At 40.7% G+C, this 144,179-nt stretch overlaps 2 protein-coding genes and 1 long non-coding RNA gene across 15 annotated transcripts; all 3 read right to left on the bottom strand.

The window, feature by feature from the left end:
• Positions 1–30,904: 30,904 nt before the first annotated feature.
• Positions 30,905–53,571, bottom strand: ZNF326 (zinc finger protein 326). 2 transcript variants are annotated; one of them, XM_021526453.4, is made up of 13 exons: positions 53,480–53,571; positions 52,904–52,978; positions 47,246–47,372; positions 44,799–45,204; positions 41,959–42,157; positions 40,195–40,229; positions 39,215–39,302; positions 36,832–36,946; positions 36,385–36,532; positions 35,958–36,057; positions 34,620–34,750; positions 33,647–33,742; positions 30,905–31,709 (listed from the first exon to the last, which is right to left on the bottom strand). In XM_021526453.4, exons 1-13 carry the CDS (start codon positions 53,493–53,495, stop codon positions 31,548–31,550), a joined length of 1,698 nt encoding a protein of 565 aa, XP_021382128.1. In that variant the 5' UTR covers positions 53,496–53,571; the 3' UTR covers positions 30,905–31,547. The 2 variants fall into 2 exon arrangements, with proteins under 2 accessions (XP_021382128.1, XP_021382136.1); XM_021526461.4 differs by lacking the exon at positions 52,904–52,978.
• An 18,261-nt stretch (positions 53,572–71,832) lies between these two features.
• Positions 71,833–123,619, bottom strand: LRRC8D (leucine rich repeat containing 8 VRAC subunit D). Of its 12 annotated transcripts, none has more exons than XM_085586408.1 (4): positions 123,332–123,619; positions 111,848–111,987; positions 108,112–108,221; positions 71,833–77,505 (listed from the first exon to the last, which is right to left on the bottom strand). In XM_085586408.1, exon 4 carries the CDS (start codon positions 77,501–77,503, stop codon positions 74,939–74,941), a length of 2,565 nt encoding a protein of 854 aa, XP_085442534.1. In that variant the 5' UTR covers positions 77,504–77,505; positions 108,112–108,221; positions 111,848–111,987; positions 123,332–123,619; the 3' UTR covers positions 71,833–74,938. The 12 variants fall into 12 exon arrangements, 10 of the variants coding, with proteins under 10 accessions (XP_085442534.1, XP_085442535.1, XP_085442536.1 ...); XM_085586409.1 differs by having other exon boundaries at positions 108,117–108,221; positions 123,332–123,540; XM_085586410.1 differs by lacking the exon at positions 108,112–108,221 and adding an exon at positions 113,835–114,049 and having other exon boundaries at positions 123,332–123,539.
• Positions 123,620–125,890: 2,271 nt separating this feature from the next.
• LOC116183882 (uncharacterized) lies at positions 125,891–137,382 on the bottom strand. Its single transcript, XR_014957071.1, has 3 exons — positions 137,117–137,382; positions 126,042–136,694; positions 125,891–125,940 (listed from the first exon to the last, which is right to left on the bottom strand). It is a non-coding gene; the product is annotated as an uncharacterized LOC116183882 (long non-coding RNA).
• Between the last annotated feature and the right edge of the window lie 6,797 nt (positions 137,383–144,179).

Here is a 144,179-nt window from a genome sequence, read left to right as displayed (position 1 = left end):
TACCATTTCCAAAGTTTGTCAGTAAAATCATCCAATATAGCTAATTATTCCATTAGCTAGTCAAAAAACTTCGTCATCCCTCCTAGTTTAAGGTAGATTTTCAGTAATGGCACAGGTAGTCAAGCACCTAATACAATTCATTGCTGACCCTATGCTTCCACATTGGCTCCTCTGCTGTCTGTTGCCTGCTGTTCACAGTGAAAATCCATGATCCACCTTACAACTGGCAGCATTCTGGCAGGCATCAGACACACTTGACATAGTTAGGAGCAGCATCCCTTCCATGAGTTAGGGTCATATGCTTTTCTTCCCCTTATTTTACACAGGTAGATGGTTTAACTCCATTTGGACTAGGCTTTAGGTTTCAAAGATGAAATGTACTTGTACATATGGATGCACATGTTTGTTTATAAAACACAGCTATTCAAGTAATGTAAAAAATCTGCATAAAGTCTTTTTCTCCTGCAAAACAATATTTAGGTAATATTCATGCAAATATCTATTTAGGTAAATCCTAAGATAGTAAAATCATCACTATCAAATAGGTATCAAATGGAGCACTGTATCCTACTTCCTCTTCAAAGAGTGACAAAAATCTCTTGATTGCAGTGGAAGAAACTCTGACATCTAAATAGCCACTGCCCGCCAAATATGTTGTCCTGTTAGCATTTTGCAATTAAAAAGAATTAAAACAATATAAAAAGAGCTATTAAATCTTATTATGGACTCCTTTTGGCTTTGCTTATGAGTTTCCATTGTTTTCTGAGACCTGTTATGAAAATTACATATATGTATGTTGACTGTTGTCTCATTTTTACCAAAGAAAAATACTGATTTGTTTGAAAATTTACTTAAGAAAATGCTCCCAGGTTAAGACCTTGTATGCCAAGTTTCAGCCCAGAGCGAATTTTTATGACCGAGTTATAAACCTTTGAAAATAAGAAAGTAATACTGCAAGGATTTAAAATAATAGAAAATGTTTCACATAATATAAATCTATAAGCAGAGCATTATATTTAAGTCTTAATATCTACATAGTTGGATTATCTTATATCTTGACAATCATACTAAGTAATCTTGCCTCCTTTCCCCTTCTTCTGATTCAGTGTTTCATTCTTATGCATTAACAATGCTCTGGGCCATAAAATACTGTATTAATATTAGTTTGTCACAGTAGACTAAATTTAGAACAACTCATTAATATGGGAGAGTAAAAGGCATTCTGCCAGGAGTGTGAGTGACTCTACAAGCTCTTAAGGCTATAAGTTATGCAGATATGCCACTTGAACTAGAGAGCTAGCAATTCCTTTTGTTATTAATAAGAGATTCTATTAGTTGAAGCCATTTCTATTTCTAATTAAGAAATGTGGAAAAAGGCAATTTTACCATTGGATGTCTCTCTGATGTGTAGCCAGAATAAGCCACACACCATCTTTCTCTGCTTTCTGGTCAGATAGGATTAGTGGCACATGCACAGAATGAATTTTTCCCCTGCAGTACACAGGAAAAAACAAATGTACTATAGTATTTTCTTTGGTACAATCATAATCTGTGCATTAGAAAGAAAGTCCAGCAACCAGAGCTGTTTCAAAAACAGATCTGATAATTTTTAAAACTGCCCCAGTGAAGAAAGTTTTCATTTTTCACAAATACAGTCTTTCATTCGTATAGTTTCATGCCAGTAATGTCTTCTCAAAGGTTGTCAAATATTAATTTTTTTAAATTTAGTCCCTTGCTAAGCTACAAATATTCATGTTTAACACCAAGTAGCAGTTCAGGGGCTGACAACAGTATGTACCTTTTGAATGATGCATAGAAAGCAGCAGTTAGCACAAAGACAAAGCCACCAGATTGGTCTCAGGGAAACCCAGTGTCTGAATTTTTCATGATTCCTCCAGCACTTAAAGAATAAGAAACTGGCTACTACTGTTGGGAGATCAGCGTTGTGAAGGTCAGAGCCCAAAAACATGCAAGTGAATCAGGTTTTGCCTGGGGAAAGTGAAAAGGGATTTAAGCTGCTTAAGAGAATTATAAAGAGTTTTTTAATGCACTTTGCAAACACTGTGGTAGCAAAACAATAGCTATAAAAATGAAGAGAACCATATCCACCTACCATTCATTGCTTGTAAGTCACAAAAGACAGAGCAAAGACCTTTTCTTTATGTCTGAAGGCTTAAAACTTCCGGAGATGATTCTTTTACTTATAGACTCCTATTACCTTTCTTTTGCCTTTTAAGAACTACAGCTACTTCAGACAAAAATTGATAAACAGGAACTGTAAAATAAATTCAGTAGTTTATCTATGCTTAAAAATGCAGTAAAGTGATGTCTTCATTACCCCACAGCCCAGTGTCTTGTGTATCTGTTTATTTTCCATAGCAGACAAACTTTACTTGATCTCATAATTATTTTTAGAAAGTATAAATTGATTCCAGGGGGAAGGAAAAAAAAACAGAAAAATAACAGAAACTGCTTAGAAAAATGTTACAGTATTTAAGCAACTGATGGCTTCACCTGTCATCATCTAGTTAAGCTCTTAATGAGTTATTTTCTATTCTTGGTCACATCTGATTTTTTTTTTTTAATACAAGTCCCTTTGAACAGCTGGGAGTTACAGCATCCTTTGATCACAGTATTCTGAATTTTCAGTCAAAATGAGGACATTTTTGTCCTTACTTGGGCTATTTTTACAAGTCTATTTCCTCAAGTATGTTTTTGGACATTACTTTTCAGGCACACAAGGAAGCAGAACAATTAATGTATACATTTTTACATAAATGTTTATAAATTTAGTAAAGGGAAAGAGCTTTGCCACAAGAAACCTCAGCTCTTTTGAAGGCAGTTTTCTAATGATGACCCTTGGCATGCTAGCCCACATGGGATTCCTCTGAGAGGAGTCTGATGAAAATTAGTCTATTCTCATTTCAAACAGAATTTTGCTGAAGTCCTGATCAGAGCATCAGCATGGAGTCCAGGGAGACAACACACGCTACTTGATTCACTCCGCAGCCTCCCTCTCCTGGTAATTGTTGCAGGAACACATAGTGACAAGACTATAGGATGTGAGGGGTCTGGATGTACTCAGGCTGTTACTCTCTGTTTAAAGATTTAAACCATCAGGGTATGATAAGGCTTTTTGATGTTCATTGAACATGGAGCTTGGGTACAGAAGAAGGGGAAAGGGCTTCACCGGAAGGCAATCATCTTTCAGAGCCACAGTAAGACTGAGAGAGGTGGGAAAATCTCAGTCTCAGCATAGACATGGAACAAAGGGAGATGAAAGGGCTAGGGTGAAGAAGGGGCCAGATCTGGCTGTGAGGCAGAACTTGCACTAAAAGATAGTTCGATGCCTTAAAAAGCAGAAAAAACATTTAGTGTTCTTGTTCCATTAACATACACTTTTGGCTAAAATTTAACTATTCTGCAAATTTTTTACAGTTTATGTTGACACTATGTTTAAACAATGCCTCTGGCTTATTTTGAAATTATTTAATGAATGTACTTTGTCAGATGAACATCATTTCCTAATTATACAGGAAAGTATTAAATGAAGAGCTATTTTAAAGCATGGATACGATCATTTCTTTCCTAAGGGACAAACCAAAACAGGCTGGTGCTGTACCTCACTGTATGCTGTGCATGACTGGGGAGGGGAGTGCAGACACAGAAATTTTCTTTCTATTGGCAAAGCAAGGCATCTTAAGACAAACGTGGAGAGGCATTACCATCACCAGGTAAGGCTGGTACAACACTGTTTCATCATCCAGAAGAGAATTACTATTTCTGAGGATAATTAAGGGCCTAATCCTGCACCATGAATGGTCATGAGCACTTTTGATTCTCATTAGCTTTAAAGGGAGATGAGAGGAATCAGTGGGTCACAGGATCAGGCTCTAAAATGAAAGAGAGATTTGAAGGAGTCATCTACACAATTTCATAGACTAGGAGGAAGAGAAAGGCAGTTTGATCTGAGCATCACTTGTATGCTCTGGGAATTTCACAGCACCTCTGCTGTACAGCTCAGTAATTTTGTAGGTCCAACAGGCATTTGCCAGCATTAGCTGCTCTGAAATAAGGGAGAAGGTAAAGGATTCACACAGAAAGCTGAGTGTTAAGCTGATCAAAGTTAGAAATACAGGGATTTATATGCACCTTTCTAGCTAAGAAACTCTACCTGGTTTTTTATACTAATCTCAGTGGGCCAAATTTATCCTGATGTAACTCAAAGAATATCAGAAGAATTACTGCAGAGATAAAGCAGACCCAGTCTCCCTGTGATGTTATTTATAATCTGTATGTTTTGCTCTATAAGAGCATACATACTTGGAGGGTTGCCTAACTGCAGTCACTTACAAGGGTGCAAGAGTCTATTGACTTCAGCAAAGCTAATTCTGAGTTTGATGAAGGAGATTCACATCAAAGTAGTAACATGGACTATTCCTAAAAATCATTCCTATATAGTCACTGATGTTCTTAACTTGGCATTAAGGGCTGCATTAATACTTACTTTAGGCTGTGCATTCCCCTTCAAATCTGACATCTGACATCCTTTCTCTAACAGCTAAATGCCTTATATGCATCTGTTGTGAAACTTGGTCCTGCAAAGTTGTACGTACTGTGACCAGTCTGCTTCTGTGAAAATGCTTAACACACATTTGGTTGGCATTTTCAGAAGCATTTAAGAGACTCAGGCATGTAAATCCTACTGAAAGTCAGTTGAGGTTTTCTGAACACTAGATCCTATTGCACTTCAGTGAGAGTTGGCTGCCTCCCAGCTAAGGCTTTGAAAAATCTAGCCAACAAAAAACACAGACAAAACCAACACAAACAATAGACAAAAGTTGTGTAAACTTTCCATGATCAGTCCACTTAGACTTAGTAAGATATCTCAAAAACAATTACCCTCTATCCAAGACCCTCTCTAGATTTCATGAGGAAAGGGATGCCCCAGTTCATCCACAGATGCTTCATGTGACTGTCCAGACAAGGCCCACTGTATTGACCTCCATGCTGGCCAGCTTCCACTGAAAGAAATGAGACATTATCTGTTGCCATTAACTAAAGGGGCCAAACTTGTCCAACCTCTCCTACGAGGACTTGATAGGAAAATTTTGGTTCATTCTGAAAAAGAAAGGATGTATGTTCACCTTCTGTCATTATTTTGAGCAGTGTTATATGAACAGCAAACCTGAAAACCTTGCAGGAAGCTACACATAAAACCAGAAGTTGCTGCTGAGCTATTCAAGTCTCTATAGGCATATTTGATGTGGTGTTTGCATAATAGCAGTTGCAGGAAAGAGAAGATGAAGAACAGTTTTTTGTTTTTTTTTTTTTTTTTAAAGGCAAATGTATTCCCTTGCTTTCATTTCCTTATTTGCTGCCATACAACATATTCATCTGCAGCCATCAAAGAAATTATGCACAGAGCAGTAGCTCACCCAACCCCCTGTGGCTTCAGCCGACACTTTAGAAGCTGAGATTGAAAATGCAGTCCTAGACCGTGGATATCCTAGTTCTGCCATATAGCACTCCTTCCTCAGACTAGTTAAAAATGCAGCTTTGTATGAATTGACAACCAACAACGCTGAAAAGGGCCAAAGTTTGCATGATTCATTGCAGTCGCCACAGGTACAAAATTTATAGAAAACAAAAAAAGCCACAGTGATTTTCACAACTTTGACCCAAGGCTGAAGGAAGACATTACTAACAGCACAAATTTAACCTGATTTTTTGTGACACAGTAAATTGTTAAATAAATTGTATAATAGACACCTACTGCAACAAGAACAAAAATTGCACCAGTTGCTTTATGTTATCATACTTCTGTGTGCTCTCACAAAAAGTTTCCCCAGAAAAATCAATAAAGCAGATTGTGCCCAGCAGTCCCCCATTACAGAATTAAATCCATATGCCAACAGAAAACAATGAAGAAAACAAAACTAACAAGGTATCCATTTGGCTTTGTTTGACTTTGCCAGCCAGAGAATAAAATGCAAGGCTGGGTGTAATTTAATGCAAACCTTGGCCTATCCTGGTCATGCATATGACTGACCCTCAGTGCAAGACCATCAATTTTCTATTAAAGATCAGAGAGTTGACATATCAAAGTCAACATCTAGCTGAATAACTGCAGTAACTTGATAATAATTCTTTTGTGGATTTCAGAGTGGCTTTTCGATAAAGTATCAGAAAGGTAGCAGTTTTCAATCCTGACCCAACAAGATCTGAATATGAAATAAAGGATTTGAGCTTGATCTCCCCATGATGTGAGGATGAATGTTCTGGTAAATGTTAACTTAGTGCTCTGAATAGCTCAGTAATAGATGGGTTTAGGCAGTAATAGGTTTAAAATGTCAACTTATTGAATAATAATTTCATGTTGTACAAATACTACGTGTAAGAAGGGATTTGTTTTGCAAATTTTGAAATAAATGAATGGATTTATGATGTCCTTCACTGTTCTGTTCAGAATGTTATACAAGAACAAAAATTAGTTTTGCTTCAATAATATCCCTCATTGTTTCCCTGCATTATTCTGAGTGTGTGTCATAACTCAACAGTTGTTTACTCCTCTTGTTTACCCTTAAGTAGCTTGATGTGTGTTTTGGTCCCCGACAACAAACACAATTACTTATTGTGAAAATAAATAATAAGAAAAAAATCCTTGACAAATTTTCCTTAAAATTCTGCTATCCAAACTAAGGACAGTGTTAAAAGATCTTTATATCACTTACATCCAAACAATTCCTACTGCCTCTTACTGAAGGAAGTTCTGAAGCAATGACAATCCAATGCTGTCTGGCTGCTAACACACGGATGAAAGCATTCAAGCTGCTCCCTTTTTCAGATCATGCTATTTCAGCCATTTCCTTCCATCCAGGCACTGATGTTCAGCAACCTGTAAAGCATTGCTAGCACATTTGGGAAGATGATGCCAAGCAATTGACCATATGGCATTTTGGAACAGAATAGCATTCTTGGGGCCTTTTTATTTTTTAATATGTTTTTCTTTACTTATTTCTCAGCTTGCTTCCATCTATGTACACTTTCACACTTACGTAAGTGATTCTCGTTTAGCTTACGTAAGTCTGAATCCACTATACTTGAATTGATCCCAAATTACCAGGGGTGGAGTCCTAGCAGTTGTATTTTTCTGACTGACCCTGCAACCCATTACTTGATGTTTAACTTGTTAATCAAGAACCAAAGCTACAAACTGTTCCAAAACTGCTCAGAAACTCACTCTTTATGAATCAAGAGGACGTGAGATAATGAAGAGGGTTAGCTAAGCTTAGTTATTCCTTCTACTTTCTCTTGATGAGTGCCAATAGAAAGAACCTGTGCAGCTCAAAGCCTGGTCTTCCAGACCTGCTGGAAGAATGGCAGTTGCACCTGCTGTACTCAATTATTCCATGGAATATTTTGCACAAATAGCTTCATGCATTCAAATTTATTTAAACCTCCCAAATATTTGCATCGCTGGGCAAATAATCCTGTTCCAGTTTCAGAGAACCAGACTTCAGACACTTAAGTGATCAGAGCAGCCCTCAGTTAAGCATGATGTTGTTCTTTGCTTCTTGATCCCCAATTGCTGAAGTGTATCCACAGGGATAAATATGTTTTATGTTTTAGCCCAGAATAAGCTGTAGTTTTGGGCAGCAATTCTATCTAAACTGTCCTAAGGAAAGGACCAACAACATAAATTTCCGAGAAGACATGTCCCAAACACTAATTTGTGAAAGTGGTAGCTTAAAAGGAAGACCCTGCTGGGAGACATAAAACTTGGGAGCATCCAGCAACTTCAATGGAACTGGCTGTGATACCATAAAACAAAAGGTGGCAATTCCTGTACAAGATCAGACAAAAAGAGAGGGGAGGCCAAACTGTGAAAAGCAATTCCTCATTCTCATACAAATATCTTGAAGAACAATATAGGGATTACAGGGAATCATAAGCCAAGTAAACTGCTTTTTGGATAAGTATTTTCCACTTACAAGGGTGCCCCAAGGCAAAAGTTGCTCTTTAAACAGAATTTGATTTTAAGGGCAAATTTACAATTATAATTAGCTGCAACAAGCAGCCAAACCCAGAGGGAGGGCTGTGTTCAGGTCCTAAGTACAGCTCCTCATGGTCTGGCAGCATGATCAAGAGCCCCTGCCTTGCTGCCTGCCCCAGGAGCGCCCTGCAGTCAGCTCGTGGGCTGCGCTGCCACAGGGCTCCTGCCCTCCCAGAAGGAAAAGAGGCTGCAGACAGAGATACTGCTTGGAAACAAGCACATCAATAAATTAAGCATTCCAAAGCTGATCACAGAGGGGACACAAGCTCTCAAGGAAACCAGCAGCACAGTTATTTGAAAAGTTCCCAGGCTGAACCCTCAACTCATGCTTCAGCTTTGTCTGAAGTCCCTTTAGGTCAGTGCATATGTACAGCACTGGGAAAAGGAGGCAGCAGGCAGTGGCACATAAACAAAAACCCGAACAACAAAATACAACAAAAGCCCTGAGAGACTCTCAAAGAGGGGTAAGTTCTGGGAATATAACACAATTTTAGTCAAAGGTATGACAAGGTATACCATCAATTATGATCTCATAAAGAACATCAAATGGGAGGCACGTGGCAAAATTCCACCTGGACAACATTATGCATCACACAAACAATATATTGTGTAGGTTAGGAGACATTATACATTAATCTAGTCACCATAACAGCACAAACTTCTAACAGTGAATGGCAAGCTGGAATGCTAGGGGTTCTGAGAACTGTGTTTATCCTTGGCTGTCCATTGACTTTACTAACTGCTGTGAGCACAAATGAGCTTACATTTCATCCAAAATGATTGCAATACACAGTAAAAGTTCAAAAGTAGACCATAAAAAAAAAAACAATCAGCTCTCTTGACAAATACAGGAGCAAAACGACTTCTTAAAATCTGTACCTCCCTAATTTAATCCAAAAACTGTGATGGTTACAACTTTCCTTGGAGTTTTTAGTTTTTCTATATTTCCCTGGAAATATAGAAGCATTAATAAAATCTCTCCTAATAGCACCACCCACAAAACCTTTTCTCCTGACTCCCTGCCTGCTGTAACAGAGCAGTTTGGCCAGGGAACAAAAACTGGCTTCCAAAAGCTGTCACCATCCTTCATGTAAAATCATAACTTGTAGGAGCACACAGCTTCCCTCAGGTCACTGGCTTGCAGGTACTGCAATTCCTGTCCACATATTCAGATGAACCCTTCTTTCCCCACTTCACAAAAAAAATCCCAAAGGTTCAGATTCAGCTAAAAAAGAGAGCTTAGCTGGTATTACTGGCAAAAGTAATAATAAAAATAAAGTACAAGTTTCTCCTTCTTTCCTTAAACATGTGAAAGTCAAGCTTCCAGACAGATAATATCACTGAATCAGGCCAGTGGAAGTGCTATGCCACAAGAAGCTAAAGAGCTGAACCTGGAGCAGCTGGTGGGTGAACCTTAGGGCAGGACGGGTAAACAAACATGACTGATACTATCTAGAGTGGTCACATTAACCTCTGAAAAAGCCCTAACAGCCTTTGAATTTGGAAAGAGCTCATGCTCTAGACAGGCTTTCTGAGATCCCAAGCAAAGGGCTTATAGTTAACTCAAGTACAAAGAGTAAATGACCTGAAGCTTTCTCTTCAGGATTAAAGGAAGGCATGAAGGAGGTAGCTGGGTGCTAACAGTACCTGAGTGCTTTACAGGAATATGCTCCCCGAGGTCAAAGACTGCTCTTGGAACTAACACTAAAGCTTGCACTATCTACAGAAACAATGATTTTAAGGCACGATGCAGTTTCAGTACCCAAAAATCAATACTGCTCAAATAATTTTCAGTCAAACTTAAGAAAATCTATCCCTTTACTCACAAAAACATCTGGATAGCAGGATCTGCTTGGAATAGCATCTTTCATATGGCAGTTCAGCTAGTGTACAAAAAAACAGACCCTAGAAGGAAGAAGAAAATCAAATTCACATCATCATGTTAGCTCCTCTATAGTTTTGTGTTTTCCCTAGGGTTCTGACTTTATTTTGTCATGTCAAAATGTGATTTTTTTCCTCTTAACAAACACTTAATTTCCAAAGACTAAAAAGAATACCCATTGTGTTAGAAAATATTCAAAACAAAGCCTCTTAAAAAAGCAGAGAAAAAGCTGTGTACATAAGACAGCAGCTCTGTGAGGCAGATAACATTTTTGGAGAATGCAGAATTTGGACCATGCAACCTTTCCTGGCCACGTGCTATAACCTGCACCAACAGGTCTGGCTTGTAACAGAGCAGCCTGCCACTTGAAGGTTAGTTAGTAGCCAGAGGCCTCCCTGTATTGCTCATATCACACATGCAAGTCCCATCCTTTGGCAGAATATAACCTTTATTTTTTTCCATTCTTGAAAATAAAGCTTATGTCAAGGGGTCAAGGCCAGAGTCATCTTCCTCCTCTCTGCTTACCATATGCAGAGCCTAGGGAAGCACTGGGGAGAGCCAAGGATTTGTCCTTACAATGGAAGCACCATAACAGCTCAAGGCTTGCCCCAAGGAAGTGCCTGTGTCATTACAAGTGTGAATTTGGGTACATCTGCCTCACCTCTAGCTCAGGGAATTACAAGGCTGGAGCATTTAGCCTGCTTCTTTAAACAATCCATAGATATTGAACAGCAGCTTTGATGGGGTACGAAAAGCAGGTACCAAGAAATGCAGAGTGTATAGAGGATGCCACACAGCTACCGAGAGAGCATTCAGGATACAGAGGAACATAAATTGCACAGCTGAAATCAAGCTGTATTTTTAGCTGCAAACTTGTTAAACCCACATTCATATGCCTCCACCAAAATATTTCATTCTCTTTGATTAACAAATCTTTCTTAAATGAGGTTCAGTCCTACACAAATGTAAAATGGATGTGTGTTTTTTAAAGCACTGAAACTGATTTGCATTTCAGCACATCGATGTATCTATAGAACAACTTTAATAAAAAGGCTCAGCTCTTTCAGATTATTTGGTCTATGTGTTTGTTTTTCTGGTGCATACACAATTATCTTTAAAAATGTAGGCAAACCAGGGATCCATAGGTAATCTAAGAAGCACAATATTCATGCTTGTTTATATCTGTATTTTCAGCTAGTACATATCCATGATTTATTTGCAAACAAATTAATTAATGTTTCAGCAGCTGTTTGCAGCCAGTCTGTGATCTAGTTTAAACAGAGATGACACTTTTTTTTATTCCACAGGGGCAATTTCGTAGATTATATTCTTACTATCAGTCCAAATGATAAAAGAGTAGTGAATCCTGAAACAGCATAGCTGACTTTATAAGATCACTGTGCTTCCACATACCCAGTTATTCCCTAATGCCATCTTTCCTGTGTTATCTTTTAATTAAGGCTGCATAATGCCAGTTTATAAACAAATCTCTAAGTAAGATCAAAAACTGACATATTTTAAATGTTTTTCATTCTCTAGTTTGTGGTCTCCTGGGGGTGTTATTCTAAAATGTACATCCCTGTATGAAATTACTTTTTTATCACATTGTGTATAATGAAATGTTTGAATATTGTTCTGTAACCTGACAATGAGCAAACAAATGAAAGAACAAGTGCTGGGTAGTGTAAAAGATAAGCACGGTCTACAGTAGGTAGATAACTGCAGAAAACATTACTGTGCTTTGTGATTTTATTTCTCTTGATAAAAAAAAAATACAAGACAAAATCCCCAAAGCCTCGCTAGGCTAAATTTCCTCTTTCTTCTTTGAACAGACTACACAGATTTTGTTGACTAATTGAGATCAATCCCAGTTGTAAATCGCCTTGCTATCCTACAGCTTTAATTAAGCTACCAAAGGGAGTTGTTTATCAATTAACACTTGTTACAAATTATTAGTAATTATATGGACTTTGCGTATATACATCAGCCAGTAAAGACTAAGCCATACTTCCCTGTGATATAAATTAAGTCAGATACAGTGTATAGTATTTTTCTTAAAAAAAAAAACAACTAATCAGCACAAAAACATATGGAAATCAGACTGGTGCAGGAAGACCTAAAGTAATCCACATATGAATCTTAACTAAGTGCAACAAATTTTAACATATCTTGTGCATAAATGTAGGCAATTACACTAAGTAAATTAAGTTAGTCAAACTTTTTAAACAATGGTAGTGTTCTTTAATGCATTGCATGCATTCCCATTTTGAGTAACAAACATCTTAAATAAGGAACATTAGGTAAAAGTTGATAATGTATTCAAACATTAAAGCTACCTATTGCTCTGTGCACTACATTCTGTGATAATTTTAATTGGCTTAATTGAGATGCACAAGTCTGATTAATGTTTAATTCCTTTATATTAAAAAAGAGGGAGTCAAGTAGTTAGACATTTCTTCAATTATGTTAGATCTTTCTTGACTTCAAAGGAATGTTACAGTAGACAGCCAGATACTGGATGAACTGATTAAAGAATAAAGACTGCTCATTATAATCTAAGAGTACAAAATTGGTTTGTGTAGCCTTTGAAAGTTGAAATTAAGAGCTGTTGAGTTAAAACTCAAGCTACAGTAATTAACCCAATTTAAAGCCATCTTCACTTACCTGGTTGACTAAGACTAGTCATTTGAAATGATCCAGTAGATTCACTGGTTCATTTATTATTCATTCTATGACCAATGAGATATAATTTCACCCTGATGAAACCTTCATTTATGAGACAAAGATTTAGTGCCTCTACTTAATTTGTTTTTAATTACTTAGGATAGAACCTTCCTCATTCACATTAATGAGTAACAACCTCTTCAAAACCTGCCAAGGAGATTTTGGTCAGGTCTTTTTTAATTTTCTGGCTATGTAAGAAATAAAAGATTACCAATTTTTTTAATAATACAAGTATTGCATTATAGAAGTAAGTACATTACAGTAAATGTTATATCAGAACCACAGCTGCACTTTGCTAATGCAGGATACTGATTAGGAGAAAGGGATAGTCTGTTCCTGCAGGAAGTGTGTGGGTAATACAAAACTACCAGGTATGAAAGGCGTAACTGAACTTCTACTGTAATATTAGAAAAGAGTATTAGAATTTCTCTAAAATTTCAATACAACAGCACCACACAACAGCACAGCACACTGCTTCAATCTTTACCTGCAAAGTCCCACAGCCACTCATTCAAGTTTCTGCTGCCTCTCACAGATACAATTCCACCATGCAATGCTAGTAGATATGATATTCACTTTCTCTGATATCAGAGAAAACCTGCTAATTTTCTCCATATTGAGAGGTTTTCTCACAAGTTAGGATAAGCTGAGATTTCCTGTCCTCTTCAGTACCACTGCTATTCATCCCCTCACCAGGGAGACTGTCCCCAAGCTCCCTGTATCAACTGATACTTTATAGATATGAAAGTAGTGGTCAGGTGGTAACCTGGAACCAAAAGACTTCCTTTAGACAGGTATCTTTTAATCCCATAGTGTAATTCTGCAAAGGGAAGCCAGGAAGACTCTGAAAACCTTTTTCCATCATGCTCTTCCTATATATGCAATAAAAACGTTCTTATATACATTTTAATGACATGTTCCTATGGCATTAATAGTATCTTATTAAATTACACAACAATGATGGGGTTTATATTTTTCCATAATACTCTTCTTTCTTTGGATGAAAGACCATCACTCATCCAAGTGGCAGCTACCTATTATTGAGGGGTAAACCCAAATACAGTAATTTTTTAAAGCAATGGGTATCCCTTAGAAATTAAGATACTATTTGATAAGTTCATCAGCATCTACTCTTGTTTTGTCACTACCTGATCTGCCAAATTACATGTTGCAAGAACAAAAGGAGCAAATTTATAGTACTTTCCCACCTATCCTCTATGTTCAGTGGATAATGGAAAACTCTACAGCCTTAGGAAAGCTCACCTGAATATATGGCAGAGGAAAAGCAGCCCAGGTTATGAGCTCTGCTCTCCTCCACCTGCAGCAGGGAGCTCTAACAGATTTCACATCTAATTGTGAAGTTTCTTGATCTTCTCAAAAATGTTCCTAAACTACAGAGTGCCTTTGAAATTTCATTGTTGGCTGAATATGACAAAACTCTTGGTATCATATCTTACTCTCACTCATCTTGAGCAGATCTTGTTAGTGCAGATTAGATCTTGTTAAAGATTAATTCTTAAAGCATCCTCAAGCTTTCTTTTCCAACAAAGGAAACATCAATTATAGGCTCACACATAAACTTTGCCCCTATCTTGAATACTTGCTGCCCTTTATAAATCTTAGATTTCTTCCCCTTGTGTGTGTTCAAAGGAGAGATTTTATTGCCTCCAGGGGTTGTTAAACTGATTGCAATACCACGTATTTAGAGCAGTTCAGTGGGAATTAAGCTGGTTCAATGCTGTCAGACCTAGAATATAGCTGTCAAATAGCATTACAAGTAAAACACCCTTGATAAGAAATAATGACCAAATGTCAATCTGTTTTTTACCAGCAGCACTACAGACGTAGCCTTGCCAATGAAAAATGCAATATTTTGCACATTATAGTAGCTGTGCTTTTGTGATGTTACATAGTAAAGGGTGTTTCAGTCTTTCAGTGTAGCTTATTTTTAGATGATAAGATTTGATCACAAAATGTGTGTCTTGGACCTACCTTGGATTCAAACTAGTAATGCCTTAAGTGTGCCTTTACCCTCCTTGCAATTTTCTGCTATAAAAAACCCACAAAACCAAACAACAACAAAACAATCACAAAACCAACCCATGCATTAAAAATTCATTAATCATACTTCCTAAATGTTAGCCATGCAGAAATTAAAACAGCCAATTTGCTTAGAGCTGCTTTATGCTCTTACAGCATAAAGGTTCACATAACTTCAGACTACAATGCAACACATTAGCTAATGTTATTTTTCTGATTTATGGATTGTTGTTTTTTAATAACTATATTGTGTACAAAATTACTACATTTCTTACCATTTCTTTTGCATATACAAGTATTTGTCACCTATATGAAGAATTAATATGCAATAAACATTTTAATACTTAAATACATATATTCCTAATCCAATGCTTAAATAGTTCTTACTTCAATACAGTGTTTACAAGTGTGTATTCATTTTTGATAATACATTTTTGATGTATAGCAAACTGTTACCATAAATAAATAACAAGACTTTAAAATAAAACCATTGCCAAGACACTACTTAAGACTCATTTATGCAGATGTGATGGGGTTCAAAGCAATATGCCTGAAAATTTGGTTTAGATAGAGCAGGAAGTATTTAAAAATATCTGCAATAATCTGGGGTCACAGTTTCAGCCACAATAGCCACTTCAAGAGTGACTTTTTGTCTGGGAGAGATTCAATTGTATACAAAGGAAGGGCAAGGAAAGTCTAATATGATGTTCTTCAAAAACATATTTTAAAACTAAGAACAGTACTAGTTCCCAGGAAATGAAGAATGAACAGAGAGGGAAAACCAAACATGATACAAACTCTCAAGCACAGTAAGGCTATGAATGTGAATGACAAATTGTGCTCTCCGTGGCATTCAAAGACAGCACCTGTTGACAACAACGAAAAGCCCCAGCACAAGATCAAATTAATGCAATATGTTTAAAACAATTACACTACTTGACAGAAACCTCCCAAAAATAATTTAAAATATTTGAGTGGCATTAACATTGTCTCATAATTCAAATCTGCAAAATACTTTCCACCTCTGAAATATGCAATTAAAGTACAAACAGCATCTTTGTGTTTACACTTTTCAAATTCATACTTAATTTTTCCATTTTGCAAACTTCTTCCCTACATCCATTAATCCACTATGCACAAAGAAGTCACATTAATTGCTAACTTGCACATGGCTGAAAGTATAGGTTTCAAGTATGAATACAGAGAGCAAAAAGGACAAGGAACTACCCCTAACCTGGCAGCTTCAGTCAGCCTGCACAAAATCTGAACACTTCGTACCTGGTGAGCCACTTGAAGTCCTTACACAGCTGTGCAAGTCCCTGTCTTCAGAGAATCTACATGACATGGAAGTTAACTCTGAAAATGAGCCACAACATTTGAAAAGAGGCTTGGGGTTTTGTTTAGGTTGTTTTTTTTTTTTTCCACATATGTATTTCAGACCATGAAGTCACAGTAAAGCATGATGCCAGCTTCTGACCCTGATCTTCCTTATCAATCCAGGACCTTGAGCTCAAACTCACTGCACACTCATAGTATGTAACAGGCAGTAACTTCTGCCAGGCAGCAGTACTAGATAAACAGTACAACATCATAACCACTCTAAAAGATAATATGTATGTTCCAATGCATTTAACAAGTAAATTCTACTTTCTCCATTAATAATCAGTATTCATTATTAATGGCTGAAATAATGCACGGGTGAATTTGGGTGAAGTCATGAGCATTCACTTCCACTTACACTTGTTTTTAATCCTTTTCCAGTTCCTCTTGTGAAATGTTTAGAGCTCACACACTGATGCTGGAGGAGTAACTGATTTCAAACTCAATACCATCGTTTCATAACTACACTTAAGGACTCACCAGGGAATTGAGTGTCACCATTGAGTAATATGAATAACTGCACATTATGAGATAAATGAGGCAAAAATGGGGCATTTATCCAAAAATCAATCTAGAGCTGCATGCAAGATTCCTTTTCATATTTTCTTTCTTAAGTGAAGTGGCAAATATCTATGGGTGATATCATTTGGCTTCCAGTTAAAAAATTCAGCTGTAGTCTGTAATTATATATTTTGGCACAAACCAGCACAAGTTTCTCACTATGACATCAAAAAGCCATCCCTTAATTGGTCTTGCAAATTATTTTTTTTCCTTTACTGTAGCTAGTTCACAACCAGTTAAGACATACTGCAGCAAGGCTCTTTTACATTTATTTGTACTTTAGCAAATATTTTCAATTGCAATTTTTGTACTTCTCAGAAGAGTACTAACCAATGCATCAAACTGATATAATTATAATTTACCCTGATAAAAAAAGATTTGAACTTTACTTAAAAAAATAGAACTTTACTGCCCTCTACCTGTCAATCCCCAGATTGTTTAAGACAGAAAAATCAAAAGTGGGTCCAAAATCCCAGACTACACAGAAGTCTAAAGAGACGTCAGAATTCAGCTGCATTTACACAGTCTGTCTTGACCAAGCAGAAAATCAAGGTCACAGTTATTGTCCCCATTGATTGAATTTAAATGAGGAAGTAGAACCATAGCATGTTTTGTGTTGGAAAGGACCTTGAAGATGACAGAATCACAATCACCAAGTAGGTAAGGTTGGCAGCAACAATGGCATCATCTGGTTTAACCTCCCTGCTCAAGCAGACTCTTCCAAGAGTACACTACACAGGATTGCATCCAGATGATTCTTTAGTTTTAATCTGAGGGAGACTAAGATCGTATCATTCCAACACCCCCTGCCATGGGCAGAGACACCTTCCAATAGAATAAGTTGCTCAAAGACCTACCCAGGCTTCCCTGGACAACCTGTTCCAGTGCCTCAACACCCACACAGTAAAGAATTTCTTTTTAATCCAATCTAAACCTACCCTTTTTCAGTTTAAACCTATTCCCCCTTGTTCTACCATTACTTGTCCTTGTGAAAAGTCCTTCTCCAGCTCTCTTGCAGACCCTTCGGGTACTGGCCTTTCCACAAGTTTTAGAAGGATCCTGCTGCATGATCCTGCCAGGCACTGAGATGAGACTGACTGACCTGTCATGCTATAAATTCTATATGAATTCTCTAAAACTATTTAGAAAATATGATAAAAAACAACCAATGAACCAGTTTGTGATTAAACATGAGAAGTGCCATTGGAGGAATGATCATTAAATGCTTTTAATTATATTCAGCTGTAAGACACAATCCCAAAATAACTCATTCAGTCATCCATTACCAAAGCTACCAGCATGGTTTCCCACAGGCCAAAGACACTCCATTTCAGTGCATGAAGGACATCAGCAATGTTTCTACCTCTGCTTTCTCTCACAGTCTTTTTCTTTTTACAAGCTATATCCCTCAAAACTTCTGAGTTTCCTTTGCTGTTATATAAGGCAAGACCTGGACAAGAAAAGCAGGAATCAGTCTGCTCTGATTTTCTTTCTGAACATCTGTAACTGAAATAACTGAAACAGAAGAAAACCTCTCTTCATTACTCTCCCTTTTCCATGAGAAATTTAAGTTTCATTTGTGCTAAATGCTTGTGATCACAGAATCAATACAATGATTACTACACTCAGTCACTGTTAATTTAGATGTCAACAGTTTTACCCCTCCTTTTTAAACCTGCAGTTTGTTCACTGCTTTCTCTTAATACTCCCTTAATTAAAACACCAAAAGAAAAAACCTCCTCTTTGAATGCCATTTTCTGTCCAGCCTCTTCTCTCACTGAAGAGTAAGAAGTGCTTCCAGCGAATATTTCCAGTGTCCCCAGTCGGTTCTATGAAATCAAGAGATTGAGACAATATCTTTACTATTATGATGGCTAAAACCAAATAGGAATAAACCAGCTACTGCTGATATGAAATTATGAGCTAAGGAGACACCTTCCACCCTGTCAGCTCACCTTTTGTTACTGAAGCCATCAGCCAAAAGTAGGCGTACATGGAATGTAATGAACATCCATTGTATTTTAATGAAGTCCTAAACAAAGACAGATGACTCATGCTACCTGTATTGCACACTACAGCACACTGGGTCAAACATCCAGAATAGTCATTAACCTTAAAATGTAACGAAGGATTTGCATCTACTGAGTATAAAAACACAGGCTACATTGTCTTTGTTAATTCTACTCTTTGAAATCCACTATGAAGCAAAACAAAGTGAGCACACCTTTTTTACTTGTGGTCCTGATTTGCTCCAGAGAAAAACCCTTCTTCACACAGTGCAAGACCCCACTAATGGTTGTTCCAACATGTTTTATTCCAGACATATAAGCAACCCTTCAGACCTGATTCTTACTAAAATCTAAAAATTGGGGTGGTGAGTAAAAGTTACTTTTTGTTAGGGTTAATGGCAAAACTTCTGAGACAGCTCCTGATTTGTAAAGCTTGTAAAGATGTAAGAAGAGAATACTCTATCCAGTGAGTGAGAAGGGGCAAAAAGGCCTTTTCTCAGTCATGGTCTAGGTTCCACTCCCTGACAAAGCTAACAAATCAACACTGATCATCTCAGGATTACACCAGGCTCTGCTGTCTACCACCGCAGAGGATAAAAAGCCTCCAAGTTCACTTGGGATCTCATTTTATTAACCACACTGCTGCACAGAAACTACACCAGTGGGCTCCATTATAAAGTCTAAAGACAGATAGCCAGACAGACTCAGCAATTCAGACTTTGTTGGGGTTTCTTTTAAATCCTGAGCTTGTTTTAAAGAACAACAACTCCTTTTTTTGTGAACTTCCCAGAAAAAAAAAAAAAAAAAAAAAAAAAAACAACCAAGTCTTTCAAGAGGACCTGAAAATCTGATGAGCTTCAAATGCAAGTAACAAGCTATTGAATGGAAACCATGGAGAGCCACTTTGGAAATTCAAGGACTGAAACAGTGAGCCAGCATATGAAAAAGGAATTAAATTTTGCTCATGAAAAAGGAATTAAATGAAAGCATCTTCTTCAAGAAAAGAACACAGAAGTCCTGGGGTTATTAAGTTCATGGTAGCAACAAAATTTGTGATTCTGTGGTAGACTCTCACTTGGCATCTCAAAATATTTTCAGCTGCTTTATTAACGTTTTTAATTTCCTTATCCAAATGAGAAGATTAGTCATTACCAAATAAATTTGCACAAAACATCAGAAGTCTTTGGAAGAGCTAAACAGCTAAACACAAGCATAGAATCCTTGCTTGACTCTTACTCAGTTACTTCTAAAGCAATGCTTCACTGTGATCCTACCACTCATTCAAGAACACTTTGGTGTTTTGTTTGGGATTGTTTTGTTTGGTCTTGTTTTTTTAACTACCAGCGCTCCCAAACAGCAGACAAACAAATAAGAAATTAGAAGGGCCACAACAAAACATCTTCAAAGCAATCCTTTCTCAACCCATAACAGCTCTTCAAATTGAGAGGTCAGTGTAAAGGACCTAACCTGCACAAGTTGAAGAATGTAGTTTACCTCCACTGACAGAACTGGAGCAACCTGAAGCCTGTTCTCCTGTGAAGGGTTATGTCCTTTGACCCACTCAGAGGAAAGGAACAAATACAAGAAGTTTTATGAGGACAGTTAAGGATTTTAAAGTAGTATAATCACAACTGTACTCCATCATGCAAGTGCAACAAAACTAGAAGTAGAAATGTACTATTGCTAGGGAATATCATTAGCAAAACAAACATTCTGCATTTGTATACTCTTACTGTAATGTTAAAAAAGGCTAATAAGCTTGAACTTATGACAGTCTGCCAAAAAATTCCAAAAGGATTTTAAAAAATAGGAACATTGATTTAAACTTATGAAAAATAAAAATAAAGCCCCTTATAATAGACAATTATTTTTTCTTAAGTTAGGAAAAAGAATTCCCCAGTAACTTGGGGGAGGGGGGAAATTATGGCCAAACTCCAAACAAACTCTTACAGGAAGAGAGTAGGTGTCTGAAACTAAATTCAAGGACTCATGAAACATTGAATTCTTGTTCTGCATTTTGTGTGTCTTATTCTAGTTACTTCAAATCTCTGGCACGTTAGTTTTGAAATACAAAGGTACACTGAAGTTAGATCTGAGCTTATATGTTCAGTGCTACAATTGCATGTGGATTTAAATATAATTTCTAATATAAATGTATAGTAAACAAAAATATTGGAATGTGAACAACTCCTTTATGTTCTTTCAAAGATTAATACTTACCTGTCTGTCCATACTCACACTTCCAGCAATATTTATCATTGAGTCAGGCTGGCAAAGATAAATAGAACAACTGTGGGATAAGGAAGAAGAAATCAGTCTGTATAAAATATCCTTACCACTTTGATGACAAATTAGAGACCATGAGTGGAAAAGGAAATGTGATACAGGAAGAAAGAATCAAGAGAGGCAGAAGAGAAAGTCAGTCAGTCTTGATTTACAACAATGACATCAACCTAAGAAATGAGATTTGACAAAGCTAATATATATAGAAAGAACAATTAGCACAACACAGTACCCAAGCACATTATGGCACCCTCCACAGGCTTAAGACATTAAAGATTCTGAATGAAGCAAAAGACTCTTAGAAGAGAGCAAAAAAGAGTAAATGTAGAGTATATCTTAACAAATATGTGAAATTTAGCTGCCTCTGATTTTGACATGTTCTCTCAGCTTACTTCCATGGAAATTAAGTAAGTATTTATGATATGGATGAAAATAAGTAAAGACTACAGCATCTAGAAAAATAGCAAGAAAAATTCACATTCTGAGACCCACAACTTCTGTAAGGCAGGAAGTTAGGGGCTTTTTGCTTGAAATAATGCCTTTTTGTAAGAATAAAACTTCCACTAAAAAGTCCTGCTGCATTTAAAATGTCCCACACTGCTAACTTTCATACCTTAAACATTCTGAAATACTTGTACTTTATCAAAAAACAATCATAATGAAAAATGTTTCAATCTCTGTTAAAGAAGTTTGATTAGGTCTGTGAGCATTTTTGGTAAGGAAAAAAATTATAATAGGATTGTTTGAAAACTCTGTGAAATGGAAGCAAGCTAATTCTCTTCAATGAAAGTCTTTCCTTACCTTTGCTATATTTAATGTCCAAAAAATCTTATTGTCATGAATCTCCAGATAAAACAAACCTCCTGAAAGCAGCAAAGATAAAACACGTGATATGATGTTGATATGATGTTCATTTTAGCTAACCAAGGCTATGTTATTTACATTATACATTACACAAATACTGTAACCAATAATGTCCATCTCCACAACAAGCACAGTGCTTAGCTCTTATGCAAAAGTAATTAGAAAACCACTTTGCTCTGGCATGGAACTCTGAGTACTCTGAACAGTGTTTTATGTAAATGTTCGTACATTCTCAAGGACTTTGTCCCAACTAAATTTTGCTGCAATTAACTACTAATTAAGACTAAAAAGACTTATTATTTTACATTTACTTTCAGAGCTTGAAATAGTCTTTGTTTAGATCATCTGAAAACAAACACCACCCTAATTCAAAAAGGCTACTGCAGATTAGTAATATTTAACTCAGTCCAAATCCAAGTTTATAAGGGATGAATTTATACGGTTTGATATTTAACTTGAGAAACTGAATCCTTTGTTTGAAATAACGCTTTAAATAGGATTTTTTTCCTCACCTTCCTGAATTCCCATCTGAGAAAAGACAGATTAAAGACCATAAATGCAGAGCTATCTTTACAAAGTGGACTGAAACACAAGTCAAATATGCCTTATATAGTTTATCCTCTGTAAGTAAATTATTCTTACATCTTCTAGCAGACCAGTGGTGCATTACCTTTCTGGAGGAATTCCAGAGAAGACTACCAGTTCTTAAAAATATGCACAAGAAACTAATGTGAAATCACAGATGAAAATAATAAAAGACTCCATCTTCTCCTTAGAGATTAGCTTACACAGAACATTTGGAATTATATACTTCTGCAGTTTTGCAAGAGTAGTGCTGAGGAGGCATCCAACACTCGACCTTACTAAAGCAGGCTGGGAGCTGCCCTGCCTGCACTGCTGCCATTGGCCTCCATGCAGGGTGGGGCTTGGCTCAGAGCACACTACTTCTATCAAAATGTGACTGCTTTGCATATGCTGAATACATTTTTCTGGTAAATAGGAAATCATTAAACTGAAGCAGTTTCATCTCCTTTAAAGCTGTTGCAGAAAATAAAATTAGTATGACAATTTTATTAGCATTAAAGATGCTTGGATAAACCAAGTGCAATCAAAGACTGATAGCATGTACATAATGCCTCACACCTAAAAATGGCCTTTTAAATTTCATTAACATCAATGTTTAAGCATGATGGAGGTTTAGGAGTAAACGAGTACTAGCTTTCAAGTAGATATGTTCTAAATAATTTATAGTTAAAATACATGTCAATGCTGCTACACAGACATGAAAGTTGCAAAAATCATGCAGCCGAGTTGAATATAGCTAGAGATTACAAGGAGATGGCAACAGCTATAGGGCAGGGATCATCTTCTGTCTGTACTCTGGAATGCCTGCCAGGCTTTTAGGTGGTGTGAAAACAGAGTATAAAGTAACATTTTCATGAGGCGTGTGTAGCATAAAGGTCAATCAATCACATTTTTCAAACTATGTCTCTTTGTTACAACATAAATGTTGCTATTCCACAAGAGTATTTAAAAACAGATGTTATTTTAAAAGGCCAGTGTTGTATTCTCATTAAATCAATAAAAAGGCAGGAAATCCCTGGAATTAGAAAACCTATACAGCTGTCCTCCTTACCTCTCATCCATGTGACATAGAAATGCAGATTGTGACTGCATTGTGCAGATCTTAGCAGTGAATGCAGATTTACAAGGTGCTTAGACTGAGTCTATTTCTTCTCACTTAAAGTTACATTATGCTAGACTTAAGGCATGCTTTATTTACATGCATTCAATCTCTAGTGGGAGTTTATATACTGTGCACTGGATAATTCTCTAAGTGAACAACAGTCCAGCATCAAGAAGAGCTTCATGCAGAATACAAATAGAAAGCATTAGACAACTACCTCCCAGGGACAGTGAGTTCCCTGGGCTTACGCTGGGGATGAGGATTGGTCGATCTGTTCACCCTCCGGGGCTGTCTGGAATTATAGATCAGGGACCTTATTGTCATACCCCAGCTGCTGCACAAAGCCACTAGAAGAAAGGAGATTTACGAGTATTTCAGCAGCACTGAACAAGGGATACAGCAGCTATACAACTGGGAGTACAGTGGCTCTAAATCTGTAGGCATTATGCAAAAAGAAAATGCAGAGTTCGGCATCAAGGGAGCTCTCCCAGAGCAATAGGACATCTTTGTAAATTCTCTAAAGAATAAATTTAACAGTTATTAAAGAACAACACCCTGTTATTGCAGTCACTGAACTTTACAACACAAGGAAAGATGCAAGGGATTTTCAGAAAGACATCTGTCATTTAACAGTGACAGTGACCTCAGCACAGACAAGGAATTCAAATCCCCAGTGATGGAAACAGATTAACCCCTTGGTACACAGTGGGTTGAAAACTCTAGCATTAGGACTGCTGTGCACTCTAACAGTAGTAACAGGCTGCACCAAGTTTTACCTTCAGCCAAGCAATACATGGAATGAGGGACATTCTTCAAATTATAATTGCTGTACGCAAAATGTTATGACATTATTTAATATATGCTACTGACAGTCATAGAACCATAAAATCATTTAGGCTGGAAAAAACCTTTCAGATCATTGCATTCAACCACTAGCCCAACACTGTCAAGTGCATCACCAAACTATGACCTTAAGTGACACATCTACATGTCTTTTAAATACCTCCTGGGATGGGTACTCAGACACCTCCCTGGGCAGCCTGTTCCAAACACTGCTAAACATTTCAGTGACAAAAATTTCCCTAATATCCAATCTAAACTTTCCTTGATGCAATTTGAGGCCGCTTCCTCTAATTTGTCCTACTGCTTGTGGCCTGGGAGAAGAGACCGACACCCCCCCCCCCACCCCTCCCCATTCAGGAAGCTGTTCATAGTGACATGGATCCCCCTCGAGCCCCCTTTACCCCAAACATCCCCAGCTCCCTGTGCAGCTCGTAGAACTTGTGCTCCAGACCCTTCACCAGCTCTGTTGCCCTTCTCTGGACATGCTGCAGCACCTTTTTGTAGTGAGAGGCCTAGAACTGGACACAGAATTCAAGGTGCAGCTTCACCAATGCTAAGTACAGGGAGGCAACAACTGCCCCAGCCCTGCTGGCCACATTGCTGATAGAGGCCGGGGCGCCATTGGCCTTCTTCCACCTGGGAACACACTGGCTCATGTTCAGCCACTGCCAACCAGCACCCTCAGCTCCTTTTCCTGTGGGCATCTTCCACCCACCTTCCCCAAACCTGATGTACAGCAGGAGGCCATGGTGACCCGAGGCCAGGATCTGGCACTTTGTGTTGTTGAACCTCATACTATTGGCCTCAGCACACCAGCCTGTCGAGATTCCTCTGTGGAGTCTTCCTACCCTCCATGAGAAGCACCCCTGCTAAATTTGGGCAGAAAGCCTGCAAAATGAGGGTATACTCAATCCCCTCATCCAGATCATTGATAATGATATTAAACAGTACTGGCCTCAATACGCCCTGGCCTCCAATACTGGGGAATGCCACTTGTGACCAGATACCAACTGGATTTAACTCCATTCACCAACACTTTCTGGGCCCAGCCATCCAGCCAGTTTTTAGCCAGCAAGGAGTAAACCTGTCCAAGTAATTAACAGCCAGTTTTTTCTCAAGGAAAATATTGTGAAGACAGTGCCACAGGCCTTACTGAAGTTTAGACAGGTAACATCCAGTCTTTCCCTCCTTCACTAAGCAGGTCACTGTGTTTTAACACACCAGGTTGGTCAAGCAGGACCTTTGCTTCCTAAACCCCTGCTGGCTGGTGCAGATGCCCTGGTTGTCCTGCATGTGCTGTGTGATTGCACTCAAGGTCTGCTCTGTAACATTCCCCAGCACTGAGGTCAGGCTGCCAGGCCTGTAGATCCTCAGATCCTCCTTTCACCTGTTCTTGTAGATGGCAAATGTGACACCTAACTTCCAACAATCTGGGCCTCCCTGTTAGCCAGGGCTGCTGGTCAGCAATGGAAAGTAGTGATAAGCACTTCTGCCACCTCCCTCTGTAGCCTTTGGCAGCTCTTGCTGATCCTTTACTCCCCATTTACCCTTGGATTATGGGGACTTCATCCTGCTGCCTGTCCCTGTCTTCCAGCTCAGGAGGCTGGCTAACCAGACAAGTGGTTTTTCTACTAGACTAAGGTGAAGAAGGCATAAAGTACCTCAGCCTTTTCCTCATCATTTGTCATTGTTTCCTCCTACATTCAGTAAAAGTCTCCTTATCCCTCCTTTTGTTGCTAATATATTGACAGAAGCATTTATATAGAAAATATAGAAATCTTTATACTTCAAAAGGTGCAAATTTCAATTGCAGAAATAAACCCTTCACTGAAAGATATTTATAATGTAGTGTTCAGGGACTGGACACAGAAGTAGGAGCACCATCCTTTGTATATACCCATTTTACACAGCACTTGTGTTTTACCAAGAGGTTGTTCAGTCAGATTCAGAACCGGGATACCCCAGAGATCCTCTGAAGTCTCCCTCAGGAAATGCTACAACACTGGCCTGCAACCTGGCTCGACTCCAAATGCAACAGAGTTTGTTAGAAAGTCAGAGAGAAATACAAAATCTGACCAGAAATACAAAATCCAGACACTCAGCAGATGTCTGCAGGGCAAGAGGGACAGGCCATAGACATTACTCCATCCCAATGACTCCAGTATCCCACGATGCAGATGGAGAGCAGGCCCAGGTAAGAAACTCTAAGGAGATGGACACTCAGCACTGCTTGACCCCAACTCTGATGGTAAAGCAACTGTTAATTATCTACTCCCACATGTGTAGTAGCTAATTAGCTTAGCTATGTTCTAAGACATTCAAACAGGCTCCAATGTGTTTCAGTGTGAAAACACGACGATTGATTTACAGGTACATTTGGAGGAACTTTAACAACTAATGGTTAATGATGCAGCAACCTTACTGATAACAAGAAAACAAAAGGACAACCATGTTATTAGCTGGTGATGAAGGACATCTACCTTATGAACTATCTGAAGTGAGAAGATTGAAAAGGACTATACAATAAACAAGATGTTTTTTCTTGTGGTGCTTCTCCTAAGTCCATACAGCTGTTCTGCTCTTCAGAATCTTTGACAAATATTCACTTATATACACAGTAGGTTGTACTTATTCCCATGCATTCCTCCTGCCATGTAACCCATCCTTAGCTTTTTTGATGACTCACAAAAACTCCCAACGTTGCTGACTTCCCTTCACAGCTTTGGGTACATAAAGAACTCAACCAACACAGCAACAGTTTGGAACACATGTTCTGAAGTCCACAAGGAAGATGTCCAGGGTAAACAGGAATGAAAATGGTTACTTTTCCTTGTTCTCCTGTAATACTTGGTAATCTTAAAGACACGAAGGAAAAAAAAAACACAAAAAAGGCACAACCACACTTCTGCATACAGAAAGGACATTCTCTTAAATCAAAATCAGAGGATAGTAAGGGATTGTGGGCTCTAAGAAGTCTTTTGTTTTTTTCTCAGCAGATTTTGATGCTCAAATTTACCCTCTGGGTATTTACACCTTTCCCTGTTGGCATCAGCTTTGAAGTACCAAAGAATGGGATGAGGAAAGCTTAGATTTGGAGAGTAAGATCAGAAGCTCTTTTGTATCAGATGTTGGACTTCAGTTTATACTCCTTTTTATTTATACAGAAAGGCTTATTATTCATCAGCTAACTGCACTCTAAACCAGACAAATCTGTTTGAATTGAGGTGCAGGACAACTTTAAAGAGAACTACACTACTGTAAGCCTAAAAATGTGACACAATTTTAGAAATTAAGAAATTAAGCAGATGGTATGTTACTCATTTTTACACCTAACTCAGAACAGACTTCACTGCTAACAAACACAATGTAACATTCTAATCCTCTCACATGATTTGAGGGACTTCACTGCAGGCTTTTGACTCAAGGATGTGGTATCTAGCAAGACTAGGAGAGATCCAACTCCCTGCTTGCTAGGGGCATTCCTTACAACAGTTTCTCCCTATAATCTTAAATCTGAGTGGGTGAGGACTTCAGTTAGTAGGACAACCAATTGAAGAAAATCTCTGGATCCTCTATTTTAGGGCTACTTAGAAAGAAGACATTCTAGAAGCTGAAAAAAACATTTAAATAAAAGCTTCATTTTTTTCGTAAAAGTCTGATAGACAACAGCAAGAAAATGTAAAGCTTCTATGCAGCAAACTGAAAACTGATTTCACTCTACAGACACAGCAACAGTTTGGAACATGAGTTCTAGAGTCCACCAGGAAGATGTCCAGGGTAAATAGGAATGAAGATGGTAAGTCTCCACATCTTTCACATTTGTAACTAAGAAAAACAGGAAAAGCCAAAGCAAGAGAATCAACAGGCTTATTTCAAGATTTCAATCCTTCACATGGCATGAAATCAAGCCAAGTATTACACAAGTATGGTACTAATCACCCTGCAGTTACACTGTGTACCAAAAAATAATTGTAGGTAAAAAAGCCTAGTGCATTTTGCCTGCAATACACATAAGAGCTTACATATATGGCAATTATTCCCTTTGCGTACATTGCAAGGATTAGTGCCCATATTTCTTACTACTCTACTGGCCACCTTGCAAGTTCAGCCCTAATCAAAATGAAAACACAAACAAAACTCTACATAGTATTTGTCAACATTTCTCAGAGCAAAAAGATTGGAGTTCTAGCTCCTGAGGTAGGTAGAATGTGAGATAAGTTGTATTTATGCTTCAGCACAAGTGTAAACCAAGAACACCATTCAGGCCCATGAAAGATTAAAAATGCATCAGGATGTTTCCAGCAGAAATAAAAATAGCATTAGTATCATTGTGCAAGTCAAAACCTTGCCACTCTTGTGTGATGTGAATCACCACCTGAAACATTCCATACCATTTTGACTACTCGGGTAAGAGGCAACAAACCTCTATTGATTCCACTCAAAACCCTAAAAAGTTATGCAGCTCATGCACTGAAAGAGGATTAGAGAGATCTTGACTATGATGTATGACAGCCTTTAGTCCCAAGGGATATTTTTAAACACCATGAAATACTTTTCACCTGATGTCACTTTACCATCTCCAAAGTTTTTTTGAACTTCTCAATATTAGTTTCAGAACAGACCCTATCTGCCTAAACTCCAACTGCTTTCCCTTAATCAACTGACTCTCCAAGAAACACCAGGAGTAACCAGTTATCATCTGTGTGATTGCAAAACATCAGCTACATTTCAAGTCCAGTCCTTCACTGATCTTTCATCTAAAATGGTTTTTTAGGGACAGAGGATACAAAAATGCTCCCAAATTTTTTGCATTTTTATAAATTGTATCAATCACAATAGTCAACATTTCAGGATTCTTAGAAATGGGGAAAGGCACACCCTACACAAATCAAATACTTCTGAACAGTATGATTGCTGGTGAATGTAAAGGAAATATAAAGGTCTCTGAGCAGAGCTGTGTAAATCAGGAGGCATTTCTCTCCACAACTGCCTAAAGCCATGGTCTTAATTTCTGAGATTCTGAAACAAACAAATGCAATTTCCACTCTGTTTAGATGAATCTCTGTGTGTGTGTGTCTTACCAATGGTGTCGCCTGGCATGGGCAGCCATCAGTCCCTCCGAAGTTATTTCTGTACTTCACTGACCTAGGAAAATTAATGTGATGAAACATTAGCTACAAAAGGAACATAAGGACTCCACCTGAAGTTCCTCCTAAGCCTAAGGAATAGAGTAATTTTGTCCATTACAATCAGCAGTTGTGCCCCCACTCCCTCAAATCTGTCTTCTAAGTTTAAGGTATCACTTAACACACTTTACAGTTGAGAACTGTTAGCATAAGTAGCAAATTATGTATTTTAGGTATCAGTCAAATCATGAAAGCTTTGAATTCAAAGATCCTGAACTCATCATGGATGAAATCAGTGCAGCAATGGAAATAAAGTATTGAGATCCTAAGTGGAAGGGCTTATCTTAGCTGAGTAGAAGCAACTTAATTTTCTTCAATAAAGGAGCCATAGACAAAAAGAAAAAAAACTCACCACCAGCCAAAATTTGGGCAGCATCTCAATTCTTTTAACTATTCAAATTCTCATGCTAAAACTCTCACTGACACACTTCCTGTTACATTGTCTGGGAAGAGATTATAAAATGCATCTTTCCCTTGTAAGGCAAAAAAAGTTCAAGTAGAACAGAAATAGCTGAATGACCAGCTTGTAAGGCAGAAGGGGAGATTACACCTTAAAAACAATGCAAATTTGAATCTTGAATCTAGCCTTAACATGGAGAACAGGAGTATTTAGAGACGTAGAACAGCTGCAAGCTTAACACATCTTCCAACCAACCCATGCTAACTTCTGGTTCCAAGCTGATACTTACAGGTACAACAATCTAGTTTACATCATGCTGATTTTTAAAATATAAAAATTGTAAAGCCATAAACAAGAGGTCAAGACACCAAACTCAGTTTCCTCTCTCTTTGTCAGATTTTTCACTCTTCAAGCTACACAAAAGCACTACACAGCGCTCTTCAAAGTTGACTGCTATTAGGATTTCAGATGGCCTAATATCTGAATCAAGTATTCCTCTGTAATACTTGCACACCTTCCCCAGTTCAAAAATATATCTCTGAAAAAGCATATTGGTTTGCAGGTAAGATTTTAAGTATTTTTATATATAAGTATTATAAATATTTACCACCTCTACACAGCAATGACTACTTGTTATCACAATGGCTCTCCAAAAGAAATGTACAACATCACATTATGAGATCTTGAAAAAAAAATCTCCGTTTCCACAGTGGTTACTGTGTCAAGTTACCTTATTTAGGGGAAAAAAGGTGCAAGTTACTTCACTGCACTTAGAACCAGTCAAATCAGACATTTTCAGTTCTTATTAGTCAAAAGCTACATCAGCAGGAACCACAGAAAAAACACAGGTGTACTTGTAATTCCCAAAAGTACACTTCCCCCAGGCACACTATGAGGGCCCAAGTACTTACCTGTCCCGGCAGGTGGAGTCTGAATACATAAAAACTCAGCAATAAATGAGTCACTTAAGATGCAACTATAAACTTCAATTATAGTATCAATCAAGATTTAATTTGAAACCAGTTTAGTAGTCAGCACAGGGAAATTTTTGAAATACTTAAACTACAGACATTTAAAACAGTAATATTTCTTACCTATTTTATTGCTACAAACTGGTACATCTTATCACAAAAAGCTACAAGGCATATTATAAACACATACTCTATTATACAGAGTGCAATGCAGTCCCCCAAATAGCCACACTCAACAGCACAATTTTTGTAGTTACTCATCTTGTACTATGAGGTAAACATTTGTAAGCTTACACCATAAAGCTTTTCAAATATTTACCCCACAGACATGCCTTCCTTTTCAACTGATTAGATCAGAAGTTATTATATCCAACTTTCAGTACACACACCAAAAAAATAGGATGCTTAAAAAAATATACAACACAATGTTTTGATCAGCTTTAACAGTCAGTTTTCTATAAAAAGCTCAACTAAAATAGTCTTAATTTCATTTTAAACAAAATCGGAAACACAGAGTATAAACAAGTTCTCCATGAAATGGAATGCATGCATACAGTGGGGAACCTTCAGATACATTTGAGACTATTAAAAAGTCTGAACCACTTGAAAGCAGAAATGAAAAGCTGGTTTGTCCCCACTAATTTATTTTCATTTCTTGCACTTAGTTATCTTCAGTGTGGTCTAAAGTGAAGTCAGTTTGTTCTTCAGTTTCTTCCTCCTCTTCTTCTTCCTCTTCCTCACCCTCAGCTGGCTCATCAGCTTTGTCTTCTTCCTCTGCTTGCTGCTCCTGAGCCTGATCATTAATTTCAAAAGGATTTTCACCCTGAAGTAGAAGATTGAAAACAAACACCTTGATATTTATTTCAAATATAAAGTTATACTCCTCATTTCAGTGAATGAAAGGGGCAGCCACTAAGAAATGCTACATTATTTTATACAGCTTTTTAGTTGTGGGTTTTTTTGCAAGAAAATCAAAATAGGTTGGATTTAATACTAGCATACCACATCTTTATGCACATGGGAAACTGATATCCCAATAAACTTGTTCAATGAAAGCAGAAATTGCACTGAGAAAAAGCCAAGTATGCTAAACACAGATTTCACTTCAACATTCAGAAATCAATATTACATGCTTAAGTTTCAACATGTTTTAATTAAGAACTAGAGCTGCTTCCCTTTTCTCCCCAATTAAAACCAAATTGGAACAGAAGAGTTTTGTTCTGCTTTTCCTTATTTACAGTCTTCATGCACTCTGAATATTCCTATGAAAAAGGGCATACTCCTCAAAAATGAAAATTAAATCCAGAATTTATTACACTGACTAGCCTGAAATTCATTCCATTGTCAAGCTAGAAAAATTATCAGTTTTCTCAGTACTTTAAACACATTGGCATTATGGTTTCATATTTTCTCCGTTTCATACAATTGTTCAGCATGACATACCTCAGCCTTCCCCTGTTCATATGCTTTTTAGATTTAACCCAAAGAAAGCAGAATTGAGACCATGTTATAACAAAGATTTCCCACTCTCCTGGAAGTCTGCAGGTCCTGAATGCATGAGTGCTCTGCTCCATCACATGCTGTGTAAGAAAACTGAACTACTTCAGTCTCAGTTAATTATACACTTGAATAAGGATGAAAGGAATTTGCATAACCAGGAGCCAGATACATCTTATTAAGCAGGTCCTGGTGAAAGTGTATTAAGTTCAGTCCACCACAAAAAACAGCAGTGCTAGTCATTGTGAAAACGTCAGTGGTCTCCTTATGAAGACAATCTTGCAAGTTTTTCTCTCCTCTGTTTTTGAACTGAAGAATGGCAAATTTCCATTCTCCCTTTTACCAGTCTCCCGCTAGGGGGCTGTATTGGACTACGCATACCAGGCATAAGGAACTGGGAAGAGGTGCCGGGAACACCAGCAGCTATTCCAGGCTCTGCTACCCGGCAATTTGTAACCCTTCCTTAACAGATACACAACAGTCTGAAACTGATTCCCATACCCATCCATACATAATTTTTCAGGACAAGCCTAAGTTGACATTTTAAATCACAATTAATTTGGCCACTGGCTTGCCATATTTCCAAAAGACAGTATTGTTTTGTCTGAAAGAGTCATATTTTTATGGTACAGGCAGAATCATGAATCAATTAAAGGTAATCCAGAAATAGCTAACAACAGTATTAGAGAGTCACTTAGCAAAGTAAGTGGCCCAGCAGCAAAGATTTTACACTTTGCTAAAATTAATTCACCTGTTTATCAGGCCATATATCTACAACACAGGCTTCCATGCCTTTTAAATGCTCTGATCCCATCAACTACTGTTGTAAGCTTTTGTATTTGTCATGAACCCTAAAAATTGTACAGAATAAAAAGTAGCTGAGTAGTGTGCACACTATACTTCAGTACAAACCCACACACTAGAGCTTTTGCTTCTAAATGTAAAGATGGGAGTAATTTGGTTTGTGCTCTGCAGTTAACATTACAAATTAAAGGCACTGCCGATGTATGCCTGAAGCTTTTTTTACTAGAGAATCCAACTTAAAATTGCCTAAATACAAGTTTTAAATTACAACCAAAAGCTGGTGAATCTGAAGGTGGTAATTTTTGCTGCAAAACAATTTATCTGAGAATGCTTTTTGAATGGCAAAATACATTAAAAGTATATTCAATCTGTGAGCTGTATAAAAGAGAGGACTGAGGTTAAACTCTATCAACACGGAGAAAAGGGCAAACAATTATTTTCTTTCCATTTGCATCTCACCTTCACATACAGCTCGTATCGTGCCTTGACTATAGGATTATTCAAGATGCTGGTGGCAGTAAGAACACTCTCCCTTTTTATTTGTTCTCTGTAGGCCTAGGAAACAAATTTGACAGTGAATAATTATAATGTTCCTATAATAACTGTCACATGAATTTGAATTCATGGTCAGTTTCTGTAAATAAAATAATGAATATACTACAGTATGAACTGCTTGTTCTCAGTACATAAGTCCAAACCACATAAACGTACCTAACCAATTATGTTTAGTAGTGTTTATAGCTCGTTGCTTTAGCTTGATCAAAAGATGTGTCTTGCTTACATAATGGACTACAACCAGTTATCTGTTCTCATCTACAGACAACATCCAGGCTTCTCCATCACAGTCTAACATATTGTTGAAGGCGATTCTGCTCATTTTCAGGGTCCCTTCAAACTCAAAACATTCTACAACATCCCACAATCACAGAAACTCATACTTAAAAAACCTGTAACTTTACCAATCTTGCTTATTATCATACTCATTACACTTTCAACCCTTCTACCAGTCCTAAAGTTTCTCCCTGTTATAATTTATAATGATAAATACAACATGATTTCTAATTCTAGACTGCTCTCAGCTGTCTTCAAATTAAAAAGATAATCACCAAAAAAAGATTTTTTGCTTTTCAATCTGAATAACAAAATGTTTCCAATACTTAAACTCTGTAAAGCATATCCTCATCAAATGGAGAAGTGATTTCTAGTAACTCTGTCATGATTTTCTACTGGCAGCTATTAAGTACACCAATATTTCATTAGCTGGGGTGCTTAAGTGCTGGCTACTTCCTGAGGTGTTAAACTTACGAAGTGCAATAAGGACATCACAGCTTCTTAGAGAACAAGTCATATCAACAAGAACTTAGAAATTACTTGCACCAAGGACTGTAACACTTTCCATCTACTTATTTTTTAATAGTATGTCATATCTTACTTGTTTTCCTTTTGTGTGATCAGGAGATTTTAAGTGTTGCTGAACAGAACTGTGCAATGCAGGAACATAGACACTGCAAGCACTGCAGTGAACAGTCTCAACTTTCATCATATGGTCATCAGCCGTAACCCCTGCCAGAGAAGACGTAATAAATCATTAACACAAAACACATTACTTTAGGCAACTGGAAAAGTAGCTTGTTTGTTTTTTTCCCAAAAATTAAGAGCTCTCAGTTGTTAACATGTTTAACCACTGAGGAATAGTCACCTAAATTCAGGCATCAAAATTAGGCTCTCTGAGGGCAATATTGGAAGAGGAAGTTTTTCACTTCAATACTCCCTTCTTCACAGACTACAAAAGACCCATGCAAAGTAGAAAAATGCATCTATTTTCAACCAACAAAAACCAATATCCTTAAAAATACACACTTTGATACAGCAAACAAAGCTTGACTGAAGTAATTGCACTTACTTTACATCTTATAAAACCTAATTTACTTCCTTGCCCTGCCTCACTATCAGGAAGAAGGACATGAATCCGATTCCTCTTGCAATTTTAAATATTAGCTTGGTAACGGAACATTCTCATCACAAAGGAAAATAGGCCCTCCAGTACTTAAGGAAAGTACAAAAGAATTTGTGGGATTGTTAAGATGTTGCCTATATCCATTTTTAAGTAGCTTTTAGTATTTAAGTTCAAATTAGGTAATACTGAAATAGTTATAGCCTAAAATAAAGATAGTCAAAGATGTCTCGTCTGGTTGTAGCCCATGTTCTGAAATCCTTCAAGCAAAGAAGGGGAGGATATGGCACAGCAAGGCAGGGACAAATGAATTGCTCCAGAAAACTGTCTGTAGGGCAGCCAAGGGGAAGAAAATTCCAGGCTGAGATGCCTCCTGGGTAAGCAAAAAAATGCTCCAACTCTTCCTTTTTACACTGTCGCTCCAAACCACAGCAACTCTCATATTTACACTTTTCCAAATCCTTGCCATTGTATTTGACCACTATCACCTTATTGCTTTATTACACTCTCTTTCAGTCTACTTGCATCCACCTCTTAGCACTCCTTATGCCTTATACTGAATGAGATTGTGGCAAAGCCTGCAGAATTGTTTGTCAGGCACCTTGCACAATGTTCTCACCTTCTGACAAGGCTACGTGGATACCTAACTAACAAGGTTTGGCATCTCCTGTTGTGCTTCCATTCCACACTATATCAGAAACGAAGCAAGGAATCTTAACCAGGTCCAGAAAAGATGTGAAAAGTAACTGGTTTTATGCATTTTATGAAGTTCAAAGAAGAACAAAAGGAGAAAAGACCAGGAGAGCTCCAAATTACCTTCCATTATATCTTTTTCAGCAGCTTGGGAATTCTCTGTTTGGTTACTTGTCTGCTGCTTACGCATTGCTGTCTTCTTGAATTTATTCACCATACACTCCTACAACGGGAAAAAAATTTGTAAATACCTATGATGTACAATTGTCTACATTCCAGTACTATCTCAGATTTTAACAATTCAATATAGTTTATAATAAACTGTAAATAATTGCTATTACTTCTTAAGGTACTACTTTCAACTGTAAAAGTAACAGTACTATACAGATTTTTAACTTGCTTAATTTGTTTTGACTTTTAGTAGTATGTGCTGCACCAAAAGTCATCTACAAAATGATTAATGGCAAATAAAGTACATTTTGGAAATAAATGGTAAATTGTAACTATTCTCATGTAAAAGTATTATACAGATCAAAACCAGCCGTCTTACATGAAGAAATTCCATCACTACTTTGTCAAATTTTGTTTGCTTCTGGATATGATCCAATGTCTCCTGGTGAGCTGCACTCTCCAGATGTGATTCAATTTCTTTTTCTTCAAACGTTCGAAACTTGCAAAATGAGCAAGTAAATGCCATTCTATCAAGAGAAATACATTAAATATTGCTATTAAAACTCCTCAAAATGATGACACTTGACAAACCCAATCATAAAGGGAACAGGAAAAGCATTCTTTGAAAAAGTCTAGCATTTACTTGAAGTGAAAAATAAATTTTTTAAAAAAACTAGACTTTTTATATTACAAAGGGTAAGTGCTAGATTAATCAAATATAATTTTATTTTCCTAAAATCAGTCCAAAGGAAAAAACCATGTGTTCTCAGAGAGGCATTAAGGGCAAGAAAAACACTGCATATAACACAGAATTTACAGCACAAACCTGTATCCATCACCATATTTTTCACTGTTTTTTTCTCTTCTACGCCTTTGCTTCTCTCTTCTTGCCTCAATTCGCCGCTTTTCTTCTTCCTCACTTTTAGCTTCTCCTTTGCCATCTTAACATATAATTGAAGGATTAAAAACCAAATTCAAAACAAACAATAGCAGAAGTACCTGTCTCCTCCACAAACACTTCAAAATGCAGAAAATTCCTGCAACACATGGTTCCAAGCTTTCTTAAATATTCTGCAAGTTTTGCTTTGTTTTCCCCCTCTAGAGACAACCAATTTAAACACTTGCTTTCAACTTTGCAGCTAAGGTTTTACACTCTAATTTACAATCATAAAAAAATTTGAGTTGAAGAAACTCCTTCCCTGTTGTGCTTAGCTATTAAAAAGGCCTCTTCAAGTAAGTGACCAGAAAAAGGTAACTGGAAATGCATAGAGAAAAGCACAATTTTAAAATTCTCCCATGGTTTTAGAACACCCCTACAAAAACGGGTCCCTTGCTACAGTCCCCTAAAATAAGGAAACCAACTAAAGGCTATCTCTTCTACTGAGATGGCAGGTCCCAAAAGTGAAAGCAAAGGTTCTCATAAATGAGACAAGAGTGTTGCTTCAAAGTATGGCACCCAAACTGAAATTCAACAACTTCATTATTTTTACCCACTAGATTTCACTTGGTTTCACATAAAAATATTCCAAAGATTTTCAGCCAAAGAAATAAACCAGTTAATGGGGGTGGGGGAGAAAGAGACAAGGACAGAGGACAGATTCACCACACAACAAAGTACCCAAGCAGACCTTCAGAGAAGATCTTGATTAAGTTACCACCTGGTATACAAGCAAAAGTGTCAATGAGTAAATGAATATAATTTGATTCTACAACATTTAAGACTTCCAAGGACATTAACTTTTTGCATAAGTACACTTATGTTTGTCTTTTCTATGTCTGCTTTAGAAGTCTATGGACAAAGGGAAACAATTAGAATATTATTCAGTGAGTAGTTTCACACCAGAAAAAAAGAGGATCACTTTGTTTTCTTTTACAGTTCAACCTTAGAAGAGAAGTCAGCCTCCAAGAAATCTACCTCCATCCAAACAGCAACAGAAAGGAACATAAAATAGCATCATGCACAAAGACCAAGACTGCAAAACACCCTGTGGATCGAGAACATCTTCGTGACTAGCAGCTCCTGATTATCCCACAGTTTATCATTTTGTAGCAAAGAATTTCAAAATTTACTGTGATCCAGAGAGGAGAAAAACCCCTGTCCATGAGACTATTTTTTTAAAAAATCAAATTGAAAACAAAAAACCACCTACTTGCCCACAGAGGCAATTCCCATACTGATCTCAGGATTTAAATTTCATTTAGTGCATTACCACTAACCCTGGAAATATCCAAAGGATCACTTGTATTATCGCTGTAAAAACTATCTGGTATGATATTCTGTGGCATGAAATGGCCTCTACTTTGACCCTCAAGCTCATAAATTGAAGTGCCTCTCCTGTGATAAGCTGGGGAATGGAGACCTGAATCTATATATAAAACTCCCTCTGTCCTTCAGTGTACTTATGCTAACTTTTAAAACAAAAAGAAACTCACACAATTTAAAAATAAACTCAAAATATTTACTATTGCTTGAAGAAAAGAAACACTCATTTGGCTGCAAATTTCCAGCCCATCCTGCCATAAAATGAGACTATGCCATATGAAAATAGGGCACCATACAAGGAAAAGGGACTAAAAGTAATTTCAGCTTTACCACTGGATTTCTTTTTCTATGTGTCTGGAATCACGACAGTTAATACACACTTGAACTGTTTTTATGAAAACTAAAAATAAACCTGTTTCATTAAGACTGTACATGAAATAGACCCTGCATTCCTGACAGTAGCTCTCCAAGGTAACTGAATCCATTTATTAAAAGTGAATCCACTTCACTCACCTAAGGCTTAAGAGTGAGGTTGATCAGCTAGTGGGATAAATAATAGGATATGGGTGAGGAACCAGTGGGATGAACAACATTCATGTAATGGAATGGTAGCAGGTATAGAAGACCACAATTTTTTTCCCCGTAAAAATTAAAAAAACAAACAAACAAAAAAACAAAACAAAAAAAAGCCCACAACAACATATTGGAATGATCAGAGAGCAGAGACACAGTAACCATGAAAAAAAAACAATCAAGTAATGGATGGATGTTACAAATAACTGTATCTCCACAGCCTAAAATTTTGGCCTCTTTAAACAAAAACCAGGCAGCCCTGCTACCAAATAACTACTAGAGTTCATAAATACAGGCTTACAAAATGTATTCTCTCAAAGTCTCACAAATAGAATACCTACAATACCTTACCTGACAAAGCAAACTGACTTACCTCCAAAAGTCTGATATCCAAGATCATAAGCATCTCTTGTAAAGTCTTCATATATAACAACTGCACCACTTGTATCAACTTCAATGTCCTAATAAAGTCAAATCAATAAATTAAAAAAGCCATTCTACATCCAGAAAGGGTTATTTACATTATTTCTAATGACCTGTTACTTGCTATTTTTTAAATATGACTATGAAAGTGAATTATCTTGTGGAACTCCATGTACAAACACTTCTAGCTCTGCATTTCTCCATAATGCCTTACTGAATTATTTTCATAATCAAAATTGTTTTATATATAAACATTTTGACTTCCAATCCAGACTTTTACTTAGCTGAGAAGGTGTTAATAACCCTCACTCAAAAAGAAGGGAAATGCCATTCCAGTCTTGCAACATTAAATCAGGATACATACATACATACATATATATATATACACACATACACATTTGCTTAGCTTACTAATAACGCTCTCACACTGTTGCAACTGATCTGTCTGAAGGGACTAACTTTCCCACCCTATCAGAGAACACCTTTTAACACTGACCCTTTTTTATTTACCCTCTCTCCTTGATGTGTATTATGTCTTAGCCATTTCTCCTCACTTCTGTTTAGTGATCTCCTTTGTACCCACCCAAGTAGGTCATAGCTGCATGAGCTCAAGCTGTCTACCTGTGGCAACAGGAGAAGTGTTCATATGAGAGTTCTCTTGTGCATTACATGAACAGGTAGGGTCTACAAATATGCCTTAAAATTCACTTTCCAGGCTATCTACACAAGCTACACCTTTCACTCAAAATCAACTGCCATCAAAATAAGATTGTTTTAGATAAAGTGAAAATAAAAATAAGATTGTGTTCAGAAAAACTTATCTAGTTTAATGTTTAATTTGGTAACTCTAGCTTAAGAATTATGTGTCTTCAGGTATACTATGTGAACTTCTCAAGAAACAAAACATTTTCCAGTTCTGGGAATCTTTACCTCTACAGTAGAATCCTGGTAAGATGTCTTCATGTCTATTAACATAAAATGAGAAACAATGTAAAAATGCTGTCACTGACAATTCATTTTAAGACAATAAGATATTTAGGAAAAAAATCAGCTTGTTATGCAGGGAAGATTGTCCACATTTACAATTTATCATAGTTTAGTAATACTGTTAAATGTAAAATCAGTTACCTTAGAAATACAAACTAAACACTTTCAGAAGCAATCACCTATATCTAAATCCAAAACAAGCATTTCAAGGTTGAAAGCACAATACAATTTTGAGATATTTTCATTCATACAATAGATACCAAATGCATCGAAGTTTCTCTTAGTTGTTACCCAATTTTTAGTTTTCAACTACATGGTACTGCTAAGGTCTTTCAGTTCAATTTTCAGAAACTGTGTTAAACTACTCAACATTTTCTTCCCCCTAATCTCAGAGCCACAGGACAGGTGCATTCTTGCAGGCACTATTTATTCCACTTCCTAAAGTAACACCAATATTACGTATCAGTCTTTGGATTCTGGAAATCAGTGAAGGGGATGCAATAATAAATTAGAAGCGTTCTGCCTGAACTTAGCTTAGAAAGGAGAATGTACAAGAGTACTGAAAGAACTGGGATGTGCATTTTAGAGACCCTTTTCATAACAATAAATCTGACAAGATCACCATTAAAGTTCCTTATACAAAAGGCACAGGAACATGTTCTATACAGCCCGTTCCTGGAATCTGTACAGTACTCTTGACATTACAGTTAAGGAAACAGTTATGTAATACATAATAACGTAACCAGAATAAAAAATCAAAACCAGAATTTATGCCTCAAAGTCTCTGCTGTGTCTGTGCATTTGTCTTGCCGGCTATGAGATACAGGAACTTTAAACTATTTTCACAGGTGATTTAAAACCAAACTACATAAAACACTGCAGATCAAAATTACTAGGAAATCACAAGCATAAAAATAAAATCTGATTTCTGTTCACAATACATAATACTCAAGTTTACATTCCTTCAAAGCAATTACTTAATTCAAACCTCACTAGTGACTTTTTTCTCCAACTTTGACTGCAATATAAAAATTTAATATTAGAGTTGTAGAATACCTTTATGGAAGTTAAAGAAACCAAGCATCACTAATACAAATTGCAGTTTGGATTTAGTTCAATCTATCTCATTTACAGTTCTTCTTGTCATTAGAGCATTTAATTTACAAGTGGGAGTAATTTCTTTCTGCCTCTCATAAATTATTATGTAACAGTTTTTGCCATTTTTGCAGTTTCCTTCCTTTTCCCTCTACTCTTCACCCACGCCTTATATCTTTATTTTAACTGCATCACAGTTGATGCATTACTTTTTATATCCAAGGAATTTGGACAGCAGGGCCCAGGCTCATGCAAGAGCACATTTTAGTATTTGTCAGGCATTGTCCCTTCAGACAACCTGAGCTCTGACATTATTTTTAGTGGCGTAAATTTGTCTCCAGGAACTATCATCATGAAGTCTCAAGGAGATATTTTTCAATAGCATATGTCTGAACACACCAAAATATTCAGTCTCATTTAGCAAATTATCTTTGCAGTAGAAAAGTTAGACATGCAAATTCCTAAAATCCACCGTGAATTTTTGAAAGGTAGAAAATACAGAATTACAAAACAGCATAGGCAGCCCTCTTTCTGAATAGTAAAACGAAGTAATTACTAATGAATAAAAAAATCAGTAATTTTAATTTAAAAGCTTAGACACTTGCTACTTACTAGGTGATTTTTTCTGGCTCAGCTTCAAAATAGGCTTTGTCATTTTGGGTTTCTTGATAAATGTCCCACCAGGTTTGTTATATGGCTGTGGTATCATTTTTCTTTTTATTCCTCTTGCAGCAACTGCTGCAGGACTGGGTTTGTTATGATAGTCAACGACAATTCCAGGTCTGTGCATTCCGCCAAAGTCTCCCATATGCTGAAAATCAGTGAAATCAAGAGGAAGGCATTAGTATATGAAAGCAATGTCAATAAAACAACTACTTGGTCCAGTATGACTGTGACCTTAACTAAAATCTGTGTTCTAGAGCAAAATCCAGGAGGAAACTTAAGCTCCTGGTCTGTTCATTAGTGCAATGTCTTTGTGTTTGTCCAGTAGAACTAATACTTATGCATAAACTGTGTTTCTGCTTATTCAGAACCATTGTCCAGGCAATGAACATATCTGTCATATCTCAGCCTAACATCTTGGCTCCTCTCTTCAGATTCTCTAGATAATTAATTCCATCTGCCTCTGGGAAAACAAAAAAGAGCTTAACAACTCAGTTTCCAACACTAAGGAAAAAAAAGTAGCTTTCAAAAAAAATTTCCTTACTTTGCATCTTACACAAAATTATATAATAGTGATCTGAAAACTGAGTAAAGAAGGTTGCCCAGTGTTTAACACTGATTGATTGAAGGAAGCCCAATAAAATCAGAATTTTTAAGTTGGGCCTGGAGAGTGATATAAAAACAATGCAGCAATAGGAATGAAAATTTCATTTAAAGACTAAACCTTTCCACTATTTCTAAAACTATGTAGTTATGTAAGTCATGTAGATCAAAATGTAAGTTATTTGGGGATACTTGTATATGAAAGTTATCTCTCTGAAGACTATAAACAAGTAATCTGAAGAGGGGAATTTAGGTAGCTGGAATATTTTCAGAAGTGCTAATATACTTCTTAATATTAACTCAATTGGTTGATTAATAAAGGGTAGAAGAGAGCCCACAGACTGGATGAGTGACTTGGATAAGCAGAAATATATCTCTTTCCATGAGAAGAGAATTAATATTACACTGTCAAAATATCATAAAAATAACTTCAAAACCCTTAAGAAAAGTATGACTTCTTAAAAGCAGATTTTAAATTACAGACAGAATGCACCAAAACAGGCACTTTCCAGAATCAGAAGTCCATGCACAAGATCTCCATGTTAATTTATTTAGCTGAGCTAGCAATAGACTACCTAGCACGTACATTTTTATCAGACAAATTTGACATGAAGTACGCACTTGATAATTTCAAATTCGGCTTTTTTTAAGTAGTCAATCTACCTATTAAAGGTGCAATGCATTTTACATATGGTAAGTAGTCTAGCCTTTACATTCTCCTTCATTACATGAAAGATTAAAAGGATAAATTCCAAAAGCAAATTAAAAAAAACTCAATTGTAACTCTGCACAAAGCTTTTCAGATCTAAATGAGTTCAGAACAGCATAAAGGCTTAAAAATGTAACATTTTCAGCTTCACAAGCAGAGAAATGAAGATTAGAATCTTTTTCTCATACCATGCTACATGCTAGCTAACAGCCATGTGCAAATCTGAGCTAAAAGTTGAATATGGCAACCACAATACTCAAGAATGCTGCGAAGTAGACTTTCTGGAACAAAACCACCACACATGTTAAGCATATAAAAGATCCATTTAAAAATAATTTGCCTCTACACTTCAAGCTGTATAGTTTAAGCTTAAAGAATCACTGCCCAAAGAAATACAGCACGCTCAGAAATTTTAAAAGAAAAGCTACACCTAGAGGTACAGGCAGAAAGGTGTTCACTGAGTATTTTGTGCTTAAAAAAAATAATCAAAATTGGGATTATAAAACCAAGACAAAGGGACACCATCAACCTAAAGTTAGTATTTCTGTCAGGTTTGGGGTTTTGTTATTTTTTCTCTTCTGCTGCGTTTCTTTTCCCCCTAGCTCATTTAACATCAAGCATTACTTCCTCAAACTGATCCACTATTTTGCATACAGTTAATAATGTTGTTTCTAGGACATAGACTTTTTACATCCCATACTGGAACGGAATCCACTGAGAGGCACTTAGAACTTAAGTCTTCAAAGCAAATGCAAGTGAGAGGACTAGGCACACTGTGTGGAAATTAATTTCAGTTCTGTGGAAGGACCCGATTTCAAGTTGATGATGCCCCTTTAACCATGCTTTAATTCTGAGAAAGAATCACTGTAGCTGCTAACCACTCACCTTTGCCATTTGCTCCCCATCACCCTTCTAGTAAACAAGTCAGAATAAGAATTTAAGTTTAAAAGAAGACTTGATGTTTGATAAAACATGTACTCAACATATTAAAGAACCAGCTCAACTTTTCCCTTCATGAACCAAAAACTGATCGAGCGTTCACAACCTGGGTTTTATTTTTTGCTTATACATTGCACCTTTAACCTACTCAAAACTTCAGAAGACTTTGAATTCAACTTTCATAATATTCAAAAATTTCCCCACCAGCAGCAGAGATGCTAGTGTTTACAAGGAAAAATGAAAGTCCTTTTAATCCCTTTTAGACCAAACCTACTACTTTTATCTTCACCTTTCAAACAAAAGGAGAGATTTAACAAACCTTATCAACTAGTCTATTACTCATTACTTTCAGCAGAAAGAGGGACTGGATTCTACTTGAAGACAGCTTCAAAGGGATAAACAATATTGCCAACCATGATTGTTTGCTTGGACAAAACCCCCACACTGTACTGAACAGTGCGCTCATTTTAAAGCAGTGGTCTTGAAAGGGTTTAAAAGAGTGTCTAGTGAAAAGAATCTGAAAAGATTCTGTACTTACTCCTCGGCCTCGGCCTCTGCCTGTTGATGGTCCTCCAAAAGCATCATAGTTTCTGCTTCCAAATCCACTTTCAGGATAAGCAGGCGTTCCTCTCCCCCGAGAGCCTACAGGTGCAGGCTTCATATGGGGTGAAGAAAAACTGCTGTAGGAAGAGTAACTCTCTCTTCCTCTGTCCTCCATAAACCCAGGCCTCAATTTTGAACGGGAGTAAGGTGCTTCCCAGCTAGACCCGCCCTGGTTTCTACCTCCGAAAGAGTCAAGGCTATTCCGGTAGGAGTTGTCAAATCGACCACCATAACTACCTCCGAAGCGGCTTTGTTCGGGTTCATTATAACCATAGCCAGATCTGTACAGATCTCGCCCACCCAGAGAAGACCCGGAGTCGTAAGACTCATAAGGTCCAAACCTGGAAAAGTTGCACAGTGAGGAGAAAAAAAAGTAAGCTTACTAATGTTATACATTTCAAAAGACAAGTTATCAGTTGACATTTATCAACTAAAATCAATTTAATACTATACTGATCTGTACATTTGTGTTATTGTTTAATCTTGATTAGGGCTGGGCAATTCACACTATGACCAGACAGAAAGCTATCTGAGCCATTTTTGTTACAAACAATTCTAAAGTTCAGTATACCTGAACTTTGTTTACTTAAATTTTCAGCAACATTTATTTACTAAAACATTATTGGAGCCCAGCCCTAGTCTCACAAAAATAATCACCTGCAGACATTCAAAACCTAGTCAAACTCCCCTTTCTTCAAAATCATACCCTCACAGTCTAACAGTTAAACAGCAGTTAAAAGGCAGCTTAGTTCTGAACTGAGAAAAAAAAAAAAATTTGGCTTTTTTAGTGGTACAGTTGTGAGTTCCAAGTACCCTACAGTTCTCATTTTAAAGGAAAAATACATATGCTCTTCTGCTCACACTTGTTCTTTCTGAAATTTTTTTTCCTTGTAAAATTCAGTCTCACAATCAAAAAAGTTCATAGTCTTTAGTGTATCCAGCTTTCACTTGCAGACCATTAGGTCTAGCAACTCAAGATTCTGCAAGTCTCCCCAACGCATGCACAATGGACAAAAAAAAGAGTCCTTGGAATTTCAGAGTAAAGCAACAAGAGCTACAATCTTCAGCTATTTATCAAGACTTTGCTTTGCCTAGGACATGGGCAGTGTCAGGCTAGAAATCAGTATCTGTAACTGCCTGGAAGGGAAACACATTAGTGTCCCTGCAGGGTTATAACAGGGTGATTAAGCAGCTGGGAAAGATAATCCCTTAACTGATACAATACAACCTACAAGAGACTCAACTTACTAACTGCACTACAGTAAACTGAATGCCTTCATTTTAAAATCTGTTCATGTCAGAAGACTCAAAGATACACAGAAAATGACACTAGAAAAAGTCCATGCATAACATTAGGTTACACAGCAAGTGACATTTTGGTGTTCAGTCAACCTCCATCATATGCAGATTACTATATGGTAGGTACGGCTCATTCCTGAATCTCTGCTCAGACTTGTAAATCAATATTAACGTTCATTATTAAACAAGTTATACTTAACTAAAATGCTTAATAGAACCGAGCAGCAAGACACAACACTTCTCCAGCCTCCCTCTTTAGTATTGTCCTTCCCCAGTGGCACCACAGTGACTACAGACAGGAACCACACGGTAATATGGCAACAGCCAGACAAAATTCAAGGATGCACACAAGAAAACCATCAGATTATCTAAGTTTTCTTCACATTTTATCTCCTCCAAGATAGAATCACTACTCTGAAATGTATGCTTCTTTGAATGCAATTTTAAGACCTAAATCAAATCAGCTGCTCCCTATTGTTTTCATCTGAAAGAGCAAATAGTACCCTAGCATTAAATACACAACTTTCAGACCACTGCATCAGAATTTTTAGTTTTAGACTATTCCAACTTACAAAGCAGCCCAGAACATGCACACAGTTTCAAGTGTAAACAGTACCTTCCAATGAAATAATCTGGACATGACTTTCAGATTCAATACCAATATCACTTGACCACTGCACATTTAAACCAAAGAACACATACCCTAAATGTTCCTTGAAAACGGAATGTTGATAGATTCAGTCTAAGACACTAAACCAATTAGGTCTAGTCTGCTATGTCAGAAATGGTGTGTCAAGCCAATCAACTAGAAATTACTGGACAATACTGAAAAAACAAAACTTTTGCTATTTTCATTCAGACGCACTGTTCCGCTGTCAAACTTTTCCACAAAAATGCTGATTATTACAAGAATCTAGCACTTACAGTTTAGTATTTGCCAGTATTTATCAAACATGGAGACTCAGAATAAAAGTGCTCATACAAAATCATAACAACATGCCTCAGGAACACTTAAGTTAGAAGAATGATTTAAACTTAAATTGGATTTGATAGATTCTTGGGACAACTGAAGGATTATTTTACCTGTTACCACCACCACCACCTCCTCCGCCTCCACCTCCATGACTCTCCATCCCATAGGATTGGTTAAGGTAAGAGTCCATGGATCGTGGGCCACCATAGCCTCCATGCCCATAATCCCGGTCCATGTCTAAAAAAAGAGCAGAAAAACGTTTATAAAGAAAGCAAGTGAGATTTCCCATTAAGTAATCTAGTTTAAATTCTTAACTTCCATCAGCTGGAATCATCATAAATTAAGAAAATTAAATGAAGATACCTGATGTAGAATATGTCTGAAGTTGTAGAGAATTAATACCACTTCCAACCCTTTAAGAATACAAAGAGCTCTCTCTATCCAATGCCCCAAGAAACCTTCACTCACATTGAGAGACCCTAGGTCAAAGGGTTACAAGCTATCATGCTGCAGTGCAGGCTCTGTATATAGGCTACAGTCAAACAAAAGAATTTTCTGCCCTCCAGCACAAACAAAAATCCATCCAAATCAGCACTGAGCTGCAGCTCACTAACTGCTCTAAGGTGCCGGTATTTCATGGTCGAACTGATGTCACTTAATAACATCTCAGCATCCTGTAATGAATTCTGGCAAAAGAACCGACTTCCTCCTCAGCACCGGAAGGTCTACGTAAAAATTCTGGGCAAAATCACTCAAGTTCAAAGCTCTAAAACAAAGATGGAGATCTGCATAAAGAGTATGATCCACTGTCTTCCTGCAATGTACACAATCTGCACTTCACTGGCATTCTGGAGACCAAAACTGCTTCCCAGTACCAACCAACAACAAGGTTTGGGTAATACCAAGAAAACCTGGCAAGTCAAGATTCACAGAAAAAGTAACACAGAGAAGGAATACACAATGAACACAGGAAGGATAAAAATAAAACCAAGTAGCTGTTTACTCTGACAAGAGAGAGTATTTTATACATTTCAGTATCTCCACATGTAAACCACTGACTTTTCCAGGACAATTAGCTCTCTTGAAGTCATAACAAGTTGTCCTATTTAAAGAAATACAGTAACTCTCTGTGCTTATCATTTAATGAAAATAACTGTAGTGCTGAAAATACATATATAAATTATATCCCATTTGTACCTAGTTCTTGTCAGCACCAAGTCATTGTAATTTACTTCTATCTGTCAACAATGAGAATTCTGCAAATGATATCAATTATATGACTGTAACACTTTTACATAGATATTCCTAGCATGCCTGAACAGAGACTCCAACATATAAAGACCTACTGCTGATTTTTTATTCTAATGCTCATAGGTACTTTACAAAAAATCAGAGGTCATACTTCTGAGAAAAGAAAAAAACTTCTAACATAGAAGTCACCTTTTCCTATTCTGAACATACAATAAAGATTCAAAAACCATAGCACAAAAATATTTTCAAAATACTGATTATGTAGTACCACCCATCACCAACTTAAATTACTAAGAGTTACTGCAAAAAGAAATGGATGAGGTTTCTAATAAAAACATCTAATGTTTCTCTCTGGTGTTTCTGAATGATCTGCCACTTAATCCAGCATAAGACTGTATACATAAAGAGGCAGACCAGCAAAGAGAAGACAAGTCAAGAAAATAACCTCAGTTTCACAGAAATTAAGACTGACCATAGGATCATTAACCTCAGATCCACATTGTTAAGTTTTTTTAATACAGGACAACTAATCAAAAGACACTAACATTCTGAAAACTGACATACCTGACCTGAAAGCAACTAATAATTCACCTTAATTTCAACTGTTCCCTATTCTCTACAGGCTCTAAGATGTCACAGAATCAGTGAGGTTAAGAATTGAGAACTGAATCAACCATCCAACAAGGCAGAACACAACATACTGTCAAGATCCCTGCCACTGCAATGCAATTCTACTACAGCACATGAACTAAGGACCAGTGTTATGCATATGCGAGCAGTTCAGCATTGGAAAAACACAAAAACATGCATGTGCAAAGAACTCATTTTGAAAAACATTTTTAGTCTATAATTTTTAGCATGAAAGCAAACACTAAAATACGATTTAGAATCACAGGGTAACTCTTGACATCCATACTTGCTCAACACTCCTTAGTTCATGTTACATAACATCAGCAGTCTTGCTATAGAGCTATGCCAGTCCCTGAAATCCTCAAACCCCTGCCTTCAGGACATCACCACCATCTCCTCCCTAACACTGAACAATTTATTCATCCCTTTCCAGACTCACTGCCCTGCATTTACCTACATTATAATATACTCACATTTGAAAACAGTTAACACAGCATACAAAAAGTACAAAGACATGAAGAGGGATGATGACTTGAATGATTTACTGCAAGAAACTGGAGGGAGCAAATGAGATTTACAAGTAACAAGCTAAAGAAGAATCCAAGTCACTTCTCACAGAACAGACATACAAGTCCCAGAACTGAGTTACAAGTAGTAAGTTACTAATGATTAACAACAATTTAAGACAGAAACTGGATAAATTAAATGACAAGAAATGCAAGACATGTGTAACAGACTATGACTGAGAAAGTCCTCAAGCTGCAAACCAGTGAAGGCATATAAATACACCAAAAGAGTACTTGTACATCTTGTTCCATGTCTCCAAACACAGAGTAACATGCAGGATATTGGTGAGGTAGGATAGACACTTTTGTCTCATCTACTGAAGGTGATCTTATAAACTCCTTCCAACTATTTCATTAACTGTTCCACACTGCTGATCAGTTAATCTATCATTCCAACCACTGCCCTCCTGGTTCAACCATCAGCTGCAAACTTTACCAAACATTCCTACATTTTATACTTTATGCATGACCAGAGCATGACCAAAAAACTGCATTCAACTTAACAAGTATAGTATTTCTTCAGGTATTAAACTTTATTCTGAAAGCATGTTCTTCAGACAAGCTTTATCCTAAAAAGGGGGAAACATACAAGACAGCAGTAAATATTCATTTAGATACATGAAAATAGAAAGGACTTTAGTGTAGTAAATGATTAATAATCATTGTCACCACCAGTAGAGATATAGAGAAATTCCCTGTCTGTGCAGACTAAATTTGAAATTGTTTCACATGCTGAGAGAACATGTATTTAAGCACTACAAAAAAACCAGCAGGAATTGTATTCCAGTGTCTCAAACCAAAAATTCAAAATAGTAGTTCATTTAAGTTTGAATAGTAACTGCTTATCAAAGAAACATTGTATCTGTGTATCTATGAAAATCACAGAACTAAAAAGAAATTTAAAACAGTGGTCCATATTTGCTCTGAAAGTTTAAAAAGGAAGAGAGTGATCCTCTGAGATGAAGGCACTATCAAAGCATCTGAAACAAAGATTTTATAAACAGAATAAATCAGGTTTTGGCATATGCAGCTTTTTGCATAAATACCCTGTGGATGAATGAGCCATTGAACTTAAGTATGGAAATACAAGAACTTGCAAAGAGCTGTCCGGTTTTTAATTTCTAGATTGTATTGAACTTGTATTGAAAAGAGGGAAGAAGAGCTACTTAAAAGGTGAAATTAATATATTGCCTCTAAAATAAAAATAATGGGATACTAAAACATAAGTTTAATTTAAAAATTAAAATGTTAATGTATATGTATTTCTTCAGATTAATTAAAAATAAAAAAAAAGTCATATTTGGTAGAGAGATTGTTTAAAATAGCTGCAAAATAAATCTTAATAGCCAGTAAAGAAAAATCAAATTTTCCAAAGGAAAAGAACAAAGCAAACAAACAGTACGTAAGAATATCAGAATCTCTTGGTACAAAGAACTCCATTTAAAAGAAAAAGCATTAGAGCAGAGAACATTGAAATCATATTCACAGCATAAAGACAAGAAATTATTTTAAACAGTGTGCTTGATGTGAAGCAGATGAAAAGGCTTCAGAAAATGGGAAATGAGAAAGATCTTGCAAAATAAATTATAAATTAAAAAAGCTAAATTTTGATTACCAGAAGCTTAAGGGTCCATTATGCAATAGGAAGCACTATTTTTTCCAGGCACATTATATTTTTATAAAACCATGCCTAGGTTGTTCAGATCACAACCTTGTCATTAGGCCACTTCCCCTTCCAGATTAAAAGGACATTAGCTGCAGTAAGTAAAATATTAACATTAATATTTTTGCTAACCATACTAACAATTTATTCCAAAGAGCATATCAACTCTAGGCTCAAACTGAGCCATCAGGAAGGGACAATGGTGCAATCACAGGAGTCAGACATACAACTGAAAGTGCCTCCCACTGGCTGAAAGTCTCCAACAGGAAGAACCTTGCCAAGAGCTCAAATGAAAACTAGGCAAAGATGAGAATTCCCAGCATCCACCCTCTGTTGCCTGTCTTCTGAACCTACCAAAACAGCCTTCAGTCTCCTGTTCAGAATCTGGGTAAAACAATTTTTATGCATGCCTTGCTCATGTACATACAATGTATAAACAGTCACGGTAAAAGTTTCAAGCTGTATACATCGTAATTAAAATTTTGTAATAATTATAAATAACAGTTCAATTAACACTATGAAAACTATTATTACAGAAACAAATGAAAGGAACACTCTAATTGTACAATACACATTTGATTAGTTACTTCCCCTACAATGAGCCTGGATTCAGTTTAATATTTGTGTCATCAGATCTCAGAAAAGCAAATTCTGGTTAACAGTTATAGTGAATATTCCAATAAGATACTTAGACTGGCAGTTAAAAAAAAAACTCTCATTCTAAAAATCAAGTGGACATTTAATTAGGACTCAGTACAGAAGATGAAAACACAAGGCAATATATTTATTTATTTACTATTTATTAATTTTACTATGCAGAAAGATAAACACAAAACAATGTAACTGGGGGGAGGAAAAAACTAAGACTCAAGAAATGTGTCACAAAATTATATTGCAATCAAAGATGCATCTGTAATACAACGTGCTATTTCCATATAACAGCCAGCAAGAGTGCCAAGACACCCAACAGCAAGCAGTTATTTGACAGGATCTGTAAACACAGCTTGGATACAGTATCAGTAAAGCTTTTATATTAAGATCGTTTTAACACTTGCTTGCATGCTGGCAACAGATGTCAAAACATTTCTGGAGTCTTTTCTAAACTCATAACCTTGATCATGCTACCAAAGTATGTGCATTCCTTTTTGTTTTATCCACACAGTACTTTTGACAGTGCAAAAAAAAAAAAAGGTAGCTTTTGGACTTGGCTTTATATTTTTTCCTATACTCCTTTCCAAACTGTTAAAGTAAACTTCAGAGGGCAAAAAGTAAGTAAAACCCAAGCAGTTACAGGTTCTGTTTTTTATAAAAAATGAAAATATCCTTTCTTTTTAACAGAAATAGTACTCTGTAAGAATATACTGGTTTATGTAAAAAAAAGCATCATCTTAAGAAAAGTCTGTATTTCTACCCCATCCCCCCATCCCCACTCTTTTTCCTCACAGTTTTTCATTTGGAAAAACTGTGCAGGTCACGTTGACATGCCCAAGATGAAAATCAAGTCTCACTCCCAGACAGTTACCACTCCTCCAGAAAACAACATGAGCACTCAAACCATGTTACGCACTTTTAAAAACCCGTTTCCTTTTTCGTTTTTGTTAACACTGACTGTTCAGCCCCAACTCTTTTTACAGGTTAGACGTATTTATAGCTCATACCTGAGACTGACCCACTGGGCATGTTCACACCACAATGCATGGGGGTATCTGGGAATCTCCAATCTCTGTCTTCAGCTGGAGAGGATGGGTCAGTGAGAATGACTTAGTGCTTAGCAAGAGCTGGAGGGGAGAGACAGGGAGCCGCAACAAGAGGCGGCTCTCTCTCCTGTCGGATCTCCAGGCTCCTGACACGACCCCCTCAAAGAGCTCGCCCCGAGCTCCCCCCGGCTCTGCCCGCGCCCCCCGCCCGCCGCCGCCCCCCCCTCGCCCCCCGCTCCCCCGCGCCCCAGGGCGCCTCGCCCCGCGGAGCGCCGCCCCCGCCCGCGCTCCCGCCCGCCCGCCCGCGCCAGCCCCGGGGAGGGCCCTCCTCCCGCGCAGCCCTCCCGCCGCCGGCCGCCGCCGCAGCTCCCCCGGCCCGGCAGTGGCGGCAGGCTTGGAGGACGAGGACGTGGGTGAGGGGGGCTCCGTCCTGCGCGTAACAAAGCGGCCGCTGCCATTCTGAGTCACAGCCGGGCCCCACGGCGGCAGCGGTGGCGGCGGCCGGGCCCTGCCCTTGCAGCGGGGGAGCGCCCTCACCTTCCCCGTAGTCCATGGCGGCGGCGGCGGGCGCTGCTGGCGGGAAGGCGGCGGCGGCCCCGGCGGCTCCCAATGGCGCCCTCCACCACAACGAGGCGAGGCGGGACCCGCGCGCTGCACGCACGGCCACGGCGCGCGGCGATTGGCTCGGCCGCCGCGTCACGTGACTGTGTCGGCCTGCGGGGAGCGCGAGCCCGGGCCCGCCGCGCACAGCGCCGCGCGCGGGGCTCGGACCCGGCTGGGTCACGAGGGAGGCTGCGCGGCGGCCATTTTGGGCCCTGGCAGCCGCCATTTTGTGTTCTGGCGTCGGGCCCTGCCAGCTAGAAGTCGCTGCAGGACGAGGAGTGGCGAGACGTCCAGGCCATCACTCTCCCACACGCGCCCAGCGGGCCCGCTGGAGTGGCTCGGAATGCGCTCCGCTGAAGTCAGGCACTGAAGTCAGCGCCTGGCGGGACTGAGCCTTCAGTGGCATCCCTGCAACTGCACAGCCCTGGGCATGAGGTGCCCTGTCCATGGACCCTGCCAGTTCCCAGTGTGAGCTGCTGCTGCGTCACACAAACCAAGCGGCTTTGCGAAATAAACCATTTGTTTAAGAAATGCCCTCTGTGCTGCCTTCCTTTGAGGAGCCTAACACCACCAGTTCACCCATGGAAGAAATTCTTTACTGCATACGTTATGATACACTGTCTAGTGGGAGGTGTTCCTGCCCTTGGCCAGGAGTGGGAGGGGGTTAGGGTTGGGACTAGATGATCTTTAAGATTCTTTCCAACCCCTTAACATACTATGATTTAGTGATTCTGTGATGCATCAGTCCCCAGGCAAAGTATTTTGTGTCTGTAACAGGCAGCACTGAAACACTCAAAATGGCTGAAGTTAAACACAGACTTCATTTGACGTTGGCTGTAAGGTAACACTGTGCTCATGTATGCAGCCAAAAGATTTGAAGAAACAGGCCTCACCCAGACACATGATCATGTAAAAAATCCTCAACGGACCTGTGTGAAGTTCACATGAGGAGTATGCCACTCCTTAGAGTTTCTTAATGTTTTATACAACCCTGAAAGAAACAAAAAGGGGAAAAAACAGAAAATAAGAAGAAAAAACATATGAGATGGTAACGAGCAGATCTGGTACAGAAAACCTGGGAAAATGTCTCTGAGGACAGGCTGTGGGTGAACTTCCAGGCTGTATAAGCAAGCAAAGCCACTCTCTCATGGGTTTTGATTTTGCCGGGGAATCAGGGTGGCTTCAGCCTGGGATGGCCGTAACAGTCTCTGCCATCCGCAAAGTAATGAAAGCTCCACCGCAGGCACGCAGGGTTTGAGTCAGTGCGGGGAAGCGCGGAGATGGGTCGGGCTAGGGCGGCCGGCGGGCGCAGTGCCGCGCGGCGGCGCTGGGGGGCGGCAGAGCCGAGCGCAAGCGCCCGCGCCGGAGCGCGCCGCGCTCAGCGCCGCCGGGGCGGCCCGGCTGTACCGCCGGCCTCTGCCCCGGACACACCGAGCGCTTGGCCACAGCGATGGCTCCAGGGTGCAAATACCCCCCACACTCTGTACCCCTTTCCTGAATGTCCGGGGCTGCACATCTCGTGTTTGCAACACAGCAGCCTCTTTTCTGCAGCCTTTTGTGATGGTCCAGCCTGATCCTTAAGACTCGTGTTTGTGAACAGACAAATGAACCAGCATCCCGCTGCCCTAAGGCTCTGAAGGGAAGAAATCAGACAGAATAGATAGATTTGTGATCAGTGCAAATAATAGTTATTCAAAATAAACACAAAAATTCATGAAACCTGATTTATCTGAATCAATTGCCCATAAGTTTGTCAAAGGTTAATGTTTTAGCTGTTTTTCCCTGGCACAAAACCTTTTGAGAGACTCAACAACTGACAGTCTTCTGGTTGGTTATGCAACTGTATGGTAAATCACCCTGTGAAAACCCAGTGTCCGTAAAGGAGACAGAGGAGTCCTGCTTTATTTCAATAAAGGGAGAGAGTCCACTGGAGCACATGCCCACAAGTTTTCCCTCTTGAGATTTCAGAGGGGGCAGCCTCCTTTTATCCTCAAGTCCGGCCTGCATGTTACCCTCTTCCTTTCCCCATTGCTAAGGTACGAGGAAGGTACAGCCTTCCCAAATCACCTTCCACATATGCCCCCTTGATTGAACCTGTCATTTTACACCAAACTTCAGCAAGTCAAGCTTGTGCAGACCCACTTGTCTGTTTCAGAAGCCAAGCCCTCTGGGCTCTGTAGCAAACCTGCTGCTTGAAGTTAATAGAGACATTAAGACCTGTTTCAAAGATGAAAACACCCATACCTTCACCCATCAAATTACTTGTAAAGACATTAGCACACATCTTCCCTATCACAACCTAAGGGGATTACTGTTTAAAGAAGAAGGGAATTTATACTGAAATGTCTGAGAGGGAAACTCAGAACAGGAGACTGTTAAAATGATAAACATTATGAGATGTTTAGGCAAAAGGCCATAGACAAAGAAGGGACAACCAACGGTGCGCCAGGGAAAACAAAAAATAATTAGATGCATTGGAAAAGGGAAATAAAAAGGACTATTTGCAGGGTAGCAGGCTGCTGGTCTGTGTGTTTGTGTGACTGAGCCCCATGACTAATTGCCACTGTCTGTCTGATCTTTTCAAATTCTCTTTTTATCTATTTTTTTATGTGATTGATTGTGTCCTCTGTTCTGAATCCATGCATATGAGCTGATAATGAACGCCCAGCCAGTCGACTTGGTGAGTCACATGAGCAGTCTGGGAGAGAAGTGCTGGGAGATCCTTGAAGGATTTTTCCCAATGCACACATTCTTAGAAGCAGGATCAGGCTATGCATGCTGCCTGCCTACATGTTGGGAGTCTCTAAAGACCAAGACTGAGAATGGGCAGAAGTAGGTCCACGCCACCTAACACTCCTCATTCATAGGAAATTATGCCAAAATACATATTTTTGTTAATTTCTCCACTATTTTCCTAAAGCACATCTATTCTGTGACTAATCATCAGCAAATTAACTCATTAGAGTACACTAGCCTACCAAGAATCATGGAGTTAAGCCTCTATAGTTTGTTATGTTAAAAATCTGAATTCAAAAGGTCAGAAGCAGCCCCTGAAGACATGAGTGATCGTTGAAATCAGCAGTTTCATACGGACTTCAGGAGGCTCTGAATTGGGCCCATGAACATCATGTCAAAATTACTTAAAATTTCCATGCAATTCCCCAGTGTTCCTGTGAAAATTACTGCTGTCCTGTGTGTCCTTTCATGGTCTGAAGAAGTTATTGACAACAGAGATGGTTGTTATGGGGACAGGCACCAGTCAAAGAAATGAGGCATGTGCCAAAGAGAACACCTGATGATGAAAAATTTGGTTTCATACAGAAGAGGAAGTATAGCCCTGAAAACACAGAGGTTTATTTGGGCTTACTGTCCCACAACCAGAAGCTCAAGAAGAAGAAACTGGATCTAGGGGCAGATCAAGACTAAAGCAGGTATAACATACAATTTTTTGGATTCAATACAAACAGGTCAGCAAAAGCGTATTATTTTAGACTTAATTATGATCAATGGGCTACTGTTGGTTTCAGACTTTTTAAAACAAAGACTCCTTCTTTCCTCCCTGCAGGCCTCCAAAAAGGGAAAAAATCTAAGCTAAGCAAAGTAAAACAAAATGGAGACATGAGAAGAGAAGGGGAACAGACCAGCATTGTACTTCATTTGTTCTCAATGATCAAAACATGAATGTTTCAGTTCAGTGTAAAATCTCCCTGTGCAATCACATTCTGCTCTCGTATTCATGTTCTACTGCTTCCTTGGGTTTGTTTTCTCAGGTTTTTTTGGCTTTTTTTTTTTTTTTTTTTTTTTTTGTACATTCTTTAGAGCAGTACAGGGATAAGAGAACAATGAGTGATTTTTTCAAGAGCAAACAGCAGCATGGTTACTGTGAAATACAGTTCTTCTGCAGTTCAGTACCGTGCCTACCCACACCCTCTCCTCCTCTTCCCAAGTGCTGTATTTTCCTCTGCCCTTCCTTTTAAAGCATTGTCTAAAAACTGAAGAAATTCTGTCAAATAACCATCAATTGCTGCTAACAGTGGTTAGCAACCAGGTACCAACAATTGTGGAGACCTAACACTAACACAGTTTAATTGTAGTGGAGTTGATTTACATCTCACTAAAAATAAGAGAGAGCCTTATTCTGACAGTTTAATTGCAGTGGAGTTGATTTATGTCTCACTGAAAATAAGAGAGAGGGTTCTTCTGGCCTTTGATGGAATCTGTCTATTAACCCTGTTCAGAGTAAGTGTGATTGACATAATATTTAAATCTACAGGAGTACATCTCTCCAACAGCACCCCTCTCCAGTACCATTAAAGCAGTGTTAATAGCAGGGCTATATATGTGTATGTGTGTGTGTGTGTGTGTGCATATATTTAACATGGATGTCCACTGACACTTGACATTTTCAGGAAGTAGTCTTCTTTGCATTTTAGGATGATGTGGAGTAGGGCAGAGATATGAAAATTACACTGATTCTTTCTACAACATGAAATATAATCCCCTTTGTTTCTTTTTAGATAATAATATAGAAACAGATCCTTCCATACCAGTTTCACAGAAGAACCATGGTAACCATCCAGAGTCACACTGATTTCAGGGCTTTTATGTCTGTCATCACAGCATAAATCAGAGCCATAATATGGATTTCCAAAGCTCAAATATGCTCTCTGAATGCATATATTGAGAACACAAGCATAAAAGATGCCCTAAAATTCAACAGGAGGGAGTAGAAATATCCTAATGCAGAAATTAATCATGTTCTCCTTTCCTCCATGGAAAAAAAACCACTTAGAATATAGATTAAAAATCAACCAAACTTAACAAACTTCTTTATGTAGCTCCTTAGAGGAAAGACTAGAAGCCTTCAAATGTGCTGGACACAGACCTGCTGGAGCTTGCATGCTGGGTGGCCCTGCTGGAGCCTCATCAGCATCCTACCAGCAGCAGTGGGTATTTGCCAGAGACAGCCACTGCTGTAACTCTTACACAGTAGAACATTTAAGTTAGGGTAACAAAACCCATCTCAGGTTTTGGGTTGGTTTTTAGCATGCTTGCCAACAGCTGGTTAGTTGGGAATAGAGACAGGCCATCAGCTTCATTATGACACAGCCCTAGAGGAGAAAGGATCTTCCAAAACAACTTTCCAGTAATTGTCAAATTATTAGTGAAGTGCTTTACTTTTCTTGAATGCAAATACATAAAGAATTAGCAATTATGCTTATTGCTTTTTATATTTAAAACTTGCTTTTATTTTGCACTCCTTGATGTCCAGCTCTAGTTATTATCTAAACATGCAGAAAAGTGCTGCAAGAGGTGTGTGGGACTCTGGTCAGGCTCTTTGCTCTATAGCAGAGCTGCATAGCTGCCCTGAGTAGGGACAGAACTGGAGTTGCCATCGTTCTTTCTCTCTCAGCCCACTTATGCCCTGCAGCATTTCTTTCAGTTGCTTATTACGTGCCCATTTGCTCCCATGTTAGAGATGCCTGTGCCATACCCCTTCCTAACTTTCTCTTTCCTTAAAAAGAAAAAAAGCCAAACTAACACAAACACACATATTCGTTGCCAGGATTTTTCAAACCTTCTGTATAGGTAATTCTGTATCATAAAGAGCACATACCCAGTTCCTTTTCTTTCCTGCTGCAGTAGGCTTGGATGTGGCTTCCTACAGGAACTGTTCACAGAGGTACAAGACTGCCCATGCGCCTGTGCTTCCTTCCTGAAAACTGCCATGAAGTCACAGAGACTTTAAAAATACATTAAAAAAGAGTGGGAGTGGGAACAAAAAAAGGTTTAATGTATATATATATTTACACTTGCAGGCCAATTCTGAGCCTTTGCTCTTGAGTTTTATTCTTGGACCTTTCAGTGTGACTGAGCAGTCACATTTTTACTCATTTTTAATTTATAGTTTTTATTGTTACTTAAAGCTCAAGTTTTCATGCTCTCTTGAGTCAGACTGCAGAGGTGTACAGCAAACACTGTTACAAGACTTGTGATAGAATCACCAGAATGTCAGCATATGATTTGACATAACATTTCACATATTTTTTTTCTGTGTTTCCAAAGTAGTTCATGCCAGGAACAATTTCCACATGGCCCAATCCATCCTGCTATGAGAGTGCTCAGCATTTTTTCCCTTAAATTGTGTTATGTTGGTGAGTATTACTGAAGGACTAGAAGGATTTTTCCTATAGTGCAGGAAGGGAAAATTTCCCTGTGTTTTTCCTGGGTCTATGATATTGTGTGAACATCATGGAACACAGTCAAACTTTCATATAACAGTTTATTTCCAGGTTACTGACACTTTATAGGGAACTGCTGCATAGTTTTATGAAAACAAGGTACATATGCAAAACCCTTTAAAAACTGTAAGAGAGGAAAAGAGCTACAGCTTCTTTCTCACACTGCATTCATGCTTACTTCCCATGCACTTCAAGGATGACAGAAGTTTCAGTATACCCTTTACTGTTCAAGGCTCATAAAACTTACATATGCTGCACATGTTTCTGAATCAGATTTTTGTATGTAGTGCAACATGAAAATTTAATGCTGAAAATAATGATTCTCTTGCTTCCCATTTGTTTTGCTTTGAATTAATCTACAGTGTGGAGCCTCACATACAAATATTGCTGTTTCTGTGAAATGTCTGATGATTATACACTCTGTTAACTCAATAACTGTGCTGGTAAACTCACTTTGAAGTCTTGGTCTGGAGACAGGATAGGTTTATTCACTGCAAAAGGTGGCTGCTGTGCCACCCTCCATGTGTCAGCAGCCAGGGCAGCAGCTCTCAGGGCGTCATGGGTATTAATGCCTTGGCACCGATGGAGGTTTCACATCCCCCCAGCTCTTCCCCGGGAAAGAAATTTCTCTTTATGGTCTGAAAATGACTTGTGCCCTGGTAACTCTGCCTGCTTTGCTCTGCAGTGCAGCTCTGCCTGCCAGGAGACAGACAGCTGCTTCTGCTGAGGCCAAAGCAGCTCATCCAGAAAATGATGGAAAGCATCTGCTCATTAGCAGCTTTTCCTTCCTCCTTCTCTTGCACTGCACTTGCTACTCTGTGTCTCAAGTCCTGGCATGAATGCAGAGATACTCTACAGAGCCTGAGCATATTCATCAGTATGAGTATTGCAGTATCTGTCAACATTTCCTCCACAATATTTGAGAGCACTTTGAAAACAGTGCTGGCTGTCTCTCAAAAATCCTTGTGAAACATGGATTTCACTCAGCTCTGTGCTCTAGGGTCATATATTTGTTGGACACATGGTTCTAGCAAGATCCATCATCTGTGGTCCCAATCCAGAAAGACTTTAAGAGCAGATAAACACAACTAGATCTTAATGTGGGTGCACAGCATGGCTTTTCTGCACAGGTGTACAACTTCCCCCTTTTTGAGGGCTTTTGAAAATCTCATTCTTTCATCCAGTTTATGCACAGTCATGCAAATAGCTGAATCAGCACGCCTGAAGGGAATTTCTGAGAGAGGCAGGAGTGAGTATTGTGGTGATGGGGGATTAAAAGGCAATTTTTCTCATCTAATTTTGCTACCAAGGGACATGTAGTGCTAGGTTAAAGGATTCACCCCCTTCTCTGCTGAGATTCCCCTGCACAAATCCCAGAAGTATTTTAGGTACCTCTCGAGGGAACTGTGAAGATTTGTATTTTAACCTTCTGAGTGGTGTACATTAAGTATTCTGTGACAGAAAGGTCAAATCAGGATTAAAAAAAAAAAAAATACATACACTGCCCCCACCTGTCCACAATTCTTACCCAGCTCAGTTGTCCCCAGACAGGGGCACTAGTTAACTGGTTTTGTTATGGGCTCTGAACCAGATCTAACCTGTGGCTGAGATACACCTCTCTTCCTTTTTCTTTCTCCCTTCACAATAATGACTCCAGCAACTACAGGCAAACTAACAGAGAGCTACAGTGTGAAGGATATCTGTTTATGTATTTTTCTATGACAGGTAATAATCAAATGCAAACATATACATCTAACATAAAGTTAGGCCCAGAGACCCAGAACACCAGGGTTAGTGCTCCACAAAGCAATGGGCTTGCCTTGCCTCCTGCAGCATCCCCGCACACAAAATACCAGGTTTTGGAAATGTATATACCATGGGCAAAGCCTCACACTGGCCCAAGCACTCTGGTTGCTCAGACACACCCACAAGCAAAGGCCAGTCCAGGCTCCATGTGGATCAGAGTCCATGTGGGAGTTGGCTGCCCGAGGAACTGATGCAGGCTAGACGGGCTGTAGCTTTATCCTTGTCTTACATTCAAGGACTTTTTCCTGCATTGTTCAGTGGAATTTGTATGCAGAGCCAAAGATTGCTCCACAACCACCTCAGAAAGGTGTGATTCATCAGATGGCATTTGAAAAGGACCATCCCAGTTTCTGTCCCCTGGAAAACCCCTGGATGTACCAGCAGAATTTTCTGGTGGCAGCACTTCTGGAGGTGGAATCCTGTTCCGGCGGGCATTCCTAACAGACACCCATACACTTATATTGTCTTTCCAGTGTATTACTAACAAACACTTTTAATTTATTCAGCTAGAACAGGCTTTCATTATTACAGAAAAAAAGAAAAAAAAGAAAAAGAGGTTTCTGTGTTATTTTTGGAAGCTTATATAATTTTTCCCACTTTCTCCTTTCCTCTGCCACCACCTCCCTTTGCATAATTTCATTAAGATGTATAAACTCTCCAAGATATATACCAGGCGAAGAAAAGAAAAATCAGCAATAACAGAAAAAACACTGAAATATCACTTTCCATCCAAGTTACACAAAAAAATTCCTTGGCACCAGAAGCATGGGAAATCAGAGCCACCTACTAGCCAGTGAAGGTGGAGTTCCTGTGTGCACAGTCAGGGCTCTGCCAGCAACAGTAGGAGAGGTATTTTTACAGACATTTGAAGTAGAAAGTCTCTAGACCCTTTGCTGACATCCATGCCACTGCTGGTCAAGCCAGTAAAAGGCAGCAGCACTGGAATGGTGCAGTGATTATACCCTGCCTTATCATGTAAGTTCAGCTCAAGCAAAAAGGTCAGAGATCACTATGTATATTTTAAAACACAGAAGCCAAACCAACCTGTTGTTAAATGTGGGACACCTAGGAAATCAACTGCAGGATTTTGAATTAAAACTTCATGTCTTCTTTGCCTGAGGATCTAAGTAAGAATAGGGAAAAAGAAAATTAAAGTTGGTGAAGTCCTATAGCCCTGTCAGGTATGATTCCTTTAGCAAATTAAAGAAATTTGTAAGCTGACCAAAACCGAGGTAGTTCCCAATCTGCTCAGGATTCCTCCAGCCTAATGAGGGCTCTGCCAGACCAACTGTCTCTACATGAATTTTCACCAGTTCCCTCCTGAAAGAAGACATACAATCTATTCATTTAAAGCTACTTTCCAGATGCTCTAAATCACAAGAAAAGCAAAGCTGTATATCAGCAACCATGGATATGGCATTGTCAATTCCAGCTCTTGGATTAAATCGATATGCTCACCATTCATGGGAAATGAATTGATGGGCTTGGATCTTTTCCCAGCAGGCCAGTGTCCGCTGCTCCATGCCCCAGAATGAAAACACCATCTGGCTCTCCTCTTCAGCTAAACACACAGAGCAGAGCAAAGCACTGACCTCTCTTCTCAGCTCCCTGTGAAGTTCTGGGTCTGCGTGCCAGGGTAGGGCTGACCAGCCAGTGCTCACTGCTATTTCCCTGGCTGAGCCAGATCAGCAAAGCAGGGGGACAACATAAAGATTGGAATTTCTTTTCAGCCACAAGCATGTTTCTTTACCTGTAATTCATCTCTTTGTAAATATTTATCCCCAAATGGCATCTTAAGATCCACATTGTATATGGTATTTGTATTTTGTCTCGGTACGCCTGGAACAGTGAAAATCAATAAAACAAAGTTTCACTTGCAGGAGTTTGAAGCCATGGTGTTTCCCCAGTAAACACCCCATACACAGTGCTTTACTACTTAACAGAACTGCACCAAAGCAAAAACATTGCAAGTACGAATCCTGATCCTAGAGCTAGTAAAAAGATACTTACAGAAGCTAAAGGACTGAGTTGTACAACCCTTGCAGCACTGAGCACTTACCTGAGCACAACCAGCCCATTGAGAAGGCCTGGCACAGAAATGCTCCCCACAATTCTGTGGCTTCAGTAAAACAGCAAATTAGTTAATGAAGGATAGGAGTATCTCCAGAATGGCCCTGAATTTTAGAGAGTGGATTTTTATCTGATAAAGTTAGCATAAATGTACAGTAACATCCTTTCAGGAAGAACATGTTCCTCACATACTAACAGGATGATACAGTAGAATGGTTCTTTCAGATGAGAAGTTTTGCACTAGATTTTATTAGGGAGGAAGAATTAAGCCAGAATTTTTCCTGTTCCAAATCAACAGCAAAAAAGAAGAAACCAAAACAAAACTCACAGGGAAGAGAAAATAAAAACTGCAGATATTGTTGTCAAACTTTTAGCAGGTCAAAATCAGAGCTACCATGCACAATGGCTCAAGTCTGCAGTTTTCAAAAGTGGCATCTGGAAAAAAACAAGTTTCAATTAATTTTAAATGTGAAGCCAAAGGAATTCAGAACAAACATTTTGGTAAAAGAAAAAAATCCTTTAAGAGGGGTTAGAGCAGGAACAGTTCACCTCTACCCCAGTTAGCAATGAAGCTCTGAGAAGCAACCTGTTTTTTTAGAGGATTGTTTCACTGGAGCTCATTCAACCATATGCTTTGTATGACAGAGCTTCAGGAGGTGAGCAGTGAAGAGGCAGACCAGCCCTGGGAACAGTCAGCACATTGAACTGCAGGACTTCTTTGCTTTCTGTGATGTGTTAGGACCAGTTCCAAACTCCTCATAATCATTGCATTAATCTCACAAGCTGTGCCTCACTTCAACCCTGCAACATTAGAAACAGGAAATTTCCATCCCCCTGGCCTTTGACAGCCACTTTGCCACTGCCTTTGTGCAAAAGCTCATAGAAGGAAACAAGTGCTGCATCTCCAAATGTCGTGCCTGCTCTAGGAGACAGTAAGAGTCTCTGTCTGCTTAGTCTGAAAAAACCTTTGCATTTTTAAGCCAGCTTGAAAGAGCTCTGAAACGGTTGGTTCATTCTGCCCCAAAATCAGCACCTCCCCTCAGCACTCCCCAGCATGCAGGTGAGGAGGAGGAGCCCCATCTGGGCCCTTTTGTGACAAGGCTCTGGAGAGACAAAATCAGCAAAAGCCAGGCACTAGCCATCCATCCCTTCCTCTCCATGTGTCAGACCAGAAGGACATGCCTGTCTTCAGTACAAATCAGGGAGGATGGGGGTATCTGGCAGTCCCTTCTCCCCCTCTGTGAGCAGGAGTAGAACTCAAATATCCTCTGGCAGCAGTGACTGAAGTCCCATCCTTGTCTCCTGCACAGGAGTCCATGCTGGAGCCAGTCCTGAAAGGCCATGCAAGCTCAGAACACTCAGGAGCCAGCAAATGATGGAGCATCCTGCAAGGAACACGGAGGAGAGGGGTCCTGCCAGGGAGAAGCCCCCAGACAGGGAGCACATTTGGGTCTGTTTGTGTGACAAAATTGAAGAGGTATGTATCAAAGACTGTGGTTTACACCAAGGGGTAAAGCTTCTCCCCTCTGAGCAGATGGTGCCTGTGTACCCAGATGACACTGCTGGCTGGTCTGGAAAAAGCAAAATATGTATGTGCTCTGAAGGATGGACAAAACTGAGAAGGACAGAGAATTTAGCTTTCCTGTCACAGAAAATTATCCCAAGCAGCCTGTAATAAAGGTGTCATGATGGAGGAATTGAAGCCATGCCTGAGACTGGTGGCCATCCTGTGCGCTCTGCAGCATGAGCACGTTGTACTTGTGGTGCCTCCTGATGGGAAGATGCTTTCCACCAGGGTATTTTGTGGAAGAACCTCCCTTCCTGACAAGAGGTGCTGCAGATCATAGAGAAATCAGAGCAAAAGCCAGGGCCATGCCACAGCAGAGGTACTTCCCATGTATTTGTTAATCTTCCCTGGAGTTCTCTCCCATTAATTTCTTTTGCATCCTCTTTAAACTAAGAAAACTCGTATCATCCTAAATATCCTGTAGCAAGGCATTTCACATTAAACCTCCTAAACAGCACCACAGCAAAATACTTTTGTACTAGAATTAGTGTTTAGAGTTGTTTTTCTTCCCTAAAATGTATCTTTCACAGCTGCTGACAGGAAGAGACACCCCTGCAGGCAATGGGGCTGATGAGGGCCAAGGATCTTGGGGCTCAGGGCATTTTTAACCTAGGTCCTTGTAAATGGCCCAGCCTCACTATACATCATAGCATGAGAAATCCATCCCAGGCACCCCACCTGTTCAACTCTCATACAATGAGGAGCAGCAGCTCACACTAAGGCCCATTTGCTGTTAAGCACTGGAAATGCTGTGGCCAGCAGGGTAACAAGTGGAGAACCAGCATCTACACACTTTTTTCCACATCACACAGGACTGACATAGTTTTATAATATCCAGTGCCTAGTCCAGTTTGCATCTGTCCATCCTTTAAGCTTCTTTGAACTCAAGTCTTGCAAAGAGCTAATCACACCACCACCACCATTTGGTTAATAATAGCAGCAGCCCTTCAGGCTGTCAGGAGCAGTGAATGCTGCCTAACAAAACCACAGTGATGCTACACCTCTGAGGTCTCCTCCATTACCAGCCCCTTCTCACTGGTGAGGAGAGAGCAGCAGAATGTAAAGCTAAAATCCTCATTTTTGGACCCTCAGAGCCCCAACAAGGCTGTTCAATGTTTCACAACCCATGCTGACTGCTGCTAGCTCCTTTGGGGCACTCAGCAGTCAGAAGCCCTGTTAAAAAAATGCTAAAAGCATTTAATTAAACAAATCTATTCAGAGTTAAAGATGTTGCTAAGAATGATCAATGTAAGAAGAAACAAAAACAAATCTCCACAGGCACAAGGATGTGTACATAGGGCAACAACCCTTCCTGCCTTCCTCAGAAATTATCTTTCACAGTGTGTGTAATTTTTCTGTGGGGCAACTCCTTCAGAAACACCCTGGCTGGGAGCACACCTGCTGTTCCGGGATAGATGTGGCCAAGATTCACTTGACTTCCTGGCAGGAAGGAGAAAGGCAGGTTTCAAACTATGCTGTCTACATGGTTATTTTACAGTATTTAATTACTTCAGAAAAATGTTTTAATTAAAACCTCTTCTGCAGAGTTCTAGTTCAAAACTGCAGCCTGTCAGCTTTATTGGTCCTAAACTGAAAGAGAAGGAGGTCCCTGAGAGAGGACACACTAAAGCTCCTTTGTGCAATGCCCGTGTGGACTCCCGGAGCTGACCTCTGTCTTGCAGACATGGCACTGAATCACTGGGGTTTCAGATCAGCAGCATCTGGGGAAAACACCCCTGCTGCGGGTGAATGCTGAAATCTGTGGTGAGAAGAACATGCACTCAGCCAGCCACAGAGAGCTCTGAAGGTTTGAGGAACATTCCCAAGTACTACTATTCATCCACACGAATGCTGACTCGCAGGGACAGCGCCACCGCACACACACTCAATTTTAAAGCCAATTTACTTAACAAGATTTTAGTACAAAGACAGCTAGAAACCTATCTCATTCTCCTGGGTCAGATCATGCTGGCATTTTCTTAGGTCTCAAATACACAAACTGATACTGACAGTGAGCAATTTACAACCCAGCTGGCCTTTGCTTTTTGTTAAAAGCATTTCACAATAGCTTAAAAGCTGAGGTCCAGAAAGGCACCTGGTTTCCAGCTCTGCTGTGCATTACAGCCCTACAGACCTGGGTACATACTCAAGAGCCTCCACTTGCCAGCATTTTACATCCACAGGATATTCTTGTAGCTACAGCATGGGAAGAACTCCACAATAAAGCTGTCATTATAGGTAATAGCCTGGAGAGCTTGGAGACCAACCACTGCCTTCAGATGTATCCCCTGGACCTCAGAAAAGCCAAACAGCAAACGAGGGCAGCAGACCCTGTGCAACGTTCTGACCCTGCCCAGCCACCAGACCAAAGATACCTTGCAAAATGACCTCCGAATTCCCTTTCTGTGGGGGGCACCAGGAGGTCGTGGCCAGGTGCAGTGCTGGGCAAACCAGGCACTGGGTGACAGTCGCTCCTGGGGAGTCTCCTGGCTGTGTGTCCATCCTCAGGGTCAGGGCTGCACACTGGGAGGCCTCAGCCCACGTCCCACATCCCATTACAGACAACCCTGCTTTTATCCATCTTGGTAAACTGAGAGGATTGAGAGGAGAGAAACAGGACTTACAAGCTACTGAAGGAACAGGTTTAACCCAGGACAAGGGAAAATAAGAAGGGTGGAGGAGAAGCACTCACTGCAGCACAGGCTGCGACAACCATCAGATGTTGTCTGCATCCTCCCTGAACAGGGTTAGAAACACACAACCCAATTTCCAACAAAAATACGGGAGGCTCTTGAGACACAAAACTACAGGAGCCATAGGGATCCTATGGAAATGGCAATTTAAGGATGTTCTGGCGACTCTTTCCTGCAGGAGGGCTGCGGGAGCAGCGTGCTCCCCAGCCGTGTGAGCACTCGCGGGCAGCAGCCCTGGAGCGGGAGCCCGGCCCGGCCCGGCCGGTATCGCAGGGACAGCCCCTGGGGGGAAGCTGCCGCTCCCAGATTAGGCTCTGGCCCTCATCGTGCCGGGGCTCCCCCAGCAGCAGGCAGGGCCGGGCTCCAGGCGGGTTTATCACGGACATTGCAGGGCGGCAGGAGGGCGAGGACAGCGTGTGGGAGCTGCACGGGCACCCTGAGGCCTGCTCCGAGAGGCAGAGGGGACACATATCAAGAAACAAAATAGAAAAAAAAAAAGGCAAAGTCATCCACTGCTCTGAGAATCTGAACTTGGCTCAAGGCAGGAGCACTTGCAACATGCATTCCAGATTTTACACTATCTTTCTAAAACTTCTGGAATTTCAAGCCAGAGGTGGGGGCTCTACCTCCTCTCAGGAGCATTTAGTCCTACTCATTCTGCATTTCCTCCTATTATCACAACCCCCATTTTTCAGAAACATTGTGTGTTTCATTCACCAGTATTCCCTTTGTTGTGTAGTTAAGGGCACACTCTTTCTTGTGTGGCATCTCCCATAGATGCCTCAGGAGGAGTGAAGTAAATCTGGCTTCCCAAGAGTGGCAACAGCCACAACACCCAGACCTTCTCCCACCTCAGCTCTGCCACAGCACCTCCAGCAACACCCTCAGGAGTAAGCCTGCCTTCCCCAGGCCAGCAACATCCACTCCAGAGTTGCTGCAGCATGGTGTTAGGGAAAATGGTTTTAAAATCCATTTTTACAAACCACACGAAGCAGCAAAAATACCCAGAACTGTTTAGCAGAACAGCAACATGTCCATGCATTTATTCCTAATAGTCTACACAACCCAGTCCTAACTTGAAATTTTATTGTTTGTGGGCACAGCATGTTCATTTCATGGGAACAGACCTGCTCTGTGCTGGAAGACTTCCTGCAAGCAACTGTGGTGTTAATTTAGAAGATGGCTTTCTTCCCAAACAGTCATCATTAAACCAATAACCCCGTGTTACCTCCAGCATCAAGGGGCTATGTGCTGTTGGAGGCAAGACAGAACAAAGGTCCCAGTGATAGTAATTGTAAAAGTGCTTAGGGGCTGTTCTCTTCAGGGAAGGGAGAGAGATGCAGCCTGGCCAAACTCCAGGGTGTGTGGTATTAAAGATCCTCACTCGAGTTGTATTGTGTTGATGTGCAGCATTAGAGCTGCCACTTCTGCACCCATGCCTGGCTGACTTAAAGGAACTATTTTCAGCATCTCAGCCAGAAATGACATCTCTCATGACTTTTATCATGAAATGAGTATGTGTTTGTAATCAGCTTGTTAAATCTGTTTCTGAGCTTAATTCTAAAGCCTCATCTTTGCTACAGAAACAACTGTACTCAGTGACACAGTGTACCCTCCCTTGAGCAGCATGGGGAATGATTTGCTGTCCTGGGAAATTGGTAACAGCATAAACCCACAGGGTTTTGCAACCTCAATGTTTGATGCCTTTGGTTTAAGTGCTGAACATGCAGTATAAGCACAAGCAGACAGCCTGAACTGGGAACTCTTCTGTAGTGCTGAAATGCCAACCGTTTGGGTAACACTGTAAGCTAATCATTAGTTTGTGCAGTAATTTCATCAATTCACAGAGGGAGGCACAGGGACAAAATCACTACAGAATTAGTCTCAAATCTTTCAAATTTGTTAATCTTAAGGATCAACTTGCATGTTCCTACAGCAAACTTGCTCAAGAAACTTTATTTAAATGCCATTCCGAAGAAACAAAGCACCCAGGCTTTGCAAGGGCAAGGATATCAATCTAGCCTAAGACAAGGCAGTCCAGTCATGGATGCACCACACCGTGGTCTGCCCTGCTGTCACTGGAGAACACAACTGTTTGCACTGTATCTGTAGCTGAACTGATGCAAGCTGTCCCTCAGGGCTTTTTTCAAAGGAATCCTAAACTTCAGTCTGCCCAAACTGCTTGGGATGCAACATATCCACATAGCCTGTTTGTCTGTACTTCTGCAAGTTAATAGGTCAATATATTTCTAACCATTTGGTTTGGCTTAACAGAGCATTAGCAGTTCTCTTGCTGTGCTTCAACACAGAGATGATTAAGTAAACAGCTTGCCTAGAGAGGGTGGAATTTCCATTGCTGTCTAACCCATTCTAATATTGACAAACATCTGGCAGTAATGAGTTAGGGAACCTTATTTCTGCATGAGGCAGGGTGGCAAGCTTAAAGATGTCTTGAGGTATCTTCTAGTCCTGCCCAGACCGATGATGATTTGCCATCTACATCAAATTGTGCTGGGATCACACATTAGAAACATACTGGCTCTGCCATGCAGCTAATGATGAGACTGCCTCTGCCTCTTGAATCCTTCTACATGACATAATTTCTGCATGATTTGTGTTTTTCACAATCATTCAGGCATTTTATCTCCCTTAACTAATCCACATCTAATAGACAGTAAATGTTAAGTGTTTTCAATATCTTTTACCCCAGGTGAGGAGAAGGTTGCACCAAACTGTAAAGTAGATGTCAAGTCACAGGCTTAGCCTCCCTCCTTGCTTTGGACTGAAAAGCAGTGCCATGGTCCATCGTGGTTTGAGGCCAGCTGATGCATAGAAAACAATCCCATCACACTGGTGACAGCTGCCCAGATGAGCTCTCCTCAGCCCAGTGCCACTGTGCCCCACGGCTCTGCTCCCCTCAGCCCAGTGCCACTGTGCCCCACGGCTCTGCTATCAATACCAAGATCCCTCAGCAAATCTGAGACTACGGTTTAGCAACCGTACAGGGTCACAACCCAAAGACTCAACATAAACCCCATTTTCATGTTCACAACAAGCTGCAGAAGCTACAAGTGGGATTGTCAGGTTTCCTCTCAACTCCCTGTCTTGAGAACTGAGAAGTCTGAAAGCCAGATCCTGTAAGAAAGGAGAATGACAGTCAACACCATAGCTATAGAAGCACCTGCTTTGTTTAACTTGACTTTAAGTAAAGGAATCACACTGTAACCCACTGCCTTCATATAACCATACACCAATTTCTCTGCACATTCATGGAAACACAATATACAACTATTTCTGGAAGATTTTTATTAAAAATGCAGCCCACAAAGCAGAACCCCCCATAGTCAGACATGATGTACAGTGCCCAGGCATCCTGCTTTGCTACCAGAGAGGGCGGCTCAGGACTGCAAAGCCATTAATGTAGCAGCAAAGAGCCTTTCACGAGTGTCAGCATCTTCCCTTACACCAAGAGGCTTGATGCCGGCCCAGAAATGCCATCATTCAGTTTGCATCATTGGAAGCAGTTTCGAAAAGGTCAATTTATTGGAAAACTAAAGGATCTTCACCAAAACAAGCTACAGTGACAGAAGCAAACAGAATGGGCAATTTCTTACTTCCTCTCATTTGAACAAACACAGGTTTTTTTCTCCAGGGCCATACATGTGTTCTGCAGAATTTGATTATCCAAATAAAAACAGTGGTAGGTCATACAGATTGTGCACATGAAAAAAAAAATCTGAAGTACTGTTTTCTAGATAGAAAGATACCTACAGGATTTACTGGGAGCAGCAACTCATACCTCTTCATACTTCTTAGAGTACAGGCACCACAGAACAAGTTCAGCATGAGGTACTTGAAATCAGAGCTTTTACTACGCAAACACATTTTTCACCCATTAAAAAAGATAGATTAGAGGAAGATATAAACATCTTATTTATTAAATCAAATAGAAATGCAAAATATATTTCACATGCCTTACATGGAAAAGAGATGAACTTCCAAGACTTTAAAGCAAAACTGTGTCAGTTGACACGCAGGAAACAGGAACATTATAAACAGTCACAAAGAGGAGGAAGGACTGGGGGGAGGTGACATGGGGGTGCTCGGAAGTTCCTCCCCACTCTGAGAAAGATTTCCTAAAAACAAGAATGGAGTTTATGCTAAGCAAGCATTAGAAGTATGATAATTTTAACATACACTTATTTTGGAGGGAATTGTTTAAAGACGTACAGTTGGCTACTAACTAGTCAAAACAGTTATGTATACCATACTCATTAAGTGGACATGGGTTTAATTTCTGAGTATACCATAGTCATATGAATTAGACATAGGTTTATTTTTTGAACATCAGGAGGGCCAGCAGGAGAATCAGAAACACCAAAAACACCTTTTAAAAACTAGATCAATACACAGCCACATTCTGTGCAACTCTGCTATTAAAAAAGGGGAAAAATATTAAAAATATAACTATTTTTCTAAACATTTTAATCATTTTGTCATCCTCCAACTCTTCCTCCCTCCTACATACAATTTCTTGGAAACTGAAATGACACTCAACAGCAAATACAAAGCATACACCAATAGTATAGTCCACAGTTTTTCTAAAGAGTCAATAGTCCAGCAGTTTTAAAGTGATCTATGTGCAAAAAATAAACAAATGAAGGAGTTTCTTGAAAAAAAAAAAGTCCGCTGCAGCCTTAACTTCTACTTTAAAAAAGAATCTGAGGATTTACACTAAGTTTCCCAGTGGAGAACAGATCAGTAACTCCAAGTACTCTGCCTAACCTGTGACTTGGTGTTGCAAAACTGTCAACATCCCAAATTTACTATCTGCTGCAACTGGAAAACAGACTGTATCCCCATGAGAAATAGGAAAACCACTGTCCATAAACTGGTCTTCTGAGATACATAAACATTTGGTGCAGCTATGTATTCAGAGACTGCTACCTACAGTAGCTGGGAGAACAGTCCTCCCAGCATGACTAACAGTAAATTATTAACAATAAAATATGCAAGACTTCTAAGAGCAGTATTTGAAATGTTTCTGCCTGCTCAATGCCTCTAGGCCTAAACTATCCGCTCGTTAATAGTGGTGTAAGTCAGGGCAGCTCTGGTGAAGTTACAGTAGAAATCACTGTGCATGAGGATTTCTGTGTGAGAAGAACAGTTCCTTGAACTACAGACTAGTTCAGTCCTGACCACACTACAATAGGGAATTGTGTTTAAGCCATGAGTAATCATGCAATCATCTCCCAGCATAGTACTTCTTTTCTGCACACATGGAATGTAAACGACTGAGAATTACAACTGATGATTTTGCAGATTTAATGGATTATATCTGTCTAATGGTTCTGGCAATGCAAACTCAGTTAAAAAAACACCACCAAAAAGGCCAAAAAAAACCCCCAGAACAAAAAACAACACAAACCAAACCCAAGCTCACTGCTGTCTGCTTTTCTCTTTATTGGATGACTTATCTGGCACACAGTTAGGATTTCTAACAGTGAGTAAGTCTTCAAAGACATTAGATTAGTTGGGCTGGGGTATGGTAAAGTCCAGGTGTGGAAGACACCACAACAGATGATAAAACTTAATCATGGTTGAGTGAAAAAGCAGATCTTATGTCTGTTATTAGTCTAGTAAATAGAGATGACACCCCACATCCTAAGCAAGGGTTGTGAAACAGAACAATCACCAACTCATAAAACGCCTTGAGTTTTCCAGATAAAAACTCAGAAGAGCAAAACATGAACAGTAAAGTCACTTGGTGTTTAATGGCTTTCAAAGTCACCTTCCAAAAGAGTTCAAACATCAAAACTATCTCCAACTCGAAAGCCACATGGAAATATTTTCCCTTTTGCCTCCCACTGATGCATGGGACAGAGAAGCATTATGGAGGCTGGGGGGGAGACCAGCTGCAGGAAGGTGACCGGCCTTTGCCAGGGTGAAGGACTAGCCCACCAGACCACAGAAGGAATGTCACCCAAAAACATAAGGCCTTGAGGAGAAGAATGAAGGCAAACACACTTGGCCTGATGCAAAACACTGAAGTACTGCAATGTCCAGAGAAGGGCAGTGGAGCTGGTGAAGGGTCTGGAACACAAGTCCTGTTAGGACTGGCTGAGGATGCTGGGGATGTTGAGCCTGGAGAAAATGAGACTCAGGAGGGACCCTTACCACTCCCTGCAACTACCTGAAAAGATGGTGTAGTGAGGCGGGAGTCAGTCTTTTCTCCCAGTTAACAAGCAATAGCACAAAAAGACACAAGCTGTGCTAGGATAAGCCATTAGGAAATTTTTTTTCCACTGAAAGAGTGGTCAAACATTGGAATAGACTACCCAGGGAAGTGGTGGAATCACCATCCCCAGAGGCATTCAACAAAAGCACAGACATGGGATTAGGGACATGGAGGACCTGGCAGTGTTAGGCTAATGGTTGGACTTGATGATCTTACAAGTTTTTGCCAACCTAAATGATTCTATGAAACCTCATACCTTAATGCAGGAAAATGGTGGTTCTGGTGCAGTTCAAAACACAGCCAAACTGGTTTTATTTGCCGAGGACAGCTAAATACCAACAACACAATTCAACCTGTGTTTCCAGTGCTGTTAGGCCCATACCACATACAACATTTAGCCTTGGTTTGTCTCCCCATAATGCACTAAAGTAAAACCAGACCTTAAGGAATAACTTGCATAGTAAGAAAAGGTCATCAATTTAATCATTTACTTTAAGCAGGCAAGCAAATTTGTAAACATTCAAAAGCGGCAGCATCCAAGTTACAAACAATTTAAGGAAAAAAGAATTGAGATTATTAAGGTTCTTTATCCTCTCAAAAATTTTGGAAATGAACTTTTAAAACACTGCAAACATTGAACACTCAGTTGCACTTCTAATCCTGCTAGCAATTCTGCCTTCCAAGGAATTCTGCTTCCTAAAACACATGATCTCACAGTTGCCATACTTTTTATCATGTGCCACTTGGAAGTCAGCTACCAGAACATTTTGCCTCAGTCTAAATACCATTAGCAAAGGGAATGCCTGTGTCTTGATTTAACATCTCTTTAACTTCTGAGGGTAAAGTGTCAAAGAGGTGATCTTCCACTACAAGCCCGCTTTTCCTGAGAAGCTGACACTGCCCCAGCGTAGCTGGCAGACGGTCCAAGCAGTTTCCCTTCAGTTCCAGGTAAGTCAGCTGCAACAGCTGACTTACTTTATCTGGGATTGAGGTAATACAGTTTTGTCCCAGACTCAAAGTCCTCAATTTAACACATTTAAACAACTGTTTTGGCAAAACGTCGACTTTGTTTCCTGTGATGTGAAAATGCTGAAGATTCTGAAGCAAACCTATTTCCACTGGAATCACCGCAATTGAGTTGTAGCTTACATCCAAACACCGAAGTTTCTGTAAACTGAACACTGCGGCAGGTAAGGTTTCAAGTTTGTTATTGGAGAGATAAAGAGACTCCAAATTCTTTATGTGAGTAATGGATGAAGGAATGCTGACTATTTTATTGTGCCACAGCTTTAAACAAGTCAATCTTTTTAAATGCTGGAAACTGATAATTTCTTCAATTGTGCGTATGCTATTTGACTTTAAATCCAGTTCCTGTAAGTTAGAGAGACTGAAGATAGCATGGGGAATTCTCTCCAGTTCACAGTTCTGCAGTTCCAACTCTGCAACATTTGTCATTTTCTTAAGGCTATTGAGTACCACAAGCTTAGTGCCATCATTATGAATGACTAGTTTTGTCAGATGTGGTGCTACATCTGTAATATTGGGGGGAATTTTGGTCAAATTGCTCTTCACATGGAGAATTTTAAGGTGTCTCAACTCTCTGAGAGATTCAAGCCCTATCATTTTATTATTTTCAGAGTTCAAGTTGCCTATCAAATACAATTCACGGAGGGTTTTGAGCAAATACACCCACGCAGGAATTTCTGCAACATCTGTGAATTTCACATGAAGGCATCTCAAGTGGTCCCGGAGGAAGCTGAAGGCAGTCTGCTCGACCTTTGCAGGGCAGTGGTACAGATGAAGCTCCTGAAGATTTGTCATCTGGGAAATTTTGGCTGTTATTTTCGCTTCAGGAATCAGCTCCAGTTTCAACACATCCAGATCCGTCAGATCAAACACTGCATCGGGGACTCCCGACAGCATGAAGAGATGCAGCTCTTGCTTGTCCTGGGCATTGCGGGAGACGTGCTGCCGAAGCTTTTCATAAGTCCATTCGTGGTTTAAACTAATCCCGCGCAGTTTGTTCTCGCTTACCTCTGACAAAAAGACACCAAATCGCTTCGAATACAGCTGGTCATACTGATCTACCATGTGCAAGAGAAACGCAAAATCATTTTTGACATCTGGGATATCGCTGAAGCTACTCTCTTCTCTGACCTTTTCAAAAGAGTATTCTTTTAAAGGTATCCGGAACAGCCAGAAGAGCGTGTAGAGGCAGATAAAACCATAGACACAGATGAGGGAAATATAGCTGATAAGCAGCTTCTTCAACATATAAGCCATATTGTGTGTACATTCAAACTGTGTGTAGCCAATCAGGTGTTCCACTTTCGGGTTGCAGATGTGCTCAAAACTGATGGTGTTGACAAAGTTTGCAGTATAGCAAAGAATAAATATGAACTTGACAGTCTTGATGACAGTCTGGCCAACATAGAGCTTGTAAATCAGATCGCTGTCTTCCACGTGAGCCCGGAACTTACGGACTTTCTCAAACAGCGCCTTGGCTTGTTCTCCATCTTTCTTATCTAAAATTGTGACACTGGGAATCTCAATCATCGGCTTGTCGGCTGAAAACTTGAAGCCAGATTTGGTTATCATGGGAGTGCTAGCACTTGGGCTTCCTTCATCACTGCTAGTGGAAACATACTTGGGCAGGGACTGGGCACCAGTTAACCTCTGTTTGTTCTCCTCAGAGTCCTCACATGCCGTTTCAGACAACGCTTTTGTAGTCCAAGGAGATTCAAAGCACTTCCCCAGTATAGACACAAAATGCTCAATTTTTGAGCAAGTCTTGGGATACTTGAACCAAAAATTACTACTGACTATTAAAATGATAGTATGGATGAGAACAAGATAGGGAAAATACTTTGAGTACCAAGGAAGAGCCAAATGATAGCACATCTGGTTAATAAATACGTACTGTTGAAAATCCAAATTTGTTTTACGGCCTGAGGAATCTTTCTGCTCCTTCTTCAGCTCCTGGTCTGATTCAGTGGGTTGATACTGAGAAGAGGTAGCTCTGCTCTGAAGAATGTCAGGTGTTACAGTTACAGGGGCAAAGGAAACAGTTCTCACTGACGCTTCTTCTTGACCAGTGGTTGTTTCAACAGTGGTGAAGTCAGCCTTCCCTGCTGTATCAGGCTGAGCTTTTGAATTTACAGTAGACTGCAAAACTGGCAAGCAGACCACTTGGTCTTTTGTCAGCTGCATAGTTCCAGCAAAAATGGCAACCATTAACATAACAACAGCGAGATAATCCATAAATACATCCCACCATGGTTTCAAGATACGGTAAGTTGGCTGGATGTCACTGAGCGATGCAACTTCTGCAAGGGTAAACATTCCTACAAGAGAACAAAGACAAAATCACTGTTGTTGACTGGGGACATTAATTTTAAAAACATCCCAGCATGATGTACACAACCTCAGAAGGTCTCGCTTTTTCTTATGTTTTGTTGCCTGTCACATATTGTCCATCATGCCACTTAACAGTTCTTCCAAAGGACATGACTAAAACAATGAAGTATTTTAGCAAAACAGAAGGCTTTGCACTTCAGACCACATCATGTTTACATATCTTTGCCACTTCACAGCACTGAAGCCTGCTCTCTGCAAATGAAATATCTGAAAGGTATAATACTGTAGCTAATATGTATTAATAAAAGGAAAGAGCAACAATAGACTACAGAGCACAAAATCCAATTCTGTAAAAATGACTGCTTGAGTCTGAGCACAAAAAATTCACTACTAACAGTATTTCATATTACCTTGCATTTAAACAAAATAGCATTTTTCTAAATACTTTATGCTCTGCTCATGACTTGGACAGCACATTTTAGGTCTTGTTACATCATCAGCAAGGTCTCTCATTTCTTTTCATCTAGCACAACACAGTATCTTCCACTCCTTCCTACTGAGCGTCCATATATCTTATTAGATTGATTGGCTCCTTTCCCTTTTAAGTATCACTGCAGCACAAGTGTAAGCCTTGCAGCCACTATGTGAACATTTGGCACAATCCTTTTTAATATACTTGGATGTTTTAAAGTAAAAAACAGCTGGATGGGGACTTGAGCAACCTGATCTAGTGAGTGGCATCCCTGCCACGGCTGGAACTAGACGCTATTTTTAGGAACCTTCCAAATCAAGCCATTTCCATTTCCCAAACCATTGGATCAACTATTGGTACATTTTTCTCCCCAACTGATTTAACCCAGCTAACCAAGAACAAACCCCACAAATCTTTCTTAATGTAATAGGGAAAACATTTTTTCAGATGATCCTCACATCCTAATGATCACAGGAAGCCAGTTAGTACAGGTAGGACAGGACCTTACTGCAAGGCTTTCACTTTGTCTTAATCTTATGCATGTGACACAAAGCAGCAAACTGACCACGGGAGAATCCAAACCTCTCTGCAGCTTTAAATAACTTGCTTTGCTTTTTGTTTTGACAAAATATGGAGGAATCAACTTATCAGCTTTAAAAAAAATAAGCTTTCTGCACAAGCAGGATGTGGTAAAATCATCATTTTGACTGCTGAACGTGTGACCCAAAGTTGCCATTTCTAAAGAAAAATATCTAGCTTGTGTGCACACATGCAGCTGGGAAGGAGATAGTATGCACACTATCCAACAGAGTCTGTCTCCCTTTGCTGGGGACAAGAACAGCTTAGCAGAGCCCAAGGAGATCAAAGCAGGCAGTAACAAAATGCACTAGATTTATTATTTTTAACTTGCAGCATAACAGTTCATACAGACCTGCACCTTACACATTGTAAAGACAGTGTCAGAGGCAACATATCTATAGCGTGATAATTTAATTATTTCTGGATAACCGACTCTTCTACACACAGAATTAAAATACCAGCAATTGCCTATATAGTAAAAGTCATGCACTAGCACCCCTTCTTCCCCACACCAGTACAAGCAGCTGCCACATCTCAGTCAGTGGGAAAGGCTAGCACTTGTCTTTACTACCACGGAGCTCATGATCAAAGTGTCTCCTCCAACACAGGGAGATATCCAGCCCCTGCCCTCCCACACGCTTTACCAGTCCTGCATACCAACCCTGCGATCTGGTGGAGGCAGCCAGAGAGGAAAGGACTTTATCTCACAGCAGCACTCATCTTGGTGCTCTTGGCACAGCTGCCAGAACTTAAAAGTTAGGGCTGAGTTTCTCAGGGAACCAGCAGAAGGAGCTTCCAGTTCTCACTTTATTTTCCAGTGGGCAAATGAATGTCAAATACTCCTCCCTCATTATAAGTTTCTGAGGTCTTACAGTCCCTCCCAGCTCCACAAGGACCTCCTTCCTGAGAGGTTTCTGAGCCTGCCCCCACACACCTCCCAGGGCTGCAGCTGCTGTACAGAGTGCTGAAGGACACCGACCAGTAACACACCCCAGATATCAAAGCCCTGCAGTGCCTCACTTGGAAGTGAGCTACAAATTCCCATCTTTAATGGCTCCCAGTGCTTTACCTACACCAAGTCACAGCATGACTGCTTGCCCTGGAATTGCTACCTTTGACATTTAAACAGGAACAGTGTGCACATGAACAGCATTAGCCATTTGTGCTAATGTGAAGAGATTGATAAAAAAGGATCCTGCTAACTCCTAGGGCCCAACTGCCCGTCACCTGCCCAGAACAGGAGAATCACAAAGCAGCAGCAGAGGTGATTTTTTTCCACTGAATGGATTTCTTTTCTTTCTAGGAAGCTCTATGGAAGGCATACTCTCGATCTCCACGCTGTTTTCACAGTGGTCTCGCCTACCTTGGCTGCCACAAGACCTTCTCGCCCAGGAGGCGAGTTCAGCAGGAGAGCACAAAGGCAAAGGCAGGGCAAGGAGAGTCCCCGGCACAGGCCAGCTACTGCTCCTTCCTCCGGGGCTCGCCCTTCTCTCAACTCTGCACTAGCTAATTACGTGGGAAATTACTTCACTGCGGTTTGGGGCACGGCCTCCAGAATTCCTTTCATAAAAAGGTGATTTTTTTTTTTTTTTTTTTTTTGCTTCTGCCATGAGAACATGTGGATAAAGCTTGGAAACACTGCAGACATGACTGCTCTAAACAACTGAAATAATGGAAAAAAAGTGACAGAGCACAAAGTGGTTCCAGCTGAAGACTTAGAAAGAACAGCAATAAAAGCAAAAGTTAAAAATCACCTCTACCAGACCTCTGCCTTGAATACACAAAATCATTGCCAAAAAGGTTAGGAGATACAACAGAGCCTGAGTAATCCTCTTTGTGAGGCTGTAGGCAGCATGGTGTAACAGGAGCTTTACACCAAGAAGTACCACATTCAGTGTTCTGAACTCATCTTTTCTTTCAAGTTACTGATACTCGGAGAAGAGCTCCTGTTTTGGAAGAGATTAGCAGTAATAAAACAAAAAACTCCTCTGTGGCATTACTAACACTGTCTCATAAAAGACAGACCTTGTTCTAGCTAGCAAAAATCAGTTCCAAGAACTGAAAACAGATTTGTCTCCTTATATATCAAAACTGTTTAATGTTCTGAGTCTTAAGAACCAAAGTGAAAAACTATAAACCTAGACACAGTATAAGACACATTCTGACAGGCTGCAAATAAATTTGATATTTTCTCTCTTAAATCCACTATAGTATATATTGGTGTTTGATTTTATTAAACTAACAACCATAGAAGTTAACTTTTATTATATTTCTGCACACACTTAGAAATCAAACAATTAAAAGACACTCGGAACCACAAGTCTGTACAGCATGTAATGGGTTTGGATTTTCTTTATTCCATTTGAATTTAAACTATTCAAAGCTTTTGAAACCTACTGTCTGGAATATTCCTTAGAGTAGGTGGAGAGTATTTTCACTGCTAATTTTCAAGTCCTTTTAAGAGTGACAAACTGGGCTTTGAGTTTCATTCTAAGTGATAACACTGTAAGGAAGTAAGGAAAAAAGAAAGATACAAATGCCAGTCTGTGGCTGGCAGGCAGAGCATGCAACACCCTGCCATAGGTGGTCTTCCCTCAAAACCAGTCGTCGCATGTTCTATTTACAACCCCAGTGCAGAAAACATCTGCAAGCAGGTGGGTCAAACTGAAGAACAAAGTCCTGTGCAGCTGAAATGTTAAAATACTTGATTTCTCATGGTGAAAACATGCACTTCTTTCAGCCCTTTTCAGGGCTTACAAGGCACCAAATGGACCTGAAGGGTCAGCAGAACATGGGGCTTTGACATACCCAAGATCCAAAGAGAGCCACACTAGAAAACTGAGGTTCTTGAAGAGAAATTTTCTCATTCTCAATATGGAATGTCAGGACAGACTCCTTTTTTTAAAAATAGCACATTTTTGTTTCATTTTAATAAGCATAGATTTTAATTCAAAGATATTGCAGTATGATCCTTAGGGCTGCACAGCTACATAAGGGCTTTTATTTTAACAAATAACCTTTTTTCCTCCCAAACTCTGTCTCCAGTTCTGTAACAGGGATGGCATTCTATCTGTAATTGGTACTATTTCTTTCAGCTCCATCTATCACTTCTAGCTATCTACTGGGTGTATTCTTTCTCCTAAAACAAACAAAAATTTTTTAGCCTAAATACATGCCTAACTGCTCTAAGCACAGCTGTTTCTTGCTACCTTCTAAGATTTTCGGTGTAAAAACTTGAAGTTCTGAAAGTAGTGCAGTAGTGTGATTTGGAGCTCTAGAATTAAACCTACTTAGTTTATTTTGCAGTTATACAAGTTACAGCGAAAGAAAAAAATTAACAATGACAACTGAATTGTCATAGGTCCACATTAAATCAGCAGGGGTAGCAACTAATTTAATAAATCATTCTTCTTAACAATTATAATAATTTAATTAGTCTTAAACAAAAGCTCTAATAGAAAGAGGTCAGAATGAGATTAGCCTGGTGAATTTCTGACACGTTTCAGACTATAAATGCTGAAATACAAAATGCACATATTTGGGATATTTCCTAAGAAACTGTTCTAGCTTAAATAGAAGTTAGCAGAAAAGGAAGCAGCAGATTGGTATGTCACTAATGTTTATTTACATCCTACTTCTTCCTGTACTTACAGATAAAAACTGTCTGTCTTGTAACTAACTGGCCCTCCTGTCTTAAAAGCATATTTAAAGTTAAAGCAAATTCAAAGTCAGAACAAACAAATAAAAGGAGAATTGTAGCACATGATACACTCATTTACTCTCAGGTTCCCAAGACTCCAAACAAGTCCACTTTGTTTCAGGAAACAAAAAGATTCTTGAATCCGCCTTGTTACTGCATCTGGTAAAGAATTTCCTAGAAAAACCTCAACATTTCTAGCTAAAAAGTGCTACCATGAACAAAATTGTTTTCTCCCTTCCCACAGGAAATTAAGGAGAAGAAAAGTTTTCCCATAACTAAAAGGCTTTGCTAGCTTGTTTTTAATCAAGTGACCGTAAGTTTAAATTTAATTTCCACTGTATATTTTGTTGTCTCTTTCCACCAACCATTTCTACTTCTTCAATATCCTATAGAAGCAGACTATCAGACATTAATGTGATAAGAATGGATTATGAGATTCCTGTTAGCCAGGACCCTGCCATGATCAATTGTTCCACGGACAATCTGCAAAGGTCAAAAAGATGGCACTATCCTTTTTTTTTTCCCCTCCCTCCTTTTCTTCTCCACCAAACCAAGTACAAGGAGTCCCAGGACCCTTGTGAAATAATGCACAAAGACATACAGGAAAGTCTACAAATCAGGTTAGGCATTCTGAGCATACAGACACAGCCATACCCGCATTGGTTACTCAGTTTCTGAGACGAGAAGCCTAAAACAAACTGAAGGTTTAACCACCAGTAGGCTTTGTGATCAAGAAATAAAGTGCCCTGCTATATCCCTAGCCTGGTTTACAGCTCCTAATATGTTGGCTACGAGGACTTAGCTCTCTGCTGCTTTATTTCACAAGGGATTATTGTGCTTTACTCTACCTGAGCTGACTCAAGCTACAAAACCAGCTGAAGGTACAACTGCTACTTACAGGTCCTCCTCTCAACCATCCTGCAAACAAACCCCAAAATTCAGCTAAGCATGGATTTGTGCACCAAGTGTCTCTATGGCCTGAAAAGTTCAGGAAACATTTCACAGGAAAACACAACATGGGTGTTTTTATAGTATTTCTCTACTATAGGAAATGCTTTGGTGCTACTTCAGTGATGGAAGGCATTGCAGAACATTAACACCAGGATGGGGCTTCCTGATCAGTGCTTTTATCTCTGGAAAATCAAAACCAGATTTAATATAAAAAACTGCATAGAAAAAGATTTCCATTATTTCTTTCCCCCCAATCAGAATGACAAGAATTCCCACTTGCTGTTTCTCCCCTAAACACCTGACAGCAACCAAATCTACCAATTTGAAATTAATCTGCAAGATCTAGTTTGTTTTATTTTTGTACTGCTACCCTGTAATGGATGATGACTGGATAAAGAAAAACAATGAACACAAAGCTAAAAGGATATTTCCTATAGAGAAAAAACATTTCAACTAAGGAACAAGAGTTCTACAATAACTTTTAATTAAACAATAACTCATACAGTGATTGTTTGAGAAACAAAAGCAACCAAACAAAATCCCCCACATCTAACCCATCTCCCTAGTTCCCCCATCCCACTGCCCAAACTGCACAGCTCTAATTTTGGACTTTCCTTTAAGGCATATATCTCATGCCTCTCTCTATATATATGTCTATATATTTATATACATAATATATATAATCTCTGGTATAGTCTGCAAATACATTCTCCACTTAAGGAAGCATCACCTTTATGAACAAAATGAACCTCACTGACAGTAACTTGCAAAACAAAAAATCTTATTTCTCTTGGACTGCATAAAGAAATATTGGACATCAGTAAGCTGGAGACAAAAATAAGATTATTTACATAATCAATGTCAAATTAATATCATTTACAAAAATGAAATCCATAAAAAACCATTTTTTTCTTTTTTTAAAGTCTTCAAAAATGCTATCCTTCAAAGCTGGGCTTTTCAGGTTGTGTAACACTCTAGCCTACTTTTAGATACTGCTATTTAAGTGTTTACACTGAATCTTCCTTGTTTACCAGTTCTTTGAAGGTCTAGTGCCATATACCACTCCTACACAAATGGTTTTGTAATCAATGTGATATTTAAAAAGCAGTATTAGCAGCCATTATTTCCCTCACAACAAACTGTCAAATCTTACCTCATTCTTGCCTTGCTGTAAATGAATGGAAAGGTCTGTTTAAAGATGACTTTCAAAATAGGAGCCCATTTTTACATTTCTGAGTAGTTCCCCAAAGCACCCAAAGATTATTAACACAATTAAAACTCCCTAAAAAACCCAAAATTATTAACACAATTAGCTCTGTATTTGTTGCATGCAAATTCTGTGTCTACAGAGCACAGAAAATGAGGAATTTCTCACTTTGCCTAGTGCAGTACTCCTGAGCATGCTCTTATGAAAGAGCTGCTTTGACAAAAAGTGCTTGCTTCAGGTTGTATTGACATTTATCCCCACGCTGCAGAGTGCAGAGCTGGTGCCCAGAGTACCTCAGAAAGCTCAGGCAGACCCAGAGCTGGATGTTCAGCAACACTGCTCCATCCTTACTTCTCACAAGCTGGCAAGGTCAGAGACCATGAAGGGCAGCAGAGAAGAGATGGGAGAAGCAAACAAGACTGGAGAGAGTGGTCCTCTCTGGTAAAGAGGTCAGGATTAGATGTGTTCCAGTTGCAGACAGTTAACCACATGTGAATTTACAGTTACAAAACAAACCACCTAGCAAGGCAACATGCAAGAAACCAAATGAGGTGGCTAATGACACACCAGCAGGGTGAATACTCAATTTAAGATGCTCTTCATACCTGTAAGCAACAGTCCATAAACGCACAGGCATTTCAGGGGCACAGCTACCAGAACTGAAATTCTACAGCAGACTGGCAAGCACCTGGCACAGAAAGGCAGAGACTATGCCCTGGATGTACCCTAGCACATGCAATCCCACCATTACACTGCTGCTACAGCCCCTCTTATTTATGCAATGCCAATTCATCCTTTTAGCTGAGGCAGCACATTCCCAGTGATCAAAGTCGCACTGCCACGGCTGAATAACCAAATCTCCCGACAGCATTTTCTGTTTCACCTAGACAGAGTGAAAAGAAGTGAGCAGACACTTTGTATCTCATTTCACCGAATTCCCAAAACAGCCAGACCAGTAATCTTGAAAAGACAGCCCAACTGGAGTCTGCAGGACTCCCAGCTTAATACCAAGCACTTTTACTCAAGTGCAGACACAACTGAAAGCTACTGAAGTGCATTTAACCTGCACTGGCATGGATGTACAATGCAATTAGGAATTACACCATACAATAAACTAACAGCTGCTTGCACTCAAGTATAAATATTTAATCCTTTTGCCATTTCTAATCTGCCGTTTCCCTATCTTTTAGGTCATGAGGTTTCTGCAGTGTTTTCATGATCACTATCAAAAGTAGAGGAACACACAGTAAACATCTGGCACTTCTACTAACCAGAGCACTTTGGGAATTTATCAAGTTGCAAAAGCAAGCTGCGCCAAAATAAAAGCACATCTGGTTACTCTTGTCCCTAGAGGCTGCTTTTTATCATTAAAAACAACCCAGAAATACAATTAAAAACAAATTTAAAGGATTGGAAGAGAAGTAAAAAAACCCACCAAAATTTTATTTCCTTTTTAGTTTAGAAATCTGAAAAATAGAACAGTTTAAAACTGTTTACATCCAAGTTATTCCAATTTCCTTTTACATAAATAAGTCCACATGGCTACAAAGTTTGTTACATGAAATTGCTTTCTCTCAGATAGAGACAGCACCCAGAAACTCATGCAATTCCTCTGAAAAATACTCTGATGCACAGCCACGCACACTGCCAGTCTGTCTGTCTCCTTCTGAATTCACTTGGAACTAGGGCAACTTTAAACTGGTAACAAATTGAACCTGGCATAGACAGAGCTGATAGTTTGGTGATTTTAAGCCACAGAATGTAAAGATACAAATCTTATTACAAAATATATTAGTAGCTCTAATTACACACTCTAAATGTACCTAAAAAATAAGGAGGAATGCCTACCAAAGAGAAAGAAATGTGTTGCTAAAGTTCACTTTACTGCAGATTTTAATAGCTCCTCTTCAGGGCAAAATGAACTCTCCTTAGTACTTTAGCTCACAGTACTAAACTCTGACTTTACTTAATTTCTAAACTGCATTCCCATCCATATGGAAGCAGGTTTACTGAGTAACTAAAGTAAATTATTTTCAATGAATACTTTCTCCTTCCTTTTATTTTAATGGACATGTCAGCAACCTTGAACTGGAACATTTACAGCATCCTCATGGAGATCTAGAGACAAGAACAGGCTCCATTGTTCCCTATCTTAGCTGGTTCATCTCTTCAGCCAGCAAACACAGTGACTCTCACTGGGTTACATATGGAACAGAAGTTTCATAAAGATTTGCACATATACAAACTACTGTATTTTCAAATATCTGCAGTGGCACTTTCATTATACCCATTAGCTAAAAGCAAACTAGGAAAGGTCACACTTAAATAAAAAACTTCAAATAACAAAAGCAAATGACACATGCATACACACAAAAAAGTGCCCAGTCACACAAGAAGCTACATGTAAATACAAGCCTCCTACTCATACATCAGAGTTCCTCTGTTTCTGCCAAGACCTTTTCTGTGGCAAGAGCAGTAGGAAGGTGCATGAAATGCAGCTGAGAATCAGGATATGAAAAAACACACTCAAAGTCCACCTTTTCTTTTACCCACTCTGCTGCTTTGATGAAAAGATTAAAATGCTAGTTTACAGCTCAGTAAATAGGCTGCACCATCAATTTTCAAATACACAGTCTCTCCACTCTTTATGGGACAACAGTCTAACTTTGTTCTTACTTAAATGTCACACAGCTTCTTTTATCCCCAGGGAGAAGGGGATACTTCCTCGCTCAAGCCAAGGTCCAGATGTAAAGCCATGACACAGAAACTAGTCGAGGTAGCAGCCAAGCAGCCCCTGACACCCCCAGCATGTTGTCTCCCCCGACCCAGGCAGTCACACACAACTGACAGCCAACCCTACCTGCTCTTTATCAAGCACAGAGATCTCCTACACCTCAGACATCCTGCCAGATGGGTATCAACGATGACTTCTCACATAAAACTCTTGATCAGTAGATGAAGAGTGAGTTATTGATGTTACCACATTCTTGCCAAGCTTCCAATAGCTGAACATCCAGTGATTTCATGCCAGGAAAAATGCCTGCAGCTGAAGCATTTATCCTCAAAGGGATTTATTCAAGTTTACTATAATTCTTTTTCCTCTTCTAAACTTAAGCTGCTTTCTGTAAGAGATAAGCTATTTGCTTAGTCCATCTAGTCCCATAATTGTTTGGTTCAGGGTGTGTACTTCAGTACTTAGACATAAAAAGAAACTGTGCTGCAACACATCTTTGGAAGCTCTTTTGAAAATTTGCTGATGAGTTCAGATCACCTCCTTCCTTTTTATGCTTTATTTTCTCAAAACCCCATTCAAAACATTGCCTTAAGAACAGAAAGAATGTTCCAAGACTTGCTGTCCAACCAGTGATTGCAGCATTCCTGCTCTAATAAGCAGGCTTTCAGCTCTGCAAAAAAGTTCAGTGAGGTTCCATTGTATCGCTTGATGCCATTCACCAGCACTAACAGATCCACACAACTTCCAATTTAAATATTCACTATTGCTAAATTTATATTATGATTTGACTCAAATGCTCCAGCTGGAATTGTAACCTCTGAACTGAGGGCCCTCCAGCAGGGAGTGGGCAGACAACCCTTGTCCCTGCAGGTTCACAATCTAAAAGTGATTATTTGTTAGGCAATGATAAGCATGTTTGTGGCTCTAACATTCAAAGCAAAAAACCAAACTCCCTCAGGCTTCCAGAGAAAGATAAATAAAAAAGTGGGATAACAGCCTGATTAAAGTATAATCAAATTTAACGTTTTAATGCACTGCAATCTTTGAGAAGGCTTAACATTATGTCCAGATAAATCCCTTCACAATTATAGCATTCCTATACACTTAGCCATACTCCTTCCCACTGGTTTGAGGATGATGCTATCTCAAAAATAAGGCACTAAATGTAATAGTTCTTGAATCCTACCTTTCCAGTGAAATGGACAGTGAAGCTTTCCTTTCCAGTCAAATTTGTTTTAAAATAGATAATGAAGCTGAGTATACTTCACTTCAGGTAAAATAAAACACAGACACTTTATTCAATCCCATTTACAGACAGATACCACTACTGTTCCATCCCTTATGACTTTTTCATGATTTCTCCAGGCTTCTACACACACTTGCAATAAAGGTTTTGGCAGCCACCTTCACACGCATGCACCCATGTAACATGTCACTATCTGACTTTTACAGTCAACATCTGCTTGGATGGCTACATCAGAAAATTAGTGCAGAGGCAGCTGTTTTATTCTGTAGGCAGCTTCCCCTTATCCCAGGTGCTCTCCATTTGAACTCATTTTAGCAAGTTTCACATCACTTAAGGGTAGCACAATAGCTGCTCCCTAGCCTGCTACAGAAATAAAAACAGAGTGCCTTCTAACTGGAGGAAAACAAAACAATCAGGTTTTGTTGTTGCTGCTGTAAGCAATTTTCACATCCTTCAGCAGGCCCCAGTCGGGTCCCCAGGAGATTCTGTGCAAGAATGACTAAGCAGCAAGGAAAGTTCAGGACACAGTACTACATCATACTGACCTGTCCTTGCCTTCTAAATCACCTTCCATCAACATGCCAAGATTTCAAAAAAAAGTGGAAACAGAAAGTCTGAAGTTCTGCGAGTACATCAGTGATTTCAGCATCCTGGCTCTCATTGTGGCTTCCATCAAGCATAATGCAAGGCTTTCAGAAAGAGGTGCAATCCAGCCCCCTGACTGCCCTGGTGTCCTGAGCAGAACAAGAACTAAGGCAAACTCTTAACATCACATGCAGCAGTATTTCTACAGGCATGTGTGATGGACCAGGCATCCATCAAAGCAGAACCAGTGGAGCAAATGAGGTTCTTGTAGGAACATCAGAAAACACCAGTTTGGTGCAGCAGTGGTGGTGAGAGAGTGAACAGGGTTCTCCTCCCAGGCATGCAGAGATCTCCAGGCACTCACAGTGATGAGGGGGCAGGGGCCTGCAAACACCCCTCTCAGATCAGGGTAGCCTGGAGACACCCTGCAACTAACAGGGACAGCAGGGATTATCTGAGCTCTTGGTTTGCATTTCAGGCTGTTGACTCAACACAAAATAAAACGCAAAATGGCCACAATTTCCCACACAGTGACCTGTATCACGTCATAGCTGAACACAAATCATCTTCCATACAGACCTATTTGTAAGTCTGACTGGCGTTATTTTCACAAGGATCTACTCAAGAACATTAGGACAACTAGCCAACCACGTTATTTACATTTTCCTGTTATCTCATCACCCACTTGGACAACTGCCTGTGCATGTGGGTGTACAGCAGCAATATACATACGACCACATACATACCCATGAGCCATCAGTCAAGAGTTTAGGATTTGTCAAGGCCAGACTGTAACCATCCATTTAAGATAAAGCTTTCTAACAGCCTTTGACCAAGAGTTCTGCTTGCCAAAACATGCCTGAAGTACATTTTTTTTAACAACAAAAATTTTATCAAGGCCCAGAACTCTGTTATAGTTTTTGTTCCCTCTTAGACTAAACAGCAATTCTAATCTCAGTTTCAAGTTCCTCAAAGGCTAAAAGAAAAACCCTTTCTCTTAGATATAAAACCACCAAGCAACTTTGGATTAATGAAAATCTAAGTAAATTATTTCTTTAAGCCTGCACTGGTTTCAATTTCCCAAGAATAGACTTACTTTAGGAAGCCAGATGAAGTACTGTTCTCTCATCACAGTGCCTGGGACAACATCCGCACACAAAACCAACTGACCTAGCAGGTAAGATCCAAAATAGTGACCCTAAAGAGGCAGGTGATGTGCTGCTGCTATGAGCTCTAAATTCCTGCATATGGACATAGCCATGTCCACATTCACTGTGACACATTCTGGATCACAATACCAAAGTTGGATCCTGGCTCATCACACATCAGCAGGCACTGTTGTTACAGCCTAGTCTTGAAATGTGGCTAAGAGCTTATTGTGCTGCTTGCTCTGCTGTGAGTGACAGAGCTCCTGTTGGGTTAAAGCATTCTGTATGAGACAGAGCACTATGACAATCCTGCTCCTGACTCAGTAGGGACACTCTGTCTCATTGTGCCAAGCCTCAGATGCCACTCACTACCTTTCACAACACTTGAATTGTATGTTCCATGTGCCTTGCATCTCCACCTCCTGCATCTTTGTCAGTTTCTTCAAATTGACGCAAACAAAAAAAAAGTGATTTGTTTGGACTTAAGACTCGGCTAGGACCGGATATTTATAGTGCATAAAAGGTTTGACTCCCTAGTCTATATCAAAGCCTTACTGCATTATACAGTGCATCATCTTGTTTCAAAAGGATTATGACCCAAAAATTCAGTTGAATTGCATCAGATTTCATACTGTATAACACAGCAGAGTGTTTGAGGAAGGCAGAGTTTCAGGACTGACCAGTTTTGAAAAGGAAGAACCTTTAAGTTTCTGCCATGAGTTAGAAATTGGAATAAATCTTTTATTCTCTACATTAGCAACACGTTGACCTCGGGAGTAATCACAAAGTAAAGTCATCCTAAAAAAGTTTTCAAGTATTGGCAGTGTGTTGGAATTATTCCTTACCAAGCAACTCTACTATGAAAAGTGATTGAACAAATGTTATCACTGAAAGATACAAAGTAGCAGGAAATTTTGGTATGTCTACGTAGGTGTACAATTCACAAATAAAACCATTTCTCTCCAGTTACTGAAACTCTTCCTTTGGGAGTGTAGCCAAGTTTTCTGCACAGTTGGTCTGAGTATAGTGCTTCTTAGTGCTCTGCAAAGACTTATTTGCCGAAGCTGGCCATATTCACTGATCCTCACTTTGTCAAATTACGAGAAGCAAGTTGTAAATAAAGTTTTAGTTCCACCCCTAAAGTGGGGAGAAAACAACTGACTGTAGGAATTGACTAATCATGAAGTGGTTTAAAACAGAAACAAAATCCCTTTCAAAAATTAAAACAGTCATGGAGGTAAAGGCCAACAGGATTAGACTACAAGATTTCAAGTTATTTATATAAGAGCAATAAAGCTATTATGAATCATTTATTAGAGAATCTTTATTGCCTTCAGCTAACAAAAAAAAATAATGTGCCAATGGCACCACTTAAAATTAAATTACATAAAATTATTTCTTCCCTCTGAGTTATTGTTTGTGAATAGTTGCAATTTGAACAGAGATCTCAATATATCCTCACTATAACACAGACTCAAAATTTCAACATTTTAGCAATGTGCAAAAGCATAATCATATTAACATAAGATATTCCACTTTTCCCAATGAGACTTGCACTTGAGCTTTTTAATTACAAGGCCTACACCTCTATCATCCAAGGCAAGGATCAGCAAGGAACCATCAACCACATCACAACACCACAGCCAGCTACTATAATTTTCTTTAGTCCTCTTCTGTCACATCTGTCACTGTCAAAGCCACAACACACTCAGGGTCTGATCCTCCAACTCCTAGAGAAGGTCTCCCTGCCAACTGTAAAACCATCTCACCAACCACTTCAGGGCAAGCTTCTTAGTAATTTTAAGTCACTGAAAACCCACAGGAGATAGAATTATAAATTACCATAACTGTGCCAAAACCCAACATGGCCAAAACACAGCAGCAAAGTGTAGCTATTTCTCTGTAGATGAAAGCCAAGGGATTTCTAGTGTTTTATTTCCTCTAATGCACAAAACCTAAATGCCAGCAGCATGCTCCTTGGTAGAAGCCCAAAGACCACTTAAAAGTCTCCCTTTTCAAGATGTCTTAGACTACATAACATATTTCATTACCTTCCCCCCCTTAAAGTACAAAAGCAGCTTCAGTTTCCTCTGTGATCCCCTCTGACTCTTGGAACTCCTGTGGGTAGACAAGAACAGCGAGAGTTATGAATACAGCTCGTATTTGGCTTTAACTGAACATCTTTAATTTATGATTACATTACAAAATGCACATATACACAAATGTGTCTTACAGATCAAGCCATCTTTCCACAGTCAGCAAATGATGCAATTTATTCAGTCATCACAGTCCAGATCAGACCAGTGACACTGTAAGACATCACACAAACAATACAATAGCATGCACTGAAGAACTACTGAAAACTCATTTAACAAATAAAAGCCATCTCATAAAAACATCCCATGAGAGTCTTTTGCTGCAGTATATCATCTGTGTTTCAGACTCAGCATTCAAAAATATTTAGCTTTTCTACAACAAAGAATTTAACTTGTGTTGGAATGATTGCATGCAGGGAAAAATATGGCAGTCACACAAAAGCCACAAAATATCACAATTCACTGTGTTTCTTGATGCAGCTCTTAAGAGCCAATTCGTAGCATCCGACTTCAACATCGTGTTCTCCTCTGTTCAGAGTCCAGTTATGCTTACTTGATTCTTTGCCAGATTAGTGCTACATTAAGCTAGAAAGGCAGCCTGTAGAGGTAGGACTGATGTGTTCCTTTTATCCTTGCAAAGAACTTCGAAGAAAATCTATTCACTGGTCCCCATCTTTGAGTCACAAATGGCATGACAACAAAATAACATTCCCATCTACAAAGACAGCAATGCTAAAATGCTTCATCTTTTGAACCTGCTCAAGTTTTAAAACTTTAACCACATCATTTTTCTCATGTTCTATAATACTGCAGATTACTTTCCACCAAGTGGTGAACAGACATGGGTTACAGGATCCATGCAGAGCTGACCTGTTTGCTTTGATCACATACATGTGTTACTGTGTGGACACAGTGACAAACACAGAGGAGCTCTCTGCACACTGAGGCATACACTGCTAACAGTGCTGAGCAGCTATCCCAGGGCTTGGAAACCATGAAAGGGGAGCAACAGTGAAACAACCCTCACAGTCATCATGCCTGTACCTGGCACCTTCCCGATATCAATCCTTCCCAAAAATCAATACTTTCTGTCTACTTGTATTTACCAGATGCAACTGTCACACACCAAGTAAAGTTGTGGATGTGCCTGTCTCACCTACATGTAACGCAGAGAAGCAAAAAAGGGAAAAGAAAAAAGTAATGATAATTACAGCATTTGTAACTCTTCATTTAAGAACAGAGAGCAGTTTTCTCCAAAACAAGTATCAAAAGGTAATTACAAAGGAAATGGAAGACTTTTGCCTGACAAAAACACAGCTAAACCATCTTCTTTCCATAACTTAAGTCTCCTTGCTCTATTTCTCTCTCCACTTCTGATGGTATCACTCCTCAAAGATGCTTAATTTTCCCTGCAGATCAATTACTTTAGTACAACAGAGATATACTGTACAAGTATCATCACTGAAAAGCTGAGTGTTCAAAAAGCAGTTTGCTACTCTGATCCATGCATATTCTGTTTGTATATCAGCATGTATGCCCTGCAATCAGAGGCACAATGACACATTTTAGCACACAGGGTGCGTTCTCCCTTTATCACCACCTCTCCTTCATACACACACCCTCAGTGTTCCTTCAGCCTGAATTACTCTCCTTCTCATATTAAATTTAGAAACAGAACTCTGAATCACCAGTTCCTGTTGTGAAAGTAGCTAGAAACAGATACAGCAAAAGAAGTTTCCTAGTAAACAGCTATGCAATAATCAGTCCACCACATTAGACCCCACTGTTACCAACTATTTTCTAAGTGCAGAAGAGAATCATATAAATTTATGTGAAACTAAATAAATAATTTCCTGGGTGCCTAATCCTTCCTAGAATCCTATCAATTCTTACCCATACTGATATCGTGTAGCAGTGAGTTTCATAAATTAACTGTCCACTTTGAAAAAGAAATAAAAAGCTACACCAAACACCCCCCCCCCCAAATATTTATTGCTTGTGAGCCTTCTGCCACACTTAATCCATTCCGTTCTACTTTTCCTCAACACTCCTTTAGATGCACCTTCAAGAAGAGGAACAGAAACATCTAAGCTTCTGCTTTGCAAGAGAAGAGCAGCACGAAGATTCCAAAACTGGTTATATACAAGAAAGGTCAGTTCCAGAGAGAAGAGTTCAGACAGCATTACACACAAGTTAGTCTGCCCTGCAGACAGCAATTATTTCCTAGCATAAGCAGAGTGGAAATGCACTCATGTTTCCCAGTTTAAGTCCATAAAGAACCATATGCATGGTTAGGAAACTCTTGGTCACCACTTCTGGATTCCAGTTTCTTCAGTTGCTCTTGAAATATTTAACAAAGGAGCTACGTATCTCACACGAAGAGGCACCACCCATCTATATGCCTCTCCTGAAGTATACACACACACATATGCTATATATAAATATATATATATATTTATATATATACACACACTTTCTAGCAGAGAGGCCAGCTGATGCTCAACTATGCAGCACATATGAAGAACATTTTGGTTTGCAGGTTTGTATAGTCCCATCTATGATTTACTAAAGTCATTTTGACATCACATACCACTATTCTCAACAATTCCTGTATTTAGCACAGAGGACACTTCCAGAGAATCTTTCAGCTCTGGGAACATTTTGGGTGGAGTCCACCACTTTCCTCTGTTATTTATTTGTTCTAGCACTTATGCTCTCTCACCATTACAAATGCACTTATTTCCAATTGCCTGATTGCAGCTTCCAGCCATGAGTTGTGCGTCAGGCCTGTTTCTGTTTGCATTTTAGCCTCCAGTGCACTCTCCCTCAGAAGGTGTTTCCCACCAATTATCAAGTTCCTCCACTTATCTATCAGGAAACAACAAACCCAGCAACAGAATGAGCCTTTCAGGCTCACCTTGTGGAACACCAGCCAGCCTTCAAATATCTCCTCTGACTTACATGAACTCCCACTTTCAATAGGCTCCTCTGGATCTCAGAATTGTAGACAATCCACCTTCCTTCACCCACTGCCCCTCCTACACCCAAAGTTATCCCCTTTGCTGCCCTGCAACATGGCAGTCACGTCCAGTTGTCGATTCACAGTACCCCCAAGTAGTCTTCTCCCCGAGATCCTATTCTGTCATTACCCTGAAGTCTAACACCTGCAGGCCCCATGATATTACAGATTACATCAAATTGCACCTTTGATTGTTACAGTTCACCAGGCTGTGTGAATTTCGGTGTCCAAGCTGCTTTGCCCTTGTTTACCACACTGCCTAGTGTGATATGGCCTGCCAATTCTCTCAGTACAGATCCTGCCTTTGTCTCCAGCTACTTGATGAAAAAGTTCAATGGAATACGCCCTCACTCCAATCCTTCAAACGAGATTTCTAGAAGCATTCCTGCTTGACAATGATTCACCACAAGTGACTAACTTTCAAACATCAGTTATTCAGTTCTTAATCCATTTACTTTTGCAATATCACAGAGCAGTAACGTGTCAGGACAGGAGGCCCCAGGGGGCACAGCAGCCCTCGCTGACTACCTCTGCTGCTGCTGCTGTGAGAGGGAAGGAGAGACAGGACTTGGAAGGAGCGAGGGAGTAGCAGAGTACCATAACAGGTTGAATTGTCTACAGCCCCTTGCATTAGATGTCTTTGAAGACATAGCTTTACTACATCTCAAGAGTCCTGGTTGCTTTAATTTTGTTCAGTGTTTTGGTGATTATTAATGTCAAACTACCTGGATTATGATTAAGTCAGTCTCCCACTTTTTCCCTATCTATTCTGGCACAGTTGGTTTTAAGACCACCAATACTGACAGTTATTAAAAACTGCCTGCATGCCTACGGACTTTTCACCAAGGTCTTTAGAACAATCAAGTCACAGCACTGCTGATTTGCATATGGGTAACCCTAGAAGAGATCTTAATTTATTAAATCAGATTTAATTCTCTGTTGGAATTGCACTGATGGTACCACATTCTACACTATCCCAAATATGGAAGAGTATTAATTTGAATATTTCCTAACATAGTTGAACTGTAGGAAATATTCAGTTAATTCTTTAACTTACTTCCTTAACTTCTAACTTGCATTCCCGTATATCCACTTTCCCCTTAATTACTGGCTTTTCTTTTAAATTTCTAAACGTGTCCTGAAACCAGAGGGCTGTTAACGTAGATGTCTTTCTTTAAACCAGAATTTCACCTTTTGGACCATTTAGTATCTTATTACAAGGATCTGTTTTCTGTTCACTTTTTTTTTTCCCAACAATGACACTGAGTTCTCTGTGATCACAAATATGCTGTTTTGAAGCATTAAGTGTAATTTCTTTGGGGCTGTTTGCTGTTTGCCTATCCTTTACATAAATGGGTCACACTCAATGGTCCCATGGCAACCCACCAACTTCTAGCCGTGTGATAACAAAGTCCACAGTAGCTTTGCCAGCTGAAGATGTCAAACAAGAATTGACCTGCAATGGGCTAAATTTTCATGGCACTGAACATCTTTTCATTATGCCAATGGGATCATGGAAATCACTCCGGAGGCAACCAAAACAAAACTAAACAGGGTGTACAAAGGGAAACCAACCTAACGCTTCCTGATCAGCCATTTCAGACATTTATATAAAGCACCTCAAAATCTAGTCCTTGACTGTTAAGATGAGGTATTTACCAAGTAACCAATCTGGTAAGTCAACCAGACTGGGCAATGTACAAATTCAGACTCCTGCCATCAGCCTGACCCTCACTCAGGTTAACAGCTTCTGCACAGCCCAGCCATCTGCTGCTTGTTTGATGAACAAGGCAAAATGAACTGACCTCAGCCTGATCCCAGTGGGACACTGCCACAGAAACTTCACTGCTCCTCAGCCAAGAGAGGCAGTGCAAAGCACGTGCACTCAGAGCGTAGATACAACATCCTACATCTGCCCAAGGTGAAGACATCTCTGCTCTACCTGGATTTGCCCATCCTGTCAATCAAACCTTCATTTAATGAATTAATTAAATTTAACTAATCCTGTCTATTTAATCTTCGCAGAATCAGTCCTTATTCTCTAGAACCAAGTCTTTCACAGGACAATAAAAGTACTCAGCAAGAAAATGACAATATTTGACTTTATAATCGCCTCAACAGTAAGAAAAACATTCAGAACCTCCTATTTTCACAACCTTATTTAAATAATATGCTAACTATCCGCACAGAGTGATCTGTTATGTGTTCTAGAAGCATGGCAGTAGCAGTCTACAGATGGAATTCTGCAGTTCAACATACATGATGGACCTTTCCACTTAATCTCACATGGCTGCTGAAACACATACTTAAATGAATTTAGTTAAATTAGAAATTCCTTCCTATGTTTCACAAGTCTAAATTCAGTAACTGAAAAGGCAATAATGTGTGTTCTTTCTTGCTGTACATCAGCCACTGCAATTTATTTTGCACAACTGAAAATGATTAAGGAAAAATACCTACAGTAATTCAGACATTCCTCTTCTTATTAAAAAGGAAGGGAAGTAAAGAAGGAAAAAGATTGTAGCAATACATTAAAATGCAAAATGGAGAGCTCTGTCTGTAACTTCAAAAAATTCCTCCTGAATTAGGCAGCAAATATTCAGAACTGCCAGTCTGCACAGACAGTTCAGTCCAAAGTGCACAATCCTTGTGCCAGATTCCTCTGTCTCTTCCTCTCAGGCTTGAGGTAAACCTAACTATGCAGGTTGCCAAAAGCCTCAGGTAACATTCAGCCTTTCTACTACCCAGATTTTGCTAAAGGTCCCTATTTCATACACACATCTGAAAAAAAACTTTGTATGGGATGGGAAGAATTTCAGTTTGGGGTGGAAGTCCAAGATTTGCTCAGAGGACTTGTACTCCTCTAATTTCCTTCACCCTCCTCCCATCAGCTTAGAAAATCTCAGAAGAAATCAGCCCCTTTATCCACTAAAGTGCATTCCATTCACTATAAAAGATTAAATATGTGAACTAGAAGTTTCTACTGAAATTTTCAGTCATTATATGACTAGTGATAGCTTTAAGGATGCCATCCAGCAGCATTTTAAAGATCTATTGCAGAGACTAAAGTCAGTTCACATCTTCTTGTAATTTCTGCTTAAGGTTAGCAGTCAGAAGGTTAAAACATGAATTAGGATGAAAGTGCAAGGTGACTTTAAAATACAAGTGCTATTCCTGACTAGTAATACATCTACATCCACATAAACTCTCAAAATCCTTAAGAGGAATCATTCCTATATAATATAATCCACTTTGAGGCTTTGCCTGCGTAAGGCACTTTGGATTAATTCTTAAGACAAAAACCATGCAAATTAAACTGATTTGATTAAACCTTCTTCAGATGCACTTCTTCAGAATCAGAGTGACTTTCAGTTATTCTGCCTCAAAGATGTAGAACAGTTGAAACAATTCACTTTAAATTCACATCTTCAGCTGACTTGAATGATTTCCTAATGGCATGTGAAGACAAGCCCTTAACTCCAGAATGACACACAATTTATTTGGGAGTAACTGTCCAAAATATCTCCCCTGGGAGACAAGCCCAGACAACACAACATATCAGGACACTGGTTCAACACCAAACTATTCTAAGAAGAATTCAAGAAGCCACACAATCAGAAAAGCTTTATTTCTGGTAAATGGAATTCCTGACTGTGTATTTGCCAGTTTTAGAGAAGCATTTCTAGCAGGCACCTAGCCGTGGCTTGAAAAGCCTTTTATTCTGACATAATTATTCATAATTCCTCTCCAGCCCTTCCCTCCCTATCCCTACCCCTTCTCCCCAAGCTGCATGCCCCAGCTGCTCTTCCAAACCCCAGCCTGTTGCCCTAACAGGCTGACACATGGGGCATAATCTGAGACAAAATGTGACAGTCCCTTCTTGACAAATTTTAAGTATCACCTGCCTACTGTGCAAAGCAGCTTGGAACAGAACCTGCAGGTGCAGAACCAGCAGAGAAGTGCTTTGACTTCGGATGCTCCCTCCCCCACAGCTAAGCTCATTGTTTTTTCCTGGGGATGCATCTTCGGATCAGAGCCACAGCCTGCTGCAGATATAGATCAGCTTTGCTCATCCCACCGTTCTCTGTCACTGGCAAAAAATAGCTCTGGAGGGAGAGGAGGAGGTTTTCAGCTGTTTTCTTCTCCACTTCTCTCTCTCCTCCCTTGCAATGAGGGAGAAGCCATTTTCTCATGTTCATGGCTTGATGTCAGAGTAACTGTTTTCTTACTCTATAGAGCAGAAAATCCCCAGATGTGCCTGTAAAAGAAATTTAATAGTAGCCACAATTTTCCAGCAGCGTCCTCAGCAACACAATCACCAGGCTTTTCATGCAAGAGCTGAAAGAAGCTGGCTGGCATTATTACTTGTTTCCTTACCAAAAGCAGCCCAAAGGAGTGGCTGGAGCCAAAAGGAGAGGTCTGCGCAGATGCTTCTCCTAAGCATCACTGATACTCTTACAGGGTTCAAGAGAACCACAGGAGAGGGACATTTTCCTAGACAGGGTCAAAAATAGATGGGAGGAAAAGCATGTAATATACTATTCTTTAATTTTCTCATAAACAGTAACTTTACTCTTCTCGAAACACTGATTTGACATTTGATCCTGTTGTGAACAATTCTGAGACCTCCCCCACAGAGCATCTAAGCTGCATCACATTAAAGCTGTTCCTTTCTCCTTGCCTCTAGCATATTCCTAACATGTAAACAACTCTGCTGTGCACACAAGCAAAGGCACAGCTAGCTAGTGAAAGCTGCAGCACTAAGGGCACCACAGGAACCCATCCAACCCTAATAACCCATTAATTTCACAGGGCACTGTATTTGTTAACTAGAAGCCAACTGCTATTAATGCAAATGTACATGTGAAAAATTATCCCAGTGGAAAAGCTGAAGGAACATTACAGAGTTATTTTTCACAGACTGTCTTGTTTCACAAGCTTTGTTACCCCCGTAACTCAAACATACAAGAAATGTCAATCTGAATGGTGGAAGAATTGTGACAGACTAGGAGAAAGGCAAGTGTCGGGAAATCCAGCAGCCTTACTGTCTGAGGATTTCAGCTGATGTGACACCACATGATAAATAATGTTCTTGTCCAAGCCTCAAAACCCATAGGGACTATTTCTAGTTCAGCTTAATAGAAAAAAAACCCCAATCTTACTTTTCACATATTCAACAGCAAGGTAATTAACAGGAGATACCTTATAAAAGTTACCAAAGTTAATGCACAATGATTGCCCAGCCACATACTTTGTGTATGTTAACTCCCACTCCATAGGCTCTGGACCAAGACACTCAAGCAAGCTGCCCTGGTGAGTCTGGCTCCTTAGGGCAAGTTCCAGTAGCCAGATTCACCCGCTCTGCCTTGGAATCCTCTTACAGCACCATTGCTCAACTCTCTCCACAGGCAAATCTGATAAGGCCTGGAGGAAACATGGATCCATCTCTCATCCATCCAGGGGTCCCACAGTGATCCCAGAGAAAAAGCTAATGTAACTGCAACTACTTCTCTTCACGGACTTCTCTGTCTTAGGATGTTCCCAATGGCAGTAATCCAGAGCAAAGTGGCTCTCAAGTTGTGAACTGAAAACAGCTGCACTGCCAGGCTCCAAAATCAGGACTAGAGCAGGCCAGGGTGCCTTGGCTGACCATTCCATTGGCAGTTTTTTGCCTCTTCAGTTTAAACAAAACCTGGTGATTTCTTGCTGTCCTTCTGATTTCTGCCGTCCACACCTACTTTGTAAACTGGAGCAAATCAGTCATGTCCCAACACCCGCTAGCTTCCTTTGGCTTCTTTCCCACATCCAAAAATGTCAAACTATGAATTCCAGACCCTGCTTCTTCCTTCCAGAATGCAAAGTACCACACTAGTCACACACACTTCTCCCCTCCCACTTCTTGTCAAATTCCACTGCCCATACTGACACCGGAGCAAATTTTGCACACTTCAAGCTGTGAAATCATCCACTTCTTCCCAACACCCCTCAAGAGCAAACTGCTTTCCTGTCCTCCTCTCTCGACAAACCAGCAGGTGAACACCCACTCAATCCTGCACATGACGTTTACCAAAGGAGGTTTTGCTGGAGTAAAACAAGCATTCAAGAAGACCTAGTTTTATAAATCAGATTACATATTCTTTCGTGCAACTAACATCTCATCTCCACATTTCCTATTTTCAGTGCTTTTAACACAAATTAAAGAGGTAGTGGGAGGGAGAGTTTTCCACTTCCATATTCTGTGCACAAGCAAATGGTGGTTTTATCACAAAGGTCAAGAAACAACCTATTTCTACAAAACTTCCTGAAGTCTAACTCCAATGCTATCCTTGCAAAGGCCAAAATCTCTACTTATAATAATTCTGCAGTATACAATAACTATTAAACAGCATTTATAAAACAGTGCAACTAAATATTAACTTTTGACTATAGTAAAATAATGTTCACAGTCAAAGGAGGCCAAAGTATTTCATTACCTGCAAGCTGGAAAATTTAGACAAATCTGCAGACTGAGGCTTTTCAAAGTGCAAGGTGTCAGCTGCTGTACCTTATGCATCTGACAACACACAATGTCACAAACACCAATGCCAGAAGGTTGTAGCTACATCTTGGTACCAAATATCTGGCAGCCTTTTACTTTTTACAGAAGCCTGATCAGAAGACTACAGCCAAGCCAGAGCTCAGAATTTAATGATTAGTGGGATCATTACATTGAAAATGTGAAGCATTTCAGGTTTAAATTATGAATGATAGCAACAGCTCAAGGTAAGATTAGTACGCATTTTCATTCACCTTTCACTCTTATAAATATGTAAAAATGAAATTTTGGACAGTGGACTTTTGTACACTGTCAGCAAACAGATGTCTTGATGTACATCTTTGACCTACTGCCACTGAACCCCCCTCAAACACACATTATTATTAACTGAATTCAAAAGGCCCATTTTGAGTCATCCTTTCAGGGTTACACTGCAGTCAGCAGCCTTCTCCACTTGTACCATTATCCCATCTGCCCATTATAAGGGCAGAAAGCACCCTGGACCCAGGGTTTCCCATTAGACACCCAGCTCAAATGCAAACCTGTAGAACTAGAAATCCTTGACTGACAAATGTCGACTGAAGAAAAGCAAAGAATCTGCATGCAAGAATTCCTGAAAATCAGGAATACCATTATCCATTAAGCACCTGGAATACCAGTGACTCAAAAAGGTCATGAAGCAAGTATAACCCTAGCACACCAAATGGGAACATTTGGCTCCTTCTAAGTGCAGTAACCTCATCAGAACACTTGAGTCAAATTTGACATTTATATCTCTATAAATAATGTGTGAGCAAAAGCAAAGACAAAGCAACATTTGCAGTTCAGGGAAAGACATCAAAGTAAACACATCCTTAGTACTCAAATGTTAAACTACATGTGGGAATCTGATGATCTTTTGAATGGCTGAAAGCTAGGACACAGAGGAAAGGGCATCTTGTTTTTAAATTAATTATTAATCAATCTTTTCAGCCATCAAATCCCTGCAATGACTCATCCACTTGCTTTACCAAAGTCTAAACTGTTATGGGGAGACTGCAATTCCACTGGAACATTACCCTCCTGAATGTGATACTTAACCCTGCACATATGAGAAACGATTTTAGCAGATTCATTCCTCTCCCACAAGATCATCAAGCCCTCATTATACCTGGAAAAAAACTACCAAAAAAAGAAAAAAAAATAATAAAGAAAAAAAGAAAAAAAAAGCTGCAAAGAAAAAAAAGAGAAAAGGGGAAACAGTACTTAGAATTTTACACTGAAGAGAAACAAGAGAAGATAAGGTCCACCTCAGTTATTCATTGCAAAGCCAGTATTCTTCCAGCAATGGTATATGCTGTAAATAATAAGAAGATTCACATAATCAGAAATCCTCAATTATCATGTCATTGAACTATACAATTCTTCTACACTCATTCAGACAATTTATACTGTCTCTAAAGGAATTTATAGAACTGTGGATTGATAGAAGCTACTTTTTAAGTTTACAAAATTACAAACTTGATCTTATACCCCATATCCATGCAAATCTCTTTTCAAAGTTTGACAGCTCTACTAAACAGACTGAGCTGCAAGACTGCAGCTCGGTTAGTGATACCTATGCACAGAGCTTGCTCTTTTCCTGTGCTAAAATTATATCAGAACACTACAATACATTTGCATATCTCCCACACATGTAACTTTTTGCCAGCAGTAACAAGACGACATCAAGGCTTAGAAAACGTACCAAAGAGACAGAAGGAGAGGGTGGAGTTTCCTGCAGGAACACCCAGGCTGAAGTCCAGCAGCTCCCAGGGAAGGTGCTGCTGTTCCCCAATGTCTTCAGATCAGGCTCCCCCACTTACCAGTGCCAAATGTAAAACTCCACCCAGGAAACAAAAAGCTTCCTATTGTTTCTCTCCTCTCTGCAGCCTCCTGGCTACTACCAAGAAAACCAGTATCACGTCAACCTTTTTCCCTAAGAATGATTTACATCTTTCACTTCTACTATGCTCAGCCTTGGAGCTACCACAAAATACGAGGAACAGGAAAAAAAAGTCTCTGCTGGGCTATCTCCCCTAGTGTCTCCTGTATGGTTTTTCTGGAAATATTTCTAGTAGTAGCCCAGAGTACTTCTGTTGATTTTAATCATGCAGAAGTAATACGAAATTCACATGACTACTGTCAGTTTTCCAGCCACACAAGTTTTGCAAAAACATCAATTAAAACAATCTGATCTTCCAACTTTTACCTAGAAAAGCTATAAAAAAATTACAAAGGTAGCAGTACTTTGGGAAAAGTTTGATTTACACATTGGTATCCAGTTATTTTCAGAAAAGCTATTCATTAAAAAATAAAAATAATGACAGCACTGAAGATTTCTGGCACTTTACTTCCTCTGAATATGCCAGCATGGAAAAAAAAATCATCTAACTGAGCCAAGTAAAAGCAAGTAGTAAAAAGTCACAAGAAAATATCTGACTTGCCATGAATAAAGTGTTACTAAGGTGTGAGAGTGAGTTTAAGTGATTTTGGAAGTCAATAATGGAATCCACTGTTACTCAAGGTATGCTACACACTAGAAATTCTAACTTGAATGTTCAAGTTATAGAGGGCCATTGCCTTCCTTCTGCATCTTTCCAGTGGCCCATTTTTACCACTCCCACCCTACCATGACATCCCAATAGCAAAGCTCAGTTACGACACAAGTAGAAAAAGACAATCTAACACTCAAGGAAGTCAAATATTGTGCAGGAATATTTGAAAACAAGCCCCTACAAGTTTGACAGTGTAACAATAACTAACAGACCAAATACCATTCCCTCCAAACCATTAATACTTGTTTGTTAATGACCATGTATGTTAGCTGCAGGGGAAGTGCCTTTGTAACACAACATGATTAGGACCCAACTAGAAAAAAGTGAAATAATCAAAAGCTACTTTTATTAGTATCAAATTAGGCCAAGTACACGCCACATACATGGAGATAAGATCTACTCGGAAGCAGGCTTTTTAACACCAGCACACTTAAGATCTAAATTACCATAGACTGTGGAATGGAAAAATGCAGAACTGCATAAAAGGAAGGCAAACCCTGCTTACAAAATAGCAGTGAGTCAGCTCCTGACACTGGTCTGTGACTGCTATGAAAGCAAGATACACATTCTTTATGCACACGCTGATGGCACAGAAGGAAAACAAGCCCATCCCCTACAGATGCTGTTAATAGGGTAGATAATGTTGCAGAAAAGGCGTCAAGAAACATCAGTAAGGCTGTTTACCTACACAAAAGTCAGAAAACATTTTCAGCCAGTGCTGACCCACAGAGCCTTTTAATTATACACACATCTACTCACATTTGGGGCATTTAATAAGCAAGAAACACTCGTATCCGTCGCCTCAGATCAGTAACAACTTATCTTGGGGACACCTCTAACTCTAAAAGGTCCTATCCTAATTTAGAGGATATCTTTCTAAAATCCCATGACCCTTTAGCCTGTCTAGTTCTATCATCTGTTATCAGACTATCTAGAAAACCAAGAATAAACACCAAGGCCTTTTGTGACAAGCTGTGAAACTATTAATATTAACAAGTCATTTAATACTGCAAGGAACAATACATAACTACTCCACTCTTTTATTTAGAGAACACAATTACATTTTCCTTCATTCAAAAATCCAAGATAAATGGTGGGCTTTCATAATTTGTCCCCCTCTTAGCAAGTGCCTTTGGCAACAAGCAGCTCTCCCCCTGACCACATTATAGCTCATTTTGTTGTTGCTATTTAGGGATATCTGGGGGCTTTCTGGTCTTCTGCTCTTTTTACTGTTTTCAGACATTATTGGTGAACAGGGCTTTTCCTGGTATTTTGATTAATTATGAGAAAAAAAATACATTCAAGAATTAATGCAACACACATGCAGGGAAAAAGTCCAGTAAGTCAGCTCTATCAATATTACTTGGCTGACAACTATTAAAACAAGGTGCTGAGCACTGAATATCATGCCAGCACACACTGACTGGAAGCACCCTGTCCAACCTCTCTGAAAAAAACAGAAACCTGGAAACCAGCTCATTTCAGGGAAAGGATTAAAGGTTGTTTTTTCAGGTGTCCTTGCACACCAAATCCCTCTGCCAGACATTGCAGTTTATCATTGCTAAATACTTACACTGCAAAAGTACCTAGAGACCTCAAGTAGGTCAAGACCTCAGCATGCAAAGTACAAAATTGATGCATAATACTTGACAGCCCTTGCCTCATCATATTTTTCAATTTTAAGTGTTTGTCTTCCCAGTAGCACAGCTATTTGAACAGCCCACACAAGGAAAAAAACCTCAATGGTACTGCAAAAAACCCATCCAAGTTCCACAATCAGTGTAGGAAAGTGCTATCCGACATACAAGAAAAACAGAAGCAGTTCTGTGCCTCGTTAGGATATGACACATAAAGACCTAGGTGAAAGTTAAATTCAAGCAGGTTTAGGGCTTTTTAGGTTGGCATACCTTCAACTATTCTAACAAAGACAGAAGAGGCTGTTGAAATAAGCTTTATTTAATGTTTATGGATGAGAGCTCCAATTCTCATTTTCCTATCTCCTACAACCTAGACATACCCTTTCAGTGAAAGAATAGTTTCTCAGTTGCTGCCTTCAGATTGAACCCTGATTGAAAAAGAGCAGGGGTGCAAAAGCAAATTAAAAGAAAATTTAAATTAACTGCAGGGAGTGGAACTAGTGTGCTAAACCTCACGTTTGCATCCCCTGAATTAGTTGTGTTAAAGGTGAAAAAATATACAATAAATCTGAAATGAAGCTTAACGAAATGATAGAGTTCTTGGCAACCTGATTATTTTAACAAGTTGACAGCCAGTAATTTCAGATTGTCTTTGTTTAAATACACATACCAGGACAGCACAATCCAGAGGAGTCGGCCAATACACTCCTGGCAAGATTGGCTGTGCTTTATGTTCCATGTTCTCTGTTATGATACCTCCCAGCTCCACCACCACCCACATCTGCCTTCATAAATTCTCACCAAGATCCTGCAGAGGCTACCTGCAGCTTCCCCATCCTGTTCCCTGAGCTGAAAAGGAAAAACTGGTATTGCTGTGAACTTGACTGCAAGTTACCACTAATCAGTGATTGCCCAAGGACTAGAGACCACAGAGACTGAGGAAAAACCAGCCATCAGTCATCAGCCAAAAGGTGGTGACTTGAGAGGTGATTGTCTGGTTCTATCACAGCTCACTGCTTCTTGCATCTAAAGAAAAACCCAGGCAGCATCCCTATTTCCAGTCCTTCCAACCTCACCCACGGCACATGTACGCTGCTCCCAGCCTTCAGCAGCACTACCACCAGCATCTCAGCCTGCTGTCATGGGAGGCAGCAAGTCACCAAAACACACCACCTGCCAAAATGGCAAAGCATGAGGGACTGCCAGATCCAGCTGCAAACCGGACAGCTGGACACCAGAGTGCAGCTCTGGTACAAGCAACAATCTTTTCCCCCAATGTTTCAAATACCAGTAATGTTAACAATCATTTTGTTCCTTAAATAATGACTTGAACTGCCCATGAAAATTGTTTGCAGTCTGCCTGGAAAAATATCTTACCTCAAAAAGTAGTAGATCCAACTTATGAGCAGAAAAAAAAAAAAAAAATCACTTTTTTTGCCCAGCTCCTGCAGAATGTAAGAGTTAATGGAATGGAAAATAGACTGATGGTTTATTGATCAAAACAATTCTAATTCTGCATAGAAAACTTTTCCATGTTTCCAGTAAAACACTGGGCAAAACCTACTTCATGAAATGCAGTCAGTTAAGCAGAAAGTTTGGGAGCTCATTGCTCAGCAACGAAGACCAGATTTTATATATCCAATCACCAAAGGAAGTGGAATGCTATAATTGCAAGCATATTCTAGCACTTTAAATAATAAACAGAACTAGAGAAACGAATTATGTAAATTTAAAATTTTTCTAAAAGAGGTCCATAAAAAACTGTGGACAGAGTAACACAATATAACAGCTAAACCACAGAAGCACTAAAATAATTGAGCAACAAAGAGCTGTTTGTTCATTTTTTCCCTCGCAAATCTCTCTCTCTTCCCCAATCTTTACTATATGAGGTGCAAGGCAGTAATGTCACCAACATCTTACAGTATCTCCTTTTTACCATCATGTGCAAATACAGCACTACAAGTCATGTTGTGCCCATCCAGACAAGGATAACCTAGTGTTCAAAAGGTCAACTTTTCCCCAGTCCAATCTCTCCTGTGGTTTCTCCACTGCTGGAAGGGTTTTGTCTCTCCTGAAAGCAAACTGGGTATGGACAAGGACAGGCAGACCTTACTCTTTGATGCTGCACCTCGCTACACCGATTCAGTGCTCCAGTGTTCACCCAGCCTCCGAGAGAACAAGAACTGCGACGGTGCTGCCTTCTTCAAAACAGCATCACCTACCAAAGATAACAGATGAAGCCTGAGGGAGCAATATATTGAGAATCACTTCCCATCTATCCAAAAGGCACCTCCTGAGATTCCAGTCGAGAACTGAAAGCAGGTAAGTATTTCGAAACAACATCATAATATGTCAAAACACATAGACAGCTAAAAATACTGCAGCCCACTGAATTTGATATGCATCCATGTCTGTGAACACAAAACCATGCAACAAGCCATTACTCCAGGGAATGTTGAAAGAGAGCAGTGCTGCATTTTGACCCTGCTCAGATTTTTCTCTACTATAGCAAGCTGGTGACAAGCCCTGCCAGGGCCATCCCCTTCCTCCCCTGTGCTGTGTCAGTGCCACTGCCAGCAGCCAGGCTGGGTTCAGGCTCCAGAAAGACAAGCTGGAAGCAGCTCAGCTCACTGACCCGTCGCTGCGAGGACTGGCTTCTGCTATCAGTAATGGACAAGTCTCCTGTCTAGGCAAAGAAATAGGAGACAAAAACTGTGAAAAAAACACCAAAGTGGGGCTGTTTTGCAGCTATTTTCCAGTTTCTGTCTCTAACAATAGCATTGAAAATTCTGCTGGAAGGACAGGAAGAAAGAAAAGATAAACCAACATGAAAATTGTAACATTGGAGCAAGATACACAGAAGTTCTTTTTATTGCAAAGAATTACTCAAAATGACATCTATATCTGCACTAAGGAAAACATTGCTTCTGCCTTGAGGTAGCCTTGGCAATAACACAAATGCAAGCAAAAACCAGTTTATCATTTTGGAGGGAATTTCAATCTATTTAATTTATCTGTCGGTTAATAAGCTTCTAATTACTGCTTCTGATATTGAAACACACACAAGGGAAACAGCCCTTGCTCTCCAACCACCTCACCATACCTGCTCCTGCCAGTGGGGCAGCAGGACCAGCAGTCATTCCGGTTTCCAGTCAAAGGTCAGCACTGCTGCTTATTACGTGCATATAGTAAACAAATAGCTCATACAGACAAGTTGTTCTTAAAACAACTCAAAAGCACATCAAGTGAAATGTGATCTAAAATAAGCCAGCAATGTTTCAGAATATCACTATTTCCCCTGGCACTTCAGGATGCTGCAGTTGCAGAAATTCCTCTAAAACAAATCAAGACTTAAAGCTTATGCTGCCACAAAAAAGAGGTTTCCAGACAGAAATGTTTTATAAATACATACACACACACTCCATCACAGTAACCAGACCAGCACACTTGCACAGCAAAACCCCTAGCCACACTTTAACATTTTGTTCATTGAACTGCATCAGCCAATACTTTTTTTTTTTTTTGCTTCCCAACTATGCCAGCAAAAAATTTACCACAAAAGCCCTTCTAGTGATTGCAAAATTTTTCTGCCTGCATAAACTGTTCCTTTCACAGGACATGGTATAAGCAGTACTAGCAAAAAAAATCCTCTCATACCAGTAGAGGAACCTGAGAAGGAAGCAGTGAGACCAGGTAACAAAAGTGTGCAAGCACGAAGGGTGAAAGCAAAGGAGAGCATTGCATCAGTCTAGCTTATGTGTACAGAAAAAGGCAGGAAGCAGTAACTGCCCTCACACCACAACTGTGCCAGCAGAAACTGAACTGCAAAGTCACAACACTACTACAAGAAGTAACAGCATGAAAACACTGCACGCAGGTCAGACTGACCAACTTGACTGTGATAGATCAGGAATTTGTTTTCTATTTGGATTTTTGTGTCATGTTTTGTGTAATGTATAATCTTGGAAACAAACATCACCTAGAAACTCAAGCATAAGCCATTCCATTTATGTCAAGGGGATACTAATCCTATTTTCCTGAAGAGTTCAAGTGTCAGTTGTGTTAACTGTTTCACTACTGGTAAGATACTTAGCACAATTTCTTTGCTAAAACCTATCTCAGAAGTCCAAGCTTCTTATGAGCAAAACCATCCACATATTCCCCATCCAAGAGTAAACAACATCTCCACTTTTCCTAATGAGTATCCTTGTAATACAGACCCATCCTGGCTACATGGAAATTACTCAATACTAAGAATAGTGTGGGTTAGAAAACAACAAAAAAAAATTAAGACAGATTCAGTACACTTTTAAAGACCTGCCTGTCTGTGTTCCCACTCAAACACAAATCCTTCTCTGTACTCCCTCTGCATTTTTTTTTAATCCTCAGATCTGCTGCAGGTTATCCAGCCTGCCACATCACATCAGCACAGAAACCAGTAAGGCCTGGCTGCAGAATTTAGGTCAGCTTGTCTGTGGAGTACATAAGGTCTTCCACACAGCCATGAATTTCCTAGTAATGCTTCAATAATCCCTCCTCATCCTGCTACACAGCTATTTCACTAGGAACTGCTAGCTTTCCCCTAACTCCCCAACAAAGACTCCACAGGAGGGATGTTTGCAAGCAAAAAAGCCACTATCTCTTCCTTGGGAAGCAGGAAGCTGGTTGTTGAATCAAATAAATGCTGATCCTTATTTCCCAAGACAAAAAAAAAAAAATGAAGTATTCACAATGGATGCTAGAAAAAGAGTCTCTTTTAACCTCACTAGGAAAGATATAATCAGAGCTGGAAATTACCTCTAGAACATTAGGAATAATTTTCTTAACAGATTTTAAACAAACACTCACTGCTTCCACCTGGTCAATAAATAATAAATAATAAAATAACAAAAATGTGACTAATAAATTCAGACAGTCTAAGCTACAGAGGCTGGTGTTTCTGGAGAGAAAGCATCACTTGAAGTGCAAATACACTGTGCCTCTTCATAGAATGCTCCCTCTAAAAGTGAATTGCATGCCACTGCCACTCCAAGCATTGTACAAGCCAACATAAGTACTAGCCCTGTTCTTAAAAGATCTCTAATGGCATGTAAAAATATGCAAAGTCTTTTCAAAAGATGGTCCTCAGAGCAGGAGTTCCACATAAACTGGAAGGTACAGTTACATAAGACAAAAAGCCCAAATCAATTACAATAAATTAAAATCCTGTACTTGTCTTCATACAAGCTGAACCTAGCTAAATCTTCTCAAGTATGACAATCTGAAAGATGTGAATGCAAGAATAAATATTAGTTTCCAGGAATGGTTACAGATATCTCAGCAAATGAAAATATAACAAGGAAACTGACAGTTGGTTTTGTCTTAAAACCCATCAGTCTGCTACCTCTCTGTGCTTTACAGTTCCCACATAACATAATGCTCATCAAAAGCTAGCACTGAAGTCTCCCTACTAGAACAAATAATAAAGCTGAGGAAAAACCTTCTCTCGAGACATCAAGCTGCTTTTCAACATTCAAACATTTGTTAAGAGTATTCCTAGCCCATTCTTTACAACATGAAGCCTGAAAACGGTATTTGCAAACACGTACTGAGTTGTACTGCACATTAGACGTGCAAATCGAATACCTCAGAAAATGTGTTGCATTTGTTTATGCTCACCTGAGCTCTGTTACAGAACTCATAACATGCACCCATGCCAGGCCCACAGATGTGACTGTCTTTACTGGGCCTCCATTGCATCACACATGTTAACAAGACCTTCTAAAAAATGTAACTTTTTATAACTAATGATCATCCACAACTAAATTCTGCATCAGACAACTCTTCCCATTACTGGCTCAGTACCTGATCAGGCTGTGCTTCTCCGCCCTCCTCCTCCGGCTTCAGCAGGGCTGAGTGCTGGCTCCTGAAGGCTCCAGCAGCAGGAATACCAAGCCAGACTCTGATGATCACTTTCTCATTTTTACAAGTGCCACAGACTCCTCCTAAATAAAAACAAACTCCTGTGAATCAAACTGGCCAAATAAAGTGGTCATGGTAGCGGGGGTCAGAGGAATGCCACTCAGCAACACAGAAGACAAAGGTTACTCATCCTTTTGCTGACTGTGCTTCATCTCTAGGGAAGACTGAGCAGATCCTTGTTTTAATAACTTTGGAACTACTCTAAATGAGTTGTCCTGTTCTCAAAGAGCATAGATCCCAAATGAGCAATTTGTCATTTCCCACACATTGTATTAAACATACTGGTTCATCCTAACTTAACCAAAAGCACTGCTATTTGTACATCATCACCTCCCTACAGCACCACAAAAACCAGACCAGATCCCAATGATGTGGAAGCTGTACAGGGCACGTGTTCCACACAAACACTTTGATGACACTTCAACTACTGCATTACAGCTCTATACCAGGCAAGCAGACCATTTTGAGTCAAATGAACTGCTTGGAAAAATCTGAGGAAAATACCTCTATCCTCTGGAATGAACAAAAAACAGAGAAAAAGTGGAATTGTACCCCTCATTCTTCAGCCCAAAGCTTCCACCAGCTAAGACCCAGCATTGCTGCCTTCACCTCCAGCAATGCAGAGGCTCCAGGGCTTCCAGAGCACACAGATGAAAAGCAACAACTCAGCAAAAATAACAGCCAGACTCCAGCAGGTAATTCATGAATATTTATTTTAGTTTGCTGCTTATTAAGTATGCCTTGTTATAAATCAAGTATTTTACAGTAATTGCCTCCAATCAACAAACACAGGGAAAGCTGCTATGTAAACCAGTGTTGTTCCATATGCAAAAGGAGTCCCTTAGCAACAGGCAGGATTCTACAGGACTCTCGTTGTGCAGCCGGCTGGCTGCCACTGCCTTGCTGCCCACCAAGCAGCACTGCTGTGTGCCCAAGGCATTCCTAGCACTGCCAACCACAGCACACTGTGCCAGGGTGCCAACACCAGTGCAGCAGGTGCTTCTGCAAGGGTAGCAAGCCGCAGGTACACAGCACAGGGACAGCCCTCCAGAGCAGAGGATGCTCCACAGGCAGGGACAACCAGCTGCACCCCCTGCTTCAGCCCCATCCCATTCCCACCACCCCAGCAGTGCCTGCAGCAAAGCTGTTCTGCCATAAGGGTCTGCACCCAGCACCGAGAGCAGTGCACTCATCCACTAGAGCTGCTCCCAAACCACTGCAGAAAAAATGCAAACAAGCCACCCCCCCCCCCCCCACCCCAATCTCCCTCTAATTTGTTTTTCTGAAGCTTTTTCAGCGGTGCCACCCACTGGCACTCAGAAGCACACAGGAACAAGCCCTGTGTCAGGCCTTCCACTGAGATAATTTTAAAGGTCAGCAGGAACCTGCTGTTCCAGGTTTCTTCTTCACAGTATAGACCAGGATAAGGAAAAATTAGGGAAAACATTGTCAAATCCTCAAATAAAATATGCCTCATAGACTTTTCTTCTTGAAAGGGCTTTGGGTAATCAAGTAGTCTCAGGAGAATCAAATCTTTTTATGCGGAAGCAAATCTTTTTATGGAGTTTTCAGAAACTCTAAGTTTTTAAATACATGGAGGAAAAAAACTGTGACTAGATACTTTCCAAGGACCTAGAGCAAGCAAGCTTCAGAACAGACCTTTGGATCATACTTGAGATCTAACAGAAAATACTCACAGCCACGAGGCCATTCACCTTGGCTGCTTCTGTAACCCTTGTTTTGCACGAGGTCAGGGAGCCATGCAAGAAGGGCCCGAACAGAGTTCACCATGCCCTCCAATCCCTCCTCAGCACTGCTCCCAAAGGCAACAAACCCATTTCCAAAACCAGCAGGCAAAGGCAGCTCCCACCTTCAAAGTAGGAGGGCTGTGTTTTGAGAGTGTATCAGCATTTAAGGAAAGGAGCCAGGAGAGGCTGAGCAGCACCACCACAACACTTGGTAAGGCATGGGAAGAACAGGAGAGCTTGTCTTCACGAGCTGAATCACAATCTGAAAGACTGCTGAGGTCCATCACCACCACCCTCCCCTTCCAAGAATAGGCTGAGCACATGGATTGGATCACACCTGGAGGATATATGAAGGATAAGAAATGACAAAACACAAAATTTTGGTTTAAAACAAACAAAAGAAAACAAATCAAACCAAAAAACAATCTAAAAAAAGAAATTCTTATATAAATCATAGCAGTGCAGAAGTAGATGTTTGGACAATGCCAAGACCAGTGAAGGATTCTTCTCTGCAGTTCTTACCACAAATATTCTCATGGATTTTGTTCCAAATCCCATTTGACAAATTCTCACTTTATGCTACTTCCTTCACCTCCCTCTTCCACTTTTGAACTGACAACCTCAATTTATTAAAACAAAGCAACATCTTCAGAAACAGAAACATCTGCTTTGATACAAGAATACACACCCACTGGTATAGTCAGTATGCAGTACAGTGGCTACAAAGGAGATTAAATAAGGAGCACATGCACCACTTCTCTTTAACTTCGTCCCCTCGGGCACTCATTCTCTTCAATACTTTTCTTTCAGGGCCCTACAGCATAGGGAAAGACATCACATTTACATTGGGGTGTTGGCATCAGCCAGCACCAATTTCATCTGAATCACAGCCAAGCACTTGGCACTTCAGGCATAACACATGCAACCTCCAAATGCCACGTCCTATATACAGTGGCTGCCTCCATTTGTACAGTCACTTGATCAAACATCTTTTCCATTAAGGAAAACTATTTCCTTGTTAAAAGCATCAGAAGTATTATCATTGTTAACAGACTGAAAAAAAACCCAAACAATCCTCTTAGAACAAATCATTATGAATTCTGTAAAGAAATGAAAAGGAGGGAAGTCACGGTATTTTGGGGAAGAAGTAGATATTTTGGGAAAAAAAAAAAAAAACAACAAACAAAAAAAAAAAACCCCCACACCCCAGCTAATTAAGTAAGCAGTTCCAGTCATTAGAGGTTTAATTTCAGCACAGCTGAGTAAGTCTCAGTTCTACATATATATCAAAGTACTCAGACAACAGCAGACATTTGACAATCTCTTCAGTTAAAATGCCATCTTCCTCCCTTGCTGCTGCATAAGAAAAACAACAAACCAGCACACAGAAGAAGTGTAATTTCATCAAGAGAGAAGAAAAACCCCCAGCACGGTTATGTCCTGTAAAAATACTGTCAAAAGTAGCTTGTAACCTAACCAGATAAATAGCAGATTCTGTTGCTATCTCTAAGTAAGTTTTGCAATTAGCTGAAGCTCATTTGTGGCCACCCTGCTACTTAACATTCCTGCTCTCTCCATGGTATGTGCCTGGGAAAGGCATCTTGCCCAAAGCAGAGGGTGGGCTGGAAGGCAGGACTTCCCCTTTCAACAGCAGTGCAAGTTCAAATTTGCTCCAGCTGGTCTTGAAACCACACTCCCCTTGGAAAGCACCTCAGGCACTGCTCCTGCTACATGGGAGCCTACAGGATCCCACTGCCACTCCCTGTGGAGTTCATTGTCCATTCTAGGCCTTGCTTTTCACATGACACCCAACAGCCAGTTCAATTTGGGAGCTCCCTGTAATGCCTCCCTTCTCTTGGTGGCCACCTCCTCTTCCCCCATCAATGAGCCAGAGGCTGTGTGCAAGCTCCTCCCCACTTCCTCTCTTCTGCTGCAGACAGCAGGAATAGAGCAAAGGCATCAACAAATCAAACCTTGCTGGTCAAGCAGGGAAACCTCCTCACTGCTAGAGCGAGCTCACTGTTTGACCACAGGCAGTACCAGAGGGGGCTGCTGCTGGTCACTCTCTTTTACCCTCTTCTGCAGACAGCAAACCAGATCTAAGATTTTACAAAGTCAAACAGCAAGCAGGTAAATAATCACACACTGAAGAAGTTTTAACATGAATGAGGTGACAGAAATCAGCAGCTATGAGAGTGTGGAGGGCCACCATCCTCTCTTCACACACAGAAGAAACAGCAGAGAAGGGGCACTCTGCTCCTCACGCTGCCCAGCTGCATACAGGTTGTTTCCAGGCTGCCCTGGGCCACTGTGCACTTGGACAGACTACAAAACTTAAAATACTAATGGTTTGCACGTGCCTCATTTCTCCAAACAAGGCTTGGACTATTTCCACCCGTAAGCTTCAGGCACCCATTACATTTCATGCAGTGAGCATATATAACCTCATGATTTATAATTTTATGATATATTTACTCACACTTCTCTCCACAGTTTTGTTATCTCCTTTTCTTTCCTCAATATTACTTTCTTTTGTATTTTTGCATGTTTCTCATATTTTTATTTCCAGGTTTTACTATCTTTTTTCTCCTGTAACTCAGGCCTCAGTGGTTTCTTTCTTGAAAATCTGTTTGGGTTAAACTCATCAATGCTAATAAAGACACTCTTAAATTTACCTTTCAACCTAATTACATATTAAATTAACTTTCACTGAAAATAAACATAGCATAAATAGAAGTTTTAAACACTGGAAAAATATTCTTGTCTAAACCTGTGCATCTTTCACTTTTCTGAATTATTATTAGCACAATTTTGTTTCTCTCAGTCCACTTCTTTCTCTAAGAATACCTTTCTTCTATTAGACACTTTCCTACCCACTTTTTATTAGGACACCTACACTTGTTAAAGTCACAATTTCTGCAGCACCAACAAGCCTTTATGTATCTGCATTCCTCCACTTCCTGTTTCCAGAGCCAATACATTTGTTGTCAGAAGGATAGAAAAGGAGAGGAGCAAAACCATCAAACCAGTTTTTCCTTTCTCTCTGCTATCAAGGCCAACAAGGCAAAACTGTGAAAAAATTTAGCATGGGTTATAAACCATCAAATATTACTTAAAAAAAACTCAAGTGCATGAAAGGTTTCATTTCCCTTTTGTCAGTTCCTCCGCTAAACGAGATAGGTTAGGCTTTGTTTCTTAATTTAACTAGTGAGAAGGTAAGTACATAAAAGCTTCTGAATGGCAGTCATTGAGGAACCCTGTATGTGGAGTTCTCAGTTTGTATTTTGAAACACCAGTCAGATTAACCGTCAAGTCTGGCTGCTCCGTGCATCCTTGATGAAGGCAATTGCTAATGCATGTGGAAAGTGTGTGTAACTTCAGCGGTGCCTGGAAACAAGGCAAGCCAGAGCACTACCTCTAACACTGCTCCCTCGAGTTTTAATGCAGAGACCATCAGACCAAAGCAGTTCCTATCCCCCCCTTCCATGATCTGTACACAAACCACCATTTACAAATATGCAACATGGGCCTTTTTTTACCCCTTGTTCATTGATATTGGTTTAGTGGACAAATTAATACAGAACAATCCAAACTACATCAGCTTAACACCATGTTCCTGTGTGCAGGACTGCAAAGGCAACAAAATGTCTATTACATAACACTTCTGTATAAAATATTAATTCTCACAGAGGAAGCTCTTGAACCAAAAGGTTATTTTCAATGATTAACAAATCAGTGTTGTATAATCTTGGTTATTTAATCAGTCTACTTGAGATAGACAACAAACCATGTATTTTACTGACATAACATGAAAAAAAATCAACTTTTTATGTGCCCACATCAAAATATATCCATCCCTAGCACACACAGATTCAGCAAGTCTGCATTGGGGTAATTGCAGGCATCCACATTTTTTATACAAGTTCTCACACCAGTTAATAGCATGTAAGCTTCTTTTCCTTCCTATCCTGCAATGGATGAATAACAGGTAAATATTCAGACATCATATTCATATACACATCCCATGCACTTGTTCTCTACTTAAAGCTATAATCTCAGGTTGGAAAATCACAGCAGCAAGAGTAAAGTGCTTCAAAATTTTTTCCATACAAAAAAATCTCTGGTTTAACAGGCATGTTGGTATCTGCGCAGTTGGCCAGACTTGAAAACATTATAGGCGTGGCAGCCTGGCTTCTTTAAGACCCAAGGGCAACAAGGAATACTTTTATAAAGAAATTATCTCAATGCTGACTCGAAAAGAATGAAGTTCAAGAGAGGAAAAAAGACAAACCTGTATCTTGGCTGTGACTTTGTAGCCATTAGGTTGCATGAGGACAGGCAGGAGCCTGTCTCACTGCTTCATCAGGACCATAAAGAACTTTTATGTATGGGGTTTTTCCTTTCTCTATGTATCTTTACATAATGAATGCAGGGAGGGAGCTCATCTTGAGCATGACTGTCTCCAGCAGATGGTCTCATCATATTTACCAGCTCTATATGAGTGTCACAGGTAAGACATGTAAAACAGTAACAGACACTTTAGTCTGCCTTATCCATGGTCTAGCTATTCAGGGGAAATCATCAGGAGGTATGACTCAAAAAAATCCTGGGCAAATGAATAGAGAGCTTTTGAAACTCCAGTCTGAGAACTGTGCATTTTTTTTTCCAAATTTATAAGCACAGCAAACAGTTTGAAGAGATACCTGATAGGAAAAGGTAACAACAGCATTTAATTATCTGTAGCAGCCAACCCTTAGGTCTGAGAAATCCTCCACTGCAATTTTCTGATCTTCAGAGTAGGCCATCACAAGATAGAACACCTGAGATGCCTAACTTTTGACAAGAAGACCATATACAAGGGGTTTTTGAGGTTTTTTTAAACACTAACAAGGAGCAAGGCAGATCACAAGAATCAGACTATTTATTCTTTTACTGATCATACAGTACAAAAAGCAAGACCATGATAAACACAAATGCTATCCTCACTCACTGCTGGATGTCACACACTTTCAGCCTTGATATTTCTTTCTACTTCTTAGAGTTACTTTTAACAAAAAAGGGCCTCCAAAGAGAAAAAAATAGCTGAGCAACAACTATCATTCCTCCTCCCTAAGGCTGATTGTATTTTACACCACGATTGCTTCTCAAGTCTTGAATGTTGCAATTACTTTGGTCTCAGAACAAATCACTTCTGAGGAAAGAGCCCAACTGGAAAGAAGGAAAATTAGTTTTGAGGCTACATGAACAATATGGTTTTGTATCCTGATTTATACTTGAAGAGGGTAAAGAAGAAAAACTAAGGTATTTCTTTTAAAACAGTTCTAACAAACAAGTCCTTGGTACAGCCATACTCACTCCCCATACTACTGCTTGCCTCCAAATGTTGGGCAAAAGTGGCATTTTGCTGGCTTGATCTCAAGAAAATAAATTTTCTCCTTCCAAGGATATCTGCCATTCTGGCAGCTGCTACATGAATGTCTTTTAACTTCTCTTCCTATCCATTTCCTGAAGGGGGACAAGAACCTGTTCTTGCTAGAGCTGAAGAGAATACAGAAATAAATGAAAAGAGTTCCAATTTTTTTAATGAAATAAATTTGTGGTAAGAGAAAGACTGAAGCAGTGTCAGTTAAAATTAATGATGTGGAAATTAGTATTACTGACAGTATTAGGTGCCAACTTGACTTGTGACGCACTTTTCTTTTTAACGTGCCAAAACCAAGACGATTCTCAAGAAGTTAAACACTAGAAATCCTGGCTTTGTTCTTTTCTAAATTTATTTGTAATCTCTGAGGGGAGAAATTGTTTGGCATGCAATTGGTACCTATTCTTTGTTATATGGTTAAAAGAAAATTGTACTCAATTTGCTCCAACCAAAAGATCTTGAGCCAAACCCATCTCCAACGCAAGCAAGTCAAACTTAAAAAACATAGCTCAAAGTGTTCTCAAGGTTAGAAGCACAGGATAGCCTTGAAACAGTAATTACAGTTGCTTTCACAAAACATAACGCTAGTAACTGCTAGAAAACTGCATTTCACAAACACTTTTCTTCATATTTCAGCCCTGTGTGGAGTTGCAGCAGCTCATCATCATAGCCAAGAACAAACACTTCCAAGCAGGACTACTGTGACCCCAGAGAGCCTTGTGCATGCATGTGAACTCAGGAAACTATACATACATGGAAAATTAATCATGGACATAAGTCTTTGCATGGTGAAGTCCACAGACTTTTCACTGCTTATTAAAAAAAAAGATATTTAAAATGTCAATTATGTAAAGCTAAGTCTTTATCTAAATGTGAAGTTTCTGGGGAAAAATATTTCCATTTTTCTTAACACAGCAATACCTTTTTCTTTTTATGTTGGTTAGGATATAACCTCCCCACCACCAAGAGACAATAAATAAATAAAACAGAAAGAAAAAAAAAAACCACAAAAGGAGAACTGTGCAGCCCTATTTCAATGCTAGCAAGAAATTGAAGAATTTAAATAGCAGAATCTGAAATAACAGGTTTTGTTCTTTCCAGTTAATGCTAGTGTGGTATTATATGTAACATCTAAGTATAACAAAAATTGCTAATTGTGTTTTATAATATTTAGGGATCTTCAGCAACTTCATGAATTGGAAGATGAAGACTGCTTTTCTGAAAGGAAATTAAAATCTTCAGAGTTCATTATTTCGTAAAATACTTACCCTGGAACCCCAGGGTTGTTTTTTTTGGTTTGGTTTTTTTTTTTTTTTTTTTGCATCCAGTTGAGAAACTTGTTTACTGAGTTCCCTCATGTCCCCCCATTTGTGACTCAAGCTACTTCCCAGCACAACAGCCTTCAGCAGCCCCACACAGATGAAGTGCTTTAAGCCACAGGACACCAAGTGAGGGATCACAGTGTCCATATACCTGTAGCACCCCCCTGGCTCTCAGAGGCGCAGGAGAAAGCAAAGGGAGACCCTGGGCTGAGGTGCTGAGTCAGCACTCTGCCTGCACAGCAGCCCAAGCCAGCCCTGGAGAACGCCACACCGGCAGGAGCTGACGCAGCCGCCGTGCCATCACAGAACACACAGCCTGTGTACAGGGCCTGATTCAAAATCCACTTACTGCCACTGGCTTTAACAGACTTTGAATGGGACCTCAATACACAGAAGAAATGGGAAGACCCAGAGAATTTAAAAAAAACAAACTTCAACCCAAGAAACTTCAGGACAGTCCCTTCTTATAAAATTGTGCCAAGCCACAACACACATAGTTGCAAGTGCTTTTGACCACAGAGACGGACATACCCTTTTCTCCACTAGCCTTTATTCTCTTATCCTTCTGTCACTGGTAGGACTTCCTGCAAGCATAGCACAAACAGCATTAGCTTTTTTCATCCCTACCCAGGCATGCACTCAAGAAAACTGTCCATAAACAGGAGGCAGAGCTGTGGTATCTCTGTACCACCACTTATGTATTGCTACACAAAAGAAGGAGGCAACAGGCACAAAAGGCTAAGAAAGAACTGGAATACAAGAGCCACATTTCAGGTGTACAGCTATGTGTTAGTACAAGTTCACTAGTTAATCTTTCCAGGGGAAGCACCCAGGTGCTTTCACTCTCTCTGCATTGTTACTATAGAGGTTGGCTCCTATTAATGATTACCTTCCTCTGACTGCAGCACAGTCTTTCTTCATTGCTGGCACTGCTGGTTAGAATGCCTTTTCCAAATCTCAACACACCGGACAGATTACCATCCCCTCAACAATGCCAAGACTGTTTATTTTGTGCATACCTACTCTCTACAAAACAAATGACAGCTTAACACTGCTCCCTTCCCTGGATAAGCTCACACAGCTGTTGTAAAGTTTTAATATTTTGTGTTGAAGTCATCACAATTACAAACAACAGCATCTATTTAATATTCCCTGCTATTATGTGCAAGAAAACAGACACAGCAAACAAGACAAGTGTTTTTGACACTAAGCAAGATATAGGCAAAGCACCAAATGAGTTTACTATAAAGGAAATGCCTGCCTAAAGACACAGGAGAAAATTGTATAAAAAAAATATAGCCACAGAAGTATATTCCTAGGTCAGGACCTCATAAATCAGTTTCAACTAACAATAAAAGGTTTATAGGACATTTGTACAGCACAAAGAATGACTAGGATCCTGGCCCCAAGTAAAGCTTGGTGAATTAATTTAAGATGGCAATCAAGAGCAGATAACACAACATGAACCTTACCCTAAGTTTGAAGAAAGATGGTTTCCTTTGTCTCCAGGAAGAGGTAAGGGAAAAAAATCAAAACACCACCACAAAAAACAAGAAGTGAGACAGAAAAAAAAAAAAAAAAAAAAAAAAACCAACAAAAAAAAAACCAACAGAGAGAATAGAGAGAAAGAGACTTAACTACCCCATCTGGCACAAGAGGGTTTTTTTCATCACTCAGAGCAGTGGGCTTAAAATTTCACCCGTGTTCATGCAAATTTCTCCCATCCTAGAGCCCTCTCTCCCAAACAAGTGGGCATTGTCACACTCCACCTTCAGTTTTACAGGCAGAAAATACTATCCTTTCCTATCATGGTGACAGACATAATGCTAAAAAAACATTAAATACTTCCCTGTTGTGTTTGGAGATTTTTTTTTTAAAGCCGTAACTGGCAAAGCTTAGGAGTAGTAGGTACCCTAAAGTGCTCTCTGCACCAGCAGCTAAGTCAAGTAAAACATCACTTTCAGCACCACCATTACAGGAAGTACGGCTAAGACTTATCCACCAAACAACACCACCACCACTACCGTCCTCCATTTTCAAGTCTGAGTACCCCATCTCATGGCTCTTACACACTGGGAACATCCAGAGGAGAAAGTGCCACGGGTTGCAGGCGTGCTGAAAACGCAGAGCCTGAATCCCCCCACTGACCGCAGATCAGCTCCCCTAAAGGATGCTGGGCAAGCCACAAGCCTTCTGCGCCTGAATTCGTATTTGTTTAAGAGCAGTGGCAGCACTTGTGACGGGGAGCGGGGGGAAAATGCAGGTTGCAAGACAGGAGCTGCTGTGCCAAGCTCAGGGATCCTAAAAGAGCAGGAGTCGGTATTGCCACGTATTGGGGAGCAAAGGGACGGGAGGAGACGCGCCTCGAAAAAACAGAGATGATTATCTGACAAGGGCCGGTTCTGCCCTGAAGATGTGCTTTATTGACTGGCTTGGGCCGCTTTAATCTGCGACGCACAGCTGACCCCTTACAAAAGCCGCACAGCTGGCGGCCCCCAGAGGGGCCAGATCCAACCTCACTGGCCTCGAAAGGGGCTGGCAGTTCCAGCCGCATTCCCCAGCACCACGCCGTCCTCCCAGCCCCGCTCTCGCCGCTGGCCCCCCGCTCATGCGGGCACGTCCCGCGTGGATGCGCATCCCGCGGGAGAACAGCGCGGCGAGCGCAGCCGCCCCCGGGGTCCCGCCGCGGCGCACCGGCGCTGGCAGCAGCACCGCGAACCGGCCCAGGCCGGTCTGCACGCAGGAAAGATAAAGAGAAGCGCGAGGCAAAGCGCGGGGAGGGAGCGGCGGGGGCGCCGGTGAAGATGCCGCCCCCTCCCCGCGGCCCCTCCGCCGCCTGCTCGACCGCCTCGCGCCGGCCCCGCGCACGCCTCACCTCAGGGACGGCTCTGCGGGCTGCGGACCCCGAGAGCCGCCCGGCCGAGCCGAGCCGAGCCGAGCCGTGCGTGCGGCGGGGGCGCAGAGCTTCTCGGCGGCGGTCAGTCCCGCGGCGCTGCCATGCGGGCGGGCAGAGGCGGGGCGGGCTCGGCTGCTAGCAGCGTCCTGCAGCGCGCACCCGCATGGCTCGGCGTGCGGACAGCACCGGCTGCCGGCGGCGGCGGGGCCGGCGGGGCGGCGGCCAATGGCTCCCGCGGCGCCGCGCATGTGAGGGCCGGGCCGGGCCGGCCCCGCCCGCTCGCCCCCCGCGCAGCCGCCGCGCTCAGGTGCCGCGGGCCGAGTCCGCGGGGCCGCGCCGGGAGCCAAGCGCGGGTGGCGAAGCCTGCGGGGTGTTCTCGGTGCGCAGGTAAATGGAGCGCAGTGCGTGAGCCAAATAAAGCAGCGACAAGTTCAAATTGCGTGGCTTCATTATTGAAATATTATCATGGGGAAGGAGGAAAGTTATCTTATTTGTGTATCTTCAGCCCTTAAGGGAACCAAAAAGTCGAAGGCAGCTTTAGCTTGGGCGGGGGGCGGCAACGCTAGGATCGCAGGGATGGATTCCTCCACGGCGGTTCCAGAGGCTGAACACAGGACACTGAGGAAGAAGCCGAACTGACCCTGATCCTCATCCCGAAATCCACTAGAAAATTTTTTTCCTCCTTTTACTGAAAAGCCACCGAGATCCTTAAATAGTTCTTAAACACTGGGCCGTCACGTGACCAGACCTGCGGGTCTTTTTAACTGGATGTGCTCTATTACTTTTGAAAGTATATTGGTCTTGATGAAGAATTTAAAAAAAAAAAACGAGCTTATCTTTTCCATATTGTATTTTCTCCCCATGTTTTCAAGAACTGGAAGAGATGGGAAGTGCTTGTTCAGAACAGCTTTGTGGCCCTTTAAAGACTGAGAATTTCCCCTTTATATTTTTAGATGCATTTTTAATCAGACCTTCTGGTCTAAATGACTGTATGATGTATCTAAGATTACAAATTAAAGAACTTAGCAACAATTCACTCTGAGACCAGAAAAAATCAGGCCAGCTTGTCCTGCTCTCAGCTGTTCGGCACTATTTTCATACCAGAGTTTTCATCTGGTGGGGAATTTTAGCAGAGCTCAGATTTAGTCTAATGAGCTAATAAGTCAATTATTTTAAGCTTTGATTTTTAATACCTTCATTTGGCCTTTTAGCTATTTTCTTCCCTGAGATCATCATCACTTGTGTTATTTTTGGCCAATATTTTAGACCTCACTGTTTTCTCAATAAGGTGATTTTATTATCTATTTACTTATTTCTGCTCTGACCCAGTGGCCAAGGCACATAGGGTGTGTAATACTGGGGCTCCACAGTGAGGGAGGGTTAATAGAGATAAAAGCAGTCCAATCTGGTAAACATCAAGGCAAGTGAAAACAGATAATAACAAGAGCTGCTGGCTGGGAAATCCTGACTCGAAGGCAGCTGGCAGAGAAATTCAAGCGGAAGAAAAAAGGATTTTTTTAAATGCCAGAGCTGGTCAGAGCTGGCTGAATCCACATTTGCTTAGCAATCAAAATACTTTGCCAAGCTGAGGCACACCAGAAAAACAAACAAATGGCTCTAGGGACCTGAGAGAGAAGACACCTGGAACTGGGCAGATCCGGATCCAATTAAGACTCCCTTTCCGACAGGGCAAACACAAGTGTGAAGGATTTACCTCCTACAGAACATATGCTGGATTGCTGGTTTGGTTTTTTCTTTCACTTGTTTTGGTATGTATTTAAAGGTAACCCAAATGGGTTTTAATTTAAACCTCCCCATATCCTCTTTCAAGCTTAGCTTGTAGAGACTTTTCCCAGTGTTTCAGGTTTGGTCTTCCCCAGGCTCAAGTCTGAGTACTTCTGGGCAGCTCTTTCTAGATTGCTGTTTCTGGCTCTGACCACCTAGAACATGCTGAGGTGGGACAGAAAATAGAGGAGGGAAATTACAAATCTAAAAGAGCTCAGTTTGGGGCAAATAAAAATCCCAGCTATTCTGTTATCCTGCTATAGGCTGTAGGCAAAAGTACAACTCAGCCCACTTCAAGTTACTCCGTGTGATAAAAAAAAGGTGCAAGAAAACAGAGGCTGTGGGGGGAAAATGGATCTTTGCCACTTGCATAGTTTTGACATTAGCCCTGTACAATTAAATAAGCTAATATTGTTGTTTTGATTTGTGGCTCAGAGAACTGAGTTAGTGATTACATTAACAAGCAATAGCAGTGTAGCCATATGCCTTACAGGATAAATCAATCCTGTTTGGTTTTACAACTGCATTTTAGTTTCAATTTTTCAAATTCCATAACCTTGAGTAGTCAAATATGTCATATTTTTCAATCTTATTTTTATCCTCATTCTTATATAATTAAAAAATGTTAGAAAATATTAGCCCTCCAACAGAATTATGGTTTTGGCCAGGTTGAAAGCTGACCATTTATTCTGAGATGATTTCCAGTACTTTCCTTCTTTCACTCAAACAGCCATACTGTACATCTCATATATACCTGCATGACATTGTCCAGCAGGGGTCCAAGTTCAGTCCAAGGGAGCCAGCTGCAGAAGAAACACCAGCAGAAGGTGAACATAAGGAAGAGATAGTGTCAAAAATAGAGTGCACCATTGGTTCCTCAGAAAATGGTGAGAAAATTCCTTACCTGTAGGTATTTCAGTCCTGGCTTTGAGTGGGCTGACAAATTTTTCTTCCAAGCAAATTTAAGATGAAGGGGAATTTTGATACTGTGGATTAGACAAGATAACATTTAAATATGCCTTCCAACCCAAACTATTCTATGATTCTATTATTAAGAAGTAGCTGAGGTAGCAGTTAGGAAGAAGTGTGGATGGCTACATAGAAGAGGCACAGGCGGGGAATTGGCCTTCCCCTCTCCAGAAACAGCAGTCTGGCTTCATGGAATGGGCAAAGCATGAAGGGGAAGACTCCAGTTTAAATAAGGAGGAGGATGCATATGAATCACTCCTCTTGGCTACTGGCTACCTGTTTTCAAGAAAGAGTGTTTCTAAGTGCTGAGCAGCTCAGCCCGTGGTGTTCACCCAGGACACATGGACAGGATGATGGGGCTGCAGCTCAGTCTGCCCAATCAGCACGGCAAGCTACCAAAGCTTTCAGAAAGTCTAATAAAATTATCAGGCAATCCTCCTTTTGATACATTTTTTACTGACAATCCCAAACATATTGAAGAAATGAAAAAAAGCATGGTTTTCCGATATAAAAAGCATTGCAAAACCCTGTCCCTACTAGGTTCATTTGTAATTCCATCAATTATATTTAAAAATTCCTGCTAACCAACTTTCTTTGCCATTATATAACTCCATTATAAACAATTATCCAGACCCGTGTTACCACTTTTTCTGAAGATACTTTGCTATTATGCTTGTCTTCAAACACCTGGCACAGCAGCTTCTGTATTAAAAACACAGTGACTCTTAAAGACCTTGAGAGCCAGCCTATTCTGGCTGGGATTCTCCCAGCTTCTGAACTTCCTGGATGGAAAAAAATCACTGCTTACCTTGTTTTTGTGCTGAAAAAAGGAATGAATGACTGTTTTACACAAACAGCAGTTTCTACTTACATCCAGAACTCCACAATGTTCTCACCAGTTCTTTTGTTTCATTTGTGACAATATGTCAGCCACCCAATGTGCAGTTCCATTTCTAAAAATTTGAGGGTTGAAGCCTCATTCTTAGCAAGCACCTTTGTATTTTGAAACAAGAGCAGAAGCCATGATAGTGTGTATTGCAAGGAGTGTGTGTTATCACACTGCACCTCAGCAAAGTTTTTCAAATGATGGCAGAACATGTTGGCTGCTTCTGATTACACAGAAGACCTAATTTTGGTGAGTTCTCAAATTTCATCCAGTGGATATGCAAACAGGTAGCCAATCTATTTCATTCTGTACTTATCAATAAAGGACTATAAAGTCCTTTATTAAAAACACACAGCATCATATGAGATGAGAGGCATGGCAGGAAGGCCAGAAACTGAGCTGCAGGCAAACCTGCCCTTCACCCTGGCAGCTTGCCAGGGCAGGACTTTACTTTAGCAGAAGCAAGAATATGGTTGTGCATTGCTTGGCCAGCCCAAGAGAGAGCCTGTGTCAGTCAAATGTACTGTTTGGTAACATGGATCTGTATAGTCAGTGCCCAGGCAGGAATCACTGCTGAGATGTTGAGTACCTTCAGATTTGTAGAACCAGTTGCTGACAGAAGGGGTTAGTCTGTGCCAGTCCACTTAATCTACGTAGCTCTTCCTATTTTCTTTATTTTGCACTTTACTGCTTCTTTGATCTCTGCCTCTTCTGCTCAACACCATTTCCACAATTACTAAATGCTAAATACGGAGGCTGAACAGGAAATAAAAAGCTGTCATAATCAGAATTAGCAGGGTAAGACCAAAAAAAGCTTTCAGGTGTCACACTTTGTCCAGCCCTGCTCTCTGGAACAGTTTCCCAGCTTTCCCCAGCACATTTCAGTCTGTTATTTCTTTCTTCAAATCATGCCTGAAAGCCCTTCTTCCCCCTTCAGATCTCAATTGGCTTTCTCAGTGAAATGGCTGTGGCTCCATGTGCAAACGGAGTGACACAAAACCTGAGTGCCCTACCTGGATCTAGGACAATAGTGGCCTTTAAAGAAATGGCAAGGCAGTTATCTTCAGACTGCTGAGCTGTACCTGTGCTAGCACTTAACCTTTACTTCCTCAATCACACAGGTACAGTAGTTAGACCTTGCTGATTTTGTTTTTCCTTTGGAATAAGTTTCCTTAAAACAGCCTAGCCACAAGGGCATAATGAGGTGCACAGCTAGGCAAAGCTTTCTGAGCAGCAGGAAGAAAAAGAAAGAACATATGTGGGACCAAAATGCTCTGAGCCTACAAATGACTGATCTCCAGTCATTCAAATGGCTAAAGATTAAGGACTCACCCAACTAGATCAGGAAAAAATCCAGACATACAACCACCCTCCGCCCCCCCAAAAAAACCCAACCCAAACACAAACAAACAAACAAACAAAAAAACCAGAAACAACAAAAAACCTGCAACCACCAAAAAACTACCAAATTTGAGGAATACCAGGCAAAAACAGCAGGGGGGGAAAAAAGGGATAAGGGAGTAATATTTATATCTTATATGCTGCATTTTCTCTCTGCCTTCCTATTCTACCGTGGAACAAAGAAACCACTAGTCATTCTGTAGGAGAATACAGAACTTTTATTTTAAAATGGAGCTCCTTAATCAGAGACCCAGAGGTACTTAGAGCTCTTTTCCCACCTCAAGAACTGAAAAAAGGCTGCTTTCTTTTTTTTGTGCCTGGAAGCCTACAGAACCCAGACTTGCCAACACAGCACTAAAAGAAGTTGATTTTGCTTGAAATGGGCTATATTAATCTTCTTACCTTAAATGCAGCACATTCTGGTAGTGTGTACACATAGATCAAACAAAATCAATTGCTCCATTCTATCAATTCTACCCAAGGGAAAACATAGCAACAACATGATATAAATTCACCTCTGAAATTCTCTTCCCAACACTTTTTTAAATACATTAACAGTAAACCAAAGTATTCCAGTCACTACAATTCTACAATTAGATATCCACTGTCAGTCTAGCATCACTCTGTCCACTTTAACATAAACACACCTTAAAGACTCCAAGGACTCCTGTGATTCCTGTGCACAGCCACCATGGCATTCAGCACACTAACTTTAAAGCCTACTTAATCTCCTGTTCCAAAGACTGATACAAAGGAGTGTTGCACACAGGGAAGGACAGGGAAGAAGGTTACTCTAATATCCAAATAATTTGTTTTCTCTGCATTTAACTCAGATATAAATTAATTGGAGAAGGCACTGGTTATATTTTTATATATTAGAGAGCATAAGAGCAGCAAATTCACTGCCAACACTGTATAGCCACCACAAAACATATACCTTCCCCAGCCTCAGACACCTTCAACTTATTACCATTTAGAAATAGGTAAAGGGAGAAGGAAGATCTGATCATGCCTTAACCTAAAATAATGTTTTGCTTTGTCAGGTTAATTATATGTTCTGACATCAGAAACTGAAATTAGCAGGCGATTTTCCCTTGGGTTGCCCAGACACCGTAGAATGAATCATGCCCGCTCTTGTGCTGCACCCGGGACTGCGGAGAACAAGGGATGGAAAGACCAACATATTTATTTCCTTGCTCTGATCCCTGTGGCTAGAGAGTCATAGCTATGATCTGGCTTTGTAGGGGCTGTGATGTGGCTGGCTGGTATTGCTGTCATCCCAAGTGTGGCAGAAATGGCCATCAACTACCAATGGGTGCATTTCCACTGTCACAAAGGCATATTCACTGCTTTCCTTTGATCCTAGTGTGAACCCATGTCACTAGAGTTTCTCAAAACGTCACTGAAATTAATTTGACATGACAACAGTGTTCAACACAGGGCATTCTCCTCGGAAAAAAATACAGCCAGATGTTTTAGCATTTAAATATACAAAAAACACTCCCCAAGTAACTAAGATACTCTCCTCCTCCTTACAGCTATTTAGCCCAAGATACCCTGAAGTTAGCCTGTGTGTTAAATCTTAGGGCACCCAGACACATCTTTTGCTTGTCTCGTTCTTGGTTTTTTATACCTGAAGTTCTCCTCGCATTTTGTTTCCATGGCGGCTGCTTTTCAAGTATTCCCGCTCTCAGACCCCTTTTCCCCTCGTCCATTCACGCTGTTAAAAGCTCCCTACCTGGTGCAGCAGAGCAGCCTGCAGTTACCTCCGTGCCCCCCTGCCCTCCTCCCTGGGGCTGCTCCTGCCGAGCTGCTCCTGCTCCTCTTCTTCTCCCGGAGCTCCCTCTGCTGTTGGACGCAGCTGCGAGCCCGCGGAAAGCCCGAGCGCTGCTGCCGGAGCAGGATGGATCTCCGGCGGGGCAGGATAAATAAATGGAGTAGCATCCTTGCTGCTCGCCCCGCAGGGCTGTTCTTTCTGTCCCAGTGTCAGAGCAATAGGGAAATTTGCCTTTATGGTCTGTCTCCAGCTGTTTAGAGTAGGACATGAGCACAATGGTGTGGAGTAACTGCAGTCCCAAACTGCTGATTAATTACAAGAGATACTATAGGAAAGGAAGGGAAAACTCTGCCAAAATTTATAAGTGAAAAATAAGGCCCTAGCCTATGAAAGCCATGTGCTTTTTCTGCGTGCTCTAGGCAGACTGGGCTCACACTATGACAGCCTTGCTGGAGGGCACCTACACACTGCAGGTGCCTGGAGGTATGTGCCAGGCCATGCTGAGCCACGGCATGGGGGATGTAAGCCCCCAGCCCATGAGGCGGGGTGATGCTCACTCTCCCACTTTCCCATTGCTCTCTGCAGAGCTATCCCCTCGCCATGTGGCACACAGGCGCCTCACTAGTGGCAAGATGCTCAGCAGCTCTCACTCAGCTGCACTTTGGGATTCCCAGGATTGGAGAAAGAGAGCACAAGACACCCATTTAGCAGCAGTGAGGGGGCCAGCCTCAAAACGTGCCAGTACTTGTGCTGGTTTCTGCAGGGGCAGAGCCATGCTGCCCTGGTGCCCAGGAATGGCTCCACTCCCTCCCTGAGGAGTGTGACACAGAAAGGCACCGAGCTGTCCCCTGCTAGCGCTGCCACGTTGGCACACTTGTTGCATTTGCCTTGGTATGTTGCCATAGGAACTACAGCCCCAGCATCTGCTCCTGCTGCTCCCTGCCATGCTGCCTCTGCACCCCACTGGGCTCAGCCCACTCCTGCTTCCCTGCCAGCCTGATCATGCCTCCCCCTCACTCACGAACTCCCTGCCTCATCCTCTTTTTTGGGTGACAATCAGATTACTGCTGTAGCAGTTAATTATTGCATTAGTTATAATTTGCCTATTCATTTGTCTTCTTCCCTCCCACCTTGGAATAATTCCATCTCTCCATCCTTCCCCCCTTCACACTACCTCTGCTGTTTGACTCCCATCCCCTTTTCTCTTGCATTCCTCACGCACACAAAGCTTTGCTGCACTGCTCTACCCTTTCCTTCTTTATCTTCCTACTACTCACATCATCTGTGCTTTCCTAACACTTCTTGCTCCATCCTCTCTCCCAGTCCTCCTACAGTTTCCTTCACTTTAGACCCCCTGCCTACCATCTCAGGTTACTGTTTCACACAGGTCTTCTCTTTCTTCTACCCCTGTGCAAGGGTACTGCCAGCTTCTCCCGGGTCTGAGCCGGGTCTTGTTCCTCTCCTGTACTCTCCCTGGCTCTTATACAGGCAATGGCATTACTCTGCTTCTACTTATCCAAATACCCCAGAAACTGTATCTTCTGCCACCTCCTTTAGCCTTACTCAATTCTTCACAGCTCCAAATCATCGCTGTCCTTCAGGCTCCTTTATCAAGACTTCCAAGGTAAGCATCTTATAATTTCCCTTTGTCCCTAAGTCCCACCCTTACATACCTTTCTTCTTCCTTGTTCTCTGAATGGGAGAATCCAACCAGCACCACAGCTAACACTACCCTCAGCTTAACAACCTTGATCTATACCTTTATTCCAGTGTTTGCACCATTAAGTTTAACAGCCTTTCACTCCTCCATCTCTATCCTCATCCCTCTGGTTGTGTCACTGTTTCTGGTGCCATTAATTACAAGTTCCCTTTGAAGCTGTATTCCGTTCTGTCTCATGGAATTGCTTTTATTCTCTTCTGCCTTCTTTCTTTCCACAAAGACCCTTGGACCAGGACCCACTGTCCTCCTTCTAATCCCCAGGCACATTATTCATCATTCCTTGCCCTCATCTGTTCCCTGCCCTGTCCACCTCGGAGTCTCCAGCAAGCCTATCTACTCCTTCCTCCCTTGTGAAGGACAAAATATCTCCTGGGTGACCTTCTGGAGACCACCTCATCTGTCTGGAGGGCTTCAGCTAACATCTACAGCTCTGCTGGTCCCCACTCCTGACGGGTGTCTCTCCACCTTGCATCTCAGTCAACCCCTATCCTTTCCTGTATGAACTGAGTGCTGCTCACATCACCTCCTCTGATTCTTTTACTTTTCCTTGCAAGTCCTTTGCATTTGTACACTCTGTTTTCCTACTAGAAGCATGACTCTTTCTTGCTTTGTTTCTTTTGCTTCCACTTCTCCAGCTTCACTTCACCACCTAAAAACAACCAGTGGTCATGAAATTGTAACATTTAAACATTTGCTGCAGGACATGCAGGAGGTGCATATGAGAGAACACATAAGGATGCTCTAAAGGCAAGTAATTTTCCACTTGTATTATATTTTCATACATACTTCAGACCATCTGTGGAAAGCTGTAAAATGACTAGTTGGAAACATATTATAAAATTGTGTTATTTTACTTAAAATATTAATTTAGCAGACTCAGATCTGAAAACTCAGCAAAACTTGAACAGTTTTCTTGCTTTTCCCAGTTTTGCTCATCTTTTAACAACAACAAGGTTTCATAATTTAATGTGACACAGAGTCTTCCTCTACCATCTGTGACTCTTGAACCACATTTGGCTGCTAGCTTGGCATGTGTTATGTTTTTCTGTAGTCTCAGGTACACATGTTCTTGTTAATGCAGCCTGCAGTAATTTGCATGTGTGTTCTCAAGTAAGGAGAAGTGAGGCCACACTTCATTATTCTGTAATGACACCTCTGGACCCTGAGATCAGTACATTATATTGGAACAGCATACTGGATACAGTTGAAGTTAGCTTTGTGACCATCTCTTTCCTGCTTCCCAGTATTTGAGAAAGCTTCTTATATCAATGTAGTTTCAAAATGCCATTTTGTGGCAATTCTGGCCTGGAGGAGACTGGCAGCTTTATGTTCCTGGTTTTCCCTATATGAAATTTCTATACTACTCCCTGTATGAAATTTCTATACTTGAGTTCCAAACTTCTGGAAAAAGAGACTGTGCTGTTAGCTCTCAACCACCTTTTTTCTTTTTTTTTCTTCTTTATATAGAACAGCTTGTCTTACCTGTGCTTACTGCAGAATTTCTTCTTCACATCTGAATACCAGTTGTTGAACGTGTCTTTAAATACTTCTTGCACACCCTCTATGTGTGTGCCTTTTCCCTTCTTTGTTCTTTTGTCTTTCTACTTCAAAACCAGCCATTCCTATCTTTCCTGTATGAGTTCCACTGCAAAACAAATTCAAGTTAAGTGCAATAGACACTTTCAAATAAAACTTTCAAATTACACAACCCCATGCTTGATGCTGCTGTGGCATGAGTTCTACTGGTACTCACATATATTGTCCCCCAATCTGCAGTTGCTTCCACTCCAAACCCCTTTGCTTGGATGGCTAATCAGTAAATCTGAATATTTATAAAATGACAAATAAATGTCACTAAATCCACAGTAAATTCATTGAAAACAGCCTAACTTTTCCAATTTATGCCCACTTACTATGCCATTTTTTCTAGGTTTCCTGCAGTGACAGTGACCCATTACAATTCCTCCAGAGATACAACCTTCACATATTGAATTCCTACGCATTAATTGTGGTGGGAGTAGCTGGCTAGGCAAAGTTTTTCATTCAGAGCTTGTTTGCAGGACCAGAAATTAATCTCCAGGGGTTTAAGACAGTCCCAAAGCCTCATGCCCAGCTCAAGGGAATCCACATTTCCCCCTTCTTTTATAACTAGGTTCTGTTTCACTCATAAACCTCTTGATAACAAGCAGCAGCTACACAGAGCAGTGGCAGCTTGTGAGTGAAGCAGGATGTTTCTTGTGCAAGAGGGAAGAGCCAAAATGCACCTAAGAAAGAGCTCCAGGAAGGATTGGACAGTCAGTGTCTTGTGATTAAATAAGGACTCCACATCAGAACTATTCAGATGGGAAGCACTGTCTAAATTTGGAAGTCTGGAAATTAGGATTAGGAATTGAAAACGGGGAATGACTAGGGGAGATGGTGTGACTAGTACCCTCCTCCAGAGGGAGGTGTGTGCTGGGAAAGGACAAACAATTGGAGTACATGTCAGGGAACAGATAAGCCTTTCGAAGCGCAGAGTCTATTCTTGCAATATTCCCCATTAAATTTTCCATCGTAAGTCCAATATTTCTATGTGCACTGGCCAGCTCTTTGTGGTAATATCAGATATCAGGCAAATATTTCCTTCTATTGTCTTTGCAACTCCCAAAAGACTTTTGGTTAGAGTTTCTTTGCCAGCAAATAAGCAACAAAAGGAGTTGACAGATCAGTCTCGGTGATGATGGTAGGAATGAGCTGACCATGTTAGTGGTTGCTGTTTATTCTTCTCTGAATAAAGTACAACCAGTTTTCCCAGAGCCGCATGAACAGGAAGGAAGAGCTGATCTCTGCTTTAAGCATGTAATGAACAAGGATGAACTCCTAGCTTTAGAAACTGGGGCTGGTGGTAGCTGAAGAGCCCTTAAATTAAGACCCATTTCACTCTTTTTGTGTTACTTACTCCTGTGTGGATTTCTTAAATCTAGGTGAGCAGAATGTGTCTCAGAAATTGTAGCTTGGTTTGCTTGGTTTGCCAGGGAGAAGGACAAGGTGAGCTCCACACTGCTGGTGTCCAGGCTGTTGGAGACACAAGGAAAGGAGGGTGCTCTCCTCCCCTTTTGTTTGTCTGCACACACCAGGTAGGCTGTGTCCTTACCTTCTTCTTTTCAGCTTGGAAAGAACAGGAGGAGCAGAGGAGAGAGGGTCTTTCCACTCAACTCAATTAGCAGAGCCACTACATACAGAAAAATTCCCAAATCATTGAGCTCACATTAGTGTAAGACCCTTATATTTTCCTTTCCCAGAGCTAGATCATTTGGAAAAGAGGCAAGTCACTATACCCATGGACAAACACTTGCTATTCTCATGGCTGGATTGGAGTTTGCATCTTGTCTCAAAGCTAATACAAAATCTGCCTTTCAAGTGCAGTAGGCATTACAGGGGAGTGGTACATGCACCTCTGGGATGCCAACCTGCCAGATCCCACCTGGTTTGGACACAGCAGTGTCTTTGCTCAACATGGTACAAGAATTTTTAGAACATAGAGAAACAAGAATGGATCAGACACACAGTTACTGGATCTCTACTTCACTTTTTCAAGATTTTTCCCCAGTCCATTCACTTGAGTTTTGTGGATTTTTCCTTACTGTTCCAATTCAAGTGTGTACAGGCTTGAAAAATGCTAATAGAGGTCTTTGAAAACCCTGAATGCAGCCAATGGAGAGGACTGAACTCTCCCACCTGGACAGACACAATTGTGCATTGACACCTGCAGACCAAAGCTTATGAATTCACTTTCTGTCTCTAGGAATTTGAAGGTAGGAAGCAGCATTTTATTGCACCTCTGGTAAATCAGTGTCTGACACAGCTTCACAAAGGGGCTTGCAGATATGACATAGGACCATGAGAAACCTCTCTTCTGCTGGAATAAGAACTCGAAGTAAAGCAGGATATTGTTTCATGATTTCTGTGGAAGTCGAGCAAACCTTGAGTAGCTCTGAAAACATCCCACGACACTGTTTATGAACTGCACTTGCAGAAGCTCTACCTTTATGAAACACAATGATACATGTATTACAAACCTGGAAAACCTCATTCTTTGAAAGAATAGCTCCTTTTAGGTCAAGAAAGCTCCTTTTACTTCACTTGGTGTATGCAAAAGAACCACAGAAAACTGCATGGGTACATGATCCAGAGAGATCACATGAAGAGCACTGAAGGGAAATACAGGCCTCCCTTTCTTCCCATCATTGTGTTTGAAATATGTTTCCAATTGCATTAGTCACAAAGCAATCACAGAAACTTGTCTACAGTGGCAAGCTGAAGATGCTCTATCAGACCACATTACAGGCTTCTACACAGCATTGAATCCTTAGTCACAACAGAACAAACAACATCCACATGACACAATATCCACATAGGCCACAATGCACTCAATTTCCATATGTCTTAACAGAAAAGAGAGCACAGATCTTTAAAGAAAATTAAATGTGTCTTTGAAGGATGCCCACGAACATGTTTATTCCCCCTCTCAGATCCTTACCCAGCAGCCCACCTGCCCTTGCGTGAAATGGGGAAGAAGGGAGGCCACCCCCTGCAGCACCAAAGAGGCAAAGAGCCTCATCAGCCAGACACTCTTGGTTCTTCTCACACTCCCAGGAACCTCCAGTTCCTGCAGCCCACCCTTCATCATCCATCACCTGTGTTTGTAGGCAGTTCCCTAGGTTTGAGGGCAAACAAACACTTTGTTCATATGGTTTTGAGTGTGCAACATTTAGCATTGCCAGTCCTGGTCTGCTTGCCTGAATATCTGCTGGTTTTAACAGTTCTGAAAAGGAAAACAAAAGCAAAATTATTAAACAATGTAGCCATGGCCTCGTGGTAACACAACAGCTGGAGCTGGCCACCATCACAAGGAGCAGCCTGGCATCAGTGGGCTCAGGACCTACCGTGGGAGCCCTGGCTATGAATAATTTATTTGGAAGAACAAAGAGAACCAGTAACAGACTTTCTGTTGTGCTCCAAAATCCATCAGAGGTGACTGAAGCCTGTTACTGCTATATTCCAGTACTTGTTATAAAATGACTGCTATATCTATCAGACTTTTTTTTATTAGGTCACTCTTGCAGCATGAGTAGAGTAAGTAAAAACTGCAAAGGAAAAATGTTTCCTTTTTATTACTGCAAAGACACTTTGAAGATGGTCTGGCTAGGAAAGTAAACTCTCCTCGAGCTACAGCTGTTCTCTGACCTGAATGCGGGCTCCACACAGCGAGTGCTGCACAGCCGTCTGCTGAGCCTCGGGGAAGGTGTCTGCAGAAATTTGTCCCTTTGCTTAACGGGCCAGGTGCTCAGGCAGGCAGAACTATGGCTGGAAGGGTTCGCAGTCCAGCCGAAATCCCATCAGAGGGTGGTGGGCAGAGTGTGCTAAACGGTCCCGAAACGCTGGCAAATGGCGTTCAGAGCCCGGCGCTGCCCGGCCCCTACAGCAGGTGCCGCTGCGGGCCGCTGCCCGGCCCCGCACGGCCCGGCCCCGCACGGCCCGGCCCCGCACGGCCCGGCCCCGCACGGCCCGGCCCCGCACGGCCCGGCCCCGCACGGCCCGGCCCCGCACGGCCCGGCCCCACTGCGGGGTATGACCCGGCAGGCCGCGGCAGCAGCTGCGGCGCGGCGCTGCCGCCCGGGCCGGGGCTGGGAGCGGCCGTCGGCAGGAGGCAGCCGGCAGCCGTGCGCCGGCCCCACGCGGGGCCGGGCCGTGCTGGCGCTCCGCCGCCCCGCGCCCAGCCCGGCGGACCGGCCCCGCTGCCCGGGGCTGCCCCAGCGCGGAGCCCGCACAGGGCCGGGCCGCGCCGGGCACCGCCTGGTGCCTGCCATCGCCGCAGGTCACAGTGCAGCTCCTTTCTTGGAGGGCACGCAGGGCTTTACACCTTAAAGATCACCTTGGCACTGCGCTCCATGTCCTCAAAAGGGTTCATGATTCGTGAATTCGTGATTTGCTCTGGAAAAAGCCAATATTCTCCTGTCTCCATGAGCAGTAAGAGAAGCAGCCACAGGAGAAAGTGTGCCATGTTGTTAAAAATGAGTCTGTTTACACCCACACTGTGAATAGAGGCAGGTTTTTAACTTCTCTTTCCTTTCTTATTGACATTTTTGGCTAGGAAGGCATTACACACTGGAATATTTTAAAAGACTAGCAGAAAGAGAAGGAAAAGCAAAGGCATGGAAGGGAAACCCCACCAAAACCAACAAAAAATCCCCAAACAACAATATTAGGGATGAAAGAAGTTGCAAGGACTTCTCAGTTCATGGAATTCCTTCCCTCATGGGAGGTCTTCTACTGGACCTAACCTGTTTAGAACCTTGGCCTCACTCACCTGGTGGGGCTGAATAATCAGTGGAATCAAAGAAGTGACACTGTGCTGTGCCCCTATCTGCCAAGGCTAATGAAAATTGCTTGTGCCAGGCATCTGAACCCACAAACATGAGATTCCTTCTCCCACAAACATACTTTTCTAGTTTATAATTTTCCTTCCATCTCTTTCCTTTCAAGAAGAGGAAGAAAATGCTCTCTCAGCATCTCAATGAGCTATGCAGTTCTCAGACCCAGCACCCAGCCCTCTGCTTGCTTCACTGCTGCAGTAGTTGTGGCTTTAACATGAACTCTTAGCAGTCACAACTCTAGCAAAATGCTTGAAATTTTGGAGATTATTTTCAACTTCTTGATATGTCTCCAAGGCCAGGATGGAAGCCAAAGTGGAAGACCGGAAGGGCCCCCAGGAAATGGAGGAGCCACTGTCGGTAGGGCAGATAAGCAGTTGCCCACCAGCCACTTCAGACACCCCAAGGCACCTGAGACTGCACAGAGCTTCCAGACACAGTGCAGAGCCTCAGCAGACAGGTCCATGCAGAAGCAACCGCCAGAGTGCAGAGGGGCATGTCAGGATATACTGGAGCTCTTCAGTCTTAGAGGTGGGAATAGAGGACCAGAGATGGTGAATTCAGAGATCCATAAGGAAAGAAAACAAGAGAACTATGAGCAAGTGTTGTGGTTCTCTAGATTCTCTTTTTTGTCTCTTTAGAATCTCTCTGTACTTGCAAAGTGACAGATGAAAACTGGGTATTACTCCTTGCTATCGAAGGCAGATGTGCTGTCACTGAACAGGGCAGCATTACTCCTTCTAGTGCTGTGTGAGGGATCTCCGACAGCATTCACCTGCTTAGCCAGAGCATTTCACGAAGTGATGCTTACCTCTGTCCTTCACTGTCTTGCCAACAACTCTCTGCTGCTGGCCAGGTTTCTGCAAGGGCATTATTCCACCTGTGCTGTCACCTACCTCAGCTATGTCTGTCTTTTTCCTGATGACAGCTGGTGGATCCCTCAGGACTTCTGACATCTTCCTTGGGGTCACACAGTGCTCAAGCTTCAGTGTCTCCTGATGCTTTCTGTAAAGTGAACAGCACAAGCAGCGTCCTCTGCACACACATAACCAAGAGCCCCCTTCACCTTTCCCCAGCACTGCTGCCTGCTTCTCTGGCACCTAGCCTGGGGAAATGAGCTCTCCCCACCAATTCCTATCTGTGCATAGGCAAGGGGTGAAAGGGACCGTGCTGAGCAAGGATGGGGTAGGAAGGTACCCATCACACACAGGGGGTGCTGGCTGCAATTTGCAAGGACAGTCTGCCCTCAGCACATGACAGGGTAACAGGAATTACTTCCCTGCCAGAAGTGAGGGTGGTAGAAAGAAGGCAGCTTGTAGGTTAAGCCACAGAGGGCCTGGTGGCAGCACTGCTACATGAAAGGACTTTGCTCTGAACGTTGCAAGAAAACTGGCCTCAGGGTTCTGCTTTAAACCAGCTGACTCTGATGTGTATCAAATCCAGATAATAATAACCAGGTGTAACTTGCTCTTTTTGCCCATAAACACAAACTAGATAGAAATCTCTCTAGTCACTCTAGTGCAAGGGCATCCACATGAGGGCTTGCATCAGTAGAGTTCTGATGGTGTGCTACAGCCTGTGCCTTCCAGTCATTCAGACTCCTTCCTTCAAGGCCTTTCATGAACACAATATCCAGAGGAGGAAGGTTTTTCTTTTGTGCAACTCTATTCAGATCTCCACACATTGTTGCCAGAATTCTATGTATCTCCCTATATTAATGAATTCATTTCAATCTACTTCCTTTTTATCAGCAAAGAAAATCAATAGAAGATGCCCGTATTATATGACTATAGGTAAAAATTACATATAATTATTGAATGACCCGGTTCCCACTTACTGAGGCTGCACACAGCTGTCCATAGAGTTAGGGCACAGCTGATCTTAAGGTGCCTTCCAATCCAAATCATTCTATGATTTTCAGAGGAATATAACTGTCTGCACCTGCCTTGGCCATACATTGAAGTTTGCCTACTGGGTCTGCTTCTGTGTATTATCCAGCTGAGAAACTTTCTGCTTGTTCAACTGAATTATTTTCCCAGTGTTTTGGAAAGCCTCAGCTATTATCCAGCTTGACCTCAAAGTTGCTTTCTCAAACAGTGTCATCCTTTTTCTCCTTCCAGAAACCTTTGGTGTTGTATGAAGGCTCTCCAATTTCTCCTCAGTCTGTAATGTGAGTTTCTACTCAGGTTTTTTTGTTGTTGTTTCAGGTTTGGGGATTTTTTTTAATGGCTGCTCAATTAGACTCCTAGCCTTCCTGCAATTCATTGATCTGAGAATCCAGGTCACTGTTTCCATCAGATCTGCTTCCTGCTCCTTCTTCACTGGGGTGCTCACAGCTCTTCCTTCCTGGGCAGACCCCTGTGGTTGTAGGCTGTGCTTACAGATCCAGTACCTCCCTTTTGCTCTGGGCATCCTGTCTCCAGCTCCTGTCATGGTTTTCCTCTCTGAATTACAGACAACACTCTTGACCTGAGGTTCAGTCATACAATACAAGAGCAGTGTCCCATTGCAGCATCTCTGCTGCACTGGTGCAGCTGCTGGCTGCTACAGGTGAACCTATGCATTTTTAACCTCCCCACTTTTCCAAAGGAAGGCAGCACCTCACCTCTTGCAATTAATCTACTGACTGTGTGATAAAAGCCAGTTCCTAGAGAAGTTTGTTCCTCATGCCTCTCCTCTCTGAATTTCCCATTAATAATTACTCAGTCTGTCAATCAGGTTTGTGGGGTTTTTTGGTTTTTTGTATTTTACCTACAAGATGATTCTGTGTCTTTCTTGCTTCTCTCTGGTTTTAACGTGATAGCACACACACAGACTTCACTGTGAACAAGTGAAACTGCATGTTCAGACTTCTATGGAAACCACTGACAGGCTCTGTATTTTATGATTTGAAGGTATTCATATTTCAACAGGAAGCTTTCAAAGTGCATACATATGTACATACATTCTCCCTTTTATTTGATTTAATATTTTGCCTGCTTTTCAGAGAAAGTAGCTGCTTATCACATATCTGAACCATATAAAAATCTGGAAAACTGAAATTATTTGCATTTGTTTTCTTTTTTTTCTACTCACCTGTTTTTCAAGTTACATTCCAAAGAGTCTGTTTTAAATTCCTTTTCCTATTGTTTAAAGACTCATGGACATCTGTTCTGCTCCTGCTGTATCCCTGTATTGATGACTGAAATCAAAATATCCCTCTCTCTGAATAGTCCAAAGTCACTGTAAGGTGGGCCTGACTTCTGTCCTGTAATCACATTCAAAGCATTTGACCTAATTTTACAGCTGTAGATAACTGCTGGCAATGCTAGCAACACCTTTGCTGTACCATCAGCAAACCCAGTACAAGGGTGAGTGGAAAGGTGAGGATGGTGGTAGAGGTCTAAAAACCTCTGTAGCTTCCTATATTCTGGTTCCCAGTGTGAGACAGAGCAACTGGTATGTTCTGGGATTGCCTGGGACACTTGGGGCAATTAGACAGCCTCTAGCTGAGCCTCAGTTACCTCTGTACTTACCAGTACCCCAGACACTTGTCCCAAACTTGCAGGGAGAGGAGGGAATGGCAGGGCTGTCCTGCAGCATGCTGACACTGTGGAAATGCCCCATGGGCTCTGGGGATGGTGGCTCTACACCCCAGCTCTGGAGGCCAGCTGGTTTCCAGGAGCTGTAATCCTCATGCCACCATGGTTTTCATGCCAGGACTCCTGTTTCAGTGCATCAGGCAAGAAGACTTGCTCAGGAAAGAAGTGTTCCCATGCATAGCTCCCACTGCCTCACCTCCTGGCAAGTCTGTCACATAGAATTGAAGTTCATCATGCTGGGATGTCACCAGCTTGCCCTGAGCTGGGCAAGCACCCCAGGAAAAGGGACTAGAAAAAATCCAGAAGTGACTTCATTTTGTGGAACAGGACACACACTTATTTCCACAGTGCCTGCAGAACATTGGTCCATTTTTTTTTTTTTAATTTCCTAAGAAAGAAAAACAAATACAACACACCAAGAAAAACTTTGCTGTTGCTATTATAATCAGCAAGATAAAAATAACAATTCATAGCAGCCTTACAGTACAGGGCTACTGCAAGAGTTGCTGATCTAGGGCTAATTTCAGCCATGTTATTTAAGGAGTCTCTTTACCTCATGCTGGCAGCATTTTGTACGGTGGTTCTGGGTACTGGAACCACATCCCAGTAGCCTGTGGGTAACTATTTTTCCATTTTGTCCAAATGCAAACTCTTGTTGCAGAGAGCAACATTTCTCACAGCTGAAACACTCTCCCCATTATGGACAGAGCTGCAGCACAGAACATGTAACCTTAAACTGGCTTTCTGTGTGCTGGCTGTTGTGACTTCTACTGTGCCTAGCATCCCTCTGTGGCATTTTCCCAGTCCATCTCCTGGCCTGAGGGCAGGCTGGGAGACCCAGCTGATCGAACCAGCTACCAGCAAGGGCCAGGAAGTCTGTGTGAGCACAGTTCTCTTAGGAAACTGCTCTAAACACTGAGATGAGACAAGTTCAGTCTTATAAAAATACATGTGGCTCCCCAGTGCTAGGGAATATTTATGTCATTTGACTCAAAACCAAAATAAAACCCCACCAAAAAAAAAAAAAACCAAAAAAAAAAAAAAAAAAAAAGGAAGAAAGGCAGTGGGAACCCTCAGCTGTTACACAACATGTGCAATGTCCCCAGCCCCACAGTGCCCCAGGGCTGGGGTGGACTCTTAGAAACTGGGGGGCATCACAGGTCCTCTAGGGGAAGTGTCTCTGTTGTTTTAATCCTGACATCAACCACAGAAATCTGTAATTTTCAGAGTGCTTTTTTGGAGCTGTCTCTATATCTGTAGTAAGGCCGCTCAAAGCGTGTAATTACTCAGACTCAACCGTCCCACAGGTGCCAAGTGAAGGACAGCCATGGCAAACTCCTCACAGCCATATTCCTGCTCCACAGGACAGATAGGTGGGGAATGCAAGCACCCAGAATGCAGCCTCAGGTGCTCCCAGGGATTTGGGACATTGCTGCCAACATGCCCTGAGTCCTGGTGGCAGCTCCCATGGCACTGTCAGCAAGTGTGATGTACTTTGCCACTGCACTGCTGAGGATTTTGCCCTGCCTGTGCCTGCTCTGCAAGGTGCCTTACTGTGTTCTGAGTACATCTACAGCCTTGAGAGGAGCAAGGAAAATGCCACTTCACAGATATTTTTTCCCCTGACTCCTTTCCATTTTCTTGGATGCTCTCTTTGTTTTCAGACTCACATGTGCTGAAGCAATTTGCAGTCATGTCTAGGTATTACATTGCCACTAAATCCATTAGTTCATAGATTTCTCCCATGGAGTTCCTGCAGCTGCTGGTGTCTTGCCAGTTAATTTCTTATGTATTTCCTTTCAAATCTGAATTTAATTAGTGAGGATGCATAATGAGGCACAGTAGGAAGAAAAAAGGCAGATAAAAGCTGACACAGAGCAGATGCCTCTTCCAGCCACTGCCGCACCAATAGAGAGTGTGGGTGAATGTCAGGTGAATGAGAAAAACGAGGATATAGACAAAAAACTTGCAAGGATTTTATCATCAACTGCTTATATAGGGGTTTTGAAAATTCCCTGCCCTCAGAGCATCAGTGTTTCTCTGAACTTCCCAAGTATTGTGCAGTTCAGGGGAGAATTTGAGAAGGAGCTCATTTACATTAGAAAAATGTTGAATACTGTGGGAACCAATGGTTGAAAGAGCTCAGCAGAAAAGACCATCCTGAGGGAGCACAGCACATGAACAACAGAAAAAAAAATAACCAAAACCTAGACACACAGTCAGACTCCCTTCACCTCCCCAGCAGGATCACCTGCCCATCCTTGAGACTTCTCAGCCTCAGTTTACATGCACCTT

The sequence above is a fragment of the Lonchura striata genome, chromosome 8 (assembly GCF_050655825.1).
Source record: "Lonchura striata isolate lonStrDom1 chromosome 8, ASM5065582v1, whole genome shotgun sequence".
In the NCBI taxonomy this organism is placed as follows: domain Eukaryota; kingdom Metazoa; phylum Chordata; class Aves; order Passeriformes; family Estrildidae; genus Lonchura; species Lonchura striata.
The sequence above is the reverse complement of the archived record's forward strand: the minus strand, read 5'-3'. Positions and strand labels throughout refer to the sequence as shown.

What these genes read in the sequence shown, in the direction of transcription:
- ZNF326 (XM_021526453.4), bottom strand. An exon ending in AAATATGGTGATGGATACAG is followed by an intron (nt 36,533 to 36,831) that starts GTTTGTGCTGTA and finishes TTCTCTTGATAG; the next exon opens with AATGGCATTTACTTGCTCAT. An exon ending in GATACGAGCTGTATGTGAAG is followed by an intron (nt 31,710 to 33,646) that starts GTGAGATGCAAA and finishes CTTCTACTTCAG; the next exon opens with GGTGAAAATCCTTTTGAAAT.
- LRRC8D (XM_085586408.1), bottom strand. Translation starts at nt 77,503, where the DNA reads ATGTTTACCCTTGCAGAAGTTGCATCGCTCAGTGACATCCAGCCAACT.